The following is a 142,338-nucleotide window of genomic DNA, read 5'->3' on the forward strand; positions in this document are numbered from 1 at the left end:
CAGTTTCACAGCAGTGCTATTAATGCTTTGCAGAGGTCCCAGCTCCCGAGACGTGGGCATGTTGGAGGGCAGCGTGCGTGTGTGCACGAGCAAGACTTGTGCCGCCTTGCATGGACTTCAGCATTAAGCAGCTGGCAATCGGACGTACTTCACCAATGTTACAATCATAAGTAATATTGTTTTGGTGTGTGCCCAGGTTGAGTTTCTACCCTCCTTAGTTACCCTGTCCACTATCGCTTCCCATAACACTCCATCTGTAGGTAAGAGCTGGGGTGGTGAGCGTGCTGAGCCACTGGCTGCACTGAGACACGCACGGGGACTGGGATCTGTGTTCCCCGAGGTGCCCTTGCCACAAAGTGCAGGATCTCTGGAAACAAGGCAGACCTTAAACAGGCACGTTCGTAGCAGACTTGGCTGCATAAAAAGGGAGTACACTGAGACAACAGGAAGAGCAGCCCAGGTCTGTCCTGATGCTAATGGGGATCAGCACCACTCCGGCTGGGCTGTTCCAGTGCCTATTGCCATCTGATTGCAACTGGGAAAGATGAACTCAGTTAGGCAGGATATGCTAGGTATTAGCATAGCACAAGGCAGCCAGGATCCCAGAAGCCTTCTCCTTCCTTTTCTCGAACAAATTAGCCTGATTGGGGGTGAGGGTGGGGGACCAGGGGTATTTTAGTGAGGCAGGGGAGGGATTTGCCATCGAATGTCCCCCTCCTGTGCCAGGCACAGAAGGAAGCCCAGCTGCTGCAGGGGCACAGGGAGACCTGGCAGTGCCTTGTGGGACTGATGCCGAGCTGTGTATGAAATGCACCCAAGAGGTCTGAAATAAATTGGTAGGACTGTGTTCATGGATATTTCCCACTAGCAAGCTGATGTCCCTGTGACTGCACATTCGTAGGCTGTGTGTTACCTGCTCCTCTGCTTTTCTCCTCCTGCAAAGGCAGATGCTGATTCGCGAGCTGCTGCTGTTCAGCCATCCACATGTCTCTTCCCAAACCTGCTCCGTAGGGTCTGATCCCAAAACCAGTGGTGACAGTGTGGTTGAATCCAGGGCTACTTGAGTCTTAAGGTTAGTTAAGTACCCGTTTAAAAGAGCATCAAGTGCAAGCAGTGCCTAGCAGTGTGAGAAAGCACTGGGCTCTGCCAGCCCAGTGAAATGAGAAAAAAACCTGAAGTGAAAGAAACCCATCAGAAATACGGTTTGGGTATGTTCCCCCCTAGGAGCTGCTCCATCTCTTTGCACTGAGGGCATGATCACACCATGGCAAGGAATGCCATGAACTCGCTTTTCATGAATTACTTCTTGTTAGCCAAGCAAAGCGGGAAGTGAATGATGTTGACTTAAACCACCATGGAGGTGGTCTAACCCAGTGGTGTTAGCTCAGAAGGAGCAGGGGATGTGTGTGCACTGGGAGTTAGTGTGGGTCAGCTGACACACGATAACTAGCGCCGCTGTGTTATCTTTATTGCTTGTGATCGTGTGAACGTGCCTGAAGATGCAGACGGTATGAAGCAGAGCGGTGCTTATGAGGTTTTTGAAGCTCACATCTGCTCTTATTTGGTCCTGGAGGCTTTCGGCAAAGACCACCCACTGAAACAAAGAAGAATCATTGCCCTGAAATGCAAGAGACCAAGACATGTATTCAATCTCCTGCAATGCCCTTCTATGATCTTGTGGAGCCTTTGGATTCCTCTTTACCTACAAGAGGTTTACTACAGTGCAAAATGAGCTCCTGGAGCAAAAAGCTGCTCCTTTCTAAGGGGATATAGGTTGTTGAGGCTCCAGGTCTTCCACCTTTAAAGATTAATGCTTCAAGGTGATCTGTCATAGGTTGCTAAAATAATCTTTTCCCACCACTTTCCTCATGTCAGCATTTCTAGAGCTTTGGTGCATTGTGGCTGCTGTTGTTATGTAAGTTTTTATGAATGGCTGCAAAGTTCAAAGGCGTACTGGCAACCCCAAGTCCCAAAAAGCCAGGAGTCAGCCCAAGCCCTGTCCCGTTTCCCAAGAAGAAGTTGTTTGCCAACTATTTCTTTTCCCAAAGTTTTTTATTATTAGCCAGCAAACTTTAGGATCTCTTTATTCACCTCCCAGTTTTTTGAGCATTTAGGTTGCACTGGTTTCATGTTTTCAAATCTTTCATCCACAACCTTGAGGGCTAGGGACATACTTTGTTTATAAATGAAAGTTACAATTTCCTTGTTTCAAGGAGCTGGGATTTTAAGATATATTCCCCAAAGCATAGAAGTTGCGATAAAATCACAGGAGTTGCCAGCAGTGCACAGAGTCTCCTCTGTTTGGAAGAGGAGGTGTTGGACTGCAGCGAGCTGCAGGCATCACTAGCTACTGTCATGTTAGTGAGTCAAATAAAAATAACACTGTGGTTAAACATCAGCTCTGCAGGCCTAACTAAAGAAGATAACCTCATCTCTTTCTAGCTGCAGTGCTTCACAAAAGCGCTGCCTTTGTAATCCTCTGGATTAACATTCACACTCAAGCTCTCTGCCCCAGAAGGCCCCTGCACCCCGGCAGAGTGCATTTAAAAGTATAAAGCCCTCCCTGGGATGCAGAGGAGGCTGATGCCATCCAGGCACCTCCTGGGACACGTGGCTGCGGCTGCTTCCAAACCGGGAGCATTTCAGCCCAGGTGATCTTCCTTTCTTCCCTCTAGTCCCTCTTCACTGTTGCTTTCATTTCAGCGTTGTGCCGTCTTTCAGGTAGCCCCCCTCGGCTTGAGTCAGATCCCTATTGTCTCTGTTGTCAACACAGCTGGTTAAACCCCTTCCCCCAAACACCTCTGCTTTCCAGAAAGCTCCTGCCTGCAAGGGCCAGGGGCTATTCTGAGTTTGCAGCTTTTTGTCAGGTCCTGGGGTGAGCTCAGATTCCTGTTTGGACCAGCATGAGGTCAAAATGGAGACGATCTCAGGAAAATCCTCCACTTCAGCAAAGCCTGATGCTTGCTGACTGCATGCGGGTGGCTGCTGCAGTGCTCCAGCCTGAGACTGATGGGCAATGCAGAGTGAAGCAAATGATTAGCATTATTAAAAACGCTTTGCAATTATACAGTGTCTTTTCATCTAAAGATTTCAAAGCTTCGTAGCGCTCACACAAAGTTACTTATTATCCCTGGCGTTTAGCAGAGTCAGGAAATGAAGGAAAGCAGCTAAGTGACTCGCCTTAGGTCATGCAGTAAGTCAGCATCAGAGGTGGGAACTGGGCCCTGAAGTGCTGACTCCACGGCTCATGCCCCAACGCGAGGACACACTTCACCTTCTCCTGTGCCAGGCCAGCTCCTCGGGGGGTGCGGAGATGGGGGAAGCACTTGGCCCACCCGGAGGGTCAGCGCAGCCCAGGCAGTGCTCAGGAGGTGCCTGGGTGGGCGCAGCACCCGCCATCCCTAAGCCCTGTTCCTTCCCCCAGGAGCCCCGTGCACACCGCTGAGGGGCTGTTGTGGGATCCGCTGTGCCTGAGGCTGCAGACCAGCTTGTCACTGCACAGTGTGACCGAGTCCACGGCAGCCAGTGACCTGGAGGACAAGCTGTGGCGTGGTGTGTCCTGGGCTGAGCATCGCCGCTGCAGCCCCCATCTCCAGCACACCCCTCCAGCCCGCTGGCCATATGTACGTGGAAAGATTACAAGGACTTTCCTTGTCAGAGGACATCTCTAGAGACACTTCAGCCTTAGTACCCCAGAACACACTATGCAGGAATGGGTGAGGACCAGAGGCGGTTTTGCTTATATCAGCACTGCAGAAGGCTACTATTCTCCTGCTAGCTGAGTCCTGGCTACAGTGAAGGTGCGGCAGCACTGACTCCCTCCAGACCCAGTGGTCCAAACCTGCCAAGGAGCCTAGATATACATGCAGACACCTGCCAGGAGATCAGAAATACATTTCTAAGATGTTACGCTCTTTGGCTGGATCAGCAGGCTGTGCTGTGGGATGCACTGGGTGCCAAACCTATGTGCCTTGCAGCAAGAAAGCTGAAAAAGTCAAGCCCTTGTACACCATGACTTCTCTGACTTCAGTCCAGTGCTGGGACTTTGGGACAGAGTGTCAGCAGGGAGGAAAGCCAGAAGGAAGGACTGGAAAGAGGAGAGAGAGGGGAGAAAAAAAAAAAGCAGATGTGAAACAGGGTGAAGAGAGACAGGCAGACCTCCAGACCTCGCTGGCCAGGAGAAGGCCTTGGCTGAGTCTCCTGGCCCTGCTGAGGTAAAACACCTTTTTTGGTGTTCACCACAAAAGGTGACTTGCACAGTTATATTTTTAAGGTGAAAAACTTATTTCTAAAGAGACAACTAATCTGCTTCTGCTCTTCCATTCTGTCTTGCTTATTTTTACCCTAGAAATATGAGGAAAAATCCACTTTGATCAAGTTTTTTCTGGAAGACTTGAGATGCTTCAGATTTTTTAATGATAATCAGTACCCTGCTTGAAATATTATATCCCTGTGATCAAGGCAGGCATGACTGATACAGCTTCAAACTTCGAAGGGGCATATTTAAATAAATACCAGGAACTAATCCATATGGTCAGCTTTCCCCAGGAGCTCGGGAATTTACATGTCTAAACTTTACTGGGATGAGACTTCAGGACTGGGGATAAAACTCCAGTTAATTAAGCGTAACTTCAGTGGGAATAAAACCCAGGTAAGGGGAAAAACTTGAAGGCAGAGGCTGGAGTTGAATGAATCTCAACCTCAGAAATGATACTCAGAATAAGCAGTCATTACAAGAAATCATTTTAAAAAGCAAAATAACCGATAGGTTATAAAAGCTATGTCTGAAAAGTGAATTAGAGTTTTGTCTTTTACAGTATATTAATAAAAAAATAAGAAAATGTTTTTTTCCCGGTTGCACATGGCTAGAGAAAACTGGGAAGGAAAAAGAGAGATTACGTGGGATAGGGGTTAGTGTATAGTAGGTATGTGCAAATCCCCAACTCATACTTTGCCTTAACATTCACTGAGGATGAGGATGTTAATCCTGTGGCTGCAGATGAGAAGGATAATGGGATGGGGGTATGGAAATGTTCACGACCAGGACAGAAGCAAATCTCAGGGCTCCTTCCTGCACTGGAGGCAGAGGAACGGGCTAATCCGCATGCCAGAGCTCCAGAAGAACTGGCCCGATGCCTTTAACAGGTCCCTCAGTCAGGGACAGGAGCACAGTGAGCCTGTACCGAAGAAGTGAACTGATTTGGACAAGAACAGGCATGAAGGTTTCATCTTAACAGTATATGGAAAGCTCCAGAAAAAATGGTGAAGGAAAGGCTAGCAAAAGTGAGGGAGGTAAATGGCACAGGATTAAATGGGTTTATCAAACCCATTTATCTTCCTTGGGTAAGGTAAGCTGCAAGCCATTTGCTTAGTGAAGGAAACGGGGTGGATCTCATCTATCTGGACTTAAATTGCACATTTCATACGGTGCCATGTGGAAAGCTCTTAAGAAAAGGGAAAAGTGATTTACCACAAGGTATAAACCCCATAAAGACCTGCTGTGAGAGCAGCGCATGGCTGTCAGGCTGGAGGGCATTTACTAGTGGAGTGTTAAACATCACTCCTGGAGATCTGGCAAAGTGCTTTTGAAAATGAGCTTGGCACTAATGTTAGTGGAGAACTGGTGAAATTGCTGATGACAGACAATATGAAGCAACCTCAGAACAAAGGAGGCTTGAGATACTACACAGAAAAAAGGAGTCAGCAGCAAAAAGTGGCAGTCATAGGCACAAATAACCAAACCCTTCCCTACAAGCTAGCTGGCAGCTCACACTTCGATCACCAAGTAACTGACGTGCCAACATGGTGGAAACGTGAAGTGAGAAATGGAGTCCTGGAAGGCAGCAGGAAAGGTGCAGTGAAGGCTGGGATGTGCTTGAGGACAGGCTGTCTATCTCACTTCATTTTGCAAAGCAAATGCCAAGAGCAGGAGGATTTCTTTCCGTAAATACTCCCAGGAGGGGGAGGAAAGAGCTGATGGTCCTAAGGGTCAGTGCTGGTACAGAATAAATGATTAAAAAGAGGCATCAGACATTTTGGTTAGAAGATCATTACTAACCATCTGACAATGTGGTTCTGGAATAACCTCCCCGTTGCAGTTGTGCATACAAAATACTAAATTGCTGTGAGGACGGAACTTGATAAGTTTATGAAAAGGATTATATCACATGGTGCCTGTGATAGGAGACCTGGTAGCACAGAAGTTTCTGCCAGTCCTATGCACAAAGGTAAATATTCTGCAACCCTCCGTCAATATAAGTATGGAGCATGTGATTATACACACACACAAAGCAGGCACATGATTTATTAATCACAGGACCTCAGCTTGTCAAATAATAATTAGAAGGCAATAACACCTTGTTTTAATAAATGGTTCCATAAGATTTTCTCCCACAGTAAACCAGTAAAAAAGGACAATTATTCTGAGGTAAAGGCGGTATATAGTGTTTCTGGTTGTTAGCTTTTAAATGAACTCACTGTCTGGAACTCTTAAATCAAGTACTCCCTTTTTTCTGCGCATTTCACAAGTTCAGCCCTTTCCAGTAAAGCGTCTTTTCAGATGCGATTGCCTTTTGTTAAGGCAAGAATGAACAGATGACAACTGCAGCACAGAGGAGACATGCCTGGAACAGTTTTACATAGCAAACCCAATTCTAATGCGCTTCTGCCAGGAGGGCGTACTCAGAAACGTGAAGAGGGAAGGCTTTTTGTGCAATGCAGGAGCAAGTCCTGGAAAGCCAGGATAGAGACAGAAAAGCTGTGTTTGGGGATAGTGTTTATCCAAAGCCATTGCAGTGGGTGACCCTTCAGTTTCCACACTCAGGCAAGGGTACCCCCTCCACCTCCCAGGGGTGCCCAGCCTCGACAGGTACTGCACACACTGGTTCTGGATAGTGTTTGTCACAGAATCATAGAATGGTTTCAGTTGGAAGGGACCTTAAAGATCATCTAGTTCCAACCCCCCTGCCACAGGCAGGGACACCTTCCACCAGACCAGGTTGCTCAAAGCCTCATCCAATCTGGCCTTAAACACTGCCAGGGAGGGGGCAGCCACAGCTTCTCTGGGCAACCTGTTCCAGTGTCTCACCACCCTCACAGTAAAGAATTTCTTCCTAATATCTAATCTAAACCCACCCTCTTTCAGTTTAAAACCGTTACCCCTCATCCTATCACTACATGCCCTTGTAAAAAGCCCCTCTCCCGCGTTCCTGTAGGCCCCCTTCAGGTACTGGAAGGCTGCTATGAGGTCTCCCCGGAGCCTTCTTTTCTCCAGGCTGAAGAGCCCCAACCCTTTTATCCAAAGCCATTGCAGTGGGTGACCCTTGAGTTTCCACGCTCAGGCAAGGGTTCCCCCTCCAGCCTGGACAGGTGCTGCATACACAGGTCTGCAGCGCAGGCCCGTTCCCAGCTCACTGACGGAGCTGCGGGGGGATGTTCAAAAGCAACCCTAATTACTGAGCATTAAAAAAAGCGAAGGCGTGTTTTAGTATCCTTTCAACCTGGAGCTGATGCTGCCTGATGAAGAACGGGATTGCTGTGCTTGCAGTTCATTTTATGAAGACACCTTTGCAGAAGATGCAAAAAATAAAAGTAGGCTGAAGGCAAAGCAAGCAGAAGGCCAAGAGACAGGCAACTGAACAGAGCAGATTGATTTAACAGATACGATACATTTTTGCTGTCTGCATTATGTGTGGAAATTTATATTCCAAGTGACACAGTAACAGACTCGATTGTAATCAAACAGAACTGCCGAGGTGTCAGGAGCACAGATGCTGCCTTTCGAAAATATTAAAAACAGAAAGTAAAACTTTGAAAAATCTGCGGTGGGGAGGGAACAAAAACGTCCTGCGATGTTTCTAACGCAGCACAACTTCTATCCACTCTCCTCTGCGGTCTCTGGTGCTGGAGGTCGGCCGAGCCGTGTGAGTCACCCCAGCCCCAGCTCAGATAAACCTGGATGAAAAGCAAAGGCCGGCAGCAAGGTGGCCAGGGCAGGCGGGAGACCCGCGGGGTCTCTTGAGCCCAAGCCGTGGGCCGGGGGAAGGGCTGCTCCACGCGTTTTGGGGAACTTCAGCCAATGGATTCCTCCCCTGGGTGTTACGGGAGGGCTTGGCCAGCGTGTGAGAAGGGAGGGGAGAGTTTGAAAACAACCCAGCAGGCTGGAAGGAAGGAAGGAAGGAGGCTAGAAAGTGGCCTGCTCGGCTCCGTGCAAGCGTTTTGCTCCAGGTGATCGGCGGCGTTAGGGGTGGAAGCCCAGGCGGGTCCCCGCTCGGGGCGGGTCGGCGCGGCGAGGTCCTGGGCGCAGGTAACCCGGGGGCAGGGGTCGGGGAGCGAGCGTTGGGCTCGCACAGGTCACCTGGAGCTGCAAACTGGCCAGAAACGGTCAAAAATGTTATTTTTTTTTTCTATGGGAGGAGGAATTCTGCTCTTTTGCTTTTATGGTGGTATGTTTGCTATTAATGTGGCTGGGGGAGGGAGGGCGGAGGGGGAGCAAGCAGGTCTCTACAGCTCAGAGATTAGCATGTGATCAGATGACTTTTAAATATCACAGGCAGTTTTGAGGTTAGAAAAAGGCAAAAAGAGGCGGTATCTTTTAGCAGACCGGTTGATACAATGGAAAAATACAAATAATCTTTCTTGCACGTCAGTCCTTTTACAGGTTACAGTGTTTTAGGAATCAGAAAGTATGTGCAGTGAAATCTAGATGAGATTTTTTAGTGATTGATAACCCAGCTGCTAATAGAGACATTCAGCAGAAGGAAGGAAAAAAAACCACACCATTTTCTTGTCTGGAGGTGTGCTGAATGGTTCGGGTGTTTTCATTTTTTGGTTACTGACCCAGTTTTTGGACCTCTTAGAAGAGATCCAGTCCTAAATTTTACCATAAAATCCTGTAGCAATTTTCCACGGTGCTTTAAAACGTGTAATTGGCGTGACGCACTGATGTGCTATTTTTTGGCATCTTCTCTTGTGCAGGTTCTGGTTACTGTTTTGGTTTAGTTTCTCTGCCACCTCTTTCCTCCTTTTAAAGCCCCTCTTCTGTCTTGCAGGGGAAGCTGAATTCCACCATCTTTGTTAACAGCTAGGATTTATTTCCTAAATCTCAGGGATGACACTGTAGTGGTTTGCTTGGTACCTGCTACTCAGTGGAGGTGCAAAGAGCAAACTAGAAACGATTTTTTTGATTGATGGGGAAACAATATCTTTTGAGGCTGCCTCTAGGTTGCATGTGAAAAAAAGTCTTGTGTGAGCATGCTGAACTGTCCTGACTTGAAAATGTCTGCAACTTAGTGTCTTCATGAACAAGAAAGATTTTATTTCTCTCATTTGTCTCACGGGGAACAGTATTTATCATGAAAGACACAGCAATCGTGCTGCACTGTCTTTTGTTTTGATTCTTAAACTTAGTTTTGGTGATTCATGCAGAGCTGGGCCAGTAAATGAATTCAGAGGCTCTTATACAAGGGAGGTTTGGCTCTTCTTTCAGTCAAAAGTGCCCTGATTCGGAGTAGAATTTAAACTGGAAAAATATGTAAAAATACGACAAAAGTCAAGTCCTAATCTATTAACTGAGGAGGATTCTCTTGCAGCAGAAAAATCCTGCAATTCTCTGGCAGCAGCAGAATCCTGCAATGCAAAAGTACTAAAGCAGAAGGGATCTGTATTTTCTTCCCTCGTAGCACTGGACTGCTATTGCTTGGGCACTCCGGAGTGACAAATTAGAGAGGAAACAAAGGGTTAGCTGAGTTTTTATGAGGGCCTGTGAATGGAGGCAAAATACGTGACAATGAAAGGAGACTATAATCACTAATGGGGTGTCTGGCCTCAGGCGGTGCGTATAGAATAAGCAGGGCAAATGTAAACTAAAATAAGGTAGAAGGTTTGGAAGGTTGTGGGTGGCTATGCATGGTTTAGCTGTCAATCCTAAACGTGCAGTGCGTTAAGAGTTCCAGCAGCTGAGAAGGTGGCTACAGCGCCTTTTACCTGCCGGGTTGCCGGGGCAGTAGGAAGGCTGCCTGCCAGCTCTGAGGCAGCTGGGGTGCTTCCCAGTCCCCCTGCCCAAACCCCTGTCCTGTAACACCCACCGCTGAAGAGAAGGTAGAGGGGTCTTGGGTGAAGAGGGAGCAAAAGGTCTGAAACCCTCAATGTTAGCCCCGAGCAACACAAAGAGGTAACATGTTATTTTTCTGATGGTTTTGCTTCAGGAAAAAAATTGATTTCTAATTAAAGGAGGAGGCCACAACGTCAAGAGGAGCCAGGCACATCTGCCAAGGTTTCCGTGCTGTCCGTGCTGCCAGGGCGTGCAGGGCTCTCCTCTTCCCGGGCAGGTTCTGTCGCTGGGCCTGCCCACACCCACCCGTCCCCTCACAGGGTCTCTCGGTGCAACCTTTCTTCCACATCCCCGGGTTTGTCGTTCAGATCTAACCTAAAACCTGTCAAAGGTGTTGCTAATTGACACTAATGAGCCTCCTAAACGCTAAGAGGTCAGGAGTTGGTGACACGGTGCGCTTTTGCGAGCGGAGTGGGGTGTGTTAGGCGGGGAAATGGAAGCTGCTGGCCAGCAGCCGCCGCACCACGGGACGTCTCCTCACAGGCCGCGCCGCCGAGGGCCACGGGCCCAACCGACACCCCCCGCCGCCCCCCGCACGAATGGCTCCTTCCCGCTCCCTCCCCGCTGGCTCCCCGAGATGGTTTCGCCTTCTCTCCCCCTTCCTTTTCCTGAGGGCTGAACACCCTCCTGACCCCACCCACCGGCATTCCCGCCTGCCGATTGGCTGCGGCGGCGGACGGCAGCCAGCCAATCCGCGGCGCCGCTGTCTGCCGTGTCGCTAGGGGGAAGAAAACTAAAACAAGGAGGCCGGGGCGCGCGCGGCCGGAGGGGCGGGGCCAGGCGGCGCGAGCGGGCGAGCGGGCCGCCGGTAACAGCAGCGGGGCGGCGTGTGAGGGGGCACGGCGCGGGCGGCCGTGTCTCCTCGTTGCGGGCGCGGCGCGGCGGCCCTGCAGGGTGCGTGGGGGGTGGCCGGGCCGCGGGGCGGTCGCTGAGGAGCGGTTGGCACCGTGAGGAGCTGCTCCCCCTGACTGACCCCCGGTCCTCGGCCGGCCCGCCCCGCTCTCTCTGCCCCGCCGCGTCCGGTCCCTCGGCGGTGGCAGCCGGACTTTGCTGCGCAGGGAGCCCCGCCGTGGCCGCGTTTCTGAGGGCACATTCCGTGAGGTGCGGGGGCTCCTCGGCCGGGCCGGGTCAGTGGCTGCCAGGCCTGTGCCGCCGTGCCAGCGTGTGGCGGCAGGGCCCTGCGCCAGCCGCGCTCCCGCCGGCCCTCAGCCCTCAGTCACGCCTTTGCTTAAGGGCCGGAGTTGCTCCGCCATTGATTCCTTGTAGCAGCGCGGGTTTTGTAGGGGTAGCTCAATCTTACCTGGCTGTTTTTGCGTATGGCTGCGGAATAACGGCTGGCGTGCAGGTTTCCAAAGCCTTGGTGATGAGGAGTGTTTGCTTGAAGTTACGGGGAAGAGAAATATCGTGTAAGCTGTGTGGAAGTTCTTCAGGGATGTTTTGCATAGATACAAGGTCTTGAGAAGTTTTGGAAGCTTTATTCTGCAGCGTGTGTTCCTAAACGTTAACCTGATGCTATTCACCTGCTGGGGTAGAATTGCTTATTTAGATAAAGTGTATGCAGCAGTTGTGAGTACAGAGACAATGTCTGCATGTAGGTGAGCATCTTTTATTGATGGTTTTCAGTGACAGGAAATACCCTCGTCTGATGAACTACTTTAAAAGTACTATTCATATCACTGATCAATCTTAAGATCTCTCGCAGCATTCTTGTTCTGCAGATGCTTAAATTTACTTCTCTCCATTTTTGTTCCCATATTATGTCTTCTAACATAAAGTTTTGGGGTTATTTATTGTGATGTTTTTAATGCAGGTTTTCAAATTGTGTTCTGTAGTTATACGGTGTGATATAATGCTGCAAAATATAAAGTGATTTTTTTTGATACAGTGGTAAATACCAGCATCCTGAAGCTCCAGCAGACCTGTTGGCTTGAGTTAATGAGAGGATGCATTGCCAAATTGAGAATACGTGTCCTGATCAGTATGACAACATGAATTGTAAAGCTCAGTTATTCCATCATCCTCCTTACAAACAAAATAGGGTGCTGAATCTCAACAAGGCAGCATATGGAAGTTGCGTTGTTATTTATTATGTTGCCATAGGTGAAGAATTCCAACTAGAGTTCTGTATGGAAGAGTATTTCTCCACTTGAAATTTAGGACTTGATTACAAATGATGAAAGTCGTGACTGTTATTTAATACAGGTTTTGTCCTTTGTTGTCTTTTTCAAAGAGGTGGACAACTGATGGAACATTCCACTTAGGAAGAATAAAACTGTTCTTACAAGGTAGTTTGCTCAGATTAGACTGAGATCCGTACAAGAAAGCTCTCAAGCAACAGTGACTGAGAACACTTGAAGAACTCCTGAATCATTGATCGAGGTAATTCAGAAGAAACATTTATCTAAAAAAAATAGTGTGGGGCAGGAAGGACTTCTTATTACACAAAGCCGTTAACGGTTCAGGTTAAAATGCAAGATCATGACAGCTTGATACTGTGCCCTAAACCAGAGTTTCTTTATTGCCAACGGTCTGTGATGAATCATTTGCAGTTAATAGGTCTGTGGTAGGCAAGTGGGCATAAGAGGGGAAAACAAGGAAAGAGAAGAAAAGGGGAAGGGAGCTCTGTTGTTTGGTGTCACAATCTTGACGCCCAACGGTAGACTGTTTTCAGGGCAGCAAAGGATGAGAAAGGGGAAAAAAGAGCCACTGTGTCTGCCACAGGGCAGACAAAAATACCAGTAATATTCACAGGATTTGTGAAAATCTTGCAGGTGAAAAAGTGTGTGGGGAATCCTGGAGCTGCTTTTATTTTTTGTGCACGTACAGGAAAGCTGGATGATGCCGTCTTTTTCACAGTGACGGGGTGGTTTGTAGAATAGCAGCCGCTAGGAAGACGGAGAAAGAGTAACAGAAAAAGAGAAGGGATCAGCTTTATCCCTTGCAGATTGAGTGGTGGTTGTAAGGAGTGTTTGAAGGGTGCAGAAGCACAGATGTGAAAGCTTGACAGCTGTATGTACACGTACAGCAAAACGCAAAGACTATGCCCTTGATGGGAGGAACAAAAAGTAGCTTGCCTTCTAAGGGCTGGTCTGAACTTGATAAATTGGTACCATTTTATCAGTATAGTTCACCTGAAGAACATTTCTCTTGTGGATGCAATTATAACATTGATATTGTATGCTCATATAGATAACCACTTTGCAGAGTAGGACAGTCTAAGTTGATAGAGGTGGCCTTTATCAACTAAAAAAAGCCGCATACAGACGGCTTTTACCCTTAAAATAACGGATTTTATCCCAGTGCCTCCTTTATAAGCAACAGAACTGACAACTGCCAAGACATCCATGCTTAGATGTGTTTGAGGGTGGTGCTGTCTCATGTTAACTGTTTACCTTCCCAGGAACTTTTCAGTGGTTACTGATAGTTAATTATAACTTAAAAAAACCTACGTTTGCATTGTATTTTGTGAGTGAAGCCTTTGCAGCTTTTTTTCTTCTCTAAGATTTGATCTAGTGATTTTCTTCCCCTAAGCTTCTCCGTTTCTGTTTAGGCCTTGGAGGGAAAACGTTAAGACTTCACATTTCGTAGTCAGTTCTGTTAAGCAACTATGGAAATAGAAAAGGAGCACATTTATGTTAACCCAACAGGTAAGTAATATATTCAGTATTTTTTTACTTAAAATTGCTTAGCTGACCTGAAGTATTCTCTGTAGAAAAATTGTATTACCTATTATTTTTTTCATAGTACTGGATAAAAAAAAAATTCCATTAAAAATTTACAGAGTAGTTCTTTCAAGTATATATCATAGTATCCTGCTTGTTTACATTTATTTTGAAATTTGTGAAAACCATAAAGTTAACATTTTTTCAACTTACTAAATAATAGTGACTCTGGGCTCCTTATTGTCTGACTTCCAGTAGCGCTGGTGTGAAGAAAAGAATAAGTTCAAAAGTAAGATGTGTAGGTGCATTTGAGAGGTACAAATTCTGGTTTTATGTAGCTGTTTAGCTTAAAATTAGAGGAAACAAATGATGAAAGGCTTGACTGGAAGTGGGCTGGCATGGGAAAAATTTACCAAGTATGTGTTAGAGCCTGCCCTGAAATTGACTGTTTTGTCCATATCACAAACATGTTTTATTATGCTTAGTCAAGTTAACACAGTTTCATGTTGTTTTCTGTGTCTTCCAAAGGTGGTGATGATCTGCACTGACCTTTGTAGACCAGAGTTTTTGTAGGTTTTAAATGTTTTTTCAGAAAAAGCCCATATAAGATAAGATAGTATGTAATGCAGTTGAAGCTGCAACATCCTCCTCATGACCTCAAATTTTAAACCAGAGTTAGTTTAATATAGAAGACACATTGCTTCTCAGCATTTCAGAATTACATTTAGATAATAGGTGGGAAACTGTTTGATACCTAAATTGACTTAATTTGGTCAAGTGAATTTTGTGTGTAGGTAAGTACTTGCTGTATGTTTTGTTACTTAAGGTAGCACCATAAAAACACAGTTTTTAAGTGTGCCTGCTTGGCTTAATAGCAGGGTAATAAGATCAGTTTGGATAACTTTTTAATATATACTAAACAAAGCCTTAAAGTTTATGGAATATATGTGTATGTATATGTTCTATGATGGAAAAATGAGAAGCTGAAAGGAAGATCCACATCATTTTTTCTGGACTTTTTATAAAATGATTCTGTTTTAGAAAAATATTCAAAATTAGTGTATCTGTTTAAGCTATTTTTTCAGCCTAAGTAGGTAACTAATAGTAGAGGGCCAGTTGGTTTTAGTATTATGGAGAAAGAGATTGCAGCTGGAGGTGATACTGTTATTTATTTTTATATATATATATATATATATATAAACCCACCACAGTTTACTAATGTAGTGAGAAATATTGTCTTATGGGTTGGATGTTTCCTGTGGAGGATTTCCTTTAGTCTTGAACTTGAGATCAGGATTGTGTAAGGAGGTTGGACTGTAGCCTCCCCTTTTATCCTGAGTCGTCAGATTCAGGACTGACTTGTGTTAATTAATTGTTGGCCATTTTCTTTGGAAACTGAGAAAGAAGGAAGTGGTCATTGAAGAGTGCAGTTCCTGGACAGCCGGATTTGAGGTCTAAACTGGAGAAATTCATGGGAGAGTGGGCATGAAGAAGAATTTAAATTCAGTTGTCTGAGATGAGCTGGTTGTGCTGATGGGGTCTCCCTGGGGAATGAGAGGAAGGAAACCTGTTCTGTTTGGTTTTGCTTTTTTCCCCTCTCTGCTAACGTTATGCAAATCTCTCATTGTTTTATTAAAATATTAGACAAACTGAGAAAGCTTGTTGTGGGAATCTTTTCCTGGACGTGATGCATGCTTGTCTTTCCTAGCTTGCTGCAAGCATAAAAGGAATGCTTTTGTGGGAGTAATGAGTGGAAAGATGAAGCTTAGACTGGAATGGCTGCATTATTGTTCAGCTATAGCATTCACATCTGTGAACGCTAGGGTCTAAACGTTATTTCTTTGATCACAAAGGAGGCAGTTGCATCAAACTTTCTTCATTTTGTAGTGTAGTATCCTCTTTGATATGGGTAAATACATTGAGGTTGGAAATGTTTTACTAGTGCTCTTTGCTTTCAAAACAATTTTTCATGAACCTGTTTTGAATTGAAAAACTATAGTTCTGGGAAGTATTGCCAATTGAACATTGTTGACTGGAATGTATTGGAATGGTGAAGTAATACATTTGGCTAAGTTCAAATACAAATTTAAAATGCTCTCCATTTTCTGGGTTTATGGCAGTGAACTTTTCTGTAAAGCAGGCTTGGCACAGCTGGAAAAGCAGCTGCTTCTGTGTGCCTCATCATTGCACTTCCTAGGGTTCGGGCTCTAGGTTGTATCTTTGAGACTACTGAATCTCAAGAAAAGAAGGGCTGTGTAACAGAGAGCTGAGGCTCTTCCCTTTGTGTGTTTTTTACAATTTGCAAGGACTCCCAGGGTACTAACTGGAATGTAAAATAGGTCCCCAGATGTTTGGGTTTGTTTTTTTTTTTTATCTTGATGGGTTAAGAAGGGGAAGAAGAAATGAAGGCTTTTTCTCTTAATGCTCTCAATGAGACATTGTGCTGAACCATACAGCTCAGGTGAGGGACATCCTGACTTTGTGAAATAAAAAACTTTGGATTCAAATTTTATATGTGCATTAACTTCCCAAAAGAGTGAAATTATTGCACTCAGTGCTCAGACATTTACAGATCCTTAAGCTGTGAGAGGGTTTTTTTGGTCGAGTATGAAACAAAGATAGTTACCTGTTGTATATGATTGTGCTGGGGAATAAACCATGGCCTTTTTAGAAACAGTCTTGACAGAAGCCACAGTGAGGGGCAATCCATAGAGAAGAGTGATCACATTGTTTCAAAAGACTTTATTCTATGAGTCTTCATTACCAAATTCCCCAGGCTTTGCATTAAACAACTTTTTTTCTTCCCCTGTAACTTTTAAAACAAAAAATGAGTGATGTTTTTTTATTCTTGTAAGTCTAAATCATTGCTTTTCCAGTTGGTGAGCTGTTTGAAATTCCTTGAACAAGAGGAATGTTGGTCGATGATTTAGGAAATTAATTTCACTTCGCTGACTAGTCTGTGAACATTAGTGAGTTCTTACAGAATTTACTGTATTGGCAGTTTTGTGTGTTTCTAAATCAAGAGATGAGTGGGTGGAGTGAGAACTAGGGACTTAGATCTTATGCACTGAGGAGTTCTGATAGTTTTTGTTTAACGAGGGTGGGGTTTTCTGTGGTTTACCTGTTTACAAATGGTTTATTCATTTGCTTTCCAACTCTCGACATATGCTCTGTTTAGATTGTGGATAGTTTGTGCAGGGGAATAAGGAACTCCTTATTACTGTGATGTGTAGACATATTCTAAAGCCAAAATCATATGCCTCAACACTGTTGTAAATAAGAGTTCTATTTAATGTTGTAATCTTTTTTAAATGCAATGTATTTTGGTATTTTAACTTATAAAAGATTTTTTTCTTTGTCTCCTTTTTAAGAACTTGAGAGTCAAAGTGATGCTCTATTTTCCGGTGATGAAGAAAATGGTGGGTCTGAGGAACGAAAGACTGAAATCAATGGAAATTGGATTCCTGCAACTTCAATTACTGAAGCCAAAATAAATGCTAAAGCAAAGAGACGGCTGAGGAAAAGTTCTTCTAGAGATTCTGGGAGAGGAGACTCTGTTAGTGACAATGGAGAGACACTGAAGATTGGAGTAGTTGTACCAACAAGCCCAAAGGGGAAACTCCTGGACAGGCGATCCCGGTCTGGAAAAGGAAGGGGTCTACCAAAGAAAGGTTACTGTAGCTTAGTGAAGAGAGTAGAGTGATAAAGATTCTGTCCAAAACAGTGATTTTTTTTTTTTCCACTGGGCGTCATTTTCATAAGCCACAGTCTCTGCAGGCATCTGGTTCTTTATGTTAGATAGTAGGTAGCAATAGGAGCTAATAGTAGGTGGCATTCTTATCAGAAAATTTTATATGTGTATCATTAACTAACTTCTGTCTTTACCTTTTATTAGCAAATTTAATACACAAATTCGAACTGCTGGTGTTTCACAGCACTGTTACTAATACAAACTGAAACCATGGTTATATTTGAAAGTACAGTTTCAACCTTCAGTAATTGTGCAGTTTCATACGGCTTCTGGTATCTTACTGGAAAGTGATGAAAAGACTGGTTGCTAAAGAGGGAACATGCCATACAAACACACCCTTTTCAGCATATATTGTTAGAGTTAGTAATAATATTGAGAGTTAGGAGGTGGGAAAGAATGTTGGGTTGAACTCAGAAGTGTTCTTTGTAAACTGGAGGTCCTTGCTTACTGTCCCGTATTTTGCCAGGTGGAGCAGGTGGTAAAGGAGTTTGGGGAACACCAGGTGAAGTGTATGATGTTGAAGAAGTAGATATTAAGGATCCTAATTATGATGATGATCAGGTAGGCAAATAATTTCTTTGCAGTGTTGGTTTTTACTGATTTCAGTTGCTGTGATGCTTATATTAATCAATGTTTGACCTTGTGAGTTATGTGAACATCAGCCTGGCTGTACTAAATGCTCATTTTTATGTTCAAGAATGGATTATTAGCTAGTTACAGACAACTGGTGTAGAAGTGTTGCGGTGTAACACAAATCTTACCCCACAAGCCCTCTTTCTGTGCCTGACTAGGCAGCACCCTTTTCCCAGGTGTGTTCTTTCACTGCTGGTTCCCATAGAGGTGAATGTTGCAACGCTGCTCTATGATGCAAACAAGCACCACATAAGAAACTTGTGTTGCATTTTTAAAGTCAGGAGTTCAGTCTGGGGCAGTATCCTTTATGGATTTTTCTCTTTCTTGTACTCCCAACCTTCCCAGTGTCTTGTATCTACTTAGTATAAACATTTCAAACTAGTGCAAAGTTGATAGCCTGGATATTTTGTTTACATGTATTTATTTAGGATATGTTGTGGAAGATTGTACAGCCATATTATCAGGGGAGGAAAAAAAAAAAGTAAAGCTCACACTGAGGAAACACTGATTACAAACACAGGTTACTAAAGTCTCTGAGATCACTACAATTGTGAGACCGTAAGTAAATTCTGTATAACATAAACAGAGCGATGGTGGTGTCCTTTAAGCAGAGGCTGTTTGCTCTAGCCATAGCTGCCAAGAGGATGGAATGTGGAAATATCAAAACTTTCTTCAAGTATCAGTTTTTTCCCTGCAATTCAACACTTCGCATTAGCAGAGACAGCAATAAAAGATGAAGCTGTTGAGTGCATAAAAGCAAGTTTAATGAAGAATGAATATTCCATGGAACTTCTGTATGCTTAGCTTTTCTAAGGTTGAAAATGGAGACTGATGTGAGGAAGGATAGGCTTTTGGGCTTCTGCTATACTTCTTGATCATGGAAAGCTTCTTTCCAATAAGCATTAGTTGGAAACTTCTTTGTTCAGTTTTCTGTGATCTGTAGTATTGCTCTGAATGTTATTTCTGTAGTCTGTGAGGAGTAGGGAGCTGAATTACAGTGGGGAGATCTGGTGGTGCTGGAACTCTGCAGGACCAAGTTATACGGGAGGCAGTTGCTATGTGATTCTTTTTTCCCTTTGAGGAACATCTTAGCTCACAAATATTCTGCAAATGCCTTTTCTCTGATTTGTACGTGCTATCGCCTATCTGGTCATGCAGTCATAAGCAAGAGGGAAAACAGGCAGGCTTGCTGTCAGGGACTAGAGAGCCACTTGCAGGGAAAGATGCTGAAAGTTAAATCTTGGGCTGTGGCGCAGCTAACTGCTGGGCTGGGACAGGAGTTTCTGTCGCTCTCCCTTCAGTACATAGTACACAGGCGTTTGATCTCTGTGTTCACATGGTGTCAGCGGGATCCTAGGAACAGAGTTGGGAGTGTTCACCATCGTTTAACAGTAAATTCAGCCTTTCTGTTGAATTCAGCTAACAGTAAATTCAAAATATCGGAAGCATGACATTTAGCCAGCACTGTCCACACTTTAATGGTAGAGATATCATCTGATGTTTTCTGACAGAATACCGACTACCAAGACTAAAGCATTAAGGATTTAGAAGATATATTTTGATGCTATCAGCACTGCATGAGATGTAAGAAGAGACAGTACTATTTACAAAAGGATATATGCTTTTGTTGTCTTATTTTAAAATAGGAGAACTGTGTCTATGAAACAGTAGTTCTACCTCTGGATGAAAGAGCATTTGAAAAAACTTTAACACCAATCATACAGGAGTATTTTGAACATGGAGATACTAATGAAGTTTCGGTATGTCGCATGCCTTTTTAATTCTTTATTTTAGGGGGGCAAACCTGTAGCATACAAGGGAATCCAACTGCTAGCTATAAATGAGTGTATAGAAATGTGCAATAAGAATACCTAAGCAGTTATATTCATTACGTGAGCAGAAATATATATGTAAATATATAACTGTAAAGCGTATAAATATTTATATATTTGCAATATATTTATATAATTATGAAATCTTAATCTGTTTTGTTTTTCAAATCTTGTTTAGGAGATGCTGAAGGATTTAAACCTTGGTGAAATGAAATACAGTGTGCCAGTGCTGGCTGTTTCCTTGGCATTAGAGGGGAAGGCTAGCCACAGGGAAATGACATCTAAGCTTATCTCTGACCTTTGCGGGACAGTAGTAAGCAAAACTGATGTGGAGAAGTCCTTTGATAGACTGCTTAAAGAACTACCTGAATTGGTGTTGGATTCTCCCAGGGCACCACAGGTATATTTGTAAAGTTTTATGCTAGTAGTCAAAAGCTTTTTCTTTTAGATTGTGGCTAAAATCTATCAAGTAAACTGAAATACACTCTGTATTTTCAAAAAATAGGGATTGTCTTGCTGTCTAATCCCCTACCAATTTCCCAGGCTGTGTTTTTACTTTGAGATGTCTCATTTAAATAAAATCTGAAAACCAAGCACGTTATAATTGTCTGCTTAGAACTACTTTGAAATTCAACATTTAATAAAAATGCTTCTGTTTTGTTGCAGTTGGTGGGCCAGTTTATTGCTAGAGCTGTTGGAGATGGGATTCTAAGCAGTACCTACATAGATGGCTACAAAGGCACTGTGGATTGTGTCCAAGCTCGGTAACTTTCTTGTTTTCTCTATATAGCTACAGTTTTTTATTCCAACTGCCAAAGATGATGATCAGGAATTTAGGACTTTGGGATAAGTCATGTGGTTCACTATAACTTACTTTTTTATTTAAAATGATAGAAAAGAAACCCACAAAGTCTGGAACGACAACAACAGAATCCCGAATGACTCAGGTCAGAGGAGAAATACTGAAAGTGCCTGAAAAATGTATTAATACATTTGAGTTCATTTTGTCAGGTTTGTTGTCCAGCTTATGTTTGGGGGTGAAAAAAAAATGAGCTGAAACAAGAAGGGATTATAGAAGGTTTTGTCTTTAGAAAAAGCTTTAATGTGATTAATGAGTAAATATAGCATCAGGATGGCTGCTGTAAATATGTTGTGAAATACACAAGGGATTAACTGTTTTGCCTTACAAAGGTTTGAAGCTCGTGCAGTGCTTTCCCAGACTTTCTCTGTAATGCTTTACTCATCAAGAAGTATAATTGTTTTCCATGTCAGGGTGAGAAGTTTGAAGGAGCAATCTCTGACAAAGAGGGACATTTTAATAACTAGTCATGGTTTATTATTTTTCCCCCACAAGTGTATGTTTCAGGCTTGATACGAAGGTGCTGAACTCCCATAGCTTCAAAAAGTTCCAGTTGTAATAGTTATAGTTCGGTACTTTTAGAAGGAAGGCAGATGTCTAGCTGCCTAAATGAGGGTTCAAATTGTGAAAATTGTCAGTTATACAAATGCCTCCTGTGATTTGAAGGACTGTAGCCTGCATACTGCACATCTGGGATGCTTTGCTGCCTTTGCTATTTCTTGGCCAGTCTTTTCTGCTTGTTAAATCTTGGTGAATAGAGTTATTTTTATTGGCTAGCCCCCACTATGAGGATTGGGATAACTGTTCCTTCTTTAGCTGGATAGTGCTTAACTGGATCTGAGACTTTTTTTTCCACCTTAGTTCCTTTTTTATTCTTTTCTCAACAAACTGGCCAGCTTCCCTAGTTCACAACGTCTTTTTGCAACTACATATTTGCCTTCTGAAGTGCTGTTTTGGCTTAAATTCTCAAGGTTTCATAATTCTTAAGACCCAAACAGAAAATAATATTTCAGTAGAAAAGCTGTTCTTCAGTGTGGAAGCAACTCAAGCCTCTCTTGTTTGAGATACACATGCCAAGCTGCATTCTTGGAGGACCCTGGATACAATCCATCTCTGCATAAGAAAATATTAAGTTCATTCTTATGAGGACATTTCAAGTTCTGCATTGTTGATTCAGATCTGCTAACCATCACAGATTGTTACCTGTCCTAAGCATGATGTAACCAAAAGTGTAGAGGTGGCAGAAAGAGAACGTGGGGAGCTAGCTTGTGTGCTTCTTGATCCAGATGTCCCCATGGAGTTGCTAACCCTGACCTCTTCCCAGAGATAGGGTCGCTTTGCCCAAAGAGGAATGGCAGTGGGGGAAGTTTCAGTTGCCTTTTAATGAAATTCTGTAATAACTTTTTAAAACACTGACTTTGCTTTCTAGAGCTGCGCTGGACCGAGCTACTGTGTTGCTGAGTATGACAAAGGGTGGAAAGCGTATAGACAACGTGTGGGGGTCAAGAGGTGGCCAACAGTCTGTGAAACACCTTGCTAAAGAGGTAACTGACTTCTACAAAACTCTTCTCTCTAGAGTTTACTGTTTGTTTAAGCTTATCTTGTTTGGGATGGAGTGAAGAGATAAATATATCCTGTAGCAAAATGATGTCTTGAGTGTTGGTTTTGTGGGGTGTTTTTTATAATTTATTTATACCAAGTAGTTTTTAAAAACTGATGTAGATAATTTTGTAGCATTTGTCAGTGGTGGGAACATGCCAGTACAATACTCTGTATTGCAAGTATAGATTTATTTTTGCTTTAAGCAAAACTTCAAGCAGTTAGCTTTTTAAGAGCTTACAATATAAAATGGTGATGTAATTAGAAGAGCCAAGATGAAACTAGCTAAACTATTATATTTTTTGGCATCACGAATTAAAAGCACAGTAATAACTGGAAAAAAGAGAGAGGAAGAAACAGGAATGTTTAGAAATCTATGCTATGAAGTAGGCAGGTTTAAAGGAAAAGGTCATGTTATAATTTCTAGGTTGTGAGTGTAACATGATAGGAGGAGGAGTTCAGGGGAGAAGATAAACTTAATTGTACCTCTATTAACCTTTTATGGTGATATGCATCTTATAAAGCAATGGTTTTGGTGCTCGTGTGTCTGTATTAACAGTATTTTGGCTTACAAGTGTTTCAGGTTGCTGATAACGTCTAAATTTAATTACATTTATAAAACCACTAGCAGCAAGTTTCAGGAACTAACTTGCTTCTGGGCTGATGACAGATTATCAAAACAGTTGACAGCTTTTACATTTTATATCTAATTAGTGTTCGGCTTTCTGTTTTAAAATTCAATAGATTGATATGTTGCTGAGAGAGTATTTGCTTTCTGGAGATGTACTGGAAGCTGAACGTTGTCTTCAGGAACTGGAAGTACCCCATTTTCACCACGAACTTGTATATGAAGTAAGGAGAAATCAAGAGTTCCTTTAATAATTGTCAGTAATACCAACAGGTTTGGTTTTGTTTTGATGTGGGCATGCAAATAATGTAACTGGAATCTGTAGCTCAGGTTGTGAGTTCTGATGTTATTTGAATAATTAAATGGTTTCATGTAAAGTTAATGGTTTGTGTGCACAGTGTGCAACAAGTAAGCTGCTGCTAACTGTGGGACGATCTAGAATTAATTTTTGTTTTTTGGGTAAATAGCTGAATTCAGATTACTATAGATTGCTGAAAAAGACGATCTTATTTTCTGCTGAGGAATAGCAGCAAAAAAACATGCTTTGTTTGGTGTTTATTTCTTCTTACTTCCAAATATCTGGGTATTGTAATGGGTGTTAACTGTTTTTGTTAAGTTCTAGAGCTTCCTTTTCAGGGTGGAATTGTTCCATCTATCACATTTGTAAAAGCTCTCAGATATTTTGGAACCAGACTATATGAGAGAAAGACCACCTTTGCTGTAACTGGGAGACTGTTCCCATTTGTACTTTTATCTGCCAAACTGGGAAATGGTTGTTTACCAATAAAGCTGAACACCCACAATCTACACAATTTTCTCTTCAGTAAATTGACTCCTTTTAGAAAATTCCTTCATGGTAGAAAACCAGAATCCTTTTAGTTGGTGGGGGTTGTGGAGATTTGTAGATTTTAAACTTCTAAGTCCTTCTAAAATCACAGATACAAAAAAATCATAGATACAAAATTATTTTCAAAAAATTAATTGCCATCTGTACTGCCGCAACCATATGGATATAGTAATGTATCTCTCAAACCAGAGCCAGAAAGGCAGTGCTTTTCACTCTGTCTAGTCCTTTCTGGTTTTTTGTACCTTTTATTTTAGCCAATAACTTTTAATCAGTTTTTCAAATAACAATAGTATACTGAAATTGTGAGTGCATGTAGCAAATGGACTTTTCTCCCCAGAAAATGCATAATAATGCACTCCTTTTTGCACCTCATACACTTACATAACAGGTACTTGAACCACTTGCATGATTATTTTTAGGCTGTTTTGATGGTTTTGGAGTCAACTGGAGAAAAGACCTTTAAAATGATACTGGATTTGTTGACATCTCTCTGGAAGTCCTCTGTCATTACTATGGACCAAATGAAAAGAGTAAGTGTGGCATTTAGAGAAAATTTGTATAGTTTTTACCTTCAGGCACCATTTGTAGTCTATTGCTGACTGCTATTCTTTATTCAATTCTCCATGGTCATTCTGTATCCCATACAAATAATCTGTCACTGACGTATGTGTAATACTTGTCATGTACTGGAAGAAGCACAAATGAATTCCGAGCAGTAGTTCTCTGTAGAACTGCGAGGTACAGAATATTTGAATCTTCAGTCAAAGATTTCCAACTGCTTTTATGGAATTAAATGGTTAATACTATTTAAAATGCTGCAATATAGCGTTATTTTTCTTAAATATAATTTTTCTTTTTATGCAGTAGTAGTTCATAATTGAAGAATAAGAACCCACTTAATTACAAATGTCAATTAGAACAGTATATAGAAGCTACTATTTTACAGTTGGAAACATCCATGGCATTGCTTCTGGGTATGGATACAGGACAGTCGTTCTCTCCCAGGGCAAACTAGGTACCACACAGAGCCTTGTGTCAAAATTTACCCAGCCATACTCCTGGTGGGGAGTGATGAAGTCATTTCTGGTTGTCACTAGCATTTCCCTTACTGCATAAACTCTTGTGGTGGTGATTTGTGGCCACATTTTCTTTATTTACGTGGAAGAATAATTAACTTTTCTTCCTTGTGTTACTACCCACACAGTAGCAGCCAGGCTAACATACATGTTCTGTGCTGTCTGGATTTCTGGCTTCTAAAGAAGTTAAAAATGGAGCTGGTGTTTTTATGTAGATACGTAGTTGTGTAATACCGTGGTATTGGCTGGTATTATACCTTGCTTTTTCACTGACTTGCAGCTGTTCTGCTTTACGTTTGGTGAAACTGTCCATAGTATACATGAAACTAGATTGAAAAAGAAATCCTCTAAGTACAAAAGGGTATTTAAAAAATTTTGTAATAACATCACAGAATAACCAGATCATTATTTGAATTCTTACATTGCAGGGCTATGAACGAGTTTACTGTGAAATCCCAGATATTAACCTGGATGTGCCACACTCGTATTCTGTGCTTGAGCGGTTTGTAGAGGAATGCTTTCAGGCTGGAATAATCTCCAAACCACTGAGAGACCTCTGTCCTTCCAGGTACTTGTTTTATTGTACATAGGTGAAGGCACTGTTTTTGTCCCCATTGCAGGTAACAGAAAGCAGGATCTTATAACCAAAGTATTGCAGATTGGAACTGGAAACTGTGAAGGATGGAAGAAGGGGGTTGGACTGGTAAAAACTTTATTAAGCAGCTGCACTGATGTGAAACTGGTTGTGTGGAGGCTGGAATAAATACTTAAGGAAAGTAAGCCTCCGGTGAGTACCAGGAAGCACGCCTGTGTGCTCTCCAGAGGATGAAGGCCTGCCTCTCCTCTGTTTTGCTGATCTGCTTGGTAGAGATCAGTGCAGTACTGAGATGGAACACTCAGGCATCACAACGATCCATGTAGGTGACAGTGGAAAACTGTCAACTACAGCAGAAAAAAAACCTGGATTAAAAATGGCTTAAAAAATGGTTTAAACATACCAGACTGCATGAAGAGAGTTCTTAAGATGAGACAACCAATTCTCATGTTTATGGCAAAAGGGAATAGGACACTTACGTGGAATAAGCTCTGCCCACCTGATCCCTTTGATTCTGTCATGTGGTTTGTATAGTGCTTTTTGTTTTGTTATTGTTTACTTATTTATAGCATAAATAATGCTGCTTGAACTGTAGCTAATCAGTGTTCTGTTCTCTCCTTACTGGTCATAATACAATTCATAAGTTTCATTTCCTGTGGGGAATACATGTAAATTTTCAAATATGATGTTAAAACTATTATTCGCAATTTTATGCATGGGGAATACTATTTGTTACAGATCTTTTCTAGTTTGGGTGTCTTGTTAGCCTTCTTAAATCATCTTGACAGCTTGCAATAAATTCAGGGTTTGAAATGTGTCTTTATCAAAAACAGCCTCCATTTGTGGACTTTAGACTATTGAGTTTGTATCTTGGTATCAAATATTTTGCAGGTTTGGGGAGTGGGAGGGTTGAAAGTCATCGCTGCAACAAAAGCTTGATTATACTTCAGTTACCATTAATAGTTGAGAGGCATTTTTGCCTTATGTACTTTAGTTTTGGGTAGAAAAGCACCATTCCTAGGCTTTCAAGATAGCATCTTTTGCAAGTGTGACCATTAAAAGGTGAGCAAAGTAGAAAGCACTTGAGAATGCAAATTTTGAAAAGCTTCTTGCAAATAAACCTAGATGTGAGATGCAGATGGATTTTTAAGCAATCAGTGTTCAAGAACATCAGCTAATCTTGCTGAACTTGCACAGCTTATATTTGACTCCAAGACCAAGAGAAGGTTCTTCTCAATGATAAATAAGCAAAAACAAGTGATGCTACTTTGAATTACTGAAAAAATATTTTCTCCTTTCTTACAGGGGCAGAAAGCGTTTTGTGAGTGAAGGAGATGGAGGTCGTCTTAAGCTAGAAAGCTACTGAATGTGAGAACCAACTCCTGAAGCCTTAAAAGTTTAAAGGGAAAATAGATAGCTACCTATATATATACAAACACGCATGGCTTTTTTGGTGTGTGTATGTATATATGTATACACATATATAATATACCAAAATTTTAAGAGTTGCTTAGCACAGTTCATATTTTTTTAAAAGCACATGTTTTGGGTACAAATTGTTTTTTTTAAAAATAGTTTTATAAAGTTCAGAAAGAAAACTTCTTTCTTTGGGCATATAGTAGAACAACTGGCCACTCTGCTGTGGTGGTGCCTTCAAATAAGCTATCTTCTTAAGTGCCATATGTTTATGACCTAATCATTCCATGTTTGCATCGATGTCTGACTGCCACCCTTTCTTTCAAGGACAGTGTTGTCATCATAAAATCACTGGTTTATACAAAGCTTTATAGAAGGGTCAAGTTAAGCTGCTGTGATCCCATTTCCATTGCTGCTGAAGAAATACTGTGCTTTGGGAGGAAAAATAGCTGTTTCTTTGTTTTAAAGAGCCCAAGAAAATGGAGTTGGGTGGTAAGATTACTTCATCTGTTCCAGGGGAGAACACTGGTTGGTTTTAGCCCCCACGTACCAAACTCGTCTTTTTTTTTCTATGTAACTGGAAAAGTTCTGGTAAAGCATATTAAAAATATTTTTTTGTGAAGCTGTCCTTTCCGCCTCTTTTTTTTTTTTATAGAATGAATTTAACTGTGTTCACATTAATTGCAATTAAGCTGTACATCTAACCAACACCCTTTTGTATTACAATGTGCGGAAAAGCATTGAGTAATTAAACTCATGGTAAGTATTTACCAAATACGTTTTTGAAAACAAGTGGCTTGCACAGGAGTGTCTAGGCTGGCACGGAGATGCTTTGAACATGTCTGTACAGTGCAGCTTTGCCAAGCCCTTTCTCAAGAACAAGATGGATCTGGGGAAGACTCCCTTACAGCAGCACGGTGGAGCCCCTCTTGCTCCCTTACGTTTTTCAGTTTTGTGTCACAGTTTCAGGTGCTCAGAAACGCTGGGAACAGCCGTTACAGGGTCGGGAACACGGAGCGTTCCAAGAGACGAGCGCTCTACGAGACAACCGCTGCACTCGAGCGAGTCCGGCAAGCCGTAGTTAGGGCGGCGGGGTTCTGTAACTCGCCTCCTCCTCCTCTCCCACTGGGCCTGGCCCTAGAGCAGCACCTACCGACTTGGCAAGCCCAAAGACGGATTTAAAACGTCGCCTTCACAGCGACAAGTGGAACTTGTACAGGAAAACGCCCGCAAAGGACCCTCCCGCCACCCCCTCCCCAGTCCAGCAGCACCTCCTGCGTTCTCGGCCAGACTTTAATCCGCAAGCTCCGTTACAAAGCGGGCACCTCCGAGCCGCGGGCGCGGCCGCCGCGGGGCACGGTCCCCACCACCCCTCCCCGGCCCTAGGGCCCAGGCGGCGGTGCCTCCTCGGGCGGCCGCGCCGCCTCCAGCGCCGCCCGCTGCAGCTTCTCCAGCTTCTCCAGCGACACCGACTTGAGGGGCAGCACCTTAGGCTTGCACAGCACCATGGCGGCCGTGTCCTCCACCGACAGCTGCCCTGCGAGGGGAGAGAGAAGCGCCGTACGTGAGCGCCGGGGCCGGGCCGGGCCGGCTGCCGGGGCGCGCCCGCCGGCGGTACCTTGCTTGGGCAGCACCTCCCGGAACGCGGCCTTCCCCTCGGGCATGGCGGCTCCCGCCCGGCGGCGCGCAGGCGCGGTGCACTGGCACCGCCCGCAGGGGCATGCGCGCTACCGAGGGGGAGGCACTCCTTCCGCGAAGGAAACTACAGCTCCCTGCATGCACTGCGCGGCGCCGCGCCCGCACACCCGGCGGTCAGGCCGTCCCCGGTACCCCGGTGCATGCTGGGAGTTGTAGTCCTGCGGGAGGGGCGGAAGGAGCCCAACCGCTAAAGCCCCCGTGGGAACTGTCGTGCTCTGCGTGGCGCGGGGCACGCCGGGAGCTGCAGTTGCTGGGTTGGGGCTGCGCCCCGGGTGGGGCGGGAGCGGCTACCCCGGGGCTGCCCCGGCAGCGGGGCCGGGCTGCCGGCTCCCCGCCAGCCACCGCGGGGACGGGCTGGGCGGCGTCCTGCGTGGGTAGCGGGACGCGGAGCCTGGCTGCCCCCCGGGGCCGGGGCTCGGTGAGGCGGCCGTTGCCTGGCTTTCTCCAGTGGGAGCGCGCAGAGCCGAGCCAGGCCGGCCCCGGACCCCCGCGGCGGCTCCCAGCCGTTAAGCGTGCGCGGGCCTGCCCGGCCCCGCGGCGTGCCGTTGCCTGCCCTCCCGCGCGGGCGGCCGGGGCCGCCGCGCCTCGCCGCCCCGCCGCCCCGCCGGGCCTGCGCGCCTTCCCGCCGCCAAGCGCCGGCTTTGGGGCGGTTTTTTTGTTAATATTTTGTTTTTTAAATACCGCCCCCCGGCAGACACCGTCCAACAGACGGGCTTGGCTGGGGCGTACGTGTCCCGATTTTCCTTTCCAGGCAGCGCCTGGGGATTTGCGATGTGAATCTTGCTGCTGTTTCACATGTAAACAGTAGTAAAAGCCGGTGACTTTCTAAACATTGAGGGCTTAAATGTCGCCAAACCTGATCAGCCGGTGCGCCCTGATCCCCCCCACCCTCAGGCTCGCGTTTTGCAGGATCCTTTGCCGCCCATAGCAGCTGCCCTCAAAAATCCCCCACCGCCAAGCCCTGGTGTGACCCCGGGGCAGTGGGGAAAGGTTCCCCTGGCCCTCCCTGTGTCTTGTGTGATGCCCCAGCACCGCCCCAGCTCTGGGATGTGCTGTAATTTTAGATTTTGCTAATGAGCTTGCTTGGGTGTCCTGCACACATTGTCTGCCTTGGCGCTTGCTTGGGGATTGACAGTTAAGGCTGGTAATCCTGCTAACCCAGCCTCAGCGGGTGGTGATGATTCTTTTAATTGTTCTGAGATTGGGAGTTTACTCCTTACTAACTGTGCAGGGACTGGCTGCAGATGGATAAAATGAGGGAGAACATGATTTTTGCTAATCATTCTTTTCCATTCTGCCTTGATGCAGGTGGCTGCAGGCTTCCCTCTGCTAGCTCAGGCACCACACTGCAGACCTGCTAGCTATGGGATCCAAGGCTTAGGTTTGCTGGGAGACCTGTGATGAAACTTTTAACTTCCAGTAAGCGGCACCTCTCTTGATAGTTATTTAAAGCCTCTGTCTGCATTGTTCCAGAACTATTTCCTTTTTCCTCTAAGGCAACCTAGAGTAGGAAACCAACGGTCCCTCAGGTAGCCCACTTCCACCTCACTTGAAGTGTCGCCTGCTTGTTGGGTTGGAGGCCAGCAGAGAACCTGCAGCGGGTGAACGCGGGTCTCCTGCTTCCTGCCTTTTGTGGAGTTGGCCAAAGATAACACTTCTGGTTTGGTCCAGGGCGGCACAGAAGTGGGCCTGTTTCTGTTTTGATTCACATGCTCTGCTTCCAGGTCAGGAGATTGGCATTGATGAGGCTATAAAATGGACGTGCTTGCTTGGGACATCCTTCTCTACCCTTTGAAGTGCACAGAAGCGTTCCCAGTGATTTCAAGGGGAAAAGCTGCCTCTGGTGTCTGGTGTGCTAGTCCGTGTGCCAATTAGTATTTCCTACTGATTGTAAGGGAAAGGACTAGGGACTGATTTTTGAAGATTGTGGATGTTTGTAGACCAGGGCATTTTAAACAGTACATACAATTTGCAGATCAGTAATTTGGTAGTTGTTTGTTTGCTTGCTTGTTTAAAAAACCCACCTGATCCAGTTATCATCATAGCTATGGCTAAAATTGAATGTAAAGGACAGTCAGTTACGACTGAAAATCTTGCACTGTGAAACCAACGGTTATTCCTGTGGTAACGAATATGGCCTGCAGAGCAACACAAGGTGAACTGAAAGCAAGGCATTGAAATCAAATTGCAGGCTAGGTTTTTTGACAGTGTCCTTCAGAGTGCTGATGACCACCTGGAGTCCAGCATTATGTGAGGACTGGCATTCATAGCAGCCAGAGCCCATCTCAGTCATGTAGGGAATCACTTTCCAAATGCAGTTTTCCTGCCAACGGGGTTTGTTTGCTTGGTGATAAGAAACAATGGTCAACTCAGTTTGTTACTTGAGCATTTTAGTGACTGAGAAGTGGAATCTGGCATCCTGTGCTAAACCCATTTTCTTAGCTAGTCAAATGCCAACTTGGCAACCTAGCTAGAAAGCTGATAACACTGGGACAGGCGTGATTGTGGAGATTGTTTTCGACAGTCTCTAGTAAGTCTGCTTTTAAGATACTTCTTTCCTTGGGAAAAAAACACAGTTACGACCTTCAGGACTGGAAGGACTGGATGAGAGAGAGGAGAGAGGTATGGGCATTGTCTGCAGCTTAATAGCGTACTTTTCAAAGTGCTTTAAAACCAGGAATGGGTTTAGCTTTGAGTAAGGCTAGTATTTATTCACTAAAGTGATGTTAGCCATAGTTGACAGGAGGGGAAAGCATGGCACAGAGGACCTAATTCCCTTCGTTTTGTTGCAAGAGGAACAACAAGAGGAGATGTGACTTTTCTAATTACCGATGAGGACCTGATGCTATGGAAATCATAGTTATACCCTATTTTTTGCCATTTTCTGCCTCTGGGGTTGACATGTGCTCTAACATACACTCATTTCTCTCACAGGCCTTTCCAGCTGCCAGAAGCAACTAGAAGGCTGAAGTACTTTGCCAAAACCCTTTGATCTGGGAAAAGCACCAAGCACTTTGCAGCAGGACTGGGCTGAGTCTGTGTTGTCTTGGTGCCACCCCAGATGGCTGGGGAAGTCAGAACAAGGCTGTCCTCATGCACGGCGTCATGATGCCCAGGTCTCAAGTTGTGCCTCCGTGGCATGCAGCTTCCTGAAGTCTTGAGAGTCGACCTTTGGATGAAATGCAGTGTTCTTTGACAAAGCGTGAGAGTGGTATCCACGGAGAGGACAACGCGCTCTAGGTTGCATTATTTTTCTGATGTCATAAACAAGTTATTCTTGTACACTGCAGAAAGCCCCACAACCACAAAACCAGCAATAATTTTATACATGATAAGCTTGTTTTCCTCCTCCTCTTCCCAGATACTCCGAGCACAGCAGACAGCAGAGATGTGCATTGCTGGAATCCAGAGAGTTTCGTAACGTGGCAGCCACTTGCTGAAAGCCCTCCAGATACAAAACAACACTTATTTTAAGTCTTGAGAAACTTCTCCTACTAAGTAGAAGAAAAAAGCATTTAGGTGAAGCAATGTTGCCAGTCCCATTTGTTTATGAGCCTTGGTTTTTGTCTTTATACTTTTAAAATGCTTTTTATTTTCATTCTGCTTTTTGAGCCTTTCAAGTTCATGTTTTTGATTTTTTTTCCATAAGACAAGAAAGTCTGGAATCAAGTCCTTACTTTAAAAACAAAAATCTGGTTGAGAGCCCTGTATAAATATGTAGCTCCAGACATGGAGTGTTTAAAAATAAAGCCACTTTCCTGAGAATTACCCATCTTGATGGTGATTTTCTGTTCTGAGTTTAAGTAAATAATTTGTTGACAGTTTAAGAAGCTTTTAACAACACCTGATCTGTGTTTGCTTTCCAGGCAGATCTTTCTCTCTTCTTCTTTTCTAAAAATCTAGAGCTTGTTTCACCTCTCGATGTGCTGACGAGGTCAGAAATGTAGTGTACCAGCATGACTGTGACGTGTTTTGAATAATGCATACCAATGCTTTCAAAAATACACGTGCAGATTTCATGCAATTGTTGCCTGAAGCTGCTGAGTGGTACGATGGGATACAGAGCCCATCTTCTTCAGAGACAGGAGGAGGAAGGTGGTTCGGGTTTACTGGGTGGGGTAAGGCAGGGAACAGAAAGCCTCGTGTGACTCCCTGAGGGAATCACAAATGCCTTCAGAGCCTGAATCTTGATAGTTTGATATTTAACCCAGTCCTTGTTTTTGGAAGGGATTTGACAGATGAGTGATTTCTTTTAGTTGAGCTTTCTGAATATACTTATTTTAAATCTGTCGTTGTCTGATGCAGTGGTATCCTCAAGCTGTATGCACAAGGCAAGAAGGAGACGTCCTTATTCAGTGTGAAGATTTGTCTTTCACTGTTACATAAGTAAAAGTGCTTGGAAATGTATTATCCAAGGGACATAGAAACAGCTTTTTGACAGGCTGCTCTTCCTGCTCTATCTCTAGCAGTAATGTCCGGTAAATGCAGAGACCTGACCGCCTGTTTTATTGCTACGTGTAAGTCTCATTCTGGGCTTCCAAGCGAAATGCTCTAAACTGGCATTTCTAGGATTACTGCTCTACTTGTGTGGTTTCAATCGCTTAAGTCTTTGGCCTTGTGCCTTAAAGTGCCAGCAGAGGCATGCTGTAATTGCCCGTAAATGCACTGTCTGTCATATTATTGTTTAATTATTCCAGCTTCTCACCGCCACGCACTGCTCAGTGTCTCTCTTGCTATCTTTATTTAATTGAGTGGAAAAAATCTGAGACTTGTGCTTCACTTACGTCACTTTGTATTTACCCAGCATCGCTGGATCCTGCTATGAAGTCCCAGCTTTTGTATGCAGAAGTCAGTCTTCTATATAGAAAAAATAATGTCAATATCTAAAGCATATGTTAGAAAGAGAATCAATATTTTAACACATGGTAAAGTCAGACCATAAATCTCTTCACACAGTCAAATGATTGTATTATTCTCCCTTGAAACACTGCTCCTCCCCCTGAGAAACAAGAGGGGGAAAGAAAACTCTTGAATAACCAAGCCCTTGTCCTCACAATGCAGGACTGTTCTTAGCCCGTCACTCTGTGTTGCTTTGTTCTTTTCTGTCTACTAACTCTCTCCTTTTTTTGTGCCTCAAACTCCTGCCTCTTCAAGACCCGTCTTTCCCTAGCCCATCCCTGTTCATCTGTTTCAGAGTATTACTGGGATGTCAGCTTTTTCCTGAGATCAGCTTGTGATGACCAGTTCCAGTGCCTACTTGTTACCGTTTCAAACATCTCTATGCTTCCTCCCAGCCTTGCAACCAACCCCTGATTAATGTGTGTTGAAAAAATAATCTTTCAGAGCTCTCTCTGGCGTTCTCCTTGTTTGTATGGCCTATAAAAAACCTTGGCAGCATGCTGACTTCTTTTCTTTCCTCATGCTCCCTGCGTCTGTGACAAATGCGTGCCATTTTTCTGGTCTTACATTTAGCTTTCAGTCTCTGAATCAGAACACTTTTTTTGTACAGCACCTTGCACACAAGATCAAGATCAAGACTCCTGTGCACTACCACAATAATAATAATAATAATAATAAAAATAATAAATATTAGGGTTGCTCACACTCGCTCTGCTCTAGTTTTCATGGCTCTGGGCAGAAGGAGTTCCACGATGTCTTTTTGGAAGATAATTCTGCACCTGAATGATCTAGTTTTCATGTTTTCTTCAGAAATCCTCAACTGAAATTTTCCTTTACAGGTGTACTCCCTGTAACGCCTGACTTTCTGACTGAGCCAGCATTGTTGTTGGGGTTGTTCTTTTCGCTTCCCCTAACTGAACTGTAAGATTACTTATTTCATACTATTTTCTGATTTGTTTTAATTTTCATACATCTCTTTCCTGCAAGAAAGAGCAATTTATATAATGATTTCACTGTGGAATTGACTTCAGGCTTTACTGCTATTTGTCACCATTCAGGAAATCCATCCCTGGCTCCAGGAGAACACTCAATCCCTGCTGACAGACTGGAAGAGGGAGAGAAAACAGATAGCAGAGCTGCAGCTATTAAGACCAACAAGCAAATATTTTATTCCAACTCAATTTTCCCTTCCCAAATTACTTTTAAAGATTTTTTTTCTCTTGGTGAGAATGTGAATGAGGGTTGTTTGTTTGTTTGTTTTCCTGAGGACTCTCCTATTCAGCTGATCTTCATCTTCTTCCACATTTCAGACAGCAGAGCTTGCAGCAGTGACAAGATGTAATCCCAAGTAAAACTGCTTCTGCCTGTGGCCTTGGGTAATCTGCTGGCAACGATACTTGCCTGGGCATGGGGCACCTGGCTTTTTTACACAGCTCAGCACGGACGTGCTGCCACTCCCAGTCACTTTTAGGACACAGTTGAGTTGTTTACAGTAATCTTAAAAAAAGCTTGTAATAAAATTGTTCTACCTTCCTGGGGCCACCACTCCCAGAGACCTTTCCCCTTTCTTGACTACTGCGGGAGACTCCTTCCCTTGGCTTCACACCTTTATCAGCTAAAAGTGATAACAGTACAGAACGGGTTGTCTTTAGGCTCTCTCTTAGAAGTACAAGCTACACTGCTAGCCCATTGTGCCTGTTGAGGACTGGAAGACTGGAGAAGACAATGGCGAAGTGAAAGCCTGCTCCCTCTTTTATGTGGAATGGAAGCAGGATATGACCTTGTATGAAGTTCAGCAGAGAAAATCTTGGGCTACACTTGCATTCCTACATACCGTGCCATACCAGTCAGCCTGGTACTAATCTTCATGGACCTTTGAAGGCATGAAACGACATGCAGTGTAAATGAAATCCAAGCCACACCATACCAGATTATTGGTGCCAGCCAGTTTTAGAAGGCTGATATGAGAGCCAGGTGAAACAGGTACACTGCTAGGAGATGTCTTGTACCACCTGCAGGCATGCAGATCTACAGTGCTCACACAGCGTTGGAGTCCAACAGCAATGTGTGGCATGTAAAAAGCTGGTGAACCCACAGCCACTTAGGCTTGAATGCACCTTCCTGGGAAGGAAGTGGCTTTTCCCTTGGAAAGCTCAACTCCCCAGAGTCTGCATGAGGTCAATGGAAAAAGTGATTTCTTCAGAATATGATTCAGAGTGCCTAAGCACAGGCTTATCTTATTGACTACAGAGGAAGCTTAACCTCTGTAGAGTTAAACTAGCTTTTGTGAACACTCATCCCCTCTTGCCCCTTAGTTGTGCGAGTTACGCTCGTCCTGAACATGGTTAGGCCTTGGTAGGCGTGCTGCCTACGGAAATTCAGGTGCTGCAGACCCAAGCTAAGAGCAGCTTGTCCATCAGAGCACAGAACATCCCGTTGGATCCTGCTTTGTCCTTTCAAGTTACCCTGGGATGTCAGAAATGGATTTGCAAATACCAGAAGAATGAAATGAAGTCAAGAAAGGTTGGTTTCTTTAGGGATGGCCTGACTGGAGCTGGAATAATCAGCATCTGTTTCAGTTTAACTGAGTTTTTCATTCCAGCCTTTCTCCCCTTTCAAAGTACAGACAACTGAAGCCTTTAATTTGCCCCGTTTTTCACTGCAGAGAAAAGTAGGAGTTTCTAACAGCTGATACTATCCTGTCTAGAATATCTACACTAAAAAAAATACAGTTTATTGTCTGTTGTGAATGAAAAAGCTCTTGCTTGTTTCTGTTGTTTGTAGTGTTGACTTTGAAAGATAAATTGTTTGAACTGGTTGACTCTCCGTTTGTATAATTGATCCAGCTTGCTTGATAGCCTGCTGGATTTGCAGTTTTCCTTTGCACTAACTGAAGAACTGCTGGCCCTGGGACAGTTAGGGCACAGCGCATACTTGAAAAAGTTTGTGTGCATACAGGTAAATAAGAGAAAATAATTTCATGCATGGCATTCTGGTTGTGCTGTTTCAGCTTTGATATGTCCTGTTCTTCCACCTGGAAGAGCTCCTGTAAGACCTAGGAAGTCTGTTTAAAAAATTGCTAACAGCCTGACGGACATAGGTGGCTAATGAGTTGAAAGTTGAAGCTGGCAGGACCAAAATTGTTTATTTCATGATAGTTTTACAACCCTAAATCACACTGCTTGGTTTTGAGAACATGGATACCTTAATCAAACTCTGTCCTTTTATCATGCATTTGCTTTGTAGAACCAACTGGAGGAAAAAGCAAAACCAATTTCTTGTCACTCAAGCAGACCTGACTCTGAACACATAAAAGGAACAGACAGTAAAAATAGCAGCATGTTACTGTACTGTACTCCTTCAACAGAGAACCACATTTTGAGGTTCCCCTTCTTTGTATCCTTCTTTGTATTGCAACAGCATCTTGCACCAATCAGGAGCTTTCGCTCTGGTGGGGCAGTCTCTGTTTTCAATGTGACAGATCTTGTTGTCAGCCACTCCGCTGCAGTATTAGCTTCTAGACGTTGTGAAAGGCTCTGAAGGTCTGTGTGCATCCTCCAGGTACAGTTTCTGTGCCTAGCACCCTTCCTCTCTCCCCTTCAGCTCCTGAGTTGGGCCAACTCTTCCAGCCTTCCCAGTTTTTGTATATTCATAATAAAGGCAGTGGAGTCAGGGTGACGTTCAAGGGGAAGATAGAAAAGCAATAAACAAAGGCATACACTATTTTCGTGATCAGTATGATGCTCACAAAATGAAATGGGTTTTGTCGTGCCATCAGCCTTCAAAGCATGCTTCTCTTTCCCAGAACAACTAAACCTGTTGCAAGCTTTGGCTAAGAGACTGAAGCCAAACTTCTGGTAAACCAATGATTCAAGAGAAGGGAAAGGAATAGGACAGGGCAGGAAGGTCTGGGTAGATTGAAGTATAGATGAGAGGAAGATAAAACCTAGGACTGGGAATTTGGAGGTTTGAGATGTGACAAAGAAAGTGAAACTGGAAATTAGAGTTTTATGCTGCAGCTGGCTGGCAAGGAACTGGCAGCTGGAGAAGGACAGAAGACACAGCAGAATTCAGTTTGTCTGAACAAGGAGATGAGAGGGAAGAGACAGGAATGTCAGGGGGATAGGGAGTGAGATGAAGAACCAGACAAGAGACTGAACTAGAACCTGGCATGGGGAACCAAAGTTGGAGGCCCTGTTGGAGGTTAACAAAGGAGAGACAGCCTGGGGAAGGAACAGGCGATCAGTGTCTGAAAGTGGAGGTCAGGCACAGGCAGAGGGGAAGGGAATGGAGTGCCAGGGCAGAGGTGCAGGAGACAGCCCCACACAGGACAGAGCAGAGGGGCACACGGGTGGAAAGGGCACAATGGGATGTGCTTGCTGGAACATCCTGACTTCCAGAGCTGGAAGTGGAACAGAGCTTCCCTGAGGCTGGCCTTCATGTTGGCTCAGCCAGCAAAGAATTTGCCTCTTGTGCTATCTGCCCCAGCCTGCAGTACAGAAACAACTAGAATTGAGTGTCCTTGGACGAGGCGGCAGCAGCTGCCCGCCTGGGGGAGGAGAGCAGGCTTTCTTGTAGCTAGATGACAAAAATTTTACAGTTGGGAGGAGGTAGTGAAAAGGCCACATGACCAAGAGAGAAAGGGTTGATTCATTAGTCTGGCAGCCACTAAATTAAGAAAAGGCGAGTGGGGTTATTATATCAGAGGTATCTGAATTCAGTCAAAGATGATTCTGAAGTTGCTGGATTGATATTGTGGTCAGCTTAAGCAAGCTTAACTAATTAATTGCTTTATTTTAGTTCATTGTGTAAGAGCTAGCTCCTAATAAATCACACTGCTTTGTAGAAACATGCTTGAAAACAACTGTGTAAATACTAAATAGCCTTAGGAATGGTCTTATGAATCCACTGAATAATCCAAATTCCAACACTCATTCCCCTCCGCTGCTGGTCTAGATGGAGGATAATGGCCTGCTGTTGCTATCTGTTTCTCTTTGAGTAAAGGGGGCAGAAGTCTGTGTCGAGCATACGAAGGTACCAGCACGGCTGAGGACCCGCGGAGGTGCTGTGATGCTGCGTGGTCCTGTACCGACAGTTACCCTTTTCAGGAACACAGGAAATGCCACAGGTGTTAAAGGAACATTATGAAGGTTGCAAAGCCAAGTGTTTAAAAGTTAGGCAATGTCCAAATGAAATTGCCAGTGAAACCTTAATTCAGAACCTGTATGCATGTAGGTTATGAAATGCTCATTAATTGTATTTCCCCTCCTGTTCATTTCAGCGGGAACAGCAGCAATTCAAGATCCTCGCACAGTTCTATGGGTTTTCTGGGGCAGTGCAGACTGAAGAACCTCTGACTTACTCCCTGTGGATCTATCTTAAGGAGAGGTACTCAGTCACAATACCACAAGGTTCAAAATATGGGCCTGTCAGTGTAGTCTGATCCTGAGAGACCCTTAACTAATACTTGTGACTCTCATACTCACCTTCTACACTGGGCCAGGTCTGTGTCGATGAAAATTTGGGGACAAACAGTGCTGATGGAGGCTGGAAGTAGGTTGGAGCTGAGCTCTCCAGCATCCAGTAGGAGGGTATAAAATTAACTACTCCATTTGTGCAGTTTAAAACCAAATCTTGCGTGTATGAATTCTGCCTTTGCAAAAATGTCTGTTAGTTCTGATTGTTGGCACAGGTATTACCGTAGTATCGGTCTAATCTCATAAGACATATTTAAGAAATTGCAGCAGAAGGCTGGAGTTATCAGTGTAAATTTCTTGGCTGATTCCCTGTCTAGTGGCAATTGTCCTGCTCTGCTTTATATCAGCTTTTCAGTTTTATGTTTTGTCATGAAAAGAGCAAACCATTTTTTCTGAGTATAAAGTAACATTTTTTTAGATTTCAAATTGTATTTTTGAAAGTGAAGCGAGTAGAAACAGAAATAAAATCTCTAACAGAACCAAAGTACACGTGGTGTCTCTCCTTTGTACATACTTCTTCAATGCTAAAGCAACTGTGCAGTGGCACTTTGCACAGAAAGAGCCTGAGAAATGTAAAGGTACACAGTCAACAAAACATTCAAATCTTGCCTATGTGTGGGGAATACATGCTATGGTCTTTAATACAGAAGATGTAGTTATATGTAGACATTTGTGTGTGTTCAAATAAGCTACACAAGAAAAAAATCAGACTCCATGCTTTTCAGGGCAGAAAGTGTATTTCCATGTCTTGTAGGGGATTGGTGCACTGTCCACGCTGAACGTTTTACTGAGTAATAACAACAAATAAACATCCAGTCATTGTAAGGAATATTGTCACTAGGAAATTACACTTGGTTTCTGCCCTGTGACCCATTATGCCGAAAAGCCAATTCTGCTTTTAATGCTGTCCAGCATTTATTAGTAAAAAAGTGTGTATCCACATCGAACTGTCTGGTTTGCCAAAGAATCGCACAAAGGAAACTGGCAGAACCCAGGTAATCGAATGTCAATTGCCTTGTTTCACCGAAACTAGCCTCCATGGTTGCCAAAAGTTGTAAAAAACTGATGGAAATAGCACATACTTAGATCTAACTATCATCTGATGTAGGAAACGGCTTCCAAATTTACTTGTGGTTTTGATTCTGCTGAGGTGGCTGCCATTCCTTTTGAACGTGAGCCAGTGGGACCAGTCCAGACCAGCAAGTACTGTGATCAATTAGTAGACTCTCACTAGCTTTAATGTGTTTTAGAAATTAGAAAGTTGAGCTACTACTGCAGTGCAGAATCCACCTAGGCTTGAAAGGGGAACTGATGGCAATTGCCTGAGATTTTAGCATTTAAACGCGAAACGTTTTCCAGCGAGATACAGAAAGATCTGCTATAACAAGTTGTCCTGGTTTCATTGAGATTTGGTTTCAGTTTGTGGCCAGCCATGGTGATCAAGGCCCTTAGCAGTTAAATCCAGGGCAGCTGACCCAGACTGGCCCACAGGTGTATTCTATATCATTAACATCAAGTTCACTATAAAAGGGAGGGCTTGCTGGGAAGAGGTGGGGCTCTTTTTGATCTTGTTTTCTCCTTCTTTTTCCTTGTTCCTGGAGCAACTTGCAAGTGCTCTGTAGATAAGTATAATTTTGTGTGTTTTGTGTTGTTATTGGTTTCTTTATTTCATTAAATCTGTTTGACTTCAACCCACAAGTCTCCCTACTTTTCCCAATTCCTTTCCTTGTTTGGGGAAGGGACACTGGGTGATAGAAAAACTGTTTATTGTTTAGCCCTGGGTGCGGGCTAAATGAAGGCACAAGTTATCAAAGAACTTGCTTTTAAGTCCCATCTAAAATCAAATGATGACTGATCAGAGATGCTCTGTCACACTCGAGCATATTTGTCTATGCAGAGGTATGGTTGCCACCTTCTGAATGTCTTGCAGCTCCCACATATTCCTTGCAAGGGCAGCTTGGTTCACTTAGCTTGTGAGATCTCCTACAGAAAGAATGGTGAGCACATCAGTGTGAGGTTATAGCAGGCGCCAACTGGGGATGGTCCTGATTCTGTAGAAAAAGCAGACATGGGAACATTGCAGACTCCGGGTCAATCTCTTTTGCAGCATCTCAGTAGCTAAAGGTGACCCGCAGCAGGAGCGGGGTAGCTGTGCAATGCACGTACAGCACTGAGAAGAGCTACTTCATACAAACTCATTGTATTAGAATTTCTGATCCCGTCTGTCCTGAGGGGCAAACTCTCCAGTTAAAGAGTTGGACTGGTGGGAAAACAGTTCCTAATTCTTGTAATACTTGAATGAGCTGCAGTCGGTAACCGACGGAGCTGTGGGCTGTCCCTCTCGCTCAGGGGAATCTTGGCAGAAGTTTCTCCCCCGCTCTCGCAGCGGTGATGCGACGGAAGGTTTCACCGGCCTGTGCGGCCACGGGGGCTCCGGTGCGAGGCCGCGCAGAGCTGTCTGTCTGTTCAGGCTGCCTGACAGCCGCGGCGGTGGGCGCTGAGGGGCGGTGGCGGGGTGGCCCCGTCCGCGGCCAGGCCCCGCGAGGCTACGGGACCCCGAGACAAGCGGCAGAGGCAACGGGGAGCCCTGCCCGAGCGCGCCTTGCTGCCGCTCCCGCCCCGGGAGGCCGGCGCGCAGCCCGCCCAGCCGGTGCAGAGCCCGTCCGCGCCCGCCGCCTCGCCGTCGCCAGGGGCAACCGGGCCACTTCCGCCCGCCGCCAAGATGGCGGCGGCGCCGTAACCTGGAAGCGGTCGGTCGCCCCGCGCCTCGGCGGTCCCGCCCCCGTGGTGCCGCGGGAGGTCTGTGGGCGGGGAGTCCCGTGACGGCTCGGTGCGCAGAGACGGTGGCCGGCAGGGGCGGGCGGGGAGGGGGGGGCCGAGCGCGCCTCGGGAGGATGGCGGAGCCGTACGGTACGGGGCGGACGGGCTCGGGGCCGCGGCGGGCCGGGGGGGCGGCGGCGGCGGGGCTCGCCTTTGCCGGGGGCGTCGGGGCGCGCTGAGGCGGCGGCTGACAGCGGGCGGGGTGGGCCTGGCGGCGGCCGGGGGCGACGGCGGGGGAGGCGGGAGGCCGCGGGCACAAAGGCGGGGAGGGCCTGGGCGGCAGGTAACCGCGCGGGGGGCGCGCCCTGTACCGCCCCAGCGCGGGGGGGAGGCGGCGGGGCAGCCCGGCCGGGCTCCGCGCACCGGCACCCGGCGAGTCGGTGTGTGTGTGTGTGCGTCCGTGCCCCGGCGGGGTGCAGCCCCGCCCGGCAGCCGCGGGGCCCGGGGCAGGTGGGGCGGGCCGGGCCGGGGGCGGCCGTTCGCCGCGCTGGGCTCGGCGGCAGCGCTGCCCCGCTGCTCCGTGCTGCCGGGCGGTGGCATCGACCAGCCACCGCCACAACAACAGCCAAAAAAAAACCAAACCAGAAAGAAAGGAGGAAGCTCCGTTTTACAGTCTCACCTCTCCTCCTCCCCTCCAGCTCCCGGTACCGAGAGCTGGCGAAGAGACATTTAAGAGACTTCGCGTGTGTGTAGTGGCAGTGACGCTCAGGGTAATGATTACCGGCGCTCAGGGTAATGATTACATCTGCTCCGGTGTGTGTGAGTGCTGTCCCCCACCCTCTCGTATAGGCGTGGGGCTCTTTTCCTGTTTCACCCCGTGTATTTATTGTGGCAGTTCTGATGGAGCCGGAGAGGCAGAATCTCGTTGCCAAAGTCCTCGCCTTCCCGGCTAGCCAGGTGATTTTCCCGGTGTTTAAAACAGAGAGGTGTCGCAGAGAAAGCGCTGTGACAGCTGCCCGCGTGTACTTACGGCTGTAGAAGGTGTTTTCACCGAGTTGCACGTATCTTTCTCGAGGAAACGGTTAAAAAGCCGTAGTAACCTTAGGTAAGGTGAACGGCCGTGTGTGTTGACTAAAACTGTGACTGGGCGTGAGCTATACAGAGATTCAGCAGAACTGAAGTTTGGTGAAAGTGTGTTGCTGCTTGACTTTGCCAGCTTATTTAGGAGCAGGTACGGAGATGGAATAAAAAGTCGCAATGTCTCAGAAAACACAAAGTACTGAAATAGCACTAGTAATTTTGAACTCGCATATTTGGGATGGGACTATGGAAGCATACGTTTTATTCAGTTCTGCACATGTGCAGGCGCTTTTGAGGCAGAATATTCATGATCAAAGAGTTGTAATGGTGTGTATTGTCATTGCTGCAGTACTTGGTCTGGATTTTTCTGAACTATCAAAATAGAAATCAAGATGGTTTTAGTAATTACCTTCAGGGTCTTAATTTTCTACTTTGCATGTTCTTAATTTTCTTGTTTGCATGTTCGACTTTCTACTTATTTTTTCTTCGTTTTACTTTCTAAACTGTGGGGTTTTTTAAATCCCTAGTAATTATTGCATGGTTCTATTTATAAAATCAAGGGCTTAAAGTAGGTGGTGGTCAAATTAAGTCACACTGATTTACAGCCATATTTCAGGCATATGTTGTATAGTGATCTTGATATAATCCTAGCCTGGTTTTGGGAAAGATTTACTGTATCTTATGAATTTGTTATGACACTGTTGTGCATGCGTTTTAGTTTTAGTAACACTCTTATCCTCTTAATTCCTGTTGAATGATTTGGATTTGGCTATTTTGGTTTTCTGTGTAATTATTCTTTGCTCTGGATGAGTAAAATGGGAGATTATTTTAGTAATTCGAAGTTGGATTCCTTTTAATTTAGGCTAATGTTTATCAGCCATCAGGATTTCTGTATGTGTGGCAAGGCAAAACACGTACATCAGGCAAAACTAATTTTATATATAATCTTGTAATACAGAAGGATGATTCCAGACAAAGCTCTCCTTGTGTCCACAGCCTTCTTTTGAGGAATACTGAGGAATCCTCAAAGAGGATGCTGTCTTCTGCCACATCCCTCTATTCTGCTCTTTCTAGAATTGTTAAACTATCCCCAGCGTTTTTTTCTTAGGGGTGGTGGCAAGCGTAGGGTCGATAAACAGTGCTGATGGCGAATAGCTGCTGTTCCCGGTCTAGTTTTTCCTTTCCAGCGTGACATATCTGTAAGGCAGGAGGTGCTGGGAGGGGCGTTCCTTTGTTATGTTGACACTTAAATCGCACTGACGGGTGTATTCTCCTCCAGGAATTTCGTGTGATTGAAGGGATTCCTTCAGACGACGAATATTTTCTCCAGCTGTCTTCGTGCACTCTTAGCCTATGCACACAAATTAATTGCTCTGAAGATCGCTGTGCGTGTGTCTTTTAGGAAACCCTGGGATTGATTGTGACTTGGCTGTGGCTTTCTAGAAAAGAATGTTTCTGCTGAAGTGGTGTGTGTGTGGCAGTCCTGGCTTGTCACCGCGCGAGCCGGCTGCTGCTGACCTCTCTACAGCACCCATGAAATAGGTGGATGTATGTGCTTGCGTATGTGCGTGCTGCTCATGCGTGTTAATTGAATTAAGGCTGTAAAAGTATCTTCTGTTTGTTATGAATGAGAAGCATCACATTTTGTGATCCCTTCTTGACAGGGCTGAGAAAGCCCTGCAAAGAGCCGAGCTCTCTTTCGGGAAGGTTTAGTATGATGTTAAGGAAATAAAACTGCATTAAGAGATCTCAGATGTTTCCAAAATACTCTCGAGGAGAGTGCTAAAAAGGAGCTGTTTCTCCCTAGCAGCAGGTTCTCCTTCGTGTCTGAAGAAAGATGAAAACTTGTGTGTGTGGAGGGAGGGGAAGGCAGTGGTTGCCCGCCGCGGCTCCCGGGATGGCTCAGCCCCGATGTCTGCCCTGCCCCTGCCCTCCTCAGCCGGTGGGTTTCGGGTGGCTCCGTGCTTTGCCTGGGTGCAGGGTAGCTCCTGGCCCACAGCCGGTAGCGTGTACCCACGTCCAGCCCTCTGTACTCCCTTGCTCAGCTTGGCGAGCGCCATTTCCCACCCAAAATGCTTCAAGGCTCGTTGCTTTTTATTTTATTTTTTTTTTATGCGGCAACTTTGTTGATGCTCTTTTAATTGAAGCGAGGCTTGCGTTCCTCTCTGTCGTTGTAATACCTTGTATTTATTTGTACTACGTGCAGCTGCATCTCAGAGGAGATATTTCTGTGTCTCTTTTTCTGGTGGGTTTGTGTGTGTGTATGAAAGGGCTGGGGAGGGCACAGTAGTGAAGATTAAACAGCCAGTTGTAACTAGATTGTAGAGATAAAAAGAACCATTGTTTACATTGAAATTGTACCGGCTGACATAGTCTAGTCTGTTTGATACAGTAGTCTTGCTATGTTACAAAATGTACCAGGATAAAAGGTAACAGGTTGTATAATAAGCAGGTAATGTTTGTGGTATTAGCCATTGACCTTAATTTGCTTGTTTTTTGCTGTGTTTCTTGGGCTTGGCTGTGTTGTGAAATATACATAACGTACTGCTAAATCTGGGCATTCTCCGACACCAAATTTGGTTCAATAAAGACATTTTCAGTATAGCAAAATAACAGTCTCTGGATAAAAAGGGAATTTTAATTACTAAGGATTTTTCCATTGTTAACCTCTAGCTAATGGATATGCTTTGTACGGAAATTATGCAGTGTTTATAATTTCTTTTTTAAAAGTAATTTTGTACCATGTAGTTAATTTTAGACTGTTCTAAGGTCGTTGCAGTTTAAGAAGTACTTTTATCTGTATTGCTCTACAAGAGAAATGCGTATGAGAACAGAGCCTATAATTGTAGACATGCTGATTAGCGTGAGAATATGTTAAGGGGTTGTGAATTGCTGTAGATAAATACCAGGGTACATGGTCGAAGAACTTCTTAAAACAATCTGGCATGCCTGTATACTTGGTTCTTTTACTATTGTTTTACTGTTAAGGTGTACATGTAAAGAAAATAGGAAAGACTTGACTGTATTTGTTTGCTTTTTGCTTTCTCTACAAAAGGGTAGTCTGTACTCTCAGAGTGGATGTACATTAGATTCTAATTTGCACACCTGCCTCCCTTTTTGTTACACAAAGTGCTGGAGAGTATTTTTTGCAATAGAAAAGTATGTAGCTGCTGCTTTAATTTTTTTTTTTTTTTTTAAAAGTACAGTGGAAAGTTTGTGACTTGTCTGTTAGCGGTGTCGGGGTTTTGCAGAGAGGAGCAGCCCTGGGGAGGTGAGCTGTGTTCCAGCCCGGTTGTTCATCTTGAGAAACGTGCGACTGCTGCTCACAGTAAATTGGTTGTAGCTTGCTCATACCTTTGCCATGCTAATTCTCTACGGGCTTCTGTGTCCTAAAATGCTTCATATTCTACATATGAGCAAGATATATGGAGTGATCCAGCAGACGGTATTTCCATGGAGCCCTGATGATCCCATAGATGTTGTATCCGGTTCAGTGGACCTGCCTTCCCAGTGGTCAGAGGCTTTTTGTTATGCATGCATCCTAATTGTTCTTTCTGTTGGCATTGTACATAGACTGTAGGGGCTGTGCACCACTGCAAATAGCCTTTCTAATCACAGAATCACAGAATGTTAGGGATTGGAAGGGACCTCGAAAGATCATCTAGTCCAATCCCCCTGCCGGAGCAGGAAATACCTTATGCATTTGCATTATAATGGCTGCATAAATATTGCAGCACAGTCTCGGTTCACTCTCTCGTTGCTTTGACTGCTGGAGTTTAAAATAGGTTCTTTCTGTAGCATAGATCTTGTTTGTGGTTGGTATCGCTTTGGAGAGGGGTTCTGAAGTGCATCTTTAATAAATAGTGAAGCCTGTTTGCGATGAGGTGCAATTCTAACTTACCCATGTTCTAGTCTCCCACTCTGTTCAGCCCACAGGTTGATACAGGCACTTGGAGGAAAAAAAATGAAAGCTTGAGCAGGTTTTCACCAACTATTTCTAAACTCACTATATTTGAGGTTGCAAAACATGTTTGCTTGAGACTTGGTTTTGCATTTATTTCCAGAAATCCTATAGATGTCTGGGAATATTTTATGTATAAGGAATGCGAAATATTGTGCCACCATTGTTTTGATGCTGAAACTTTCGATGACTTGTGACTAACTTTACCAGAAGTACCCTGAATTTCCTTTGAAAGTGTTGATATAGTGATGTGACTGAAAGCAGATGTTCTTTTTGGGAACTGATGGCAGATTGCCATCACCTATCTGTCAAAAGTTTGCTTTACGAAGTTGTTAAACAGAACAGTGATTAGAATCACTTACTTGACTCTTAGTGATTAGTAGATGCATGGAGACTTTTAAAAATCATCATAGAATGCCATCTTTTAAAGGTTTGCATTCATTTCGTGTAGCTACAGCCTTGTTATTAATGTATTGGTCAAAATTCAGGAAGGGTAATATATTAAACTATTATTTATATTTTTTGACTAATCAGTTGTAATCCTAGGGTTCACTCTGTCTTACACAGTTTAGTTTGTGAAAACCGCAGCCAGAAAGGTATGTTTAAATCAAATGTTCATTTTTGTTTTATATATCTGACATTAGTAGCTTGTCACTCTTTCACTTGTTTGCACATACTAAAGCGGTCGTAGTTGTTCAGGTTAACGATATGATGAATGACTGTGTTGTTGGAACTAAAGTTATGGAAACGGCTTTTTGAAACAGTAAGTGATGCTATTGCAAGAAACCATAAATTTACTTAAAACTTCTGTATGATGATTGATGATTCACTTATATGTGAAGTATTCTGCATAGTGCTGGCAACAACATACATATTACTATAATATATTTTTAACACTTATCCTTTCAAAAACTTGTGTCTACTAGAAGTTTACAGTAAGTATTTATAGTGATGGGCATGGAAATACAAGGTTAAATAATGTTAAGTGAAAAAGTAAAAATAATCTTGAAACCCTAACACCTGAGAACCTTAAGCTGTAATATATTTATACTTTACATGTACTTGGGTTTTAATTATCCATTAGATATTACAGATAATGTTGGTTTAGTACCTCAAAGAATATGGCAAAACCACTTTAGGATTTGCTGTTGTATTCAGAGCTGTGCTTTCGATGTTTCCATCCTAATAGGAATTAGTATTAAATCAGAAATTGAAGAGGTGCTTCATGTCAGTTTGAATGGTCAGAACGATCCATTGGTCTGTCATGTTGTGTTGACTGGGAAGAAAAATAAACATATTTATTACTTTTATGAAGAAATATCTGACTGGCAGCCAAAAAGACCAAAGCCTGATATTTATTCATAGCCGAGGTGCAGCAATGATTGCGGAGAGTCGGACTTATCTCTCTTCCTTTTCTTTTTTTTTCATCTGTGTCTCAGTCATCTAAATCTTGGCAAACAGGGGGTTTGCTCTCTGCTCAGTGTGAGGCTGCTGTCCTGTGACTGGCAGCAGTGGTAACCTGTGTAATTGTAGCGCGTGAACTGTCCAGTCTTCTGTATAATAGGATTTCACACTGTTGTATTTTTTTGATGCTGAAAGTTAGTTTATAATCTGCTTTTTAATGTACAGCTTTCATCATATTTATTGATAATAGTCCTGGGAGGAAATGCTCATGTTGTGTCAAAATACTTAAAGCAAAAAAACCTATTTTTTACTGTTTTAACTGTTGCATAGATTTATTTTTTTTAAACAAAAGAAAGCGATTCAGTATGTCACTGTAACTTAAAGCTTGTATAGCACAGCAGTGAAGGTCCTAGTAAATTTGTAGCTAATTGGCTAAAGCTATACATATAGTGCAACTGCAGGTGCTGAGTAAAGTGCTTTGTGCTGTGGAAGGGTTCAGGTTCTTAGCTTCAGTCTTATTTTTCCTTCATGTTATAGCTAATCCAGCAAAATACTGGAGTTTATTTCATCCTCATTAAAGAAAAAAAAACCCCTCCAAACCAAAAAAGCCCCCCCAATCCTATAATCTCTCTCAATGCCTCCCCCTCGACTTGACTCAACAACCCCACCCCAAATCAACCCTCAGCTGTCCAAGGCAAGAAAATAATGGAGTAATCCTTATGCTCTTTAACTAGATGAACTATTGTATTTCTGAGATTGTGATGGTAGAGTTTTTTGCTCTTTTATATTCCCCTTCCCCCTCCTCTTTGAGTCAGCCACTGCAGAAAAGCAGAACTGTGCATTTCTTTTAATTCTAAGGGATAACCGCGCAGAGAGGAGTCGCCTTCAGATTTCCGTAAATGCCAAGTCCTGTTTAGAAGCATTTAGTTACATGGAGTCACTATGTGTAGCAGAGAAAATGACTTCACTAGCAAACTATATGGCTCCTGGAGGCATCAGGTGGCTTAATATGTAAACAAAAGTCCACAGCAGTCAAAAATAGATCTTTATAAAAAGAAATAGTGCAAAAAAAGTGACCTCCTAAACAAGGAAGTGAGGGCTACCAGGGAATCCATCTATGTAGTCCTGCAAAATGCTGATTGTAGCAGAATATGAAGGAGTTATCATGAAAACCCATTTTGGTGTTGCTTCTGACATAGCACTTAGAGTACATGACTTTTTAAAATGTTTCTTGTAGAGAAATGATTGTACAATCAAAGAGTTTAAAGCCAAGAAAAATCCTATAAAATATGCATAAATTGGAGTGATCTGCACAATTTTCTTATTGAAGGGATGGATGGGTTAAATGAAGCCTCTGTTCAAATGTTCTTGTTAACATACTAAATCTGTGACAGTTACTTTTCTGATAGATTTTAAAATCTAATGGCTATCGCACAGTACTTGCAAAACCTAAAATATTTCTTATTAAAGTGAATTTTGTAATACTGGCAGTTACATGAGCTATATTGACTTTAAGATTCTAGATGACTTCTTTTCATGAAAAGGGAAATTTATTTTAGTAAATAACATGAATTAAGATAACTGGGAACTTGTCTTTGTGCAGCAAATTTTGTTCTGGTAAGTCCCTCTAACTGTTTTGGATTCTTGGACAGTGTGCAGCTGATGGCAGATTTCAGGTTATCGTATTTGTTTTTCATGGTGGGCTACATATTTGCTTTTTGGAATATTCAAACAATTGTTTGGCAGCTTTCTTGATAACATATTGTGTGTGGCAGGCCTAGTTAGGAAGGAAACAAAAGTTTAAATATCGTAGCCATGAGTTGTAATGCACATAACAAATAGAACAACCTAGTGTTTTTTTTTCCCATTACTTCATCCATAAATTTATTTTCTGTGTTTTAGGTCATCATTAGGCACGTTTTTAGAGTAGCAATTTTTCTTACCTCTTCCCCATAAGAAGTCTTCAGAGAAATGCTGATAGTTATTTCTTGCATTTAAACTGTATACTGTCTTGTCTTTTAAAACCAGCTCTTTGCACTTCAGCTCTTTTGAGAAGCCCTAAGTCATACCCAAACAGACATCGAGGTTTCAGTTACGTGCTCTCACTGGAGTATCATGTTTTCTTCTTCTTCTAAACCGAGATGCTGTTTATTGAACCAATTAGATGTTGGGTGAGAGCCAGAACTTTCTCCTGAAATCAGAATTAATGAATAAACAATTTACCCTAGAAGGATTTCTGTTCTCAACGGGCAGTGACAGTTAATGTGTGCAAGGACGCGGTTCGTATCCTGCAGCCTCGTGCCTGTGTCTATACTCGGTCTTGCCGAAACCAGTGGGGTAAACTTTTGAGTATGGATCACACGTTCACATCATATATTTGATGGTATGTCTGTCTTGGAATGTTTTTTGAAACCATTCCAGCTCTTCTGTAGCCAGCAGATGGGATGCATACGCCTTCATTAACAAGCAGTTAACTCCTCTGGTACGACGGAATTTTCATCATGCTCCGGGTCTCTGACTTAGCTCTTTCTGCGTTCCAGCTCCCGCTGCTTGTTCTGCTCTCTCTTAAGAAGAAATCGGCACTAGCATTACATGCTCCTGCCCTCCTGTGGTAACGAAAACCTAAATGTTTTTCTCAAAATCAGGTTGTGTAAAAATAAAAGAGAAAGAGACACGAATAAGGAACTAGTTTTTCTCTCTGGAGCAGCTGCTCACATCTCTCAAGATGTAAGTTTGCTTTTGGTGAAGCGTTCTGCTTCAAAAGCCCTGAGAAAATGAAAGTCATTTCTAAACTTGCTGTTACAGTATCAAGAAGACCTTGTAGCCTTTTATAGCTTTGAATTAACCTTCTGACGTTTTTACATGATGTGTACTATCCCTTTTGCATTAGTGTAGAGAAATTAAGGCACAGAAGTTACAGGGAAGATTTTTAACAGTGGCAATGGGATTGCTCTGTCTTCCTTGCTGTGAGTCAAGGGGAGCTGAAACCCAGTTCCAGCACGTGCCTTGGAGAGCCTGCCCGGCCGGGTGACCCACGCCAAGCTTACCATGAGTAAGGAGCAGAGCTGGATCCCAGCCCCTAACTCCTCACTCCTTGCAGGCAAGCGAAAGGTGGAGCAAGGCAAATGGGTGCAAAACCGTTACTGCTGTGGAATTTTTGTCGGTAATGAAAGCCACACAGAGTGGAGTGTTAGATCTTTGAACATGCGGTATGGTAACAAGTAGTCATGTTGCCTGAAAGGCTCCTGAAGTGGCTACAGTCTGTATGTGACCGCTCGTTTCTTTAGTGATCCTCTGTATTAATCCTAAAAGAAGGCTGCTTTCATCTTGGTTTCAAAGCTAATGGTGTGTATAAACTATGGACATACAACTTCAGTCTCTTTAGGCAAATGTTTGTGTTATTCTCAACATGTAAAGTCTTGGAACGAGAAATCTGTGTTTGTCACAGCTTTCCCTCCTGTGACTTCCAGTGTCTACTGAAACTACTTAAATGTGCTTCATGTTAGCAGGAACACTTTCACAGTTTTCACACCGTTGATTCTTTGGGCCAGCTTGTTGGCTGTCTTTCAAAAATATTTAAGATAAATGATCAGTTGTATACCATGGTAATCTGAAAGTATGCTTTAGAGCTGCATCTACTGATTTTTCCCATTGTTTTGGACTATTACAATGTCATTTTCAATTCTTCTTCATCTATGGAGTCCCTTAATTAACAGTGAAAATACACTACACAGAGTTCCAACAAAAAGAAATGCTCCAGAATAAGTTTCTGTAATCTTTGCTCTAAATTTTGTACACTGTGACACAGAAACAAATTAACACAAGGTAAAATGGTGTGTAGAGCATGAAAGCTACCCATTGCAACTGTTAGTCTGTGTTCCCTTATCCCGGGGTATCATGAGTTATACTGCCAAGTAACTGGTATGCTGGAGTGTTTTGACTACTGAGTTATTCTGTTTGTGAATCTATCTAGAGATATAAAGTTTTCAGTCAAAAGCAGAGGGAGGGAGCGTGGAAGGTTTGTATGCAAGTGCTACTTTCTAAACGCTGCTGATTGTCATATAATGCTTTTTCTAAATAGGAATCTAATAATGGTTTGAACTTTTCTCTTGCACTTTTTCAATGATAAAGCCATGACTTGTTTGTCATGTTTGGAGATGATGAGCAAAGGATGATGAGCTGCAGAAAGGGTTCTGCATGGGTTGTGTGTGGCTGTAAAAGCTCATGGACTGAATTTCAGGTTCAGTTTAAGCACAGAGTGTAAAATGACTGCTCAGACCCTCGTCTCCCTACCAAGAGTAAGTTTTCTTTCCTCTCTAAGCAACTTTCTCAAGCAGTGAAGGGTGAGATGGATGACAGCATTGTCTATCTATTTTAATTATGATTTTTATATAAATTCAGTGTTGTATAACTTGGTTTATGAACTAAATGAGAGACTAAGGAACTAGTTAACAAGTTCACGTTTGTGGGGTTGTACTTCGATGGCTCTTCCATATGTACTGCAGGTGTGTGGATATATTCATCCAGTACAAACGCATGCTGCTTTTTAATTACCAGAAGTAAATGGGCAGAACTTGATTAATAGAATAGAATTAATCCTGGAAATGTTACTTTTCACCCAGTTTTTGACCACTTTTCAGGTGGCTGCTCTAATGTAAGGTTTACATTGATGCATTATAAAGATGATAATTCCAGGACCCCAACACGTAGGACTCATTTGGATTCTCATTTTCCTTGCTGCCAAAGCTCTAATTACCAGCGAGCGAGCCCTGTAAGTTGTGTTATCAGTCAGATGGGGGGGACTGGTTGTATGGTCCTTCATCTAATGTGACCATGAGCACTTCACATCTGAGAGTACTGTTTGGTTTTGATTATTATAAATATGCAGCTTTTAGCACTGCCTAGTGCTTTCAGCCTAATGTAAATAAAATATCCCAGCTTGAAAAACAGTGACAAAGTGAAATGAGTTTTCCTGATATGAAGGCTTAAACATGTGATCACAGAGCAGGCTAATTAGCCAGTGCAAGGAATTTGGTTCTTTTAAGTCAAGCTTTTCATTTGCCTGTAAGGTTCACTTTTCAGTATGAGGTGTTCTGATATGCTGACACCATTGTAATTGTACCATTAAAAGTGAGCTCTGTGTGTGTATATATATATATATATATATATATATATATGTAAAAGAAGGAGGGATTGCTTTGTGCCTTTGTGAAGTTCACCAAATTCACCTGTGGATCACTCCCAGTTTTATTTTGGTACTTCTGATGGCATGTAGTGGTTTTTGGTACTTCTGATGGCATGTAGTGGTTCTTGAAGTAATGTGGCTTTTATGCAAGTCTCTTAATATCTGAAACAATATCTAGAAATAAATAACAAATTGAGAGCTCCTGATGATAATATAGATGGGGAAGAAATTTTAACTGTAACAGATGGTATTGTTTTCAGCTCAGTTGTTATTTGCTGTTTTCTCTCTCTTGTATTTTTTATTTATTTTAAATAAACTTCAAGACTTAAGCATGCTCATTGTAACGGTCTTGCGCTCTAGAAATATCCGATTTTTTTTCCCCGTGGTTAGGGAAATTATTTTTTTTGGGCTTCATGTATCCCTTAAGCTAAGCAGTATTCTGTTGATTCACTGTTTCAAAAACTATTTAAAAGGAAAATCCAGGAGATGCTGGGTTGATGTTGGAGTATGGCTGTAGCTTCTGCTTCTTGTTAAAGTGTTTGTGTTAGTTCTCCTAAGAAGACATTTTAGTTGTGAGGTTCTTAATAAAAAAACCACTTAACCAACCGTGATTGTGTTTTCTTGCAGTAGTCTCAAACTTTAATGTTTTTCTTGAGATACCTATGGTGAACAGCTGGTCTTCCTACTGTAGTTTCTTTAATGGAAAGATTCAGGTGTCCTCTGTTGGCTTCATGATTGTTTTTTGAGTGTAAGGACACGTGCAAGTTCTTGAATCTTCTGGTAAAAGATAAAAGAAAAGCACTATGTCACTTAGCTGGAACAGTAAAATTTTACATTCTCATTTTACTTCAGCATTACACTAAATAATGACTTTGTTGAAAGATAATCTAGTTTCACTGCTGATTGAGTTGCTGGGTTTCTCTCTCTCTTTTTTTTTTTTTTTGAGTTGCTCCCTAGTTCTGTGCCTGTGTTTAGGAACTGTTTATTGATATATGAATACAGATCCCAAAAATAGTGATCAAACGCAATTACTATTTGCAATTATTTCTGATCCCAGAGGGCCAACCCAAATAGGTGCAGCCTGTAGGGAACTTCCTTTGCCCTAGGGGTCTGTAACAGTTCCAATTTTACAGTATGCTGGATTTGTAGTAGAATCTAAATTGATTGCTGATAGTTGATAATTGAATTCAAAATTCAGAGAAAGATCAAACTCTAGTTAACTGAGGCTTTTCTTTTTCATAGATGATAGGTTTTCTTTTTCCTTTATCTAATGTAGTGTGGAGAGTGAAACAGCGTTTCCTTCATGCTGCTTCTGGTCTCTCCCAGACATTGAAAATACTGCATTTGTGGTGCCACGTGCAGATATCCAAAGTCTGATTTATGGTCACGTGAACTCTTGTTCTTAAACAAAACCCCAAGCCTTTTAAGCTTTGTTTTAAAACGGATAGTTTTAAACGGTTTCATCTCTGCTGCAGTTATTTTTATGAATATCTTACATTTCTTTGTCTTGCTCTCATTCACACGGAAAAATGTCGTCTACTAAGTGGTGAATGTAGTAAGTTCGGTTGCATTCTAGAGATTTTTGTTTCTATTTAAGTTCAGGCTTTTGTATCTCTACTAGCAGCTTCATATATTGTATATGCAAGCTTGAATATGATGTTGGAGCAGGCAGGGCAGCATAGCTCGGTAGCAGTCCACTGGCCAGAATTGCCTTGCAGGGCAATGATTTACTTCCTTTTTCTGAAGGAGGGGTGGAAGGGCTATTTGGGCAACCAATACTTCAAGCACTGAACTTTTTCTTAGATACCACTTTGTAGCCTCATCCAGCTTGCTGGACATACTAGTACCATGGCCAAAGGATGGAGGGGACAGGCAATTTTCTAGCAGATTCCTGCAGAATTATGGTGTGATTGTAAATATAAGAGAGGAAGTGGATCCACAAAAGCATCCCTTGAAGATACTGCATTCTTCTGGGGAGAGATGAAGAACTCTTGAATTAAAATTATAGTTTATTAATAAATGTTAGAAGTAGGAAAAAGATGGTACTGCATAAGAGCAAGTACGCCTAATACAGCCTGCAGTAATGAGCCTGGCTATGGCAGGGTTCATCTGGCCTGGATTTAGTGGTAATGTTATTTGCTCTGTAAAACAAGCTAGAGGCTGGTTGTGAGAGAAGTGAGCAGTGAAATAGTATCATCTGCACAGATCTGACATGAGGAATTTAGGAGTTAGAGGACAGTGCACAACGTGACAAACAACAGAGGCCGTGATTAAAACCTTTTTCACTCAGTCATGCTTCAGCTGGTAGTCCTCACAACCACAGATCAAATTTAGCCTTAGCAAGCAAGAATAATTTTAAATTAAAATTTCCTTGTTTGCATCATGTCTGAATTTGATCCACGTAGGAAGCTGATTTAATATAAAGTGATTTTATGTGTATCTTTATTTTTAAAAAAAGAAATTTAAAATGCATGTTTATAGCACTTAATTATACTTTACACCTAAGCCAATACTGACAGTTGTCAGACCAGTTATGTTACTGCGTGTCCATGTAAGAATTATGCAATCTTTTGGTTTGGTAGGAATTTGTGTGATACAGACAAGCGATATTCAGCTCTTCAGATTGCAGCTTCTGCTCTGCCTTCTGTTTGAAGAATTATTGTCAGAGAATGGAAGAAGGGGAGGAAGGAGGAATTGTGGGGGAGAGAAGCTGCCCCCATTTGCACAACCTTATGTCCAAGAATCACAGGAGCTGGAGGTTGGTAGGGAGGAGAAGATTTCATCAGGCACATGCTAATCCTTCAGCCCTGCATAGGAATAAAAGAGTTGATGTAATTTGTCTGTTTCTTGCCTTGCAGCAAAGGGAGGGATGGAGAAAGGCTTAGGACAGGATGGAGGAATGCAGCACTGGCATGTTGTGCCTTGCTGTGATGGGGACATATGCTGAGAAGGGGGTGTTGGCCATGCCCCATTGCAGGGGACGGACCAATTTAGGTCCTGCTCCCCACGTCTTATGTAGTTCTGTTGTTCTGTCTGTCTTCTACTGCTCTCTGGTCGTTATTCCTATACGTTGTCATACTTACAGTTCCTTGCAGTCTGTACCCAGTACTTCTGCTCTCACTGTGGGTAGATGCTGGTGGTTGTCATCTGTCTTCTACCTGTATCTGTGCTCGTGCACCCTTTCTGGTCCTTTCTGTTTTCCTTGCAAATATCTTTCTGTGTGTTTTTTTTTTTTTTTTCTTCCTTTCCCACTATTTTGGCAATGGTTGAGTAAAAAAGGAACAAATATGCAGCAAGTATTTGTTAAAATTAGTTAATAAACTTCCTTGTTAAACTAATTTTTACTTACTTATTTTTAGAGGTTCAGGTACCCCTCCAGTGTTTCAGTTTCTTATTTTTCTTTCTGCCCAGGAGCTCTTTTCTCACGCCCTCAGATATTCTCCTTGTATGTTCATAGCATTCGTATATAAATATAGTACCTTGATTTTGAACATATTGTTCTGGAGCATATTGTCATACTGAAATTTGTTCAGTACTTCTAGTCAGTTTGAGTCTGTATACCTTTTCTGAGTGCTTTCTGTATATGTCTAATACTTTTTGGATTACACTTGTTTTGAAGAGGGCTAATTCTCTTTGGATTTGGATTACTTCAACCTGTACTACTTGTGTGAATGTCACTTAGGTGGCTGAAATACTCATCTCCTTCCCTGTGCATCAAGGGGAAAATCCAGGCTCCATTGCTTTGGCAAGCTGTGTGGTGGAGGACGGGTACAGTACAGGAATATGCTGGGAGGAGCTGAGAGCAGTCCTCACCTCTGTGTAAATCAGAGGAGCTGATGTGGGCAATCCGAATGCGGTGAATCACCTGTTCTCAGCTCGCAGCATCTAGTGCAATCCTGTGGTCTGTTTCTTTAACACGTACAGATTTTGCAAGGTACAAGTGTCTGGAGACCAGCAGGTCTGGTGAGGCACTATGTTGTGTCTAGTTGTTTTACAATAACTTTCAAATGTTCACCAACATATCGAATGATTCCTTGCTGAGTTACTTAGACATTTATAAACGGCATCTGTTTTTTATTTAAAAAGAAGGGCAATAAAGTGCAAAAATATCATTCATTATGAATAGGCATACAGTACAATTTTTTTTTTTTTTATTTTGCTAGGGTAGTGGTGTGAACTTTAATGTAGCTTTAAGCTAGCCTCCTTTTTCATCATTTTTTCCAGATTTCCATATCTTATTTCATTTATTAGAAAGGGATGAGGTAAAAGCCTTATTATTGCATGATATTTGTACAGTGTTGTTTAATTAAGTTTGTGTGTCTAATTTTTTTCCATTACTTTTTTCAGATTAACGTTGCTGCTACTTTCTACTTTTACAATACACAAGCCTTTCAAGCATGCTAAAGAGTATATCATCCAGTTGGTTTTTGGCAAGCAGAAATCATGTTTTTCACTATTTCTAGTAAAAATGTCATTGAAGACCTTTTGTTTTTTTAGAAAAATCTGAACAGATTTTGAAGAATCTGCTTGGAAGAGATCACTGGTTTTCTTTTTTTTTTTTTTTTTTCTCTTTTGAAGGAAAACATCTTGTTCTTGTGAAGATACCCAGTTTATCATGCATTTCCCAGAACTGTTAGTATATGTGAAATCTTTTAATCAGGCTCCTAGTTACAAATGGAATAGTATTCAGTGCCATTTGGAGTCTTTTGGGTGTCAGGCTGGAGCTTAAGATGTTGTGTGGTTAAGGCTCCTTGACAGCAGGAATGAGCATGAGGAGTGTTTGTGGCAGGTCTGGACTTTAGGTGGTTCTGCACAGGAAGGTAAACAGAGCTTGCTTTCTCTTCCATATTTATTTCAGTTTTCTCTTCTATCCTGGGAAAGAAATCTCTGGGATCGTCCGTGGAATCATAAGAATGTGGATGAACTTGCAAGAAATTCAAATGTTGTCATCCTTGTTTTTTTTTGTGATGGTAATGCATTAAATGTTGATTGGGGGAAAACCATGTAAAACCTAAATAAAAATACTTTAAGAAGTTATGAAAATTAAGTTTGCAATATAAAGCAGTCAGAATTAGACAGGTGTGAATGAGATGATAGCTTCTAGTGCTTTAGGTGACCATGCTTGTCAGAATGTGTTTAATAAATCTCCAATTACTACATCCTTTGCCTTCTTTAAGACCCCTTCTCCATGCAGTGTGTAGGAGCAGGAGTGGTGTTTGTTGACTGATTACAGTCTCAGTATTTTTATATCTGTGATATTCTCTTACATGGAGTTTCTTACCAGCTGCTTCTTGCCCACCACTCATGCTCACCAGTCTCCCATCCCTGTTCTTGTTCCAGCTCCTGCCCATTTCTCCTTTCCCCGTATTTCTCAGCTTGCCTGTGCTCCAGGAGCTTTTCTCCTCTACGTGGCCGCTGCGACCCCATGGAAGGTGGGGAGGATTGTAGGAGGGTGTCTCAGCTGGGTAGGAAAGGCCTGTTCAGCCACTGTGTGTTTGACTTGCTCTGGGGTAATGCCTTATATCAGAAGAAGTTGGCGTGTAGGAGTTGAGGAGGTGAAACAGACTCAGGGTTTATGAAATACTCAGCTCTGTTGGCAGAGGAATTCCTCGCAGTTTTCTTATTAGAGGTTTCAAAGTGGCAGGAGTGAATACGTGGTGAAATTCACTGTGGCACCAGACATCATCTTAATAGATTTAAAGTCCCTAATCTAAACCAAAAACGCCATAGTTGCTACAAAATCAATGTTCAGATTACCTTCGACATGAACAAAGCAACACGCTTTTACCAGCTTTCAGTGTTATAAACAGCTGAACCAAATAAATTATCTTACTTTTTCCCTCTATTCTCATGCCCCTCAAGGCCTCTCTCCCCAACCTCAAAACAAGCCTGAAAAAACCCAAGGGTTGGCAGGAGGCTGCTGGTAAACATTACCTTTGAGGAGGGAGGTCTAAAAAAGTTCAACATGATTGAAGAAGCCTTTTCCACAGAGCATTGGCTGTACATAGCTGTGTACAGTGCTCCCTGAATCACCTACAGTATGCACCTATTTGCTTAAATAATATTTCACTGCTTTATGTCATTATGTTTAATTCTGTTTGGCTCTTGGGGGAAAACAGTTGAAAGCTTTGAAAAAGGCTTGGGAGCAGTTTTATTCTTCATCACCTTATCAGGGTGTATAATGAGCCTGCATTTCCATGGTGCCGTTAATTTACAGAGTTCCCCAAGGTATTTCTAAGTTTCTTTGGCTTCTCCAGCTGTGGTTGAGCGTCGTTTCAAGCAGCGGTGCAGGATGGTGGTCTGTCTGGTGGAACATGAAAGCTGTTCAACCATGTGCAGCAACGCAGCACAAGAGGGTAAGGACAGGGAGGGAATAATGCAAAATCCGGTTGAAACTGCAGGGAAAATCTGGGTAGGCAGAATGCAGTTAACCTTAGAAATACATGTAGTGGTTAATAATGATAATCTAGCTGGAGTGGACACACATGCTACATGAAGGACAAATACCATTTCTCTTTGGCAGTTTGTAGTTCTTCCATCTGAATAATAATAGTGGGAAGGCAGAAGTGATCCATCACATCATGTTCAGGCAAACATTTGCTGGAAAAAAGAGATGAGAGTATTGTAACTTACATCCGGTTATCTGAAACGTAGCGGTTTCTTTGTAGTCTTGTTCTATCTATACTCTAACCTGGCCTGAATCAGTTTGCTTTCGACAGGTAAAATGCATTTATCTGAAAGGGTCAGATTACAAAACCAACCAAAAAACCTCACTGGAAAAGAATTGGTTAAGCAGTGATGGCAGAAGATGTGTAGATCTTTATTTTTCATTCAGAGTATTCTAAATTTGTTTTGGTTTTCTGTAATTTTTAAATAAATAATGTAAACTTTTGGAAAAATATGCCATCCTGAAGAAAACAACTCCAGCTGATCATTGTGCGGTTTTCAAATAAATTTTCTTTTTATTTAATTTAGTTGTAATGAAGCGGAAATGTACACTTAAATTGGAGCAAATTTGATTCCGATTATGGTGGTGGTCTTTTCTCTGTGAAGAATGCTGATCTGTTCAAGGAGATATTTAACCTGCTCTCAGAAAATAAATACAAAATATGTTAATGAATTCTAAAAGTGAGGAGATTTATAATTGGAAACTTGTGGGTAAATATGTTTTTTTTTTGGACTTTACCAGATATTTGTATATCTTCCAAACTCATGTATGTTAGTTGGAAAGTAAATGTTATTGCATATGTCCTTTTCTATACATTAGTTATATTTCAACTAGGTGTTCAATAAAACAAATATATCCAAGCTTTTCTCATCTTAGCTGAAGATTGAGAACGGCAAATAATCTTAGCTAGAAAAAAAATTGAACAGGGGCCAGATATTGTGCAGTGACGAGCTGCCATATGTAGTTATTGTGGCTTTGTCTGCTAGAACATAGAAGGTAAAGAGCCATCGCTCCTTTTCATGTTCAGAATTGTGTTAAAAGCACGTTTTAAGTTGATTTTCAGATAGGCTTTTTTCCTAGCACAGTAACCCTCTACAAAGGGATCTTGTGACTTACAGAGTCACTAATTATGGTCAGAAAATTCAAGGGACTGAGAGTCATTCAGCACTGAACTTTGCAAAATGGTCATAATTATTACATAAAAGCATGTTGAAGAAGACAAGCAAACTTAACTGCATCAAATTCAGAGACAAAGAAACAAAGAGAAATGCTACAATCAACAATATTTTTGCTTTGTTGCGAGATAATTCTGTGCTGCTGGTAGAAGCTAGGGTAGGATGCTACCCTAGATAGTAATGGAGCAATGTTTTATTTGGCTGAGATGGGATTTAGCATGTGGTTTGTCCCAGTTTCTGTAGGGTCAACAGAACGTAAGTTGCTGATAATATAGATAAGAGATAATTAGTGGAGAATGTATTACTCTATTGATGTTTTGTGTGTTTACTTTCTCTCCTGCCCATCATTCTTGTTTTGTCTTCTGTTGGGTTGGTTTTGTTTTTATATGTTGTTTTTTATTGCTCAGAGGAAACAGTGATTAAAAGAAAAATATTTGATGCTGGTTTAAAGTTTTCATCACCACCTTTGGTGGGACCAGTGCCATTTTCTATCAAATTTGTAACAAAGCCGAGTGTGGCAGGCTGCTTCCTTTGTTTATATGAATTGTTGAGGGATCTGACTGGTAGTGCCTGGGTGCTGCGTGGTGGTAATAGTGGAGTTTTTTTATAGTGGAAAGTAAGTTTTTGCTACAGCAGGGTGATCTTTGTTCAAAGGAAGGTACTGGGTAGATCGGGAGCACTTGCTCTTGTGGAAGGTTGTATGCCACTATAGATGCAGAATTTGTAGTCACAAAAATGAAGTGACTGGATTTTCCTAGACTAATATGTATATTTAGTATAACCTTTTTTTAGGCATATCTAGTTATTAGGACCTGTACTAAGACCGGGAAATTTGTTTCACCTAGCAAGTTACGGTTTTCAAATTTCATGTATTATGCAGGATCACACAGCCTGCTAATACAACAAGTTACCGTGGAAACAGAGACATATAGCCCAAAAGGTACATACTGGGGGACCACACATGCAGAAAGTACCTTCTTACATATTAAAATAAGCTGCTGCACGGAGTTAGCAGAATTCTTTGTACATGCTCTTAGAGTCTATTTCTACAAAAACATGAAATAGTATTTTATAACTTGGCCAAAACCCATTTTTTTTTCCTGTAAAGGAGAAAAAGAGAAAATGCTTCATAAAAATAAAGTTGGAGTGCATAAAATGAATCACAGTATGTATATTTTCATACTTGCTAGATGAGTTCAAAGGCAGGGCACAAAAGATTATTTCTGCCTCCTAGGATCTTAAGGCGTAGGTGACTTTCTGTCTGCTAGTGCAGAGCCTTTTTGTCATGATAGATCTGGACTTTGGTATGTGATCTGGCATTTAGTGTGATGAAGTACTTCCAGAGAGCAGCAAATCTGGTGACCAGTGAATGAAAAGATGGATTCGAAAGCGACAGTAACGTCCACGTGTCTGTGTGTTTGCTGTGGAAGGGCACAGTTGTGTTGGAAGCCGGGATGAGATGTCCTGGGAGATATGCCTGGTTCTGCAAGCACAAAGTGATCAACCTTGAAACACCTCTTGAAACTGATTCGCTTATTTATAGTACCTTCAGCTTTAATTGCACCTAGGTTTGTAATTAGGTGCCTACGGTTACAGATGCATCTGCAGATGTATGAAACCACAACTAAAGTGTAAGCAAGCCTTCAAAGACGGTCTAGTTGTCCTCTTGGTCTGATGTTTGTCAGTCATTCCCTGACTTCCACAGGTTTTGCTCGAATGTGAGATCGGGTTATGCTCAGCTGTTTTGCAGCTGTGGAAGTGGCAAGCAGGCAGGGAACAATCTTGGCTGCAGTCCTTTGGCAGATGAAGCTATCTTAAAGGGCTTAGTGGGCTGTCAGGGTCCAGGCCTCCTCACCGACCCAGCTCCACAGGCTTGGGCTGTGCGTGCAGGGAGGCAACAAGCTGCTCCCTCAGTGTGAGAGGGGATTAGAGGGGAAAGTGGGGTCACATCTGAAATCAGGCTAGATTGGTACTCTGTAAACTCCCATCCGCTGGCCGTTCATTTACAGGAAGGATCGAGATGAATTTAATGGTCAGCCTCCTCTGTTGAACAAGCCAGCCATCGCAGCTGGCACTGAGAACCATTACAGTATTACGCTGCTGCCATCGACTGTCCTGTACTCTGAAATAAAGGCGTTTTCTTTCCAAAGAAGAGAAAGTGTCTAGCTGGCGTTATTTCAGGGGCAGTACTTTTGTCAAGACATATTAGGTGATGTTTTTGATCTATGGCGGTGCGATGGCTGGTTGTTCCCGTGCTGTCTCCATACCTCTGAATGAGGTTCTGTGTTTAGAGGAGCAGCGCAACTGCCTGCTGACTGATTCAGCAGTTTGCTCCCAGCTGGTGTGCGGTGGCTGCAGCGGCAGAAGCTCAAATGCACTTACGCAGATGAAAACTCTGTAGGTCAGACGTTTGAAGCTAGTAAATTGTAGGAGAGAATGTGCTTTGTTTGCAAGTGACTCGTTGGCTTAAGCTATTTGGGTTTTGAAATGAAAGTAGTGGCCGTCTTTTTTTTGCATATGTGGTATTGAGAATGGAAAGTTGTTGTAGCTGCATGGGCTAAACTTTAAATTTCATCCATTTCTTATTGAGGTGTTTGTGGTGTAGTGGAATATGAAATGTTTTTGATATATCCCATGCTACTCTAAGTAGAAGTAAATACTTCTAAGGAGGTAGATGTTTTCCATTTGTTGTTTGTTTGTGAACAGGTGTTGCTGCAATTACTAGATAGCATTTGAACTCTGCCTTGTTGTTAACAGCTACTTAGGTCTGACTAATCAGAATTTCCTAGATCAGAATTGTGATCTCAAAACACTTTCTTTTTTGTTATGTAGTGGAATCATTGTCTGCTTACTCCGGAGTGTCAAGTATGAGCTGATTCCTTATGTCTTCAATGTGTTTAATATTTGGAATGATCCTCATCTGTTATTTGTGTTGAAAAGCACTAGGCATGGTGTGTGCCCTTTGGGTTGTTTAGTACAAACATAGAATGAAGAGAAAAATAATTCCTATTTCATGATATAAAATTATATACATAGTGAAGAATTTTCCTTTCAAATGCAGGCCTGTAGGTTTCTTGCTATGTTAGAGAAGAGGTGAAATTCTGTTTTGAGTGTAATGCGTTAGGCTTTAGTGAAAATCGTGCCTTAGGTATCACATGCTCAGAGTATTAGAAATGTTTATGATTTAAAGTTCCTTTTTTGGCTACTGAAACACAGAACATGAACCAGTAAATGTTTAAGTGGCGCTGTAAAGTGACCATTTTGTAAGATGATGTGCCACAATAATGTTCCTTTGGCAGAAAAGACTGCGGCTGGTTAGCCTCATCACTCAAGGGGGAAATTTTTCAGCAGTGGGAGAATATTTTATTTCCATTAACAATTTCTTCTTCAAACCATCTCTGTGAACATACAGGAAACTTTCATATACTTGCAAGTCACAAGACATGTAACACATCCTCTGATAACTGAGGGACTGCAGAGAGTAACTCATGCAGGGATGGCCTCTTCTGGAGGGGTCCCACCACCCTGGGGCAGGAGCAGCAAGACTTGCAGTGGGACCTTGGTGCTATCAGCGAGGTGAGCTTTGGCCATTCCTGCTGGCTGGCCTCCTCCGGCACATCGTGTTTGGTCACCCCGGCACCAGTGCAGCTCTGGTGCCAGTCGCCTGATGTGGCATTTCATTAGAGAGCTGAATGCAAACTGCTCCAAAGTTTGTTCATATAAAATCAAAATTAAAAGATGTAATTGGGGGGAAGTCTTTATTAAGCTGCAAAGTAATATTGGCAGTGGATTTTTTTCTGGAGGGGTAGTAAAATTGCTCTTCAGTAGTGGGTGGGAGACAGTTGAGTGTTTTACAGCCTTCTTTGAATAGCAGTTGGGTGAAATCCTTTATCTCAAGCCTCATATTGTATTACATAATGACCAGGAAGCATCAGTATTTACCAAATTGCAGGTGATTAGTTTAGTATTATTCCTAGAATCGCAGACATGATTGTTCCTATGTTACCACATTTTTTATAAAAACATTTATTGCATAAATGTTTTGGGTTCTATTGTTCAGAGTAACTGAAATATCTTTTCAATTACTTGTATGTATTTAAAAAAAAAATCAGTAAAATATACACGATTGATGTGTTATTCTTTTTCAGGCAGCTAAGGACGATGATACAGTTTAGGCTGAAGTTGTTTGTGTTTCTGAAGTTTCGTCAGTTACAGTTGACAGAAAAAAATACATCTGGTTATGTTCACCAGACATCACGAGGAGTGAATCAAAACTCCGATGCTGGTTATTTATAGCTATTTACAAATATTTTACTTTATAAAAAAAATCATATTTGGAACAGGGAAGAGATTATTTTCCTTAACTTCTCTAAAAGTTTTATTTTTCTTCATATGCTGTGCCAAGCGAGAGCCTTACTCAGTTTTCCAAGTTCTCCAGCACATAATAGTTAAATATTTTTATGTCAATTAATATTGACAGGAAGTCAGTTTGAACAGCATTGGAAAATGGAAGTAGTTGGCAGAACTGGCTAATTTCACTGAATTTCCTTTTGCTAAAAATAGCTCGAAAAGAAGCTCTCCTTTTGAGATACAATGAATGCTTGTTTGACTGTAGTTTAGAATTGATGGTGACTCTTGTCCTTTAACCAAAAGGGCTTGAAAAATATGAATAACCTTTTGATACATACTCATCTTTCTCTGTAGTATATGTAATTATGCTCCTGTCCTCCAAAAGTTTATATACATGCTTAACTTGATGTATGTGAGTAACCCCATCAGCTTGAATGATCTGCAATAGAAAGAAGAGTTCTGTAGAGCTGCTTATGCGAAGCTAAACATTTCATTTGTGTATGTGTTGGTAGGATTAAGGAGTTCTGAGCGTAGCTGCCCTGTTGAGTTTTGTCTCAAAACTTGGTCATTAATGTATGGAATGGCAAGATTTTAGTCCTGCTAACTGAAAGCATACAGTGTCAAATATGTATTCTTATTTATATTGCATGCAAATATGTTAAAAATAATTTTAGATAGGTTGCAATGGCAAGTATTAAAGTTTTAAAATACTAGAAATAGGATGAATTTCATATAGTTGTTTAGGTCCTGTGCTGCCTCTGCGTTATGATACAAGGTCATCATAGTGTACTTACAAGAAAGCCTAGAAAGTCATTCTGGGGAGCCTTCTGCTGTTGGGAGCCCCAGCCCTGGTGAGGGGGCAGAGGAAGGGGGAGATGCTGGTGTCTTAGGGGTGTCTCAGACTCTGGAGGGGTGAGGCTGTTCCAGTCGGGGCATTTTCTTCAATGCACTTACCCCAGCATTGGCTTTCATTGTGTATTATCTGGAGAAGGTGTCATCATAAGCTTTTTCTTGTTAGAAGTGCTGGTTGTAGTTATTCTGGTATTGGAGAATTACTGTATTTGGAAAGAAAGAGGCTAAACCTTCTCAAACTACTTCAAATACATTCTGCAGTCTCAGGCAGTAATTAAAACCCTCAGTAAAGAGAGAAAAATGACATAGGTGCAGTACATTTAACTTTTAGCCTTTTGTCACTCTGGACAGGGAGTATATTTTGCAGGCCTGCTGCACTGTGAACTTGGCTCCAGTTTTCGTCTGTTAGAAAAACACGGCTGCCTGTGGCTTGCCTGCACATTGACTGCCTCTGAACATCTTTAACCGTGAGGAGAGGTTTACCATCTAAGGAACCTGAAGGTGCACAAGTCCATAGGACCTGATGAGGTGCATCTGTGGGTTCCGAGGGAACTGGCGGATGAAGTTGCTAAGCCACTATCCATAATTTTTGAGAAGTTGTGGCAGTCTGGTGAAGTCCCCACTGACTGGAAAAGGGGAAACATAACCCCCATTTTTAAAAAGGGAAAAAGGGAAGACCCAGGGAACCATAGGCCAGTCACCCTCACCTCTGTGCCTGGCATGGCGCAGATCCTCCTGGAAACTATGCTAAGGCACATGGAAATCAAGGAGGTGATTGGTGACAGCCAATGTGGCTTCACTAAGGGCAAATCGTGCCTAACAAATTTGATGGCCTTCTATGTGACAGGGTTACAGTGTTGGTGGATAAGGGAAGAGCAACTGATGTCGTCTACCTGGGCTTGTGCAAAGCATTTGACGCTGTCCTGCATGACATCCAATAAGGAACAGGCTGGATGGTCGTACTCAAAAGAGTTGTGGTCAACAGCTTAATGTCCAAGTGGAGACCAGTGATGAGTGGTGCTCCTCAGGGGTCGATATTGGGACCGGTCCTGTTTAACATCTTTGTCGGCAGCATGGACAGTGGGATTGAGTGTGCCCTCAGCAAGTTTGCTGACGACACCAAGCTGTGTAGTGTGGTTGACATGCTGGCGGGAAGGGATGCCATCCAGAGGGACCTTGACAGGCTTGAGAGCTGGGCCTGTGTGAACTGCATGAAGTTCAACAAGGCCAAGTGCAAGGTCCTGCATGTGGATCGGGGCAATCCCAAGCACAAATACAGGCTGGGTGGAAAATAGATTGAGAGCAGCCCTGAGGAGGACTTGAGGGTCATGGTTGACGAGAAGCTCAACATGAGCCAGCAGTGAGTGCTTGCAGCCCAGAAAACCAACCGTATCCTGGACTGCATCAAAAGCAGCGTGGCCAGGAGGTCGAGGGAGGTGCTTCTGCCCCTCTACTCTGCTCTTGTGAGACCCCACCTGGAGTACTGCTTCCAGCTCTGGGGCCCCCAACATAAGAAGGACATGGAGCTGTTGGAGCGAGTCCAGAGGAGGGCCACAAAGATGATCGGAGGGCTGGAGCACCTCTCCTGTGAAGACAGACTGAGAGTTGTGATTGTTCAGTGGAGAAAAGGAGGGTCTGGGGAGACCTTATAGCAGCCTTCTAGTACCTTAAGGGGGCCTACAGGAAAGCTGGAGAGGGACTTTTCACGAGGACGTGTAGTGACAGGACAAGGGGGAACGGTTTTAAACTGAAAGAGGGTAGATTTAGATTAGATATTAGGAAGAAATTCTTTACTGTGAGGGTGGTGAGACACTGGCCCAGGTTGTCCAGAGAAGCTGTGGCTGCCCCTCCCTGGCAGTGTTCAAGGCCAGTTTGGATGGGGCTTTGAGCAACCTGGTCTAGTGGAAAGGTGTCCCTGCGTGTGGCAGGGGGGTTGGAACTAGATGATCTTTAAGGTCCCTTCCAACTGAAACCATTCTATGATTCTCTGAAATCTCTAGTCATGACCCTTTGTATTGCTCTGGATTTTCTTTATATGTTTCAGATGATGTTTTCAATGATTTTTCAATTTTTATCCTTTTGTATGGACAAAAGATTTTGTTCCTTACCAGAAAATGAAATGTTAGACTGGTGCGTTGAAACAGGGAGCCCTCCCCCTTTTTTTAGGTACAATTAAAGTAATTGCTAACGAAGACAGTGAAATGCATGCAGATTATTTGAAGCATTTGCACTACTGAGCTGCTTTCAGCAGTGCTAATCTCCAGCCGTCTTTCCTTTCTGAGGCTCCTTCAAAACCTCCTTCAGCTGCAGTGCATGTAAGAAATGAACCAAATCTCTTGGTGGGTCCTAAATTTGATTAAATTGAAAGCTCATGAGAGCAGCAGCCCTGTGAGTATTTGCACTGTAGGAGCTGGATGGGGGGCAGTAGCTGTCGGGCACTGCTACATGGCTGAGTTTTCTCTGTATTATCAGAATTTAGAAACTGACTGTTAGTTCTCAATTCTTTGTGTTATCTTTCGTACTGAAAACAAGTTGTCAGGCGTTTCAGGCTCCCACCCTTCAGTCAGCTGGATTTTTGCATTTGGAGTCATTACCTTTGCTATTGATGGAGTTTTACAAGCATGTAGATTATACAGTGCTGAGAACAAGTTTTAAAATATAATGTAGTGAGGTTGGTAATCTTGAGATTAGGTCGGGTTTGTGGATGGTGCAAAAGCTGGGTGGAAAGCTTAAGGATGCAATAAGGAACCAGCTTGTGCTGCTTTAGAGCACTCTGTGTTGGAGAAAATTTCCAAGTTAAAAGCTGTTGCTGCTTGCTGCTGCTAGCAAATGGCCATGGTCGTTTACAATGGAGTTGTCCAGGACACCATAACTGGAGGCAGCAGGGTTTTTTGGTGTTATGGGGTTTGAGCACACACTTTCTGATACTGCAGCAGTAATGAATCGGGGTGAAGGACTGGAAGCCACCTCCTGGGGGAGGTTCTCTTTTGAGCTTTGTTACTAAACGGCTTTGTTTGCAGCTGAGGTAAAGTGGCTTGCCCTTCTTACTGTCCTTAAATAGATTTTCTTTATGTTTTTTTTTTTCTATGTGGATGAATATATTGAGCAAAGTGTGTGTGTTTTCCAAATTATGTGTTTTCCAAGCACATGTTTGTACTTGAAGGCAAGCACACATAGTGTAACTGTGCAATTAAAAATAGTTACTTGAGCTTTGCTAAAAAATATTTGTATTTCTGGTACTTGCTGATGGCTTAAGTATGCAAAATATTATTTAATTGATTTTGATTATGAGCTTTATGAACTTATTCAGAAGATGGAATGCCAGGACAGCAACACAGCTCCTGTGGAGGCTTTAAGGGTATTTTAACATAGCTGGGGTGGCTGCGGAAACAATGTACTCTTCTGAGATACAAACTTCCTTCATCAGTGAATGCTGCGTAACAAAGGAAAGTTGGTTCTAGGCTAAAAGGTGGACTTAGATGGGGACATGGAATTGTTGTTGCTATTGATTGACCATTTATTTTCTTCCACAAACATACATTCAAAAACCTCTCCAGAGTATTCAGAATCCTGATGTTCTCGGGTGTGTCGTGTTTTGAATTAAACATGAAGCAAAGCTCCTTTCTATGGTGCATGATGATTTTGTAAAAATGTAAATGGGGCTCTATGGGTTTCAGGCATCTGTTCACTTATTAGGCTGCATTATAGTCATTGAGCGCGGAAAATTCAAGATACTGTTTAAAGATATTTTACATCCTCTCTTGAGAACTTCCTTCATAATTTTGTTTGTCTTGAAGCATAATATATCTTCTGAGCTTTCAGTTGACTTTTTGATAGGTTTATTTTAAAAATCCTCATGTTTGCATCTTCAAAGCACATGGAGCTGGTGACAACGTTCTGCTCCCCGTTAAAAGGAGAGACCTGTGGTTCAGAGTCGGTCGGAAGGGAGATCTTGAGGCAAAGTGTTTGTGTTACAGTAGCATATTAGATTTCACTGTAGATCAAATTGAGGCTCTTTTGTGCTGAAAGAATAAGCCTGTACAGGTTTGTCTGAAGAGGCAGGCACTTAAAATTATAGCAGATCTTTATTGACTGATTAGGCGTGGAGGAGAGAGAGAATATTCATATTGATGACCAGGGTGTTATGCTAAGAACTAGCTAAGAGATAAGATGGTGACTCAAATGTAGTCCTGAAGGTGGTATTATGTTTAAGAATTGTAATTTTTCTTTCCTCATGTATACTAATTAGTATAGCTCTTCTATCACAGTGGGTCTTCTGAGCAATATGTGTAGTATTTTTGTTTTAGCACTGGGTTTTTCATTGACATTTGAAGAGAAGGACAAATCATTAACTTGAGTTAGTGAGCACAGGCTTGATGTAGAAACATTCAACATTTAACTGGAAGTTAAGTTTTATATTTACACTAACTTTGGCTTCTCTTCTCTCTGTGTTACAGAAATACTAATACGGAGCATTTGACCTTCTAATCTCTACAGCTGAATCTCCTGATACCAGGATTAGGAGAGAGTGCCTTCAGAACCAATATGTAGCAAATGGGTATCACACCTCCGAAGCTCCTCCCTTAGTTCAACGCTTGCATGTTTTAAGGATCCTTTTCGCCTCAGCAGTGAATTGTTCTTGTGAACTTCAGAAACAGATTTCATGTGGTGCTTGCTAAACGTTGAGTCACCATGAGTAGTAATCTAGGAAAAGAAAAGGACTGTAAAGAGAAGGATCCAAAAGTCCCATCGTCAAAAGAAAGGGAGAAGGAGGCCAAAGCCTCTGGAGGATTTGGGAAAGAGAGCAAAGAAAAGGAGCCTAAGACCAAAGGGAAAGATGCCAAAGACGGAAAGAAGGACTCCAGTAGCACGCAGCCTGGGGTAGCTTTTTCAGTTGACAATACGATAAAAAGACCTAATCCAGCCACAGGTACCCGCAAAAAATCCAGCAATGCTGAAGTGATCAAAGAGCTAAATAAATGCCGGGAAGAGAATTCAATGCGCTTGGACTTGTCCAAGAGGTCTATACACATGCTTCCATCAGCTATCAAAGAGCTAACGCAGTTAACAGAACTTTATTTATACAGTAACAAACTGCAGTCCCTACCAGCAGAGGTGGGCTGTCTTGTGAACCTGATGACACTGGCCCTGAGTGAAAACTCACTTACCAGTTTGCCTGACTCTCTTGATAACTTGAAGAAACTGCGTATGCTTGACCTGCGGCATAACAAACTTAGAGAAATCCCTTCGGTGGTGTATAGGCTAAGCTCTCTTGCCACTCTTTACCTACGCTTTAATCGTATAACTACTGTGGAAAAGGATATCAAAAACTTGTCAAAGCTCACCATGCTTAGCATACGAGAGAACAAAATCAAGCAACTACCTGCTGAAATTGGTAAGCAATGACACTGACTGAAAGTTTAGTTCTATGCTTAAGTTGATTTTGAAGTATGCATAAACTGCCACTTCTCCAGGTGCCCCCCTTCGTTTAAAACTTCATACAATTATGCTCTTGATCATACTGTTGCAATGTTAGCTTGAGAGTAATCAATACCTTGGATCTATTATTTTTAAAACAACAAAAGCCCTTTTTCTTCATCTATCATCTTAAAATCAGATGTATCTTGTTTTCATCTTTGCCTTGTGCTTTCACATATTGTGTCTTCAGAGCACAGATGGTTTTTTAAAAAAAAAGATACAGGGACATATTTAATTTTAAGATTTCTTTATAAATCATTTATGAACTGTTGCAAGTTATAAACACATTATGGGCATGTTACAGAGGGGTGTGACCATGGTAATACAAGGTAGAATAGGTAGCTACATGCTATTACCATGAGCAAACTGTTGGATGACGTAACAGTTAATAATGTAGGTTAATGGTTCGTGAAAGCCTCTCCCTTTCATAGGTCATGACTATATTAATACATGGACTCTTAATATAAAAAGTGCCCAAATATTGCATGCATGGTTGATGATTCTTATGACTTTTTAATGAATAATATTTGTTTTTCCAAACATTGTTACTAAAGTTTGAAAGGCGGTGAAATAGTATGAAAGTGGCTTATTGATTTAAATAGTTTATTAGAAGAAATGTGCTGGAATAGCTGTATGTCAAGAACTCCTAAGTTGTTCCTAATAGGTTTGGATTCCTGGAAAATATCTCTTTGTCAAACTGTTCTCAAGCAATGTTTGAACAACATATGTGCCTCATAAAAGGGAGATTCTATCATCAGTGTTTTTTTTAATATGTATCACCAGTTTTTAAAATGTAAACATAGCTTACTCCCTTTAGAGGGAGGGGGAACATAAACTTCATGCAGTTAAGAAACTGCTTTGACTTTCAAGTGTGGAAAAAAACTTGTAAAAGCCCTTGTAAAACTGCGAGTAATAATTCCTGTGCCCTGTTTTTAAAAGCTGATGTGGGACTTTTTACTGGTAACCAAGCCAGTGCGGGAGTATGTTAAGTGTTACTGAAGTTGACCCCTATGCTCACTAATTTTGCAAAGCTGGGGAAATGCTCTTGTTTGGATCCCTAGCAGATCTTTTTCAAACCAGCAGTGTTTGCCTCTTTCTCCCGCACCTTGATATGTAAGATACGTAAGATAACATGTTCTTGATGGCAGGAACTCCTAGCCACGTCTGAAACTGCTAATCGTGTTACCAGCAATGTCCGGTACAGACAGCTTCTGTACGTGATAACAGGAGGGAAGAAACGTGGTGAGGCTGTCAGTTGTTGGTCTCAGTCTTTGGCTCCTTGTAGCTGCTATTGGAATGGATTCTACTGTAAGCCACAGAAACGCTTTTTTGCTAGGCAAAAATTAAATGGTTAATGTGGTGTGTTTTCTGATCGATGTGATTTTTGGGTTGGCACTAGCATCTCGGCAATCCTGGGGATTTCCCCTGGGAGAACTAAGGAATTATAATTTTGACACTTCAGTTTGAAGTCCAACAGCCTCTTTAAATCGTTGACTAATCAGAGAGTCATATTGGAAACCACGGAAACCGCGTGTTTCTACATACGTTGAAGAAATCGTGACATGTAGCTGGCTGAGCTGTATTACACAATTGTCAGTACTTTACCTGGGTCTGTTTGTGGCTCAGTCATTAAATGTAGTCTAGCAAAGAGTCAGCTTCTGAGGTTCAGCTGGGGATAGCGCTGCATAAATTTAAATTAATGCTAGTGTGTGAAGAAAAAACGTTTGTGAGATGTTGCATTCCAGTGTCTGGTGTTGCCCTTTAGAAACTTTTTGTAGGTGTGTTTGATACTGCAGACCTTATTGTTGCTGCTGGCACCAATTTGTTTCTTAACTGTTTTGTTTGTTGAATTCTTATGGTTAAGTTTACATTAAAGTATATAGTTTCTATATGTTCACAGTAGTCTTGAAAGAGAACATGTGTGACAGTTTTGTGGAGAAATTCAGTAGATATATGTATTGTGAAGGAATATGTTACTTTTTTCTTTTTTTTTTTTTTTTTTAATTCTTGTCTTGATATGCAAACAAGCAGTGTTCTCAGCTCTTTATCAAACCCTAACTTGAGAACATTAACTACTTTACTTCTCTCTTTGTATCCAGGAGTTAGTCGTGCCTTTATTTGTACTGTGGTAATGCCCATGTTCCTTGTTATGGGTCAGCACCTCATTGTGGGAGGCATTTCAGAAGCACAAATGCGAGACTGTCACCCTTATGAAGAATTTCGAAGGGCAGTTGCTATGTTCGACAGCATCCTTTTTTATTCAAAGTAAATCTCTCTGACTAGGTTGCCTGCAATTGAATCAGATGAAAAATAAATTAATTTAAATGATTTCTGAGTTTAAGTAACAAATAATTTTAACTGCCAAGACATACAGAACAGCCATTTGAAACCCTTTTTCCTCAAATAGTAAAACCAGACAAGATAGTTTCACTTTTGTGATTGATTTCTACTCACTCACTTTTGCGTATCTTTGTTCTAGTACAAAGTTGAAATATTTGAGTTGGAAACATAGCTGAAAAATGAAACTGCTGCGAAATGTATTTCTTACTTTCTAATGGAATTTCTCTGTTTCTTGAAACACTTGTTATTTCTCTACATTTTACGTATGCCCTTTAAAAAACCCTTGCCTTTTAAGTCCCAATGATTTTAATCCCTTGTATGTTTTTAATACAGTTTCTAAATGCTGTATACAAGCAAACACTTATCAGCTTGTAAATAACACAGAAATTTTTGTTGCTGCAAAACAGGAAGTAAAATGAGGCCATTATCTTTTATAAAGCAATATCATGCGGAGCATTTCAAATTCTTTTTAAAAATACCCCATTGTTCTAAGGCCTAAGGCTCACATATCTGATGGTAAGCTAGTGTGCTTGTTCATATTCTAAAAAATTCAAAGCTTATGTAACACACTGGACTTGACCAGCAAGGAGGAGTCTTGCAGCAGTTAGCTATGGTGTGTTCATGTTGCTAATCTGGTACGCAGCTATGCGAAGAACCCTGGGTTTTCTTTACTTTGTCTTTTGGAGGTAGATGTGTTACAAAAGGTTGCGCTGGACAAAAAAAAATAAACCCCCCCAGACTTCAACTTGAAAGATGGGATGTTGCTACGGTTCCCTCAAAGAGCCAGCGTTGAGTGTGATGGAATTAAAGTCTTACCCTGGTGCTAGAGACTTGTGATGGCTTTTACTACTACTGAACACAAAATACTAGTTCTGTATTATAAAAGGCTTATAAAAAGGCTTACAAAAGGCTTATAAAAAATTATAAAAGGCTTTCCAACTTTAGGACCTCGCTGCTTTAAAATAAAGGGCCAGCTGATTTGTAAGCGATCATCCTATTTAATTACTTTTCTAGGAATCTTTAGTCTCCAGCCTTATAAAATAAAGTTTGTTTTCCTTCTACTATCATTGAAAGAAATTGAAAGTAGGTCCTGGAGTCTTAAGTGCTCTGATATTTGAGACCTTTCTTCCATCACCCAATATGTCTATGACTAGTAGATTTTTGTGCCAGTGATGTTTCACTGTTCTTAGATGCGGCAGTTTCCCTTTGTTGCTTACCTTTGTTCTCCCACTGTATGTGCCGACAGCAGTCATATCTGCTCCCAGCCATTGCTCAGGCCACAATTTTTAGTCCTGTATAAAATCTCTATTCCTTCTGTCACCCCGCTATCCATTCTCCGTGTTGTCTTATGTTTTGAATGCTGAGCATGCTTGGTTAGTTTGAATATACCATTCCAGATGAGAGTTTCCTTCTTTGTGCTGGAGATAACTCTGTCCGTGCATCTGGATCATATTGCAAGTGTGTTAGACTTGTCATAGAAACGCTCCTGTGACCACCTAACACACCTGCACACTTTATCTTCTCTGTTCTCCCTCTCTGCCAGAGGTCAACCCTGAGATCCTAGTAGAAACGTACTCTTTTTTTTACACTACTGAATTTCATACGGTTTCCATTATTTTTAGTTACCTATTTCTTCCAGTGCCTCTACCTTGCTAGAAAACCTTCGCTTTCTGACTAAGTCGTTGCTGAAGACAATGTACAAGATTGGTCTTGAGGTGGATTCTTAAGAGTCCTGGAGAGGTAACCTCCATCTAAGCTGATATGTTACTTTCAGTTCTGTTACATCCATAGCAAGTCGTAGTCAATTCCTCAGGTATCTTGACATCTACCAGTCACCTGAGTCTCCTAGTATTTTCTGCATGCTACTACATCAGACATCTTCGTGGAGTCTAGGTTGACTAGACTGAATAAACTACATCTTCCATACTTTTGTAGAAGACTGTTAACCCTTTATGCCAAACTAATATTTTACTGATGTTTTTTCGAATCACTTCTTATTTGTCTCTGTTTTCATGCCTTTTGTTAATGTTTCCTGCAAATTCTATTGGTTTGCATAGTGTTTAGATGACTGTGAGGTTGTCAGAATCTCCCCTTGTTATTTCTCCTACCTTCAATTTTGAATTGATAGTCTCCAGTCGTGTGGTGGCGTTCCTTGTTTGATAGATGACGTGTAGTTACTATACTCCTGGTCATGTGATTTCAAAGTGAGTTTCTAGAAATGCTTATCTAGAATGTCTACTGCTTGCTGTGCAAGCATATGGTGTTAATACTTGGTAGAAATAGATTCCTTTTAGGGAAACCTGAAATTAACTCTAAAACATTTCTTAAAAGCCTGGGTGAAGGTAAAACATTTTGAAAAAAGTTGTTTGCAAAACACATAGTTGATCAGATTTTAAGTGGTCCTGGAAACTGCTTTAAAACAACTGACCTGTTATGGTGTGTATTGTCTTGAGGAAAACCTAGAAGAGTTGAACCTACCAGCCCTGAGCTGCTGGGGAGTCATGTAAAGCTCGATTCTATTTTGGGCTTTAAACTGTCTTCAGTAGTTAAACAACACAAACTTAAGTTAGGTGACTACACTGTGGGAAAAGTTGTTTTGCATTCAAAACAGACGTTTTAGTGAGAAAGAGGAAGTGTTATTATCTATAGTTAGTAAACATATGTGTGTGTTTCTGGATGTCTTTTCCCCCAGAAGGCAGTACCTCTCATTCCCTTGCATCCAGTTCCTTGTTTATAGGTAGGATGATGACAATAAGGTTTCCTGTCTTTTCAATATTCAGAAGGCTTCTTAATCTTAAATAGTAGTTTACTCAACTGAGCTCACTTAGTAAACCAAAAAATGAAGAAATTATTATCTTTGCTTTGGAAGAAGATAGTCTTTTCTTAACTTGGCAAATTCAGGCTCTAGGTACCTAGCAAATCATTGCTACTAGTCTTTTGTTGGACTTCTCTTAACGCTTTTCCAGCAACATATCTATTGCTTCCTCATTTTTAATGTGATTGAAATTACTTTAATAGACTACATAGTAAGCTGAGGTCTTGATATGCATTGTTGTATTTTCAAGTATAAATAGATTTGTTTGAATAAGATCTAAAAATACTTAAAAATCCATTTAACTGAAAACATATTCCAAGGTGGTTTTTTTTTAATATTTTTTTTTGCATGTTTAGCCAAAAGCTCTGTTCAAAAGTAGCTGAATTAGGGGGAGTTTTCATGAAATGGCTGTGCTGATATGTAACAGCTTCATGATGCTGAAAGGGGCAGTATCCACTCCCTTCCTCACAGCTTCCTAGCTGCTCACTCCTTCTGCCTCCTTCATCTGAGCTGTTCCTTGGTGAGCTGATTTATCTCACTAAACTAACAGAAAACTATTAATGGTTTTGCTACTTTTGTTGTCTATTACTTTAGTTAAGTGAAGTTTCAGGTAAGACTGGAACTGGTGTAGGAGGAGGAGTGGGAGAGCATGAACTGGAACAGGGAGAGCAGGACTGCTGCTTTTGCCCACACAGAGCTGTTAAATCAGCTTGGCTCGCTGCAGGTCACTTGTGAAACCTCACAGGTAGGATTGCTCATGTTGTATAAAAGCATGCGAAGTGCATTGCAAGTGGTTTGAAGAAGGATGAATTACTGTCTGCAAAAAGCCCTTGAAAATGTATCAGATGATGTTTTCGAAATTTCTTTTTCTTCCTTTTCCCCCCTGCTTTCCATGTCTTGTTCCACAAAACCCTGGGTAGCTTATTGGAGTCCTGGTAGCATCAGCTCAGCCCCGCCTTCCTGAAGCAATTTTTTTTCTGTTTTTATGTATAGTGGTGAGAATTCATTGATGCAAGTTTCTTGATGGCAAAGCTGCTCTATGTTGCTCTTTGTGAACCTAGTCTTTCTTATAAATTGCATCCTACCTAACAGTGGTGATAAATTTTCAGAGTGCATCTTGCCCAGTATCCTACTTCTGACTGTAGCCTTAAGCAAATGTCTGCATAAGAACAGGGTAAGTATATGTATGAGGCTTAACCTGACTCCTTTCCCAGATCCAGCTATTTTCATATCAGGGATTTCCTGAGTCTGGTGCAGCTTGCCTCTTTAGTAATTCTCACTAGACTCCTCTTCCAAGGGCTTGACCATTTTTTTCCTTTAAACTCCTATAAATGCATCCTTAGCAAGGTCCACAAGTTTGCTTTGAATGTTGTTCTTGACTGAAAGGTCACTGTTATGCAGATGTTGAATATATGTAGAGATTGAGTGCAAAAGCAGAACTTACCTGTTTGCTTGGCTGTTGAATCTCTGGTGACCTGAAATAAAACCTTAACGGAAAGGTTTCCATGTGGAAGCTTTGCCAAAACACAATATGGAGGGATAATTGTGGAAACGAGTTCTCAAGGTGGACTCTGGCTTCATCGCCATATCTGGTAAATTGTCCATTCCACTGAGATCAAAAAGTTGAAGATTAGAATGGAAGAACGTGAACGCTTTGGTGAGTCAGACAGTGAGCACGAGAAGGATGAAAACCAGAGGAACTGTCTTGGGGTAAGACCAAGCAAATGCTTCAATTTCAGGCTGTTACTTAAGCAAGCCTTTTGCATTTCTTGTATCAAGAATTTTATTGCATTCCTCCATGTTGTGTTGAAGGAATTGTTTTGCACAATCAAGTTGATAATATTTTATTTGCAAAGACCAAGATTGCATCTTACACCAGTTTTGGATATTTTTGTCTTCTTAGCATACACAGCTCAAATAGAAATAATATTGTTAACACAGTTGAAATTACATTTGCATAGTTTCTGCAAGTTTCTTAAGACTCCAAATATTGTGTTTTCTGCCTGTGAATGCAACTCTTATTCTATGGAGAATCTGGTCAGGGCTGTTCTGCAAGGGGAATATTTTTAGATTGTAATTCAGGGAATCTGCCTACACCAGACTTGGAATGTCTCTGAGACTCTCTTCTGTTCTTCCCTTCCCCCATCTACCCAGTATTTAGATAATTTGTGGTTTCTTCACTACTTTGAAACTCTTTTTCATAACACTTGCACCTGTTTGGTTTTCAGTAGCATAGACAGCAAACCAGATGTGTGCAGCTGCATTAGTTCATGTCTACTCACTCTATGCTGAATATAGTGCCTCCTTATTAAACGACTTGTTAGTTGCAAAGCTTTTCAGTGATGCTCTGAATTTCACTTCCTCCTTTTTTTTTAGCAGACCTGACAATATAGAGAAATATTTCTTTACATTATTTGTATCTGAGAACCCCTTCTTCTGTTTCAGCAGTTTGAAGGAAACCATGTTGTGTTCCTGGGCTTAGCTGGCATGCTAATGTCTGCAAACACAGCGGTTGAGAATATTTTCATATTTTTGTATTCTAACGTGATAAAAGCATGAAGTTGTGAACAGAAGTGGAATAAATATAGGCATTGATACATGTGTGCTGCTTCCTAGAAGTGAGAGAAAATGACTGCTTATTTGATCCTGTTCTGTTTGCTTTCTTGAGCTGCAGGAAGGGTGAAGAACTCCATTTTGGCCAGCTTCAGCTTTGGTGTCTGGGTTCCGATTCCTACGAAAGCTCTTGTGGGGATGCAGTTTCATCTTGTCAGCTAGTCAAATTCCTCCTGATTATGTTTTTTTCAGACTGGCTGTAGGATAATGATTAAGTAGTCCTGCCTTTTTGATCTACTTGCAGAGCTTACTGGGATGATGCCCCAAGTGTAATTTCAGTAAATACTGACAGCTTGTTAGAAGTCCAGCTTTTTTTTTTTTTTTTTTTAATATCAGTGCTGCAATTATTTGAACTGTTTGAATACTTTTGTAAGTGCTGAACAGAGGGAAATAATCATTTCTGTCAGGCTGGCCTTGCTAATGCAGCCCAGTAGGTTGTTAGCCTTTATTTGAGAGTGAGCACACTTGTTCCGTACTCAAAGTGGACAGGATCCAAGGTGTGACCCCAGGTTCTGCTTTACCAGGACCTCCTAGTTCTTCCCTCCAGAGCTGTCTCCTCAGTGGCTGGTGCGAGGCTGAACCGCTTTATGTGCTAGGTGCAAGACTTCGCTTTTTTCTTGGCACTTCATGAGGTTCCTGTTGGTTTATTCTACTGCCCAGCTTAAATCCTGCCTTGAGCCCTTGCTAAGACTGTTTCTTCTACGTGTTTAAAATGTTGTTTGAACACGTTTTTAATCTTATTTATATTTGTTACTTTTAGTTATAAACAATAAATAAAAAGTGTTTTGCTGTTGTGTCTTGTTGAAGCTTGTTTTAGACCAGATTTTGAGTCTGTCTTCTCAATTGAGCTTAGCTTCTGTGTGTTTGAGGGGTTCCCATAACTAGATCCTGTTGCACATTCTGCAAATTCTAAATATTTTACTGTGCTTATTTCTTACTTACATGAATATTTAAACTTTGGTACATAAGTCACTTGTGACCATATTAAAATTGCATTCTTTCTACTTAGTAACTCTTCTGTGTAAGTTATAGTTGTGCAGTAATAATACAAAATAGCTCTGACTGCTTAGCTGTTCTTTTGTGCAGTTGGTAATGCACAGCAAAAAGTTCAGGCTGACTGTTGCAGTGAGGTACTCAAATCTCATAGAGAGGGGAAAGATTCTGAAACTGTAAAATTGTTTTTAGTTTTTTCCTAAAATCAGGACACCTGTCCCAAAGAGTTTTATAGACAGACTAAAATTCTTTTGCCCTCTTTCTTTTTTTTTTTTTTCCCCCAGCAGAGAACCTAGTGAGAGAAGAATAACTACCAAAGTTATGGGAACTATTTGTAAGTTGTTCCCTGCATTGCTCATTTCAGATAATTATTCTTTACAAATTAGCTTACAACCAGTGTTCTGACACACCAGCCTGAAGTCCCACTAATATTTGCATTCTCCTCTTCCTTGTACTTTCCATAAGTCTTGTTCCTCTTGCTGTGTCATCTGGCCCAGGATTTATCATGTCGTGAAGGTTTTCGTAATTTTCAATCTGCTTAAGCATGGGCAGGCACAGAGTTAATCCAGTGGAAAACAGGTTATATTACAAATTGTGTTTGCTGCCCAGGAGTGTTGCCAGCTGAGCGAATTAGTGGTAGGAGACACTGAAGCCTCTTTGCTATTGACCTATACTCTCTCCCTACATGACTGTTAATTTGTGTGTACCTTTTTTTTTTTTTAATGAAGCTGTATTTTGTTTTTTAAATGGCCAAGAAGAATTTTCAGAGTTATGTAAGTCAGGGCATGTAACTTGGTCCTCTTGTCATAACAGGCTTTCACGGTTGGCCATGTAATGGGACTGTAATTCTGCCTCATTATGCAGAAAATTAGTCATTTCATAATGCTGGGGTTTTTCAGCTGGTATATTTAGCTTTGTCATACTGTAACATTTAGTCTCCGTGCATATGAGAACGACAGTGAGGTGATTGCTCACCTCACCTTTTTTAAGGATTATTGAGATGTATACTTAGCTATATTTTTAACAATGTTTTAACTGCAAGGTGGTTGGGAGTCTTCACAAACTATTTTCTCTGAAAAATGTGTGTGAATCGTCTGAATTTTTTTGTATCGTAGAACCTTTTAAAATATAAGTTTTTAAAAACTACATAATAGGGTGTAACTAACCATTTTGTGAAGGTTATTTATAGAGAAACTGCTTTATGTATTTCATATGGGCATTACTTCTATTTCAAAATCTTTTATTGTCAAGCCAGCTAGTACATGCAGTTTCTGTCTGCTTTCTTGGCAGACTTTGACCTTCAATTGCTTTTTTTCCTTTGGAATTACAGTGCAATATAGTATTAAAAAAAAGGCAAAAATATAATCCCCCCCAAAAAACTAGAAAAGTGCTGGTGTGTGGGGTTAGTTGATGTTTTAATTGTCCTGAGGATGCTTGTCCCTTCAATGCAGCTGCAAGTAGTCCATAGAGAATCCTTTATTCAATACTCTGAGCTTAACATTTGTCTATTTTGGACATTACTTGTGAAAAGAGTTAGTTTATTTTACCTGTGATTAGTATTTCCCTAAAGCAGTGCTTGCCTTGCTCCAGTGATTTTGGGTGTTTGAACAGCCCTTTGGTGAAGTGATGCTGGAGCTTTCCTTGTGGTGAACTGCAATGGGTTTTTCTTTAGTAAACTGCTTTCTGGGTAAGGCTCATTTTGAGCTGCAGCACATTTCTAGTTGGTGTATTTCTGTTAAATTGATCAAGATACGAACGTGTTTCAACAAAGTTTATGTAGTACACCAGAGAAGAGCAAACCTTGGTTCTTTTAATATGACTAAGATCATCAGCTCCTCGCTTATTAGCTGTTTTTTCTTTTTGTAGTTGAGCAAATCTTTCTTTTAGAAAAACTTTCTTTTTTGATTTGGACACATGCTTCGTACCCTGGCCAAGCAGAAATGCCAGACTTAGCTGTATCTTGCTGAAACTTATTTTCACCTTGTTTGAGAAGCGTTTCCTTCAATACAGTTGCCACTGTTCAGACAATAAGAAGGATGCTTTCCATCACTGAAACAAGCTGGCTTTACATCTGCTCCTAGGAAGAGTGTTGTGTGGATGGCCTTAAGTTTGGCCTCTTCATTCTTGCAGATCTTTATTTGTTGTATTGATTGTTTATGCTATGTGTTTATCCTGGCATAATTTTTGAAAGAGCTGTTGTTGTGCAGCAGTGCAATGAACAGTGGGTCCATTCACGGGGTAAATCACTGCCATCAGTTGGCCGGTGAAAGAGTTGCCCCTGTTCCTTAGCTGCTGGCCTGGCGGCAGCGCACTCTCCATGTCCAGAGTGGTTCTGGTCCCATGAACTGGGATGTTTTCAGTAGTGTTGGTCATGTTAACGGCAGTGTTGCTGGTAGTCGGACCTCCATGCACACAGAACAGAGCGCCTCTCACCCAGAAAAATAGTTAGAAATTGAGTTTAAGAAGACAGGGCAGATGGTTCTGATCGGCCGCAGGGCATGACCAGCATTGGTTTATAAAGGACTGGACCCTTTTATTTCCTTATCTCTCTATTTTCCCATACTTGTCCTCCTCAAACCACATTGAGTCCTCCCTTTCCCCTTCCCTAAAGATCCCATAGGAACTCTTAGCATCCCAAGTTGCTCTTCCTTGCAACCTATAGTAGGTGTTCAAGCCCCATATGCAGTAAGAGCCCTTAGTATGTGAGGTGCTCTGGAGTACCTTCCTGTTTATTCACTGTGATGGGTCTCACACTGGCCATGGGGCTATGGCTTTGCTGGGACAGCCAGTATTTAGGTTCTTCCACCCGCTGCTGGTCCTCTGTGTGCCTTTGCATGTGGAGATGAGCCTCTACCGCATCACATAAACATTTTTCACCTTGTTAAGCATATTGGATGTAAGATTTTATTCCATACATCATGAAGAACAATAGGAGAAACGTACCTTGAGTGCTTTTTGTTGACTGGCACACACTCTGTGTTGTGTCTTAGCGATCCCTGTTAAAGTATTGGAAGAATTTCGGTGCCAACAGCACTTCACCTCCCCTCTCGTTCTGCCTTTAGGGAAAAAACACCAACATTTTGGTGAGATGCTGTCAAACCATAAGTATTATTACGTCCAAGAGCAACATTCCTTATTGAGTGATGTGAACTAAAAGCTGAGTATTATAATCTCTTGGAATTGCTTTCCTTAAGTCACTGTACTTCATGAAAGGGCTTTAACTTTTGCTTGATTTCTCTAAAGTCTAGAATTTGTTGGGCAGTCCTTAATCTAACATTCGAAATTTTTATTAAATGTTTACCAGTGTTGCTTTTTAAAATAATGCTTGCATCTTTAATATAACAATATTAAGTATGTCTATCCAAATTAAACCAAAGTGTTAACTTGCCCTTAATTGAATAAATAAACATGGGCATCTCTCTTCTTTTTTTCCCCTCCCCAGAATTAGCTAGTGAGATGTTTGTTTCAAACATGTAGCATGCTGTTGTCAGAGTTTTCAGCAGGTGCAAAACTGAAATGCAGCAAGTGTTGCTGCAAAAACCCAAGTCTTTCTTCGACTTCAGCAGATGTAGAGTGGGAAGAGTCAAGTGAATGAGAAATCAGTGTGATGAAATGAAATTTATGCCACATTTCAAATTTGACATCACTGGTTTAGGTCTGAAGTGAAAACAAATGAAAACAGCAATAAGGAAGTGAAGACTACTGCCCCAAAGTGCGTGAAGGTTCTTGAGTTATCTTAGTAAAGATTTATGGGGTTCTTTGTTTGTTTGTTTAAAGGGAAGGATTTTGAAGTCTTCCTCAAGCTTGTCTTTCTCCTTCTATTGCCTTCTACACTTTGCCCACTTGTTTTCCTGAGTAACAAAAAGATGCTTCTACTACAGAACATTGTCTTGCTCAATTTTTTCTTAAATGTGCTTTCTTCTGCATATTAATGGCATTGAAACGTGTGGTTTATGGAGTGCTGGATGCAGCATGTTTGACTGCTGTCTCTTGTTGCCTGGAATACACTTGAATGCTGACTTAAGAGAGGGGACACAGAGACAGTGATGGAGGAGCTGCTTAAGCACCACCTTTACATTTTCATCTGCCTAGTTTCTAGAAAAACATCCCAATTGCGGTTAATAAATGCAGGGAATAAGATCAGTTATATGTTAACAATCTAAGAAAAACAATCATGAAGCCGTTGGGGTTGGCTTCTTTTTTGGGTGGACTTTCACACCTGTTTTGTGATACGTAGGTAAGTATTGCGGCTACCTGACACCTGCAACTCAATAGAGAGTCTGAATTCGTAAATATTTTACGATTTATTAAATCACCATTTGTGGTTATCTGGTGATCTAATGGGTAGACAGTCTGCACGTCAGAACTTGCCCAAGGTAGTCCTGCAGGCCTTTGGGAAAATCCTTCAAGGATTGTGTCAAAGATACAACACTGAAACTTAAAAATAGACGTTCGCTCCTCAAAAGGAATTTGCTACTCTTCCAAATTTGTTACTCACCGAGTCATGCTCTTATACACAAATACAGTGACCTCATCTTTACTCAATAGAGTTGAAGCTGTTCAAATAATTTGCATTCATTTCACCTTGATCAGATGCAAAAATATCTGAATGCGTACACCTGTATTCATGTACGCACACATTTTTTTTAAACAAACCAAAGAAGCCATTGCTCAGAATACAGTATGTTTACCATTAAAATAGGTGAAGCTACTGTACATAGAGAGTTGTGCCTAGCTGTGCTTTTAAGTTAATGTGTAAATGTCAGGAATGAAGCAGTTCAGTGTAAAGTAGCTCTGCACTCTAAGCAAATCCAGTCTTTTTTAAGGCTTAACAGATAAGCCTTTTATGTCAAACTTTTATTTGCTATAGCTCTGTTTGCATATACAAAATACAATACTCTGTATTTTATTAAACATAGGTTTACAGTTTACTTATCATAAGTTGCCTTTTTTGTGGTGACTTGAAAATGATTAAAAATAGCGCTCTGGGTAAATTACCTAGGTTGTCAGACAAATAATTTTGATGTCTCTTGATTGTTGATTTTGTGCCTGAAAGTAATTCGTGTTATAAAAGCAGTTCTCAATTTCTTAAAATTCAACACAATCCACTTACTCTGTGATGTTTTAAACTTCTGATCAGCCTGGAACAAGCGTGAGGTATAGGTTTTGTACTCTTATTCCACAGCTTGAACTGTCAGAAGAAAATAAGTAAATAAAGATTTCTTCAGAGAATCTATAAAAGTTTTTTCTGAGTTTTTAAAAATTGTTGATCAGGTTTTAGATCTGAATGATGAAATTATGATCCTGTAATACCTTATTTTATATGTATAACTTTACGGTAGCAATAGCTTTTTTCAGATTATTCCCAAATCTGTCCGATTCTGTTAATCAGTGTGTGGAAGTCATTGTCTTGAGCTGTACATTAACAAACTTGATGTTTTGGTTTTCTTGTGCTTTTAGGTGAGTTGTGTAACCTCATAACGCTGGATGTAGCGCACAATCAGCTTGAACATCTTCCAGAAGAGATTGGAAGCTGCATGCAGATCACGAACCTTGACTTGCAGCACAATGAGCTCTTGGACCTGCCAGAAACCATAGGTATGTGAAGAGGCTGGAGAAGGGAAAATAAATCACTATTTCAAAATGTTCAGTAAGAGGAACAAATTTAAGAACGAGTATTTGGTTGGTGACTGTAGAACGACTGGTGTGCAGCTCAAGGCAGCTCCACACTTGAGATCAAAAGCAAGGGGTGTGTGTTACCTTAAATGTAGTTTCTAGCTTTCTGAATTACATTATTAAATCTAGCTGTGCTGCAGAGTGCAGCATCGTCTAAGAATGAGAGTTATAAGGAAAAAAAAATCCATCACTTCTAACTGATTTAAGGTGTTGTTCTGTGGTTATGAATAAATATCTACAGCTTGTCTGTCCATTCTGTAATGAAACTGAGCATATAATGGAATAAAAGGCGAAAAGACTCTTAGTTGAACTGTAATATTTTGGCAGTTAATTTTGACTAATGTCCTTGGCTAAAGAAAAATAGAACTAAAAAGATAGATGTTTTAAATGAATTCTGCATATTTTATGTTTTTCCATAGAACGACTGAAAAAACCTTCCAAGTCCACAAAGTCCATGTTCTAATGCAATAAAATGCAGAGGATTTGCAACTTAGATCAGGAATAAGACTGAAATAAACACTGTCCTGATCGGTTTCGGAATCTCATAGGATGAAACAACAAAATATGACTTTTCCTAGTTAATTAAATCAGTTTTAAACAGATGGCAGAGAAGGATGCATGCTGTGATTTAAAAAGACAAAAACCAAGGCCATCATCATTTTAAGCTCTTATTTGTCACCAGGATATACTCAGAATGAATGTTATCACGTAAACTATACTTATATTGAACATTTTGTTAATGTACTTTAACGCGTAGTAAAGTGAATGAGAAGAGTGAGGAACCACTTAACAACACTCCAGCTTTTCTAGCAGTAAATTGTTGAGTGTGGAGCTACTGTGGCTTTTTGTTTAGAAAGTTTGATCTGAACAGAGTTTACATTGATGAAGTATCCACTGAAACTAAACTTCCTTTCTGGATTGGTGATATTTTTAAACTCTGGAGATCCCATTCCATCTGGAATTTGCATCTAACTTACACAATTCATAAGCGCAGCCTTTATTTTTGTAGCTATTTTGTAAATCCTATTGGAAATTGTTTTGAATAAAATTTATGTGTAGTGTACGTGTCGTATTTAGGAAGCGAGTTCTCTGGATAAACTGCTAATTATGGGAAAAATTCTCTAAGCACGTGTGATATTTCCATTGTCAGGGCTTACAGACTACTGGTGTTGATTCTTGTGCAGAATAGTAGTATGATTTACTGAGTTGTTTAGTGACTGACGGTCACTGAGCTCAGACGACCACAAAAATCTTTCTTACAATGTGCTGCAAGACTGTGCTTACAGGGAAAGGTCTTTGGGTAGAAGAAACACAAAGTTACTTAGGCAGTTAAGTCATTTGTGATAGACAGGAAATTGCTGACTATGCAATCAAGATAGTTTCGACTCATCTATTTCTTCAAAAAGTTATTGTAAGCTTAGGTGATTTGTATTGAGTCAGGTTCATACCTGGTTGGACTGGATTTCTGCCTGTTTTCTTTGTTGTGTTTTTCCATTGCATTGTCTTTATAGTTTTTTCAAAGTTACTTATTTTTAAATGTATATAGGTGTCCCTTTACATGCTTATCTGAGCTGAATATCAATGCTGTATAGCTCAACAAAGCACCAAAGACAGATGGATAATGGTAAGAGACAGCAGTGCGCTGTCTTGTCTTTAAACTTCCACTGGTTCAGTTTTTGCTCCACTGGAAAACACCTGTTGTGTTAACTAACATGTAGTAGCTGAGCATTTCTGTTTAAAGTAAAAACTTAAGATCAGGAATCAGTATTTGTGCCACATGTAGTTCACAAACAGCCGGAACTGAATACTGAAGAGAAAAATTTTAAACTCCAGCTTAAAAGATAATGATCAACCTACATTTATGCATGTTACAGAAAAGGCAGCCGTAGCCAGTTCAGCAACATTGGCTTTATTTCTTAGTCATCGCAGTGTTGGTTCAACATTAAAGCAAGTTGCGGCTTGATTTTTAGATTACAGCTTGCTTTGTGGTTGGGATTGTTCAGCGAGAGACTTTGGGTACTGAGAAAAACCCAGCGAGCAAACGGCGCGTGGCCGCCCTGGTGTGCGTCGCTCGGCGCGGCTGCAGGACAGTCTCTCCAGCTTCGCCATCTCTCGCTCCTGTTTCTGTCTCTTCCCAGCTCGCGGATATCTACCTGGTGTTTGGCACAACTGGCTTTTCTGGCAACATTTACATGCTGCCAGGTTTCAGTATGCTTAATATGTAAGCGCTGTTAATGTTTTGCGAGTTCAGTCAAACTGGGGTGGGGGTCGCACACCGGGTACAGAAAAAGACCAAGCACATTTGCTCATTATAAATATTTAATGTACTATGAGCCTGTGAGCCTCCTGTTATGGAACAGACTTTCCATTACTGCTAGGTCTGTCCCCTCCTCCCTCACCGACACCCTTTTGATGAAGGCCTGTTTTTTTTTTGTTGAGAGGGATGTTTTCGTCAAGCTACTTTGAAAAACAAACAGCCCCCTTCCTTTTCTATTTCTTCCTCCCCTCAAAAAGGACCCCTTCCCTCCTCCCCCCACACAAGATCCTTGCAAAATGCTTCTTAAATTGACTGCTGGACTATTTAATCAAGTTTTGGTTTTACCACAGAAAGATTTCTGGACCTGCCAATATAAAAAAAAAAAAAAAAAAAGGCTTGTTTTCTAACTTACTGTACAGTACTGAAATGTGACGGAGCTGCGAGGAAGGGATGTTGGAGGGTGAGGTGCAGGGGAGTGGCAGGGAAGGGATTTATGCATCAGCAATGATTGTAGACGTGGGAGAGTCAATATACCCAGTCTGTAAAAATACAAAGTTCTTGTTTCAACTAACGCTTTATAAGCACACTTTTGTGCAGTAACAAATGTCAATTTTAGATATTAGTTGTCAGGAAGTGACCTAATGTCTTGCTTTATAGATATTGCCTTAATACATTCATATCTGTATTTCTGTTGATTGAAAATTGTAAAGTACTTTGTGTATTAGATCACTTCCTGTAAGAAAAATGAGCTTTGTGGAACAGCTTAGCACATTCCAGGAGTCTCAAGTCTAGAATCAAAATCATAGTGGGATCTTAGCTGCTTCATGTTTTAATTGCAGATTTTCCCCCCACCCACATGTGTGGGTTTTTTTTTGGGGGGGGGGCAAATTATGATCTATTTACCCAGTGTCTTATCTCTGTATACTTAGCTGGCATGCTAATATATCCAAAAGATACGTAAAAGAAGGTGAAGAACATACCATTTATATTAAAAAAAATAATTGGACTTTTGAGACAGAGAGAAAGCAAATTTTGGGTGGAGTAAAGTGTTTCTTTGGATTACAAGCTAGCTTAGAAAATTTTGTGCTGCAAATACCACATTGTGAGTGTTCCCTCTTTGAACTTTTAGTTTTAGCATTCTGTACAAATGTGTTCACAATTTCTTATTTAAAAGCACAGAAACACTTATTTGAGAAAGAAATTCAACAGAAACAGAATTAAAGCTTTTAAAAAAAATCAGATTCTTCATCTGTTTTGTAATTTTCTAGTTTTGTGTGTTTACGTGTGGAGTTTGATTATAGTCAAATGTGCCATATTCATGGACATTTAAGGCAACAGACATTTTAATAAGAAAAAGAATAGTCAGTTGTAAATGTTCCAAAATGATGCTTTAAAAGCACAAAAAATTCCGTCACTGGACACACTTTCCAGTGTCTGACATGGCACTGTTCCTAAGAGATGGTTAGGAAGATGAGAGGCATGTTCAAGGCCCTGTGCTATACTCCTGCCCTCCGCTGCAACGCATGAGCTCAGAAGCTGAAATCACAACTCTAATGAAAGCAAATATTGTGTGGAGAAGCTTTGCCATTTTTGCTGGTTGAAATTGTGTTACAAACTAGGCTTCTAGCCCGTTGAGCCCCAGTGTGCCTCTGAGAGCATTGCTGTGCTTTTAAAACATATAGTTGATAAAACATGAAGCATCATGACCAGAACCAGGTGTATGTAGTTGCTACAGCTCAGGTTATACAAATTGTGGTTGAGAGCTTTAAGTCACTAGAAGTGCTAGTAAAGAAATTTCTGTAGAAAAGTGGAACTGCTTTAAAATGCCATTTTAAGTTTAGCAGACTTAGCAAAAACTGGAAAAGTCTTATTCTGAAACCTCTGACAAATGCTGTGGTCCTCATGAGATCCAGCAGAGGACCTGCAGCTCCCTCGGTGCTCAGGGATGATGTTCATATGTGACTGATAGGTTTGATGTTACTAATTACTCGCTACTGTGATGAAGCAAAGTGCATAGGCTCCTGCTCCAGCTTTGATGGTAGTATTCATATTCTTAAAATTTAAGCACATGACCTAGTGCTTTGGTCTGTGAGCATTCAGTACTTTGCAGGATCAAGCCCATTTCCATAGGCTCACATTGGGAGATCTGATCAGCGTTCAGTGCTTTGTGTAAGGGTTTGTTCTTGGACTATGCTGTTAATGAAACATTTCTAATTAGGTTCTGCTAGTATGAGGCAATTGGAATAAGCTCGGCCCTTTCTTTATCTGGTGGAAAGCAATGGCTCCTGTTCTTTTATTCTCATTTTCGGGCTATTATAAGCCTTTGCTAGTTCTCATGGTGGTCTCATAAAGGGAATGAAGCTTCTGGTTGTTGTTGGCTTCAATTCTAGACTTAGTAAATATAAAGCAGTGAAATTGGCTAGAAAATAGCTAGTGGCAGGAGAATAAGTGGGAAGTGACTGCTCACTGCCTTCTCCAACGGCAAAGCGGGAGGGATGAAGCAGAGCTGTGAGATGTCGACCGCAAATCAGTAAAAAGCAGACTGTACTGCATGCGATGGGTAGGGAACGCTTGGGTGTCAGTGTTTGCACAGAATCACAGAATCACAGAATGTTAGGGATTGGAAGGGACCTCGAAAGATCATCTAGTCCAATCCCCCTGCCGGGGCAGGATTGCCTAGACCATATCACACAGGAACGCGTCCAGGCGGGTTTTGAATGTCTCCAGAGAAGGAGACTCCACAACCTCTCTGGGCAGCCTGTTCCAGTGTTCAGTCACCCTTACAGTAAAGAAGTTTTTCCTCAAATTTAAGTGGAACCTCCTGTGCTCCAGCTTGCACCCATTGCCCCTTGTCCTGTCAAGGGATGTCACTGAGAAGAGCCTGGCTCCATCCTCTTGACACTTGCCCTTTACATATTTATAAACATTAATGAGGTCACCCCTCAGTCTCCTCTTCTCTAAGCTAAAGAGACCCAGCTCCCTCAGCCTCTCCTCATAAGGGAGATGTTCCACTCCCTTAATCATCTTCGTGGCTCTGCGCTGGACTCTCTCTAGCAGTTCCCTGTCCTTCTTGAACTGAGGGGCCCAGAACTGGACACAATACTCCAGATGCGGCCTCACCAGGGCAGAGTAGAGGGGGAGGAGAACCTCTCTCGACCTGCTGACCACACCCCTTCTAATACACCCCAGGATGCCATTGGCCTTCTTGGCCACAAGGGCACATTGCTGGCTCATGGTCATCCTGTTGTCCACTAGGACCCCCAGGTCCCTTTCCCCTACGCTGGTCTCCAACAGCTCTGTCCCCAACTTGTACTGGTACATGGGGTTGTTCTTGCCCAGATGCAGGACTCTACACTTGCCCTTGTTATATTTCATTAAATTTCTCCCCGCCCAACTCTCCAGCCTGTCCAGGTCCCTCCGAATGGCTGCGCAGCCTTCCGGTGTGTCAGCCACTCCTCCCAGTTTTGTGTCATCAGCGAACTTGCTGACAGCGCACTCTAATCCCTCATCCAAGTCATTAATGAATATATTGAATAGAACTGGTCCCAGAACCGACCCTTGCGGAACTCCGCTAGACACAGACCTCCAACTGGACTCTGTCCCATTGACCACTACTCTCTGGCTTCTTTCCTTCAGCCAGTTCACAATCCACCTCACTACCCGATCATCCAGACCACACTTCCCCAGTTTAGCTGCGAGGATGCTGTGGGAGACCGTGTCAAACGCTTTACTGAAATCGAGATAGACCACATCCACAGCTTTACCATCATCTATCCACCGGGTAACATCCTCATAAAAGGCTATCAAGTTGGTTGAGCAAGACTTCCCGTTGGTGAAGCCATGCTGAGTGCCCCTAATGATCCCCCTATCCTTGATGTGCCTAGAGACAGCACCAAGAACAAGTTGCTCCATCACCTTTCCAGGGATGGAGGTGAGGCTGACTGGTCTATAGTTCCCCGGGTCCTCCTTCCTGCCCTTTTTGAAGACTGGAGTGACATTCGCTTTCCTCCAGTCCTCAGGCACCTCTCCTGTTGCCCATGACTTAGCAAAGATGATGGAGAGTGGCCTAGCAATGACTTCCGCCAGCTCCCTCAGCACCCGCGGGTGCATCCCATCAGGGCCCATGGATTTATGGACATCCAGGTTGCTTAATTGGTCCCTGACCCAGCCCTCATCAACCAAGACAGATTCCTCCTCTATCCTGACTTCTTCTGAGGCCGCAGGGGTCCAGGGCTCCTCAGGACAGCCTCCAACAGTATAGACAGAGGCAAAGAAGGCATTCAGTAACTCCGCCTTCTTTTTATCCTCTGCCTCCAGGACCCCCACCTCATTCATCAGTGGGCCTGCATTGCCTCTAGTGTTGGCTTTACCTGCAGTGTATTTGAAGAAGCCCTTTCTGTTGTCCTTGACCTCTCTTGCAAGGTTTAATTCCAAGGAGGCCTTAGCTTTCCTAGTTGCCTCCCTACATCCTCTGACAACAGACTTATATTCCTCCCAAGTGGCCAGCCCCTCCTTCCACGATCTGTACACCTTCTTCTTCCACTTGAGTTTGCCCAGCAGTTCCCTGTTCAACCATGCAGGTCTCCTGGTACCCTTCCTTGACTTCCTACCTGTTGGGATGCTCTGATCTTGAGCTCGGAAGAAGCAGTCCTTGAACGCTAACCAACTATCTTGGGCCCCCTTACCTTCTAGTACCCTGTCCCATGGGATTTCCCCTAGCAATTGCTTGAAAAGGCCAAAGTTGGCCCTCCTGAAGTTCAGGGTTGTGATTCTGCTAGCTATTCTGTTCCTGCCACATGAGATCCTGAACTCTACCATCTCATGGTCGCTACAACCAAGGCTGCCCTCAACCTTCACCTCTTCAACCAGACCCTCCTTGTTAGTGAGGATCAGATCCAGCAGCGCTCCTCTCCTAGTTGGCTCATCCACCATTTGCATCAGAAAGTTATCATCAATGCACTGGAGGAACCTCCTGGACTGAGGATGGCTGGCTGAGTAGGCCTCCCAGCAAATATCAGGGTAGTTGAAATCCCCCACAACAACCAGGCCCTGTAATTGTGAGACTGCTCTCAGCTGCCTGTAGAAGGCCTCATCACCCTCCTCATCCTGATCCGGTGGCCTGTAATAGACACCCACAACAGTATCACCCCTGCCACCCTGCCCCTTAATTCGCACCCACAAACTCTCAACTCGCTCCTGATCCGCCTCTGGACAGAACTCAATACATTCTAGCTGCTCACTCACATAAAGAGCAACTCCACCACCTCTCCTTCGCGGCCTGTCTTTCCTGAACAGGACATAGCCATCCATGACCACATTCCAGTCATGCGAGGCGTCCCACCAAGTCTCTGTAATTGCCACTAGATCATAGCCCCCCGACCGAACACGGATTTCTAACTCCTCCTGCTTATTCCCCATGCTGCGTGCATTGGTGTACAGGCATTTCAGGGAGCGAGCTGGGCACACCGATTTCATCCCAGATTCACCCCCTGATTTCACCCCAGGGGAATGGGGGGCCTCCTGGTCTACCTCAACACTAGAGCATTGCCCCAGTGGTGCAAGCCCAGCTACCACCCCATCCCCCTTCGAATCTAGTTTAAAGCTCTCCGAATGAGCCCTGCTAATTCCTGTCCCAGAACCCTTTTGCCCCTACGACATAAACCTTTCCCATGTATCACTGTCACGCCTGTTGTCTTATAAAACCAGCCATTATCAAAGAACCCAAAGCCCTGCCTGTAGCACCAGTCTCGTAGCCAGGCATTAATAGAGAGAATCCTACTATTCCATCCCACGTCATCACCTGAAAATGGAAGGAGGGAGGAGAAAACAACTTGTGCCCCAGACTCTTTCACCAACCGTCCGAGGGCCTTGTAGTCTTTCTTCATCCCCCTCAGACTACGGGATGCAGCTTCTTCCCCACCTGTCTGGAAGATCAGCAGGGGGTAGTAGTCTGTGGCCTTCACCAGGTTGGGGAGTTGCCTGGTGATATCCCTGATTCGGGCTCCAGGCAAGCTGCAGACCTCCCTGTGATGGGGGTCAGCTCTGCATATTGGGCCCTCAGATCCCTTTAGGAAGGAGTCTCCAACCACTAAAACTCTTCTCTTCTTCCTTGTGGAGGAGGTAGCTATACGCCTGTCAGGTTTTTCTGACTGTGGTGGGACCTCTGATATAGGTTGCCTCTCCACCACATCCCCATTGGACCGGCTGTATTCCACTAGGGCTTCATATCTATTGCTCAGAGGCACCTGTGGAGGCAAGGTAGGCAAGGAGGGCACTCGCCTTTTGCCACGGCCATAGACTTGCCTCCACTCACTCCTCTCCTCTAGGTTATTGTTTTCCACCTGAGAGGGGCAGAGTACAGGGGTCCCTCGATCCTGGGAGCTCTCTGGCAGGTGCTCCCATTTTTGTTGCAGGGAGGGCAGAGCCTGGCTCCACCAGTCTATCTCCATTTCAGCCTCCCGAATGCTCCTAAGCCTTTCTACTTCGGCTTGAAGCCTTTCAACCTGGTTTTGCAGCTGTGCCGCTCGGCCAAGCAGATCATCTACCTGCTCACAGCGCACACAGCCCCCTGACACCACAGAGACGGTGTAGCATTCCCTGCAGCCCGCAACCTGCACCATCGCCTCCTTCCGTGGGAGCTCTGTCTGGGTTCCCACATCCATTTTGGTCTTCTTCCACCGGGTAGATACCATTTTTCTTCCACTGAACTGGGAAACACCTGTTCGTGGCACCCCTGGTTCACAGCTCCTTGGCACCTTCCTCGCCTTGTGCACTGGGAGGGAGTCAGCGCCCTCCCCAACGAGTTGCAAACAACTGCAGCCTCTCCTGCCCTGGGACACACCCAGTCACTGCTGACTCACCCAGGCACTGCTGAGTCTCCCCCCTCTGGACAGTCCCTGCCACAGGTTGCTGTAGATGCTAAAAGCTCACAGGGCAACGTGACAGTTATGCAGGAGAAAAATGCATCAGTTGCTGCTAAATTCAGGAAGTGGCTCTTGGGGAAGTTTGAGGGTGTGCTTTCTCTTTTCTTAGGTTCTTCTCTTGGTATCTGGTGTTGGGCACTTTTTCCAGAGAGAAGATACTAGGTAGATCTGTAGTCTGAGTGCAATAATTCTCACATTCCTTAATTAGCTAAAATTATAAGTGTATGTTTGTGTGTTATACATTTTAAGTTTACTCTATATAGTAGGGCAGACTTAAAAAATTACACACATCTATCACTTAGGAAAGGTTAATGTTTTTTCTGCATTGCTATTTAGGTATAAACCATTCTTACAATGTAATTTACATTTATATAAATCTTTAATTTCACAGAAAGGTTTTAAATAGTCAGTTGGAGAGGAAAATAAGACTACCAATGAAACATTAAATAAATTTCAGTAGCTTTGTGTTATTATATGAAGTATGAATTGAGTAAAATGCAACACTTTCATTGACAGCCCAAAATAAGTCCCAACTATTGCTTTTGACTCTATTGCAATGTGAAGTGTTTTTGTATGTTTGTATCATTTTCAGCTAATGATAACTTCCTTTTTCTGGTTTAATAAATAAATCTGCAATGCAAGCCCAATATAGTTAAATACATATGTACTGTTTTTCTGTAAAAGTTAAGCTAGCTTCTATTGGCTTACTAATTCTGAGTTTATTGATTTGATGTGCATTTATGAAAATATTTTTAAATTTGTATTTTGGTTGGATATTCTTCCTGGTAAGACTAGGATGGGGACAGTTTATTTTAGTGAATGTACGTACCATCATACGGTAATTAGATGTGGAAACCAATATGTACAGCTATATTATAACTGCAGCTCAGCATTTTCAGAATGATTTGTATACTGCAGAAAAAAAAAGCCCATAATCTTATTTTCTTTATGTAAAAAGCAGGCACGAGGGAAGAGTGAGTCAAAGGAATGCATCAGAATAGAGACAAGCAGGTCTATTAGTTATGTGCATTTTGATGAACGCATGTTAAATGAAGTTGAATTTTCATAGCTTAGACAGTTGCAGAAACATGTGACTAGGAGTTTGTGCTCCCTAGCGTTATGCAGGTGTTGTGTGTGGTGCATGTCAGATACTTGAGCCTCTGTCGCTCAATTTTTGCCAGCATCTTGCGTGCATCTTTCACGCATATGCAGTTGGCAATGATTATGGTCATGAATCAGCGTCGAAAAACAAATAACTGCTGACATGGTCACGCCTTAATTTTGAAATAATGAGGGAAAACCTGTCTTTGGTTGATACTGTTAGACTGAAAATAGACAGGAGTCTCTCTGCTCTCATCAAATGATATTTAAACCAGTAAGAGTGGTAGAGATTAATTTTAAATTTATGTTAAAAAACTTTCTAACAGATAACTTCTTTTAGGACAATTCCTAGACTTTGTGTAAGGAGCATAATGCACTTTGGTTTGCACAGGACTAAAAATGATGGCTTCTGCTGATGTCGTAATTTCTGAGTCTGAATCTTCCTCCCACACTGGCCTGATATATCAGGAGGTTGTGGTGGCTGGGAAGAAAAATTAAAATACACTAAAAATCACTTTACTGTTAAACCAGCAAAATCCAGAGTTTGTAAGTCAAGCTTTGTGTTGTGTTCAACTGTACCTTTGTATTCAGAAGAGTATAATTACATTTCATGCTTTGGCTTTGGTAGTTGGTAGCAATGATCAGGAGGGATTCTCTTCTTCGACAGTTTTCCCGAGTGGTTGCCCTCCCACCCCCATCATCTTTCTGTCCCCATTCCCAATTTCCTGAAAACACCAGCCTTTAGCCGCAGCACATCAAACATTAGGGCTGTTCCAGCTCTGCAGGTTGTAGAAAGGATTTGACCTCTCTCAGATGATTGATTGATGATGCTAGTTTGCATTCATACAAATCTATAGGCTTTGGTTTAGGAAGGAGTTGCTCCCAGATCAGATGAGTAACAACTATGGGATTCTGTTCTGCTTTCCTCTGCAACACGCTCACTGAGAGCACCTTCAGGATGCCTTGCCGGAGCAGTCACTTCACGCTATCTCAGTGTTGGACATTGGCAGACCTCGTCTTTGCTAGTGGAATTGAAGGTTAAAATGGTTTATCTGAAGCCTTTCATTTTACTCTACAGCTATCAGGGGAAATGGTTTGCTTTCTGACAAGAAATTAGATTAAACATGTCAACAGCTCCTTTCACCTAAAAATCCGTGAAACTGTTCAACGGTTGTCATGGAGTATGGCCGACATCTGGAAAAACTAATATATAGTAAGTACAGAGTGCGATACAGGCATTGTCTGACTTACGGCTATTTTAGGCTAGGAGCACTGTTGAAATATTTGAATGCAGTGTTTAATCTCTATCCATAGCTGTCCATCGCTAGCTTCTCTAGCCTTTACCATTCAGTTTTCAGCTCTCTTAAGGCCCTTGGGTCCCACCTGTTTTGTAGCATACTCGTTGAACCTCTTTTGGCTTCTTCTCACTGCAAGATTAATGCAATGTGGTGTATTAAGCTTAATTCATGTATGTTTTTTTTTAAAAATGACGTCAAGTTTTGTTTTGTGGGGTTTTTTTGTTGTTTTTTTTTTCATTTTTTATTAATTTTGGATGTACCTCTTGGTTTCTATTTGTTAAAAAAGACGTCTGGTACCTTTTGTATGCAAACCAGCAATTTCTTTCTTAGAAGAAGATCCTGTAGTGAATTAAGTGAACTGCACTCTATGAACTAATACGTGGTCATGTAAAATGTTCTTTAATAGGTGGCTACTTATTGTATGCAAAGTTTAGTCAAATCAAAACCTAAGAATATTTATAGAAGTTAAGACCATCAGAAATACTTAATAGTGTCGTGTTGTTTGTAGCAAGTTTTTGCAATTATATATTGCGTGCTGAGGTTCATGTATACTTTTGATTACAATCTTCTGGGTTTTTGATGTGCTCAGCTCTTGTAGTTACAATTTGTGTTTTTAATCTTATCTGCAGAAGAGTTTTCTCTAGTGAATAGATTTTAAATTGATCTGATGGTTTATTTAGGAGAAAGCAAGTGATCCTGATAGCAAACTAGCTTGATGAACTAAGTTATATAAAATAGACTAATTATTCCATCTTTTAGTAATGATACAGTAATATTTCACACTAAGTAATGACCCTTCATCTCAGGATCGAGAATTTGAAGGATTATTTTAACAAAGGGAGGGAAAGGAAGAGGTGTGATGAATCTCAAAAGAAGAGAGCATTTGTCACTCCCTTTAGAAAGCACTGATAGGACTTTGAATTAGGAATTTGGATTTCTTTATATTATTCAACATACCAGATCCTGTTTCTCTTGATTTTGAAACACTCAAGAAAGTGTATTGCTCCTACCTGGAGAACCACTTCAGGTGGTCTTTCTGAAAAGTGTGTTTTTGTAAGCATGGTTTTCTGCTTTATTTCCAGTCTTCCCTTCATTTTGGGATTGGCAAACACCTGTTTTTTCTTCGACTAATATATTTGAGGTACCTTTAATAAAGAATTTAAATTAAAATCATCTATTTAGAGTCCCTTTTATATTAACAGTTTAATTTAATGTTTCTGGATTTGCATGCTTCTAAGTAATTTTTAATTAATTTCTGTGTAAATTAATGCAATCATTCCAGTGAAGTGATTATGAATTTTGCACTTAGGTTGCTTCAAACCTGAGAACTGGGCAAAGTGGAGCCCACTGATGGGCATAAGTACGGTTTGCTGGTGAGAAAATGGACCTGAAACAAGGTGGCGGTGTGAAACCTGATTCCCAAGAGTGACTGTTCATGCCAAAAGTTGAACTAAAACAACTTTTCAGTGATTTTATTAGGCCTGGCGTAAGTTTAGGGCTTAATCAGGCTTTAGTTTCATATTTTTGGAAGTATGAATGGATGGAGCAGTTGAGTTTACAAGATTTTTTGTAATGGGCTACCCAAGAAAACAAGTTGGAAGGGGTTTTGCTTGTTGCTTTTCCTGCTAATAGGTACTTTTCGGTTGTGGTTATCCAAACATGACGTTCATGAAAATGTAGTGCTGCGTTTTCTGAGTCACTCTACCTGTGAGGGACTGTTTCAGAGGAAGCGTTGAGGTACGATTTAAGTGACAAAAGTACAACTGCAAATGATCCTGATGACTGAGTTGATCATGATCAGTTTTTCCATTCCTCACCTTATTTCTTAGACGTAACCTGACAGCATGTCAGCAGAGTACCTAGTATGGTGCCATCTTGGAAACCAATAGCTGAACTGGAGAAGATGGAGATGAGTGCAGGCACTATAAAGCAGCTTCAGATATGAGTATCAGCTAGATAATCCTTAGCTCAGGGTGCTGTAAATGGGATCACTTTTGGTCACGCAGTGCGCAAGGTGTGCTATTTAGCAACTTGTAACAGTTTCTGTTATAAACTGGAGTTTGTCACTTGGTGGTCAGAGAGCCATTGAGGAAACCTGAGCATGCTAGCCAGCTGCCCAGTGACTGGCCCATGGACCATGGAGGCAAATATTACAGAATCACAGAATGGTTGGGGTTGGAAGGGACCTCTGGAGATCATCTAGTCCAACCCCCTGCCAAAGCAGGTTCACCTGGAGCACGTTGCACAGGGTTGCGTCCAGGTGGGTTTTGAATATCTCCAGAGAAGGAGACTCCACAACCTCCCTGGGCAGCCTGTTCCAGTGCTCTGGCACCCTCAAAGTAAAGAAGTTTTTCCTCATATTCAGATGGAACTTCCCATGTTTCAGTTTGTGCCTGTTGCCCCTTGTCCTGTCCCTGGACACCACTGAGAAGAGTCTGGCCCCATCCTCTTGACACCTGCCCATAAGGTATTTATAAGCATTGGTAAGATCCCCTCTCAGTCTTCTCTTCTCCAGGCTAAACAGACCCAGCTCTCTCAGCCTTTCCTCGTAAGAGAGATGCTCTGATCCTCTGATCATCTTTGTAGCCCTCCGCTGGACTTGTCCAGTAGTTCTTTGTCTTTCTTGAACTGGGGAGCCCAGAACTGGACACAGTGCTCCAGATGTGACAACATTAACAGATGTGACAATATTAACATTATTGTACTGATCATTCCTTTTTAAAAAAAAATAAGTTTTAACACACTGAGCAGAGGGAAGAGCTATAAGGATCATCCTTTTTTTGTGAAGAGGAGACTAAGATCTGACTTACCAAGCATGTGAAGATAAAAGCTGATAAGGGTTTCTCACCATGATGCATTCACAATGAGGTGTGAAGATGAACTCTGATGAGGGTGAAAAGATATCTGAGTCTTGTTGACTGAAGACTGATTGGCAGTAAATTGGCTATAAATAAATTCTGGCTTGAAATGAGAAGGTAGCCCATACTGCCTGCATCAGCTGGATGCAGGACAGCCCTTCTACAAGCAGTGGGAGAGCTGCTACTGACAAAGCTCCGGCTGAAATCTTGCTGCTTTTGTTGCCTTTGCATGCCTTTCCCATGGAGGAGAAAGATGACTAGGAGAGAAACACAGTGAAAGTTTTATTGAGAAATGCTACTTATGATTAAAAAGAAATTATTGAGAGCAGCTGTTTATGCCTCCTTTCTGATAATGCCATGAGGACAGCCAATGTGTGTCATTCTCTCCTGGAAAATTATGGTACAGTTTGACTCTCTCTAATGGCTGCCTTGTTCCGTTTTTCTGAAATGCCACGTTGCTGGTAGGAAGAGAGCCATATACTTACAACCTGTGCTCACAATCTGGGAATTGGCATAGCGACGTATTGCTAAGCAACAGTTGGCATCATGCTGTCTGCTAGAGCCGTTCCCTGTTTGTCCAATTTGCCTGAAAAATCCAGATCAGCGTCTAGCTCAAGGTTTAAGTAGTGAAAAAGAACAGTAGATTGATATCTTATTTTGTGTCAAGTTTGTCATTCGTTTTGTTGGTAAAGCATTAAATAACAATTCAGAGAAATGCAGTTAGGATGTGCTTTGTTCATCCCTAGAACGGCGAATGATCTTGGAACCTGCAACATCCTTACAATAGGATGTCTATCGTGTGAAGTGAGGCCGGTTACCTATACAGCCAGCAATGCCAGATCTCACCAAATACAGCAGGAAATAGCTATGTTACGTACAAATGTGCATCTTTATACTAGTGGATTGTAGGCTCAAAATAGGTCTTAATTATTTTCTTTAGTGTATACACGCACTATAGGATGTAACCTCAAAAGATGAAGATTTGTGCACTGGAGAGCAATATTGATAGCCCCGGATTTTAGATGCCTTTTTTGGTTAAGGGAAGACTTTCTTTGCTGCTTCTGCAAAAGCTAATTGTATACTTGCTAAGAAAGAAAGCTGTTAAAAAGTATAAATGAAAATCCCAGTGGGGAGATACTACTAGTTAAGCAGCTCAGGGTGACTACCTGTTGTTTTAACTTTTGTTTTGTTATGACAATACTAAGTGAAACTTGTTGCTAAGCTTGTTAGCTAAATATCAGGTATGCACTGAAGATGCATCCTCTTTTTGTTCTTGATTCGTAAGACCTGGATAATTTTTGTTCTGTATAAGTTTTTGTTTGTTTTGTGTCTTTTTGTTTGGTTGGTTTTTCTTCAGTTTTCTTTTTTTTTTCCACTTTCACTGTTCTTGTGAATCTCCATTTTAGTAACTACAGTGAATGATACAACATTTCCAATTTCCAGTTTTTATTAGCTACATTCCCAGCTACTCAGTGATGTAGGGTCATTCTTACAGTATATTTTGACAAAATTCTTACAGTATATTTTGACCAAGTTCAAGAACGAGGTATTTTGCCACTTCCTTTGTTGAGACTTTTCCTCTGTCTGGCAGATCCTGTTGTAGCATTTATATTAATTTTCATTCTCCATTTCTTTTTATTTTGTTTCATATTTTTGCTTCCAAGCATATTTCATATACTACATTTTCTTCTTCCTTTGTTGTGTTCCAGTAACTTTTGTATAAGTACATATGCATAGACTTTAATATATCCTTCATTTAATGAGTAGTTAGATTGTACACATTAAGCTCCTTTCATCTTTTAAAATTATTTCTTGTTATTCTTGCTGCCATTCGTTAAATCTGATGTTTCTTTTTTAATGTGTCTTTCTGGTGCTTGAATTTGCAGAACAAACATGTTGTGCCATGAGTGGTTCTAAAAAGGTGTGTAACGTAGTGAATGTTTTGCAAGGAACGGATTGATTGTGTGAATCTGTTCACAGGCTCCACTGGTGTGATGTGCACATGCGCACAAACATGTTTTCTGATCATAGGGATGAGCCGGAAGACTAAGTACTGTTCTTAGTACTATTTGCTAGTTGACTTTTTGGTGAAGTTCAAGGTCTTACTACCTGTAGGAGAGTCTAAATGCCGCAGCACCATATAGTTCAAAGATATCCATAAGCAGTTGATTTTGGTCTTTAGTACTTGTTAGATGGTAAAGGCTGGAGCTAAAGGGAGCTTCAGTTGGGAAATTTTCAAGTTTCTCAAGAATTTTTTTCTTGACAGAAATGCATATCAACTGGGACTGTCGGCCTGGCAATATTCAGTAAGATTTTTGAATGCACTATTGTCCAGATTTTTGTGGACATCCTCCAGACTTTCCCTTCAGTATCATTCAGAAAATTTGCAAGTTGTTTTTTTTTTTTCCCTAACACTTTTTAAAGGCTTTGTTACTTTTGGAGGATGGTAAAAGGGTTTTTTTCCCTTTAGAGGAAATTATTTTGCCAGGACCTGAGCTGTGTAATGTACACCCAAGTTCTGGTAACATGAGTCATGGCACTGAGTGACGCTATCTGTAATTTTAAAAAGTCATTTTGGGGACATCTGGAAAATCATAGAATTCTTTGGTAGAAAGATCAGGATGGAAGGACTTCTACAATAGGACATAAGCCTTGCTTGCTTACCATATTATGCACAACTTAAGAAGAATATTTAATATGCACAATCTACTTCTGCATGGTTGACTTCAGTGTTGGAAAGCACTGTAATCTGTGTATCTCCTGTTTTGGGATGATAGCTCCATTTCACTGTATGAAAATTTTGAAGTGTAAAGTGTGAGACAACAGAAGAATCAGAAGTCAAACCTTGTTCTGTGCCTTTGTGTTAATCTATTGATATATTAATATCTGTTTCCTACCTGTAGGAAATCTGTCCAGTCTAAGTCGTCTTGGCCTGAGGTACAATAGGCTGTCAGCAATTCCGAAGTCTTTAGCAAAATGCAGTGAACTTGATGAACTGAACCTGGAGAACAACAACATTTCTACTTTACCAGAGGTGAGAATTAGAGGGAGTGGATTTGGGAGGGAATGTTGTTGTAAGGCATCGGTGTTTTGCAGGGGGGTTGGAACACGTGAAATTATTTCGTCTAGCATCATAACTCTGAGGAATACCCTTTGTTTTAACCTGTGTGTGTGTAATGTGAAATACTGCAATTCTGTACGTATTAGGTGTGTCTAACTAGTATAGAAGAACTGATGTCATACAGTTTCAGTCAAAAGCGGGTGCAATACATGTGGTTGTATTTGCTGTCCTCAGTCTCTTTAGAAAACCTCAAATAAGGAGTACAGGTTCCCAGCACTCAAGCTAGATAAGAGCTTCTCAGTGTTTCTGTTTCATGGGGGTAGGGAAAAAGTAGAAAAATGGGACATCTCTTTACCATCTAATTGAGGCAAGACTGACCTTTAACAGAACGGGTAAAGCTTGTCACAGCTGCTTGGCCTCAGCGTTCTCATTTTAATGTGGAAAAGTGCTGTTGACACCAATGAGATGTCGCCTGGCAACTCATTGATACACCTTCTGTCAGTTATGAAAAATAAAGATTTGCATAATTTTTCAGTTTCCGGTGACTCTCTGAGGATCATGGAGGAGAGAGGAAGAGAAATAAGTTTTCTTTTCATAGCTACTGTACTTGATTGTCTTACCTTGGTCTCTCTTGCTTCAAGCTTCGTGTGGGACCAAGGAAAATGTCCATAGTTTAGAAGTTCTGGAGCCACCTTGTCAGTCTCTTCAAGTAACACGTTCCCTGAACAGAGTGCTTTGCTAGCTCTGGGGTGAAGAGACAGAAAGTCCTAGTCCCCAGTGCATGTGTATGTTTATCTATACTCCTTCCCTAGAGTTCTCCGAAAGGTGCTTCTGGATTCCAGTTTCACAGTCCTGGATAGCTGCAGTAGCTGGTTACAGACCATTTTTTAAATACAGGTTTGTGGTCCGCAGACTTTGAAACTATTTCAACTGTTGGTTACACCTCTCATCCTGATTTTCCTTTTCTTAGTTTCTTGAGACTGATTTATTAGGGTAGCAGAGTGTGAGATCCTTGGCTGCATCTGCATACTTTTGGTGCTAGTAAACATTTAGAGGAAATGTTTGACTTTAAGGATTAGTGCCTGGGTAGAATTGCTCTGATGGCAGAAAAAAATCTGATGTGATTCATTCTTATTTTGGATATTTCTTCTATTGCTTTAGAACTGTTTGGAGATGAAGGCTTCAGGACACAACATAGAGTTTTATTCTGTTCTGTTTTAATGATGGTCCAAACTGCTTTCCTAGGCTGTTTAAAAAAAAAAGTGTAAGTTATTAGTATCAAATAATTCAAAATGTGTCTAAATAGGTATATAGGAACTATACAAAGAAGAAAAAAAAGGCATTTGGAGTTAGGCAAAGTATTAATAGTAGCGAAGTGCAATAAGTAACTACTTCAGATAAATTTCTAAACTCAGCAAGGACAGACTGAAAACAGAATTTAATAAATGTTTGGGTAAAACTATCATTTAAGAAAGTGCTACTGACTGAAAGCTACCAGGGTGCTTTTAAGATGAGAGCTAAGCTAGCCCACCCCACCCAGATGTACTATAAGAGCAACTATGGCATAATTACAAAAAGCTAATGTGGGAGATGATTACTTGCTTTAAAATATGTTCAGTCATAATATAAAACTCTTTGCGACTGTGCTGCCGCCTTCACGTGTATTTGCCAACAGTATGTTAACACTTAAGCTGCTACCTTGCAGAAGTGTATAGTTTATACTGTAATCTGTTTAAAGTAAAACATTCTGTGCTATAATACAAAGAACTGTATTTGTAGAAGAAACTTCTGAATTTCAAAACATAGGTGAAGCTGCTGACACAATGCCTAATAAATATTTTATCTTAAAAGGATGGGCTGGGAGAAGGCAGCACTGCCACAGCTCTCGTAGATATAAGAGCATTGTTCTCTGTACTGCCAAAGCCCTCCTGCTTCCCTTCAAATGTGTTTAATTACTCTAGGCTATTAGAGTGTATTAGCTAACATATTTTTAATATTTTTTGTATGGAAGCAGACTTCAAAAATGGCTTTTTGAAATGCCAAGATCCATTTGAAGCAATAAAGTGTGCTTGTAACAGAGCTCAGGGACTGCCTAACCCTAGGACAAACAATATCTGTTAATTAAAATATAGCTGGAAGCAATATTTCCTAATCAAAGATTATACTAGCTAATGATTAGGTTAAATTAATACTGATTTGAAGATCCATTATTTTATCTTTAGGGGGAAAATTGCTTCACTGATATTTGCCAAAATGCCCTCAGAACTGTATTTCAGTGCTTAAAGTTTTAGCCATGACATGTAGACAAGTCCGTATTTAATCCTGTTTTATTTACCATAATGTTAATAAACTATTTAGAAAAGTAGCCAAAGCTTTCCTGGTGAAACAGCAAAGCCATGTTCTTAAATGTAGCACTGAAATTGCAATCCAGAAATACTGACATTAGGAATATGGTTGGAATCATTATCTTGTTACTGCTCTTTCCTGATTGCAGATGTTGCATTATTTATGGTATGTAATGCCACGCATAAATCTCCAATTTCTGTAATACATAAGCAAATAGGGCTGAATTCAAGTTGGCATAGTAATAAGCAAAGGTGACACTTCAGCAGTAATTTAGATCTCATTATTCATCCCCACAGTTCCAGCAAGGTGCTTGGCACTTGACTAACAGATAAACTCTGAGATCCGCGCTGCCGAGATTTTAGAATCTAATTAGATTGTGAAGTGAAATGAGACTCTGGATTCAATGGGCAACCATTGCTACCCAGTTTAACTACAGGCTGCTTGGTTTTTATTTCTTAAGGAGGAAAAAAAAACAAAAAAAGAGAAGTGGAATAATAACTATTTAGGGATATTTTGAAAACGGGGAAAAAAATGGGATTCCCAAAACCTTGCCTTCCCATTCTTTTTCTCTGTCCTGCCTGGTTATCTGAAACTGTTACAGCCTAAAAGGAAACTTCTACCAGCTGTGTTCACCTTATGGATTGTTATTACATTAACAAAGATTTGTACTGGAAGTATCAAACACCAGTTTGAAAAACGGTGTGTGCAGTTGATACTTCTTTGGGCTCCACTCTCAACTATGAGCAGGCATCAAAACCGAGTGAGCTGCAGTTGGGTGGCGTTGGCCGAAGCTGGGATCGCTGTTCAGGATGGACACACTGCTGCCCGGAGCTCTTCAGAGCTGCCCAAGACATGGCAATGTGTTATTAAAAAAATTCCTTTAGGAGGAGAAAAGAGTTACAAAACCTCCTAAACTTGTGCTTTTGAGTGTGAAATGTTTGCTTTTTTTGTATCTGGCAGTATGTGAGGAGAGAGGGGGAAATAAGGTAAAGGCTGACGATTATGAGCAGAGATTGTTGCTGATGGAAGTTGTATCAAATTTAACACTGGTTTATGTGTTGCAGCACTTATTCAGGGGATGGACTTGAGGGGAGAAAACATTTCTAATTAGACCCATGAGGGAAAAGAGATGTTTTCAAATAAATCTGTCCTAAGTTCCTGGGTGGTTTTCTTCTCTCTACAGGGTCTTTTATCCAGCCTTGTCAAACTGACTAGTTTAACACTGGCCAGGAACTGCTTCCAGTCCTATCCCGTGGGTGGCCCGTCTCAGTTCTCCACAATCTACTCTCTCAATATGGAGCACAACCGCATCAATAAAATCCCCTTTGGAATTTTCTCTAGAGCTAAAGTATTAAGTAAGCTGAACATGAAGGTGAGGCACAGAAACATGCTACTGTGTGTAATATCAATGAGGAGCACTGTGTGCTGCTCCATGAATTCTGGCAAACTTAATAAGGAATGAATTTGTCACGCTGAAGCGGACACTGCTGCTGTCACCTATAGAAACAATTCTGTATTAGTTTAAAAATGTACTATCAAGATGTTATTGATTTGTCTTTATTTTTGTTAGTTAAGCTTTTGTCACATTTGCTCAAGTTTTAGCAATGCAAACAAGCAAGTTGCTTGCAAAGTTCTCAAATATTTAAATGAGATACAAGTATGTAGAGTAGCTTATTTCTTTCTCCCCTCTACTGTTACAGTTTAGATTAAAAACAAAATTACGTAGAATATCCTTTTTTGAATATATTCTTTCAAAATTTAAGTTTGGAGACTTTTGTCAGTAGTTGTAGAGCACACAGAAAAAGGGCCTTTAAGTCTGTGCTATGTACACTTAGAGTGAGGAGAACTAGGGAAAAGAGACTACATTTTTCTATGACTGGGTTTGTTTCAAGTTCTTAAATTATTTTTAAAAAATATTCTTGAGCAGTAGCTAAGCTCAGCTACTGTTTTAGAATATCTTTTGGCACAAATGGTTTCTCAGTTTGCATTAAGACCATTTTTTATCACGTACCCATTTGTAACTTTGCATGTTTACCAGGACTTTGTGTGACCTGTTTTGGTTTTTAGATTTTGCAGTGTCTGGTCTAGATCAAATTTTGTAGCAACATTTTGAGCAGTAAAATGTTCAGATTAATTTCAGATGCTTTTATTCTGAGCCATTAAGGTATATTTCTTTTGTGGTGTGTTTGGTGGGGTTTTTTTTCCTTTTTATTTTCTTTTTTTTTTTTTTTTAATTTTCCCCTTTCCTAAACCACGTGTACCTGTTGTTTTCCGACTTGAGCTATGAAGCATATCTGTCTGTTCGCTGTGTCCCAGCTCAGCCAAGTAGCCAGAATCTTGAGTAAAGTCTTCGCTGATGTTGTTTTGTAACTACATCACCTTTTTTACTGTCTGTGAGAGGAGAGGTTGGAGTTTCTTGTTTTGTATCTTCTTTTTTATAGCAAACTCCATATATTTTTAGGATTCCAGCATTGCTGGTAGCACCTTTGTAAGTTATGGTGATTTTTTTGTTCTTTCCTCACCCTCTCCGTTGTATTCAGCAAAGAAAGGACGAAAAATGTTTTAACTACTGGGATATATGAAATCTTAAGGGTTATGGACTTCCAGTTTTTACACTTCAGTTCATATTAGTAACACAGAGTCAATTCTGTAACTCTAGGTTGGGACTGCTTATTATGTTTGGAGGAATTTAAAAAATATTTGGCCAATTATCAACATTTTATTATTCTGATTTAATTATCTACTGTTTTGTTATGAAGCATTTTGTAAGCAGTTTGTTTAATCTCTCAAATGGCTTGCCAACTTCTTGCAAGCGCAGACCCTAAATGTTTGATATGTTAAATCACAGGACAATCAGCTGACCTCTCTCCCCTTGGACTTCGGGACTTGGACTAGTATGGTGGAACTGAACTTAGCGACTAATCAGCTCACAAAAATCCCTGAGGATGTATCTGGGCTTGTTTCTCTTGAGGTGAGAAGAGTATAATGAACAGCTAAGTGAATCCCTGCAAATGGACGTTCTCTGCTTCACGTTTAAGTAATACTCCTTTTGGGTCAAATAAAGCCAAATAAATATGTGTGTGTATCCTATTTAAATAGATGCGTTGCATCTGTTTATGTTTGTTTTCAACAGCTTTTTGAATGTTGTTCTTTAGACTCTAGGTGAGTGTCTGTGGACAAAGAGTTAAGTACATCTATATTTTAACTATGTAGAAAGAAAATTTTTCTCAACAGAAAGTTACTGTTGTAAATGAAACGGCACTGAACTCAGTTCGATTCCTGGAGAGACCAGCATGGAAACAGTAAGGATCAGAAAAGCGTTAATGAAATGGTCTACAGCCAGAGGTGGCTTGAATGTAGCACTGTGAACCTTGTAGGCAGACGGGTGGGAATTCTCAGCCTTTGAGGAGGAGGAACTCGTAGGTTGAAACTGTGAACTAAACCTGTTGTGTCCACTAGTCCTGTTTCCCAAGGTACCGTCAGCAAAGACAAACTTAATTGCCTTGGAGGGACATAAAGGTAGAGATGCTTGTTTGGGCAGTTGAGGGGACTTCATAGGCTCTGTGAGTTGCTGCGAAAAATCTGTTGAATTGCAATAGCAAATGGTGTTTGAAATTGCAGATTTCCAGTGTGACAGCTGCTCTGAATAATTAATAATTCCTGTAGTTTGGGGCAAAAATGATATGGCAGAGTAATAGCTATTTAGGGGCCCAGTTCCCTTCAAGTTAAGGCTGTGATTGGTGTGTTTGGGAAGTTAGTAACCTCTAACAACTGGATTTGCCAATGGTCTGCCAGCTGCTGAAGCTGGAGAGCTGCATGGTCTGCAGACCCGTTAGCACTATTTTTCTCTGTAATTAAAGAATCAAGTACAAAGATCTATTTGGGCAGTGTTTACACAAAAGTGAAGGTTCCCACAGCAATGCTAAGTCAGCTGCATTGCCTGTAGGTAATATTTTCTGTTCCTGCCTTTGTTTCTTGATAGGTGATTAAAATGTTACTTTTCTTATCATTCTGTGTATATCGTAGCACATAAAGGAAGGCCACTGAAATACTGCTTGAGCTAATGCTAAGATTTTGGCTTTTATTCATTTTGATTTTCGCTTTGATTTTTAGCCTTGTTTTCTATTCTGTTCCTGCCTTTGGTATTTCCACGTTGTGTGAAGCTAGTGAGAGTTGGGAGTGGTAGAAGCCAGGCATTTGCAACCTTGGCTGGCTTAGCAGGGAGCTGTGCGTGGCTAGCATGAGGGTCCACATTGGGTGCTCTTTTGCATCCTTGTGTTTCAATGTGTCTTATTAAATAACTAGATAATAGCATTGTTTAATTGGTAATTAATTACCTTACTGCTAGCCACGTTGTTACGAGGCTTGATTACTTCTAAGGACTGTTAGACTTCTCTGGAGGAAAAATGGTATGGTAGTGTAACCCCTGTTAACTTGTGGTATAATGAATAACTCTGATAAACTACATTTCAAATAAGGATACTTTTCTTAAACCTAGGGTATTTATAATTCAGCTTAGAAAGGAGGAGAAAAACAAGAGGGTAACACTCTAGTAGAGGTGGGTGTGGGATAGGAGACCATTTTGAAAAGCCAGTGGATATCTATGCAGTGTTCTGCTTAGGTGCTCTGATCTGTATGTTTACTTGCTGCTGCTCCTAACCAAAGGGACATAGGGAGAAGAGGAAGTATTAAGCTTTTTAAGGAGGACTTGGCAAGCACAGCAAATAATGTAAAACATGGTTATGAGACAGCTATAAAGAAGGATAACAAAATGATAGGGAAGTCCAGGAAGAAATTGTTTTTCTTTGGTCATTTGAAGAAATAAGGTGTTCTTTGGTTTTGCTTTGCATTTAGTATTATGTAAAATAATATTTGAAAGAATTCTGTCATAAATCTATGCATTTTTATCATTAAAAACTTAAAAAAAATTATCTTAATCACTGATTTGATTTTTTTTTTAATCTTTTCACTTTGCTTTCATAATTTGAATGTAGGCTAATCTTGGACTTTATTACTTGAAATGTAAAAAAATCCTGTCTTAATTGTTATTTACTAATTGCGTTGCTGAAATTCTGTGTGTTTGGGTTTTTTTTGTTTGAGGTTCTTATCTTGTCAAACAACCTACTAAAGAAACTTCCCCATGGAATTGGAAATCTACGGAAACTCCGAGAGCTAGATCTAGAGGAAAACAAACTGGAATCCTTGCCAAATGAAATAGCTTACCTCAAGGATCTGCAGGTGAAACAAAAATGAGCTGAGATAAACATCTTACGTCCTTTATTTACACCATGGTGATTTAATTACAGCTAGTTTGATGAGGGAAACTCTTTGGGACTAGACATAGATCCAAAAGTTAAGGATATTGCGCAACTTCATCCACAACCTGTCCTCACTAATTCTTCCACAGATCTATCAGTTAATATCGAACAAACAAATTTTGAAGAGTTTAGCTGTTGTACCATGAGTACAATACTGCAACAGGAATAGCCTCTGATTTCAGTCATGTTCATGAAGGCTTTTACATTTAGTCATGTATTTTACTATGTACTATTTTATTTTTATGTTTAGTGGTGCTTAATAGAGGTGTGAAGTGCTGTTGAAGGGTAGAAATTTCTTTGTTCAAATGCTGGAGAGTAGCACCCATCAATTTATCAGCTATATATCTTGTTACTTGCTGTCATTCGGAGCAAAAGTCATTAAGTTAATTTTTAAAAATGTGTTTTTCCCTTAGAAATTGGTTCTGACAAATAATCAGTTGACCACCCTTCCCAGAGGTATCGGTCACCTTACCAATCTGACACACCTTGGGCTCGGAGAGAATCTTCTCACACACCTTCCTGAGGAAATTGGTAAGGTCCCTTTTTGTGATTTTATGCAGGGTGCCTGAGCCAAAGCAGTTACTGACACATAAGATAGGCATCTACTGTGCTCATAAGTAGAGGCCACAAAATTCATGTGAAACTTCTAGATATACACAACCTGATGTGAAGCATGTGCCACAGGAACAGCACTATAGCGTATGATTTTTATCTTGCTGAACTCTAGTGGAACAACTAGTCTAGCTTTTTTCAGTTCTGCAGAAAGCTGATGGACACACATTAACTTGGTATGGTGAGATTCCTTTTTGCTCCAAATTCTCCCACAATTTGTGTATTATTAGTCATTCAACTTCATAAACCTGTTCTTGGAAAGAGTCGCGCTGGTCCTATTCTAATTCCATGGTGTAGACCAAAACCTTGTGTCAGGTGTAGACAGCTGAAGCAAACGTTTCTGATGATAGTCTCTCTGCACACACTTCTGTTTATGGACCATCACATTGTTTTTCACCTTGGTGATATAAGAAAGGAAGTGAAGAGAAGGAGCTCTACAGAAAGAAAGGGAGGAATAGGATTCTCTGTGTCTTCTTGAGACATCCAGAGAAAATGGGATTCGGAGCATCTGAAACTGAGAGCCCTCGTTTCTTTTATAGTCGGTTACAAGTACCTCCAGAGCATGATTCTGAGCACTTAAGTGAAAATCTTAAAGTTAGAGCTCATTATGGAGGAAAAAATGATGGCAGAAGCTACACAAAGCAAAATGTGGTCAGAAACAGTGATGAGCAGATGGAAAATGCTGGGACATGGTCTGTCTGTCCCAGCATCTTTAGTGAAGAGCCGTTACAGCTTCTGCTCATCTTGTATTTGCCTCAGTGTGAGAAGGGCCTAAAACAATCTAAACCTGGAGCTTTGTGATTTAGTTCATAAGTTAGTGGAGAGAGTTTGGATGCTGTGGAAACAAGCTGCGGAATTAAGGTATGTAAGTAAACTTGAAATACTATTGTAGGAGTACAATTTGGCTATTAAAGCTGGCTGTCTTAACAGATTAGAGAATAGTTAACTATTTTCAAATGTGACTGCTTCATCTAAAGTTATCTGCTATTTCCCATTATTTTATAGCCTTTCCTTTTTGTTGGTTTTCCATGCCTTGAGCCCTGGCTACTGCTTTCTCTTGTGAAAGATGAAATAGTTTTTTAGGTAACAGGAGATCTTTATGGTATTTAAGATTGGAAAATGGGGAATATTTTGATGTTGTACATATGGAGTGTATTTCAAAGGTACAGATTAATTTTGATTTTGCTTGCTGTGGAGGAATGGAAGTCTTAAGAGAGAAGAAATTAGTCTGTTTTCCATCTTCTGGTTAATCTATATTGCAGTATCTGTAGTAGAGGCAGGTTGTAAAATTTGAGTTCAAGAGGAATTTTTCACATGGATTTGTTCCATTTAATAAATTCACTGCTGTGCAGAGGTCTTCCCTGCTTTCTTCCTGTGGCACATTACAGTTACAGCTTCAGGTCTTTAATGTATGGGTTCTAATTAAATAAAAGGTATGGCATAGATATTTTTATAGAGATAATACATACTGTATGGTATAAATATTTTCTAGGCTCTTCTAACTAGATAGCTATTCAATATTGGCTGCAGTTGCAAAGCATTTGGCTGAGCAGTTACGGTGAAGTCCTTCTCAGTTCTCTTATTCTGTGTATTCTCAATTCATTTGTTATCTAAAGGAGATGCAGTAATGGATATTTCTACAGGGAAACTAAACCAAACTGGTTCTTGCTTAGGTTCCAGTGCTTGAAGATAGGCGTTTAGGTGAGTCACTGAGTGTAGATTCTACATAGTAAAGAATCTTGAGGTGGACTTAGAGCTTCTGTCTAAAAGTTATAAACTGCATGAATCAAAAAAAAAGTACTACTTTGTATTATTTTATTTTAACCAGGTACACTGGAGAATCTGGAAGAACTGTATTTGAATGACAACCCCAATCTGCACAGCCTTCCCTTTGAGCTGGCTCTTTGCAGCAAACTGTCAATAATGAGTATTGAGAACTGCCCACTCAGCCACCTTCCACCTCAGATTGTTGCAGGAGGACCCTCCTTCATCATTCAGTTCCTAAAAATGCAGGGACCATATCGTGCCATGGTCTGATGCTAATCGGATTGTCCAATACACTGTACAAAATACAAACTGCATTAATGTTGTAATTGTCTGTATATGTATATATAATATAATATATGTGGCTTATATTATATTATATATATATATAAATATATAAATAATATAAAAAGGCAAATTTAAGACTGCATTATGTGTTTCTGCTAATAGAGGAATCATAGCCATTTAGATTTTTTTTTTATTCTGTAAAAATGCTTGTCTAAGTTTTCTTTGCTGAATTTGATGGAAATTGTCTGAATAATCTGGAAATGCCAGTTCATTTAAAGCAATTGCCAACGAACTCAAAGTTTAAATTTAAGGGACAAAAATAGTTTTGCTTAGATTTACTTTCAGTTAAGAGAAATGTATAACCTTTATATAATGAACTTTTCTGTTTTCCTCCCTCTTTTTTTTTTTTTTGTTGTGTCAAAACCTGAAAGGGTCATGTGTCCTGAGGTTGGGATTTTCTTTTAACTTATTTTGAGATTTGAAGCAAATGGTGTTTTTATATTGTTTACAGTCAGAGTAAATCACTGGATTTTGTTTTATTCTGATTTGCTCTGTTTTAATCAATCATATCTAGAATTTATATGCCTCTGCTGATGAATTTTTATCAACCGGTTTGTATACTAAAAACATACACTCATCAGAACAACTGGCAGGTGAAAAGGATGCAGTCAAAACAAAAGAAAAAGAAAAGAAAAAAAAAAAGCTTGAATTCCTTTAAGTCTTGCTTCCCTGAGTTATCAGTTGCAGGCATAACATATCTGAACTGAGCCTTTTGCGGTTGGTCTTTTCTAGCACAAGTAAACCTTTTCAGATTGGTCAAATGTTGAGTATACTCAGTGAAGAGCGGTTTTCATTTTGTGAAGTAACAATTCCATGAGGTCTAACAGTACAGTTAAGTGGCAAGGAAATAATATATATGTACATTTTTATTACAATGTTGAGTCATAAACTACAACAGGCAATTTTAAGGATTCCTTATAGTCCTTGTACAATAAATGAATGTGTCTTACTTTTAAACACTGCAATATATGTAAGTTTTAAGGTTGGTTAACAATGTACTATGGTTTTATATCTTGACTTGCCTTGTACCTCCTTCCATTATGGAACTTCTGTGTCCAAGCACAATATCTTCACACTGTGCTGTTTTGCTGCTGAACTAAATGCACTTTTCCCCACAGCTGGGGCACTTGCTTCAAAATATTCAGTTCAGTATCTTGATTATTCTTTTTTAACTTCATCCTATCTGTTTCAGTATTAAACCGATCTATTAAAAAAGAGGCACCTTTTTCATTTGTGCATAGATGTTGGTGGCTGAAGAGAAACACTGTAAGTAGTGGACATTCAGGTTTATCATGACTTTCTTGGTTGTTTAAAAGGCAGAAGATGCTTCAGGGAGATTTACACTATTGCTGCACTTGCAGGGCCAGTTGTCCTTTTTCAGGAGGGTAGGAATGCGATTGCATTTCACGGTTACTCAAGAGATGTCCAGTTTATCCTCACTGGAATTGCTGCTGGGGTAGTGTGACTTAGAGGACTGTACCTTTTGAACAAAATCAAATCAACCGATGCCATGGGAAATCTACTTCACATGCAGAAGTTTGGGGAATATTATTTCTGGCTTTCAGGCATGCTGACTTAGACATATTGCCTTGATCTATTTGCATTCTGTTTTGTCGTTTGTCTTTTCATTAACAAGGAATAAGTTTAAATGGAAGGCAGGTGGAGATATAAAACCTTAGAGGGCTTAAACATGCTGTAAAACTATTGTAGATGTCACTGGATTTTACTAAGTAATGTTCTTTTCTTTCTCACACACTCTGTCCCTCTGTCGTGTCCCCCCCCCCCCCCTTTTTTTTTTATATCTACTGTAGCTTTTCAGTTTAGACTTTAGTTTATAAAAGGCTAGTTCCTTACAGTTCTGCCTGAAGTTAATCTGTCTCAGCATTACGGTGTTAAAATATGAAGAAGCTGATATGCTTAGTATCAAGACTGTAATCTAACTTCTGAATATAGTGCTAAATCCGTATTTGTGCCCTCAGGTCACTAGGGGAAACTGGTTTGATTAGTATGGTTCCTTAAAAACAAAAGTGGCGACCCCTTGTGTTTTCAAGCATCTTGGTCTTAGTCCCTGTCTGCTCCTCAGTCCCATTTTTATAAGAGTTGATGGGATTGAATTTGTTTATTTTGTAAATATGTTGATTATTCACCTTGTTAAGGTACACGGTTAATGACTGTATGATTGGAGCCGCCCCTCTCTCACATAAATTCTTGTGGAGAAGTTGGCTACCAAAATAGCGCTCTTTACACTCTTAAAAACAAACTATTCATTACACTTATAAATAAAGCTATGTTTTAATTCATGACTATATTAAAAACAGGATATTTTTTCAAGCTATCTTTGTACTAGTATGGTTGTTGCAATGCCAGATAATCCTGAGCCCTGTTTTAGGAGTTTAATTTTATACATTCTGAGGTGAGTGCTTACTTTTTCAGTTCTCAGGACAGATTTGAATAAAAGCAGTATGAGAGAAATTCAGGTACAGGAGAAATCAACTCAGAAGAATTTGAAAAGTTCTTTAATATTATCTGAAAGTTTAAGTATTAAATGTATGGCATGGATTGGGAATAGATGCATATAAATCCATATAAGTACATACATGGATTTATGTCCAAATCTATGCACAGATCCATATAAATCCAGCTGTTTTGATCATTCGAAACAATCTTGCATCCTGACACATCAGACTTGCATTTCCCAGGATGCTGGATTGTTAACTGGTGCAGTTTCTAAATTGTATTTAATGCCTGATGGCATTCAGTTGGACACATGTGCTGGCTTATACGTGTTAAGAATTTTGTTTGGCCTAATCAATTAAAGTATGAATGGAAAGAACTTCATCCTGACAAGTGTATGTATACATACATACATGTATGTGTATCTGTATATGTATGAAAGCATAGACAAGGTGGAGAAATTAATCCTTTACGGCATCTTTGAAAACAAAATGGAGGAACAGGTGATTACCAGATACTTGTGTTAAATACTTACCCTCCTTGCCATACTGGAGGAAATAATTTAGAAAGGTTATTGAAAAGTGTGACAATCTTTACTTTGGGTGAAAATCATGACCTTGATTGCTTGCCCGTAGACAAAATACCAATTTTGTATATGTCTGTGCCTATGTACATAAGAACATGTACATATACACATGCCCCATAAAGACACTATCCTGAATCATGCCTTCATTTAACAAGCAAAATTACTGTACTACAGACTACATAGTATTATGGAAGTCTGGTAAGGTGCAAAGCAGATTAGGGGTTTGTTAAGTAGTGAAAAGAAGGAATAATTGCCATTGTGACTCATGCTGGTCACATATGGCATTTAAATTTACTAAATAGAATGTTGTTTGGTAGTCCTTCGCAAAAATGTTTTCTTTTAGTGTAAACCCATTAAAATTCTGCCTCTGGCTGTCCTACATTTAGGTTCATCACCAAAGTTGTCTAGTATAAATGCAGTGGAAATGCTGCATGTAAAGTTGGGTCATACAGTTGTGTAATTGGCACTTTTCTGTTTGCCAGATGCTATTGGGAGCTTTGAAATTCATACACCCTTTTTAGAAAGAGATTTGGGTTGTAGAATGTTTGCTTCAGTGCCTCTCTTGGATTTAGGTTTTCTCTGCAGTTTTGTCCATCTTTTGCTAATGTTGTGTGAGAAAGTGCACGTTCAGACTTCTTGAAGGTCGTGTTTGCTCATGTACATGATCTGGTAAATTAGCACTCAGACTGTCTAGCTGGTTAGCGCTTATACCCATTGTGTCACCTGGAATTCGGGTATCATCTTTAATCCTGGGAGTTTGAAAAATACCTTTATATAACAATTAGAAAAATTTGAGAGGTTATTTTTTCCCCCCCTCTTTTTTTTAAAAAAAAAAAACAAACCCAAAATAAATTAAATTTCTGAATCAGTACAAACCTGTATCAGGGGAGTATTCATATCTGGATGCAAGGAAGAATTTTCATATAGTCAGTATCACACCTCGGTTGAATCAAATCAGCATGCCAGAATAGCTTCTAATTAGAAATTAGAAATGTGCAGTTGGCAGTAATTTGCGCAACACAAACTTCAAGGCCCAGTAAGGACAATTACAAACAAACGATAGTATCTGCAAATGGTTTTTGTTTTTATGTTAGCAAAGATGAGAAAATTATGTTTATTATTCTGATGTTTAGGTCTTAACCAGGACTGCACAGGACTTTTGCTGTGGAAAAATACCAGACCACACTAATTTTGTGGTTAAAAGCTAAACAAGAGTGTAAACAGTCTACAAAAATGTACTTTTAATCTGATTTATTGTAATGTTGATTGTTATGTCTATATAAAAGATTGCCTTGCTTTTTTATAAGAGTCATTCTGTATCAATGCATTCATTATAAATAGTATATTTGTAAATAAGCTGCCACTGAGTCTTTTGAAAGTTTTCTAGTATTTCTAGTCTAACATTAACTTGGATGCAAGTCATACTTTTGCAGTGCACCAAATTAGCAAGAACTGCTTTCTCATTATATACTCACTCACTCTTTTTTTTTTTTCCCAAGTAAAAGATTTTCATGTATAGCAATTACAGGAAACTTGAAAAGTTGCATGACAGTAACTGCTTTACTCAGAGACATGTGGATTGGACACCTTTTATAAAGCAAATGTACCTACAATCTTTTACTTTCAGTTTGTTATAATGCAGTAGGTCATATAGTAAAAAAGAAAACCTTTCTCTCCGAAAGGGAAAATAAATCTTGAATTGTAGTGCAAAATGCATTTCAACAACAACAAAACTGAAGTAGGTATAGAATTCTGGTGCTTATAAGACAGACACCTGGATTTAAACTTCTGGTTTAATAAAACAATATTGCCAAGCTGACATGACACAGCTCTAAACTGATGTCTTTTAACTCTGTAAAGCTCATTATGATAGATGCTGTTTCAAGAAGGTCATGCTTACATCATGTCTTACAAACAAAAAAATGCTGGTATCCTTTGAAGTCCGAATAGAAAGGCCTCAGCAGTTCAGGTATGGTGATGACGAGGAGGGCACCGGTGTACCTGCTGTGGCTGATTGCTTTAAAAACTGGAACGGGTTCTCATAGTGTGCAGCAGTCACTCCTGCGGTAATCTCAGTACCTCTGTCCTTACATCAGATCTCTGCTGATTAAAATCAGTAGAGGGTCTGATCAAATGGCCTAAAGGTCTGTCTTTGAGTTGAGTTGATCCCTGTTGGTATAAGTGATCCAGCAATCTGAACACAAGCTAAGGAACTGGCCAGTCTCATCACAAGAGTGATGTTGGACTACATACCATCCCATCTGACCAGGCTGAGTGGCAGAGGTGCACAGAACATAACGGGGACGTGCAGTTCCTCCAGCATACTGCTCCAGACCTCACCAGCCAGAGTTTGAAGGGCTTGTGAAAAGGGAAGCAGCATCTGCATCACTGCATTTAGTAGTCCTTGATAATTAGGCAAATTCACAGAAGAAAGTGCTTTCTTTTTCTTTTTCTTTTTTTTTTTTTAAAAAAAAATTCTAAATCTATTTGTATTTCTGGCCTCTGCAACAACCTGTGTCTAATAATTCTACAATATGATTATGTGCTGCGTGAAAAAGTACTTCCTTTTGTTTGTTTCAAACCACACCACCTTATTTCATTTGGTGACTCCTAGTTCTTGTATTCTGAGAAATTTATGAATGGCATTTTTCCTGTTCATCTTCTTTTTACTACTCTTGAGGGTTTTTGTCATAAATGGTAGCGGTTTTTTCTCCAAGTCAGAGTTTTCTAGTTTTTTAGCTTCTCTTCAAACAAAACTTCTTCCATTCTGTGATAATTCGTGTTGCCTTTCTCCATAGTTTTCCAGTCCCAGCTCTGATTCTTTTTCCTAATTCATGGCCTTTAGCAAGCTGTTTTGTTCTTTGTGTACTTCTAGTTTGTGAAATAAAAGTACAGCTCTGTTACAAAAATTAAAGTTGAGTGGGCGATAAAGTTTAGTGCTAAACTCCAGTGGGGAATAATCCCACTAGGCAATGATCAGGTTGGGGTTTAGACTTCAGATGGAAGCCGCCCACTGCAATAATGAATTGTTTCCTCTGATTAGCTATAAGGGACTTCAATCATCTCTTGCAACGAGGTATGAGAAACAAAATTAATATGAAATTTCACATAAGTATGCTGATTTAAATAATGCCAGGATTTAAAATACTCTGTTCATGCTAGTAAGAGTGCGTCGTTTTGGAAGATATGACTTTTGAATATTTCAGCTGGCCTTTTTAAACTGTCAAAACTCAACATTTTCTGAAAATATTAGGAAATTTCTAGTGATGGTGTTTCTTTGGAAGAGAAGTTGAAGACTGACAATGCACTGGTTGAGTTTCATTTTCCTTCTTGAAGCCTTTGCAGAAAGCTATGTAAGAAATTCCCATAGTTTAAAAAAAAAAAAAAAAAAAAAAAAGACAAAAAGCAATTTCCCCGGCCCCAGTAGCATCCTGCTGATAATTGGTGCCACACAGCCGGGACTGGGGGGGAACGTGCTGGTCCTGACCGCTTTCTGTTCAAATGACTGAAGTGAGCATCCAGACGTGAGCCCGGCCTTAGAAGAACAATGCGTGTTGGCTCTAGTTGAGTGAAAAGTGAAGACAATGGCTTGTTTCTGGTACCGTATGTCCTAAAGACTGTATTAAAGGCCTCAAAAATGTGCAGGTGGCATCTTGGGTGACTCTGGTGAGACAAACAGGTTACGTGGTTGTGTCATTAATTCAGCCTAAGTGCTTCAGGATACCGAGTCTCCCGACGCTGCTCTCCAGTAACAAGTCCTACTTTCCACTGGTGGGAAGCTGTGGACTGAGGTACTTACTGTATGTTGAAGCGTTTAGTGTGCAAATACTGTACAAAATCTGGACCCTGGGCAGCTTTACAGAGTATAGCTGGTGCTTTGAACTGTGTGTGGTGGCAACAGCAGCAAAAAGGTGTTAAAGGGCTGGAGATGGTTAGCTGTGATACAATTAGAAGAGGCTGAGTGTCTTTAAAGCCAATTTGTTTTGTTTTCGCAAGCCATCTCAGTCAAATAAAATAACGTCATCTCTTCGTACAAGCCTTGCTTCACTTAGGGTTGTCAGAGTGGGAGATAATTCGATTACCAAGATAAAATGATGATGTTTTAGAGGAGGAGCCATCTGGAGTACTTGAGTGAGCAGCTGGCAGCCTGGGCTGCACAGTTAATGATCTGACTCTGTGCCTTGCAACTATTTTTTTCCACTGCAAAACCTTTTAAGAGTCTTTAGAGATCAATCTACCCCACTGCCTCTGAGTACGATGCTAACTGCAAAATTGCACACAAGTGTTCCCTTTTTAAAAGCTCTTTCCACAACACCCTTTTTTTCCTTTCTATTGGTAAAGTATTTCTTTGTTAAGACTCATAATGAATCCTTAATTTGCTGTAGTTTGGTAGTTGCTTCACTTGACCTAGTCGTAGCTGGTTTGCTTTTTGTCCTGCATTATTACAGCTGTGCTGTCTGAAGTGATTTCCAAACTTCATCTGGACAGTTTTAATGGAAATACATTTTTTCCATGAAAATCTTAAAATGTTGTTTGAAAACAGCCATGGTAAGAATAATGCAGTAAAACTCTTCTCTCTATATGACCCAAGTTTTTTGGATGCCCTTCAGCTTTTTTTTGGTCCTTGCCAAGTACGTTAACTGAGTGGGAAGTTACAATTGAGAAGTCTGAAATCATCTCTCCTTGACAGCATAGCAGAGGGCAAGAAATTCAGCTGGGTCAGGAGCTGCTGGTCAGCAAGGCAGCTCTGATTTCAGGCTTTTTAATCTTCTCCAAGTACTTCTTTTTAGGCTCGGCAAGCATTTCCAGCCTCCCACGGCGCCACATCAGACAGCGCTGTATGGCTCTGGAGTGGGTGACCAGGAGAGATTCTCCCAGCAGTGTCAGGGAGTCAGAGGTTTGCCTTGAAGGGGTGAAAGGCACTGGAGGAAGTTCCCTAAAAGCAAGTTGAGCAAAGCAGTGAGCGGGTCCCCTGCGGCCAGCATCTCCTGGTTGGTGCCATTGATAGCCCAGACCCAGCTGCAGCTCCAGGGACAGCCTGCCAGGCAGGAGAGAGCGGAGCCAAGATTCTTGGGTCTGTGGCTCCACCAGATGGATGGTCCTGGAGCCAGGCCACCGCTTCCTGAGAAGAAGATTCTGAAAGTTGGGGGGGTTGGGTTTGATGTCGCATTAAAACAGAACTGTATTTGGAAGTAGCAGACTCCTCCGTGAGAAGGAGAGGCTTTTCCAGCAATGTCTGTTTTTTTCGCTATGAGCTCTTGCAGTGTCACGTCTGATCTCATCCTCTCCACTTGCGCTCTCGCCTCCCATCTCTCCTACTTCAGATTTTCCTCTTTTTGCAAACAGCCATTTGTCTGACCCCGGTGCTTCCCACACTGTGCTGAGCTGAAGTAAGTGGAGAAGGGCAGGAAGAGCAAAAAGATGATGTGGGACCAGTGGCTTCAGATTCATACAGCTGTTGATGCATCCAGTTCCTCTTCTGAACTGGCTTCATATGGGTTACGAGCCTCTGTTGCAGAATGGAGACACCAGGAGAAAATCAGGATTTGGGAAAAGACGGCTGGGAGAGGGAAATAGAAAAGATGGGTCTGCTGCACGTGGCACAGCTGTGCATTGCTCTACAGCTTCTCTGTTGGCTCCTTGGACACTCGGTTTATAGAGCCCAGGCAGGTTCTTACATGGTGTCTCAGAGTCCCTGGGAAGGGTTTTGATGTCTGAGTACTTACCAGATAAATGATTTGGCTTGGGAGACGTGTCAAGACTCGGATAGGAATTCATTTTGATTAAATAACAATTCTGTGGCCAATCTTTGTTCCAAACCGTTTAGGAATAAGGATGAATGTCTTAGTTTTTGAAATGACACAGAGCGCTTAGCAGTCTGTAAAGAGTCCTGAAATATGTGTAATGCTTAATAATACTCATCGCTTTCGCTTTAGGAAAACCCACATGCTCCCACAATTAAATTGTTAGTGAAATATTAATGAGAAAATTACTTTCTCATTTCATACAGACATTAAATTCCCCAGAAATGTTAAAAAATTTAGATTTTCTTAAGATATTTGTTAAAGTTGTAAAGTTGGTTGCTTTTTACCACTCTTGTCTCTAGCTCTGCTTAAGGAAAATTGAGATTGTAGTGAGGAATCAAGGTGATCTTCAGGGACATCAACTGCAGAGGACTGCTGGCCTGGTGAGGTGTCCCAGTGCTCGGAGACACTGGGAACGCTCCTCAGTAGCACCTGAGCCTGGTTCCTGGCTGGCTGTGTGGGTGGTTGGTCCTATACACACTGGCTGCTGGGCAGTGAGGAAGGTCTCCTCAGCAAAACAGGTTTGAGGGGCTGTTGATCAAAGCCGGTTGGAATCTGCAACGAGCTGTCTTTCTGAGGATTTGGGGGATATTTCTAGCCTCACTGAACTGAAGGGGTTCTGTTTAAGTGTTGAGATTTCGGTTGTGATATTTTCCTCTCGATGGGTCTGATTGCACTGGGACTACGCCTCCAGTAATGCTTGGATGCTGTATGGCAAATTCCACTTCTTTGCGGTTGTGACCCAGCAAATGGCTTGGCCTCAGGATGTGGAAAGAAGAGTTCAGGGCAGGTTCAGCGCTCCCCATCTGTAGGGGAGCTCCAGTGTTTCTCAAAAAGTTTGCTTTCCCTTTCAGTCCTTCTGCCCTTGCATTTAACTGGCGCTGACAGGCTGAATATCAGAATCGTATGTGAAATAGTAGAGATTTCTCCCTTCCCTTCCCCCAGCTGTAGCTCCATCGGTTGCTCTCGGAGTGGCAGAGGGTGTTAAGGACATTAAGCCTTGTGAGGATGGGGATGGCATCCTGTGCTGCTGAGAGCCCTGACCTGCGGTATCCTTAATCTGAGTGCAAAGACAGAACTGTGGCACAAGAATTTGCTGGTGTTGTTCTGCGCAGGGTTGAAAATGACTTCTCGGGGGAAAAAAAAAAAGATAGTTTTGTTTGTAGCAGCAGAGATTAATGCTTGTTGGTATGCGCTTAGTTTTCTGTGACACTTCAGGGAAATACGTGGATTATTTTTCTCTTGAATTTTGTATGGCAGGAATTTCCCTTGCTGCCTAGGATGTTTCCAGGGAAAAGGAAAATCTGAGTTGAAAAAGCACAAGTGGAGATGTATTATAGCTCTTCTCTCAGCATCTAATGTATCAGCCTGCCTTCTTTAAGTGCTTTGTCCTGATTATACAAAGGGTGGTAATGTGTAGTATTCACAGATAGGATAAATGTTTCCTAGGGAGGGAGCTATTTTGTACTGCTGAAAAGCAAATGACGGTGCTGAATAAGCAAATAAATCAGAAGCTGGCATTTAAACTTAATTTGAGCTGCTCAGGAAAAAAAAAAACAAACGTAGTGCCTTGCAATCTACATAGGGATAATCGTATTGTAGGCAACGAGGGAACAAGCGCAGTAACGGTGATGGATTTCCCTCTGCGGCACGTTGCATGCAGGATCTGCAAACCCCCGCAAGGATGGAAACCCTGGCTCTGGAGAGAACCTCCTTCCTGCGCCCGGCAGATGATGAATGTTCCTGTCTGCTTTCCGCTCGCCTGGCTATCATCACAGGCTGGGAAGGTGTTGGACCATCCGCCAGCCGGAGTTCAGACATGGGGCAGCCCCTGGCCCGGCTTTGAGGGCTGCACCCGCTCTGTGAGCTGTCCTCTCCAGGAAGTCCCCGTGCAGAGGCAGCTCCCTGCTCCTTCCCTCCCATGGAGCAGATCCATGTACAAACATTTCTGCCATGTCCAGTGGGCAGATTGTGGCCGGGGTGTGGGAAGGGAAATCTCCCCTTCCGTATGGCCTGATGGCAAAGGGGCAGCACGGGGAGAAAGCACCTCTAGAGAGTTGATGAAGGCAAGCTCTCCCCAGCACCCCAGGTGCTCCTAACACCCAGCTGAGTTCACAGTAAAAGTTTTTCCTTGAAGGAATTTGTGCCCCTTTTCGAACACCCTTCCTCCTCTACCACCACAGCCCTGGCTAACAGTTCAGCTGAGGTGGGGAAGGAAAAGCCTCAGCTCGGAAGGACTCTGCTCACCCTGACATCTTCTCCTGGGGGCTTAGCGCAGCCCGTGCCTTTAGCTGAGCTGGGTTTGATCACTAGGAGACCTGGGTTTGTCCTACCCAGTGCTGCTCTGTGCAGCTGTCTTTGCTTACTGTCCCCCTGGGAGCTGGGGCTTCCCCAGAGAGAGACAGGTGGTTTTGGGGAGGGGCTGGGGGCAGGGGGGTGGGAGGTGGCCACTGGTACCTGGGGGGAGAAGTTACAGGAACCTGTGGGTTACAGCTGCGGTGGGGGGATGGCAGGGACACAGCAAGCAGCAGGGGGTGGGCAGAGGGTCCTGGGATGGGAGTCAGCCTGTGCCATATACAGGGCTGTGATTTAGGACTGGGGGACTTGCAGGGCTCTGGAAGCTCCCTCGTGTCCTCCTCTGTGTCCTTAGCCCAGGCAGCTTGTGGGGGTAACTGGGAGAAGCTGGCGCAAAGAGAGGTCTCCTTCCAGAGCCAGCTGCAGCTCCTGGATGGCTTCTCAGTGTTATTTGCTGTTGCCACTAGATGGTGAAATACGTAATAAGGGAAAACATGGAAAGTCTTGTGTTCCCTGGCGGCCTCCCTCCCTGTGAAACCATGCTGACACGCTCTGCTTTCTGGGAACCCAGCAATTTCAGGCAATTATTCCCTGGACCTTTTATATGGCTCAGCCTTCAAGAACTGCTGCTGCCACCCCGGCTCTTTGATCTTTTTAACTCCAGTGCTGCCACCCTGGATTCATGTAGACGCAGCAAGCTGGGTTAAATGGAGACAGCAAACCTGCCTGATGCAAGTGTGCATGGAAAGCTGTCTCCTGCTGTAGCAGCTTGCTGTGGTCTGGTTTTTGAAGGGGATATATGATCTGCTCCCCTTTTCCCACGATGATCCAAACCTGCTGAGAGACCCACACCTTGCCAGGTGGGAACTGCAACCTTCAGTCCCTGCTTGGCTGCTCTCTGTTGTTGTACCCTCTCTTTTCAGAGCTGTTTGCTTTGCTGGAAGCTTTGCTCTGGCCATGCCAAAGGAGCTTGCTGGGGACGTGCAACGAACTGGAGAGTTACAGCTCACCTGGGGCACTTCTGCCTTCGCAAGAGGGATTGAATGAATGTTGCTGACTGCAGTCCCTGGCCCAGAGGTAGCATCACTGTGTCAGTCTCAGATGGAGATGGTGAAGAATGGGGAGGGAAAGGGCAGAGACACGTGCTCGGGCCTTAGGGAGTGAAACTTGAACGAACGAGTTGCTTCTCAGCTGAGTAATTGAATGTTAACCTCTCCCAGTTGGGAAATTAAATGCTTTAAAGTGAGGCAGCCTCAATTTTGCCTTAGACGTGGGCCGGCTCTGCTGATGAAAGGTAACTTGTTAAGCTGCAGAAACTTGATTGGTTTCATTTAGGGAAGGTTACAAGGAATGTTAGTGGCACCCAACCTTTCTCCTTCTCTGAATGCTGGCCTGGGTGCCTCTCCACATGCCCAGGGCTACCTGCTGGTTAGAAAATCCCTTCTGGCCATTTCTGTGCTGCCTCTGCTTGTGGTGTGGGCTCAGGCCGCCCTTCCCTTTGTGGCTGGCTGGAGCGGCTGACGGCTGTGCCCTACCCGCCCCGGCAGCACGGCAGTGCTCCTGCCTGGGTTATGGCTCGCCGGGGCATCGCTGCAGGGGGGAGCCGGCTGCCTTGGCGCTGGAGCGGATCAGGGAGCACTCACGGGAACGGGGCTGTGTGGGGGTGACCTCCAGGAGGGAGTGGTGCCAGAGGGTCAGGGTACGCCTTCCCTTGATCTAGCCAGGGCTGGAAGGACTTGGCTGTGTTTGCGCTGTGTTTTGGCTATATGGCCCCATATGTATGGAGAAGCCCATCGTAGTGTGGTAAAGGGTTTTATGGGAGGCAGTGAGTCAATCCCCTGAGCGAGGGACTGATGGTGAGTGGTATGGAGTGTCCCTGTAATATATTAGGAATGGTCCATAAACTGGTTTGTTTTTTCTTATGCTTTTTTTTTGCCATTATTGACTAATTTCAGTGGCATCCATCTTGTGAGGCAGCAGGATGGGAAGCCTGGGGAGGGGGATGGAGGGGGATGGAGCTGCTCCCTGGCACTGAGGGATGGCCCCAAAGGTGTTTAGTTCTGGCCACGTTGCAGGATGCAGCGAGGAGGGAGGATTCCCAGCTAAGGAACCGGATAAAGAAAATTGAACTGCATAAAAACACGCTCGCCTGTGCTCGGCACAGCGGAACACATGCGTGAACGTGCTCGCGGGTGCTACAGAGAGAAAACGCACATTTCTCTCTCCCCTTCTCACCTAGGCATGAAGTGCCCAAGAGGCACAAGGCTGGTGACATGCAGACAGCTGGGGAGGTTTCTTGTTGTGCATCACTCCTCCTGCAGAGCTGAAACGAGCCTTTAATGTCACAGAGGCCACCGTGACACCAGGCAGAAGCAAAAGAGGGAAAATGATGACTAAACAAACCCGAGGCTCACATGAGTGCAGTCCCGGTGTCCCAGCCTCACCCCCTGACTCTGCCACTCTATAATCTGTAGCGTAGAAATGTTTCTCTTGGCTGTTGGTTTAGGGCTGTGCAATCAAACCCGGTAGTTAAAATCCTGCCGAACAGGGCAGGCAACCTGAACGCCAGCTAATGAGGAAAGGCAAGCAGAGCTTTCAAGCTGTTTGCAAAAAAAAAACCCCACTGGAGGAGCAGGTGGTCATATAGGATCCATCTTGCGCTGGTTTGAGCCAGCTCTCTGCAGATGGGTGGTAGTGAAGAACAGCCACCATGGGTAATATTCAGCGTGCCTCCTTTCCTTCCCCTCTGAACACCTCACACTGCGGCAGCGTCCCTGCTCATGAGGGGATTAGGTGCTAGCACAGCCCGCCGTCGCAGCTATCTGTTTCCCACTGGTTTATTCAAATGACTCGGAAAAGTACATCCAGCAGCTGAGTCCAGACAAACTCTGTTGAAAAACATGGCTCTGCAGAAGCTGCTGCTGTGAGATCTATGAAAAGAGCAAAACTCAAACCCACACACGCAGAAGCAGACAGGGAAAGGAAGGGCTGTGGGTTTGAATGTGTGTGCGGGAGGAAAAGTGCCTGGGGTCCCAAAGCATCTGGAGGGGTGGCCAGACCAGCCATGCTTCTGATGATTTTTTTTAAAAAAATTAATTTTTAAAATAAGAGAAGAATTTTGGATCACAGCATTTGAAACACCTCCCTGGAAATGGCTGGTGTGCTTGCTGTAGTACTTTTTATTACTCAGTGGCACCATGATACACCCAGCAATTCCAGGATTGCCTGCAGAAGGTCTATGCCCCTTCCCCTGACAGCTCCTACGGTGTTATTCCTCCTGGGGTTAACATAGCAAAGGGGAAAAGCGGTTTTTTTTGTGTGACTTGGGTGCATCTCTGCTGGCTCGCCCCAGGCCTGGAGGAAAGCTGGCCATGAATTCTCAGACTCAAAGCTGCCATGAATTCAGTCGTGACTCCACAGTATGCCACCAGCCATGGCATTTCAGTGTGTTACCCCCAACTGTGGAGCCCAGTTACTAAAGCAAATCTTCCTGAAAGCCACCTTGCTTTGATTTATTGAAATACACCCAGCAGCATGATCAAAATCCACAGCTACAACAAGGGCTTCCTACCATGGACGTGCAAATATTGAGATCAGTGCAAAGGAGCAAACCGCAGCTCTCCTAACACAAAGTAAACTGTGACTGCTGTTTACCTCCGGTCGCAGAGCACCCACGGCTCCAATGCAAGGCTCCCCTCTTTGACGGCTTGTGACAAGTCTGGAGAACAAGTCTTATGAGGAACGGCTGAGGGAACTGGGGTTGTTTAGTCAGGAAAAAAAGAGGCTGAGGGGAGATCTTATCGCTGTCTATAACTACCTGAAAGGAGGTTGTAGCGAGGAGGGTGTTAGTGTCTTCTCCCAGATAACAAGTGACAGGATGAGAGGAAATGGCCTCAAATTGTGCCAGGGGAGGTTTAGATTGGATATTGGGAAAAATTTCTTCACAGAAAGGGTTATCAAGCAGTGGAACAGGCTGCTCAGGGAAGTGGTGGAGTCACCATCCCTGCAGGTATTTAAAAGATGAGTAGATGTGGTGCTTAGGGACATGGTTTAGTGGTGGGCTTGGCAGTGTTGGGTTAATGGTTGGACTCGATGATCTTAAAGGTCCTTTCCGACCAAAACGACTCTGTGATTCTAAGTCAGCACAGAGCTGCTCCTGAAAGCTTCTGCCAACAAATAATTTCTGCACCTTGTTCTAGGGGTTGCCCCTTTCATGTGGTCCCCCCAGGAGCCTGTGCTGCCATGCCTTGAGCTGGCCTTAGGTTTGTCCAGCTTCTGTAACCTTGAACCAGACTGCCCAAAAAGCAAGTCTCAGTCCCTCAGCAGCTCTTGTTACTTTTTTCCCTGCCAGGATCTCACTGCTCTTCTGGAAATAAACAATTCCTGGGGCTGCTTGTTCAAAACACGCATTTTGCAGCCTTATTACCATACCGATTCTTTCCAGAGATTATCTCCCCGTATATGATCTGCTCTTGTGTTGTGAGCAGCCCTGAGACCCTGCGAACATTTCCTAGCTCCCTCTCCCCGAGAGGCAGAGGGGAGGGTGGTCCCAGCATCCCCTATACCACTGGAAGCGATGCTGGAGCCGATGGGCGGAAGAGATGTATAAACATGGAAGCAGCGTGCCTAATTAATGACCTGAAACCAGCCGTAAAGGTCAGCTTGTTTGTGGGGGACGTGCTCGAGGTACACGTGCTCAGTGCGAACTTAGCCGCTGTGCCTTGGAAAGGGCATTGCTGGCTGCCTGGGACGGCAGCTGGCGGAGAGGGAGCTGTCAGAGGAGGATCGATAGCCTTCAGCCTCACTCATTAGTGCACACCAAGGCTGTCCCCCCTCGCCTGGCGAGCCCGGCTCCTCGCGGGGCTCTGCTGAGAAACCAGGCTGCTTTGCGGGGAAAGGGCAGGCTCCCGCGGCTCTTCGCTGTGCGATGCCGCCGGGAAACAGGCTGTTTTCTGGGCTGTCTCGTCAGGCACTTGTTGACTAACTTCAAACTGCAGAGTCCTTTTAATAACTCGTATCAACGCTGTCAGCAGCACACATTCAAAAACTGAGCATCTGCATGCAAATGCCAGGGGACTGATATAAAAATTTTATTTACTAGCTGTTTTTTTCCCCCCTGAAGCTTTTCTCTACAGTCTTCCAGGGGCTACAAATTCAAGTTTCTTGCCTAATCCCAGGACTCTGGGAGTTGAGGCTTTATGAATGTTCCAAATTATCATCAGGCATGGTATAGACTCGTAAAGACGGCTGTACTGTAGGACAGGTGCGCCATGGGTTGTCGTGTGGGATCTTAAGGGTCCTTTGCCACCCCGGCAGTTTCCGATAACTTTTCACCTCAAAAATTGGGCAAAGCCATGAGATGACCTGCAGAGAAAATGAAGGGGGGACTTGATATTACCAAGTCACTTTGCAGACAGCACTGGGTGTTGCTGGTGTCAATAACATCAGAGATGTCATGTGCACAATGATGGTGGTGGTGCGAGTAAAGTGCCTTCGATGAGGCAGGTTTTCACCCTCTCCAAGAGGAGTACAATACCATCCCAGCTGTCCCTCGCTTGCAGAGACCTCTCTGTCCAGCAGTGTTTCTGGAACAAACGCTTTTCTTCAGGTTTTTGGCCTCGCGTGTCACCCTCGTGCTCTTTGTCCCAGCAAAGAGCCCTGATCAAAGCTCTGCTTTTGCGACACGGTGGCTCAGTAGTGATGTTGTTGGCTGGGTTTAGCTTCAGGTGGGCTGAGGGTGTCCAGCCACAAAAGGAGAGAGAAAATCAAGGCAGCTGGTCATGTTTTGTTATTTAAATCTGCTCTCTGCCCGTGTTGGGAAATGCAGCTTGGCTTTGCAGAGAGCAGGGGGTGTTTCCAGAAAGTCACCAGCCCAGATCTGCAGCAAAGCGTCTCAGACAGTCCGTGATAGCCTTAGTGCAGGTGCAGTGTTACGACTGAGGTCAAACTGGTCAGAGAAGGTGTTATCCATGTCAAGCAGGGCATGGCCTGCACTCTCCCTCTCTCTGGGTGCTTCCATCCAAGCAGTGACCAAGGAGGCCTCTGCCAGGGCTGATTTTAAGCCCCTGTAGATCCCCCATCTGAGGGAGACGAAGACCCACTGCTGGGCAGAGCTACGCGTCGTCCTGCAGAGCACACAGGTCCCCTGCAAGGAGCAGAAGGCAAGAGATGCTCACAAAGTCCAGCATCTCCTCGATCTCCACCCTGGCCTTGCCATGGACTTAGGTGAGTCCTTTCATCCTTTGTGTCTCCACTTGCCCCTTGCAGTGAAGTCTGTGGTTACACATTGTATTTACTCTCAGATAGAGATCTTTTGTGCGTGCATGTCAGTCATCTTGGGTTTGATTTACAGGTTTTAAGTCACTCCCTCCAGATTGCCCTTTTCCCAGGCAAACCGGCACAGTGGGTCCTGCACTCCCTTGCTCATACAGTGGGATTCCCTCTCGTTTTCCCTCGCTCGGCCCTGTGCCAGTCCCAGAGGCTGTGCTCTGGCTCTCAGACCCTGTCTTTCCCACAACTGCTCCCTCTCTCCCAGGCGTCATCACTCCTGGGCCTGGCTTATAACATGGTGTGTGGTGCGGGGACAAAGATGACAGGGCTTCCTCCATCTCGCAGAGGTAATACGTTCATTGGCCCCAGCGTTCAGCACAGTGATTAATTGAGAGCTGCCTGAATCTGGAGCACCAAGTGAGCATCATTAGAGCCATCTGAAAATGAGGGAGAAGAGACCGTGAGCCAGAGGATCAGGGCTGGAGTCCGTGCGCTGTACGGGTGAGTAATCTGTGTATGCTGAGAGCTGACAGCTTTGGGGCCGGGTGGGCTACCAGGTACGTCACTACTGCTCTTCTGCTGCTGAAAAAGTCCCGCGTTGCTGTTGCAGCCGTGCAGGTGGGTGATGCCAGCCCCTGTGCTCACCTGGGGGTGCTCCCCAGGGCTGGGGCACCCCATGGGACAAGGGTGCGGGGGCAGCTTGCTGACCTGGGCCTGCTGCCCACCTCCTCTCCTCCTGCCTGTGGGGCTGGGGAGAGCCAGTGGGGAGCACGGGGGGAGGAAATGAGGGGGGCCCAGGAGGAAGTCTGCTGGGTCTGGTGCTGCGGAATGGGAGCCCTCGTGGGTGCTGCGAGGGGGGAGGGCCCGTGTAGCCGGGGCTGAGCCAGCCTGGGGAGCTGCCCCATACCTCGTTGCTCTGCCCCCATACCTGGTTGCTCTGTCCCACCCTTCCCTTTATGGGATCTGCTCCCACACGGGACCCCTCGGCAGAGGCGTTTCCCCGCCCGCGGAGCGGGGTGCTGGGGTTCCTCCTGACCGCCCTCGGGGGGCTGCCCGGCCCTGCGGTGGGGGCAAGGCTGGGGGCTCAGCCCCGGGCGGGCGGTGGGTGCAGTGAGGCGCCGCGGCCAGCAGGTGCCACTGCCCCGCCGCGCTGCCCGGGGCCGCCGCCGCCCGCCCGGCACGGCGGCAGCGCCCTGCCCGGGGGCTGCCCTGCCGCCCCTCCGCCAGCGGCGCGGCCGTGCCCCCCCCGCGGGGCCGGGACCCCCGCACTGCCCTGCCCAGCCGCCCCGCGGGTGACAGGCCGGGCCATGGGCGAACCGCTGCCCTCGGGGCTCTCAGCGCGCCCGGAGCGGAGCCCCTCGGTGCCCCTACGTACACGCGGGACGGGGCAGCTGCTTCCCCCCCCAGCGCGGCCCGGGCTGGCGGCGGCAGGAGCAGCCCCCAACGGCACGGCGGTGAGTGCCCGGAGCCCCGCGGGCTGCGCAGCGCCTGGATGACGGGCGCACCCCTCCACGCACCTCCCACCCCCATAAACACGCGCTCCAGCCCCGCTACCTCTGCCCCAGCTCTCCCGTGCGCATCCCGCCCCCCCCACGGGTGCGACCCGCCGGGCTCCGCTTCGCGGGGCCGTTCCTCTCTCCGGGCGGGACGAAGCCGGTTCCGCGACCGTGGGGCGGGGAGCAGCGGGGCTGGGGGGGGGTGGGTAAGGGCTGAGGTGCCAGGGGTGAGCAGTGTGCGTGTGCGCTGGGCGGGCGGGAGCATCTAGCGAGGTGAGCTGCGCGGGGGACGGCCGGGGCGGAGCGGCGGGGGGAGCGCAGGGCTGGGCGGGGGCTGTGCGGGTGCGTGTCTGTCCGTGTGTGTGTGTGTGTGTGCGCGCACCGGGGGCAGCTCCCCACGTGGGGCTGACGCGGCAGCCCCGGCCTGATCCGGGGCTATAAAGGGGCTGGGCGGCGAGCGAGGCAGAGCAGCCGCCGCCGGCTGCAGCCCCGGCCCCGTTCCGCGCCGCTCCGCGCCCCGCTAACGCGCTCCCGGCGGGCAGCGTCCCAGCATGAGCCGCGGGCGCCCGCAGCCCCCCGGCGGCCGCCGCGCAGCCCCGCCCCGGCCAGCGGCGCGGTAGGAGCGCGGAGCCCCGCGGAGCCGGGCGTGGCGCGGGTGGGGCAGGGGGCGAAGGGCGGGGGTGTCCACGCAGCCGGGGTTGATGTTTAACCTGGAGCGCCCGTTCACGGAGAGGGGCCACTTCTTCTCCTCCATGGAGTACCAGCGGCAGCTGGAGGAGGAGGAGGGCTACCTGCCTCCCGGCACCAACGGGACCTTCAACGACAGCGGTGCCGGGCCGGGCTGGGGCACACCGTACCCCCTGCACACCACCGTCGCCCTCATCAGCCTGGCGGGCTTGCTCATGCTCTTCACTGTCTTCGGCAACGTCCTGGTCATCATCGCTGTCTTCACCAGCCGGGCGCTCAAGGCCCCCCAGAACCTCTTCCTGGTCTCCTTAGCCTCGGCCGACATCCTGGTGGCCACGCTGGTCATCCCCTTCTCCCTGGCAAACGAGGTGATGGGGTACTGGTACTTCGGCAAAGTCTGGTGTGAGATCTACCTGGCCTTGGATGTGCTGTTCTGCACCTCCTCCATCGTGCACTTGTGTGCCATCAGCCTGGACCGTTACTGGTCCATCACGCAAGCCATCGAATACAACCTCAAGCGTACCCCACGCCGCATCAAGTGCATCATCTTCATCGTCTGGGTCATCTCAGCCGTCATCTCTTTCCCGCCACTCATCTCCATTGAGAAGAAGAGCGGGCAGCAGGCTGACCAGGGGGTGGCAGGGTGCAAGATCAACGATGAGAAGTGGTACATCATCTCTTCTAGCATCGGCTCCTTCTTTGCCCCCTGCCTCATCATGATCCTGGTCTACATGCGCATCTACCAGATAGCAAAGAGGCGAACCAGGGTACCGCCAAACAAGCGGGCAGAGCGCCCTGAGAAGAGGCAGAACGGCTTGACCGACAAGGAGGACCTGCCAGCCACAGCTCAGCTCAATGGGGAGAAGGCAGCAGGAGGTGGCGGCGGGCAGGAGGGAGAGATCAACGGCATAGACATGGAGGAGACCTCTTCCTCCGAGCACCAGGAGAACAACCAGTGTAAGAAGTCAGAGAGACCACCAAGGGGAAAGACCAAGACTAAACTGAGCCAGATTAAGCCTGGGGACAGTTTGCCCAGGAAGGCAGAGGAGGAAAGGAACACCAAAGGGTCCCGGTGGAGGGGCAGGCAGAACCGGGAGAAGCGCTTCACCTTTGTGCTGGCGGTGGTGATCGGGGTCTTTGTCATCTGCTGGTTCCCCTTCTTTTTCACCTACACGCTGACAGCTGTCTGCAAGAGCTGCTCTGTGCCCGACACCCTCTTCAAGTTCTTCTTCTGGTTTGGTTACTGCAATAGCTCATTGAACCCCGTCATCTATACCATTTTCAACCACGACTTCAGAAGGGCCTTCAAAAGGATCCTCTGCAGGATAGAGAGGAAAAGGATTGTTTGAAGGACCCTTTGCTGTGGGCCGGACTAATTTAAGACTTTGTAGGCGAGTAAGGCACGGCTTTCTTGGGCTGTCCTTGCATGGGATGGTTTCCTTCAGCTTGCGAGCAGGAAGCCTTTAAAACCCGAGATGAGCCTGAGGAAATGCCGAGGAGCAGCAGGCAAGTGGAAGCCTGAGCCGTGGCATTCAGCTTTCCAGGGGAGGATGGCTTTTGACTTGCTTGGTTTATTTTGTTAGTTTTTTTTCTCTTGCCAGAATCTCTCGGTGGATATTTTCATGACTGCTCAATTTGACTCTTTAAAAGACAAGCAACGTGCAGCTCCGTGAGATGAACAACAAAGAGGGAGTATGCCACCCCAGAGGTGTTGGCTTTTATATTTTGTTGTATCTTTTTCCTCCTGTTGTATATGTAATTAATTTTAACCCCCTTGTAAAGTACAGTATTGTATCCCTGAATCTGAATGTCTTAATTTTTGTAAGGCAAGCAGCTTTGAAACTGTGAATGCTTTAATTATTCTTGACACCTTAGAAGTCCCTCTCTTCCCACTCCTGAAACCCCCCCACTCAAAACCGCTGAACAACTAGAGGCATTACCCCTACCTGGCAATTTGATAATATTACCAAAATTTCCAATATCCTGTCATTTTTTTTTTTTTGTCTGTAAAGCTTAGGATCACAGACCTCACCAGACTGGCTATTTTTGTTGTCATTTTTTATATCCTACCTGATTCTGTTTAATTTCTGTGTTGCCTGTGATATAATACAGCTGAGGTGGTGACTGCCCTCTTGTTGTTCATTAAAGCAGACCCTGACGGAGTGGTGGCTTTGCTGTGCAGGCAGGGACATCCCGGGTGAGGGAGTGACAGGCTATTTCCCATGCAACGTGAGGCTTGGGACCCGGCCAAGCTTCCCGCGAGTTAAATCTCGGTTAATATTATGCCACACTGCAGCACTGAAATGTGTTCGATGCTAACCTGCTTCCCCTGACTGTACATAGATACCATTTCAAAGCAAAGAGCAGGGCTCCATATATCGTGTTATCTCATTTGTATTGATTTGTGATGGTTTAACTCCTGCGGGATTTCCTGCAGAAGAGGAAGGGGTTTGTGCACGGGGGCTGTTGTGTCTTTATGAATTAAGGGAGAAGAGTTCAGTTTTTAATCTGCCAGTCTCATCTTTCCTAGGAAATATGAAAACATCCCTCTTTCAGTCTTATACAGGGCAAAACTCCGAAATGGGAAACTTAACTGACACTTTCTGCAGTATTTTATAGTGTAATTAAGCTTTTTTTTTTTTTTTAAAAAAAAAAGAAATGTGTAAATATTGTGAGATTGGAGCAGGAGAGCGAGTTAATACTGCTCTTACACTCCTTTCCTGAAATGTGTTTCAGTTCTTTCTGCTAAAAAAAAAAATACAAAAATGGACAGAACAAATCTAACATCCTTGTGCCATGAAGAAATTTCTGGAGAACATTAAAAGGAAAAACTTTTGATTCATCACAATAAATGAGTCTGCAAGCCTTTTAATGTTGTGAAAACAGCTTTGTCAAATACTGACAAGTCATAGAAATTGTTTGGAGAAAGCAAAGTTTGTGTAAGTCTTGTGTATAAGATTAATTTGCCTTTGCTGGTGTCATATGGTGCACAGGAAAAGACTTTAAAAAAAAAACCTTTTTACTTTTGGGAAGTGTTTTGTTGATTTTGCTCTCTCTTTTGACTTTGTAATTAACTCCAAGGGTCCCTGGATGTGTCTTGGGACCTGGAGAGCAATGTTTACATTCACTTGCATTTTCAGAACTGAATCCTCAAGAGGTGAGGAAAGCAAATAAACTGTGCTTTACTGTAAAAAAAAAAAAACAAACAAAAACCAACCATGAGCAGAAGTTGCTATAATGGATGATTATTTTTATCAAATAAAAGAGCGTTTACAGATCAAGTGTGAAAACCTTTTGGATAATCTGTTAGCTATTTTATTTATTTTTTTTTTCAGCTGTTCACTGATCCTCCGGCAGTTTTGGTCTTGATGTTTTTTAAAGAACACATTGGGAAAAGCACTCGTGTGTTCTGAAAGGCGTTGTTACCCCAGGTAGGGAACAATGGCTCCATGCGTCGTGCAGTGGCATAATAACAAATGAGTCCTTGATATTTCTTGGTGGTTTTTTTCCCTCTCTTTCATGCCACAGTAAGAGCATTCGCATGTTTCTTAAAGAAAAGATCTCAGGGTTTCAGGGTGTGATTTGCTCCCTGTTGCTGGGATCGCCTGACTGGTGCAGCATTTACAGCTATTGAGTTGAGAAGGTTTTTAATGATTAGGTCGCAGATGGGATTAGAAATGATTAGGCTGGAAGGCAGTATTTCTTGATATATGCAGGAGTGTCCACCTCAGTGGGGCTTTGTTTCCAGCCCCCGAGAGCCAGCCAGCCAGGCTCGCTTGCCCTTACACCAGCGCTGCCGAGACCATCCCTGCAGGAGGGTGATGGGGGATTGTTCTCCCACCCAACGAAGCGTTGCTGCCGTGTGGCTACCTGCCCCCCGAGGACGCTGGGTCCAGCTCACCATTGGCTGCGGCTGGGCTCCTTCTTTGCCACAAGTGCCAGGTAGCTCCAAAGGCGAGGGGACACGAGGTGCTGATCCTGTGAGTGCTTCAGCATGTGCTTCATTTTGCCCAGGAGCACATGTAACTGTTGGGGAGCTCTGGCTCCTGGTCTTCCCACTGTTGGGGTCCCTGGAGTCACCCTGCTTCCCTGCTCTGCTGCTTGTTTGGTGAGACGATAAGTGACTAGAGCCCAGTGCTAGAGCTGCTGGCCTCATGGCCCCACTCTGCCACTGCCACCAAGGTTGTGGTTGGAGGCACTTGGCAAGCTGGGAGGTGGACCAGGGCTGGCAAGCAGCATCGCTGCTGGGCATAGGGCACCCAATGATGGCCCAGAGATGAACCTTTTGGTCACCTCATGGTGGGCTTTGTGAGCCAGGAGGACCTGATCCAGGCAGAGTGTCTTGCTGTCCATCCTCTGGTCTCAGCTGGCCCTGTTGGCCTTGGAGGGTTTTACAAAGCAGACCCCGTGGGACACGCAGGGGCCGGTGCCTGGGGCAGGAGGTGTTCCAGCAGCCATTGGTTACGCTTGCCCCTTCCCTCTGTCTGTCTGACGTCCTTGTGGCCAAATCCCTAGTACAGACAGTAGAGTATTTTGGTGGTTTTGCAGCTGTGGGACTGGGGCTTTGGTGGGCTTCCAGTTGGTGAAGCTTTGCACAGCTGAAATGTCTAATTGCTCCCAATTTTCCATCAAAAGTAAAAGTAAGGTGTAAAAAACTGAAATTATGTCTCCAGGGTGTGTCCCTCCAAAAACCTGGTGCCCTCATGGTTCAGCCCAGTCAAACAAAATACTCAAGGGACTGTTTTAATTGGGGGCAGTGACTCCCTGCATCTGACACGGCAGAGCTACCTGCCCATCCTTGTGGCCAGTGTCTGAACTTCCACCATCCTGCTGCCTTTGCCACCTTCTGACTCAGGCTTTTATTTCATTTCCCCTGAGCTGTTGGTCATTTTTGTTCCAGCTGTGTCCTGGACCCTCCACGCCTGCTGGGGATGGGCATGTCCAAGCCACAGTGGCCTCTGGGCACCGTGGGCTCTGTGGTGGAGGTGCTGGTGTGAAACCATCATCACTTTCTCTTTGGTAGGTGAGGACCAGCCACGCTGCCTCTGAGCCAGAGGCCATGTTGCCGTGGGCTTCGCTGGGATGCTCTCTCCAGCTCTGCAATAACCGAGTCCAGCTCTGCTCACCTCCATGCCTGCCCCATCTCGCTGTGGGGCTGAGTCCCTCCACCCTTGCCAGGTCCCGATGCCTGGCTCTTCCCCTTCCCCCTCCCAATTCCCTTCTCACCAGGAGAAAGCTGCCTCATTGCTCCCAGCTCATTCCCATGCAACTGACACATCAGGGGTTGTAATGAACTTTGGTTGTTTTTTATAACCTTTTATTTCAGGGCTGAAAGGTTAATGGTGCTAGGGTGGGGAGGGGGACCCGCCTCCCCGCGGGGTGAGAGGCCAACAGCGGGCAGAGGTGCCACTGCCAGCTCTTCCCCGGGAGGGGTTTCTCCACAGCTTTCCTGTGTGGGGTCACCCTGCACCGCACCCCTTGTGTGGGAACCCCCAAGGACAGCCCCAGGGTGCCAGCTCAGGGACATGCAGGAGGGGCCCAGGTGAGGTGGTCTGGTGTGGCAAGTGTCCTAAAATGTCCCCAAGGGGTGAGCTGCATGAGCAGCAGGGCTGCCCTTGGAGAGACCGGTGGCTGCCTGCCCAGAGCTTGTCCCTGACACCCTTGGTCTGCTGACACAAGCATTTATTTCTGTGGGGTTTTAGTCCCTGTTCTCTGGGAGATAAGGAACTGCTCACCCAGAGGAAGCTCTCCAAGATCTTCCAGCGAGGGATGGACTTGGCCCGAATCATTCCGCTCACACAAAATAGGTTTCCCAGCCTGGAGGAGCCTCTGTGGGTTTCAGCCCGTGTTCATCAGCCATCCTGTGCCGTAAGTACCCCCAATCCCACCCAGCATCCCCTCGCCCAGGGGTTACTGGACCTGGTGCCCTGGGATTTCCCTCTGGGTTGGGTAGCTGGCCCTGCTGCCTGTGCAGCTCTCATCAGCTGAAGTTCTTTGTTTTATTTTATTTCTTAACTTTCCATTTCACCACTGGAAAAGTTCAAAGTCTGCTGAGATTGCTCCTTTGTTACAGCCGGTGCCTGGCAGACAGCTACACTTGGCGCTGTCTCACCGTTTTTGCTATGAACCGCTCTTTGCAGCTGGTTTGTAGTAACGTCTCTGTGGCTTGTTAAATATTTGTAGCTGTGATTGCAGTGCCTTATCCCAAGCTGTAGAAATGGAGTGAAGAGAGAACAGGGTTAGCGGGGAGCCCACCCCCTGCATTAGCCGCTAGTACTCAATCAGCTCACAAATGCTCCAGGACCAGATCCTGACCCCTCTGTGAACAGAAAGGGTCATAGTCTGAGCCCTGGGAAGTCCGGGAGAAATTCCAGCTGGGGGTCACAGTGCAGTAGTGCTGCACGAGGCCACAGCGCACTCCCAAACGTCTCCAGGGCAGAGCAGAGGGGCGTGAACAGGGCTGTGGGGGGCACCATAAAACACACTTTCCTTGAGTCAGACCATGGCTGGTCACAGGAGGAAGGTTTGTTGCAAGCAGAGGAGAAGAAGACCTGCTGTCATGGGGCAGGAGATGTGAGAGGTGTTGAATGGAGATGCTGATGCTTGGACTGGTCAATTAATATCCTTTCCTTCTCGAGGGACCTTCTTGGCCATTTGAGTTGTCCCTTAGGAGTGCTTATTTCCCAAAGAGGACCACCAGTGTGTGAGGACAACATCTTGCAGCCAGGTCTATAGGGAAGTGAGATAGGTCCCAGGATTCAGATCCAACAGAGGCATGAGGACAAACCATAAAAGAGAGAAGGAAGGCATCTCCCTCACTTCAGCATAGGTCTCTATCAATAAAGATGTAAACTTGCTGGCTTAAACTGGCTTAAAACTGCTTAAGGTGGCTCTATTTTAGACTGGTAGTGTGACGATCAACTCCAGATTGGCTAAGTTAGGAGACACTGGCTTGGATCTAAGGTCTTGCTCTCCCTCTGTGGCTCTAAGAGTGGCCTGTAGCAGATTTTACGGAATAGGGAGGAGCAAGGACCCTTCCCAGGAGGCTCGAGGGTCATTAGGCACTCAGGGATTTCCTGGGGCCAGAGGTGCCTTTTGCGCCAATGGAGAAATTCCACTGACATGTGTTTCCCTTCAGCGATGCTCTGCAGCGGGAGGTCTGGACGTCTTTCAAAAACGTGTTTGAGTTGAAAGCCAGCAAATGGCTCTGTGTGAGAGTGATGGGATGAACGGGTTTTATCAGGGGGTGAGACGAGCCGATCTGAGCATCTCCGCTTTCCTGTGTGCAATGCTTGCAGAGTTTGGCCCATACTGGTTTGGGCACAGCCCAGGGCGTCGCATTTGCAGGAGCAGCCTTGAGGTCCTCCAGAGTTGTGTGACCTGCTGTAGGGTTCGCTCCCAGAGATGAGAAACGTTTGTTTTAAATCAGCTGCTACATGAAAGAATTGATTGCTCCTTTGCCGATTGAAACAGTTGTGTTTTGCTGACCCATGCCTTTATGGCCTTTTCCCTGTTTTTCAATTGCTCTCTACAGAAAAAAAAGAGTGAGCTTCCCACCACTGGACCTCTCTAATAAAATAATTCCTGCTGAAGGCTGCTTTGCCTTCATCTGCATGCATGGAGGTGCTGCAAAGCATTCATCTGATGATTGAAACCTTAAGGTGTTACTGATAAATTCCCCCAGTAAAAAAATAAAATAAATGTATAGATAAATATTTAAGAGACTGCATCCAACCTTCTGCTTTTCTGAAGTGACTGAACTTTTTTTTAAGAGTGAAATGCTGAATTCTGGCCTTTTATTACCAGGATAACTTTTGCCACCAGGAGAATTTGGACAAACTATTCCTATTTCAGACCAAAACGTGCAGGGTTAGACCCCGAGTGTGGCAGACCTGCGCAGCTTGGCTGCTGCAATGCTGATTTACATCCTGGTGGAGCTTCCCCTCTCGTAGCAATTATCCATGCAATCATGATCCCTGTATAATTGAGTGACAAGGCATCTCTTTGTAAAGCTGAGTTTGCTCTTGGTTCGTGATGCAGATATTTGACCTGAAATGGCTCCTTGAACAAGGTTTGCCAGAAGGAGCTTCCTGCTAATGTAGGAATGGCTGTGCCCAGCGCTTTGGAGCCTTGCTGTGGCACAAACACAGCCTCTCCTGGTTTGTCAGCTCTGCTGTGCCATCACCCGGACAGGGCACGTTTCTACAGGGGCTCCCAAATGCATTACTAAGTTCTTCTGTTCCCCAGGGGGGTACCCAAAATATAGAGCAGCGACATGACCCAAGTCAACCAGGTAGCCAACGTGAGAAGAGAGTGGAGTCCCCCTGTTTCTCTTGGTTACGGGTTTGACCTTTAACCTAAGCACAACCCAAAGATTAAAACTTCAGAGATGCTAGTTAAAAGCAATCCTACATTTATTATTTTCAAAATATCTTGTGGCTTTTAAGTCAGCCTCAAAATTTTGTGGGGCCAGAGAGTTAAAATGGCCGGTTTAAACTGAATAATCTGACTTGCTTACATTGAAAGATTTACCATCATAAGGCCTTTGGCGTTGCTGTCTCAGGATAATGAAGATGCATCCCAGACATTTTGAACTGCTGTATAATTACTTTCGTCAACACCGGTCGGCGTTCGGGTGAGATGGCTT

The 142,338-nt window shown here is 43.0% G+C and overlaps 4 protein-coding genes and 1 long non-coding RNA gene across 9 annotated transcripts; 4 read left to right on the forward strand and 1 right to left on the reverse strand.

Annotated features, from left to right (window-relative positions):
- Nucleotides 1-8,139: 8,139 nt before the first annotated feature.
- Nucleotides 8,140-27,631, forward strand: PDCD4 (programmed cell death 4). 4 transcript variants are annotated; one of them, XM_068398897.1, is made up of 13 exons: nt 8,140-8,305; nt 12,342-12,490; nt 13,643-13,758; nt 17,145-17,444; nt 17,991-18,085; nt 19,804-19,917; nt 20,168-20,389; nt 20,656-20,753; nt 22,278-22,392; nt 23,192-23,299; nt 24,342-24,452; nt 25,427-25,566; nt 26,899-27,631. In XM_068398897.1, the coding sequence occupies exons 3-13, from the start codon at nt 13,719-13,721 to the stop codon at nt 26,957-26,959; spliced, it is 1,404 nt and encodes a 467-aa protein (XP_068254998.1). In that variant the 5' UTR covers nt 8,140-8,305; nt 12,342-12,490; nt 13,643-13,718; the 3' UTR covers nt 26,960-27,631. The 4 variants fall into 4 exon arrangements, with proteins under 4 accessions (XP_068254998.1, XP_068254995.1, XP_068254997.1 ...); XM_068398894.1 differs by having other exon boundaries at nt 13,662-13,758; XM_068398896.1 differs by lacking the exon at nt 8,140-8,305 and adding an exon at nt 10,885-10,919 and having other exon boundaries at nt 13,662-13,758.
- A 653-nt stretch (nt 27,632-28,284) lies between these two features.
- Nucleotides 28,285-28,706, reverse strand: BBIP1 (BBSome interacting protein 1). Its single transcript, XM_068398898.1, has 2 exons — nt 28,628-28,706; nt 28,285-28,546 (listed from the first exon to the last, which is right to left on the reverse strand). The coding sequence occupies exons 1-2, from the start codon at nt 28,671-28,673 to the stop codon at nt 28,392-28,394; spliced, it is 201 nt and encodes a 66-aa protein (XP_068254999.1). The 5' UTR covers nt 28,674-28,706; the 3' UTR covers nt 28,285-28,391.
- A 233-nt stretch (nt 28,707-28,939) lies between these two features.
- Nucleotides 28,940-32,463, forward strand: LOC137662899 (uncharacterized). Of its 2 annotated transcripts, none has more exons than XR_011048071.1 (3): nt 28,940-29,125; nt 30,016-30,126; nt 31,642-32,463. It is a non-coding gene; the product is annotated as an uncharacterized lncRNA (long non-coding RNA). The 2 variants fall into 2 exon arrangements; XR_011048070.1 differs by lacking the exon at nt 28,940-29,125 and adding an exon at nt 29,350-29,574.
- A 9,448-nt stretch (nt 32,464-41,911) lies between these two features.
- Nucleotides 41,912-119,244, forward strand: SHOC2 (SHOC2 leucine rich repeat scaffold protein). Its single transcript, XM_068399290.1, has 9 exons — nt 41,912-41,993; nt 70,756-71,693; nt 85,998-86,135; nt 103,554-103,684; nt 107,241-107,429; nt 108,906-109,028; nt 111,158-111,295; nt 111,789-111,906; nt 113,816-119,244. Exons 2-9 carry the CDS (start codon nt 70,991-70,993, stop codon nt 114,022-114,024), a joined length of 1,749 nt encoding a protein of 582 aa, XP_068255391.1. The 5' UTR covers nt 41,912-41,993; nt 70,756-70,990; the 3' UTR covers nt 114,025-119,244.
- Nucleotides 119,245-133,705: 14,461 nt separating this feature from the next.
- On the forward strand, nt 133,706-135,040 carry ADRA2A (adrenoceptor alpha 2A). Its single transcript, XM_068399555.1, has one exon. It carries the CDS (start codon nt 133,706-133,708, stop codon nt 135,038-135,040), a length of 1,335 nt encoding a protein of 444 aa, XP_068255656.1.
- Nucleotides 135,041-142,338: the final 7,298 nt, after the last annotated feature.

The sequence above is a fragment of the Nyctibius grandis genome, chromosome 4 (genome assembly GCF_013368605.1).
Source record: "Nyctibius grandis isolate bNycGra1 chromosome 4, bNycGra1.pri, whole genome shotgun sequence".
NCBI classification, from domain to species: domain Eukaryota; kingdom Metazoa; phylum Chordata; class Aves; order Nyctibiiformes; family Nyctibiidae; genus Nyctibius; species Nyctibius grandis.

Bases quoted from the DNA above. Each gene is read 5' to 3' on its own strand.
- BBIP1 (XM_068398898.1), bottom strand. From the start codon at position 28,673: ATGCCCGAGGGGAAGGCCGCGTTCCGGGAGGTGCTGCCCAAGCAAG. The intron at 28,547-28,627 runs GTACCGCCGGCG...CTCCCCTCGCAG, and splicing joins GGAGGTGCTGCCCAAGCAAG to GGCAGCTGTCGGTGGAGGAC.
- SHOC2 (XM_068399290.1), top strand. From the start codon at position 70,991: ATGAGTAGTAATCTAGGAAAAGAAAAGGACTGTAAAGAGAAGGATCCA. The intron at 86,136-103,553 runs GTATGTGAAGAG...TCCTACCTGTAG, and splicing joins GGACCTGCCAGAAACCATAG to GAAATCTGTCCAGTCTAAGT. The intron at 111,296-111,788 runs GTGAAACAAAAA...TTTTTCCCTTAG, and splicing joins CTTACCTCAAGGATCTGCAG to AAATTGGTTCTGACAAATAA.
- ADRA2A (XM_068399555.1), top strand. From the start codon at position 133,706: ATGTTTAACCTGGAGCGCCCGTTCACGGAGAGGGGCCACTTCTTCTCC.
- PDCD4 (XM_068398897.1), top strand. From the start codon at position 13,719: ATGGAAATAGAAAAGGAGCACATTTATGTTAACCCAACAG. The intron at 18,086-19,803 runs GTAGGCAAATAA...ATTTTAAAATAG, and splicing joins CTAATTATGATGATGATCAG to GAGAACTGTGTCTATGAAAC. The intron at 20,754-22,277 runs GTAACTTTCTTG...TTTGCTTTCTAG, and splicing joins GTGGATTGTGTCCAAGCTCG to AGCTGCGCTGGACCGAGCTA.